The 144179-nt window shown below is 35.7% G+C and overlaps 3 protein-coding genes and 1 non-coding gene across 6 annotated transcripts; 2 read left to right on the top strand and 2 right to left on the bottom strand.

Moving 5' to 3' along the window:
* The first annotated feature begins 9542 nt into the window (after nt 1-9542).
* LOC114365623 (cilia- and flagella-associated protein 299) lies at nt 9543-12517 on the top strand. Its single transcript, XM_028322239.1, has 4 exons — nt 9543-9793; nt 10168-10345; nt 10867-11064; nt 12236-12517. The coding sequence occupies exons 1-4, from the start codon at nt 9624-9626 to the stop codon at nt 12404-12406; spliced, it is 717 nt and encodes a 238-aa protein (XP_028178040.1). The 5' UTR covers nt 9543-9623; the 3' UTR covers nt 12407-12517.
* Nucleotides 12518-12594: 77 nt separating this feature from the next.
* Nucleotides 12595-54345, bottom strand: NOS1 (nitric oxide synthase 1). Of its 3 annotated transcripts, none has more exons than XM_028322216.1 (23): nt 54254-54345; nt 53605-53832; nt 26985-27121; nt 26443-26605; nt 22955-23046; nt 22605-22746; nt 20477-20616; nt 20006-20180; nt 19608-19789; nt 17209-17323; nt 16668-16898; nt 16435-16539; nt 16274-16353; nt 16095-16198; nt 15778-16007; nt 15461-15706; nt 15223-15376; nt 14958-15127; nt 14586-14796; nt 14400-14487; nt 14044-14320; nt 13545-13736; nt 13138-13254 (listed from the first exon to the last, which is right to left on the bottom strand). In XM_028322216.1, exons 2-23 carry the CDS (start codon nt 53797-53799, stop codon nt 13138-13140), a joined length of 3546 nt encoding a protein of 1181 aa, XP_028178017.1. In that variant the 5' UTR covers nt 53800-53832; nt 54254-54345. The 3 variants fall into 3 exon arrangements, with proteins under 3 accessions (XP_028178016.1, XP_028178017.1, XP_028178018.1); XM_028322217.1 differs by having other exon boundaries at nt 54223-54345; XM_028322215.1 differs by lacking the exon at nt 54254-54345 and having other exon boundaries at nt 12595-13254; nt 53605-53865.
* On the top strand, nt 36497-36569 carry TRNAF-GAA (transfer RNA phenylalanine (anticodon GAA)). Its single transcript has one exon. It is a non-coding gene; the product is annotated as a tRNA-Phe (tRNA).
* Nucleotides 54346-64579: 10234 nt separating the features above from the next.
* Nos (Nitric oxide synthase) lies at nt 64580-90039 on the bottom strand. Its single transcript, XM_028322207.1, has 22 exons — nt 89629-90039; nt 84303-84439; nt 82830-82992; nt 77717-77808; nt 77153-77294; nt 75403-75542; nt 73607-73781; nt 73063-73244; nt 71139-71253; nt 70436-70675; nt 69901-70005; nt 69759-69820; nt 69569-69678; nt 69001-69230; nt 68383-68631; nt 68095-68248; nt 67598-67767; nt 67174-67384; nt 66764-66851; nt 66233-66503; nt 65938-66129; nt 64580-65757 (listed from the first exon to the last, which is right to left on the bottom strand). Exons 1-22 carry the CDS (start codon nt 89917-89919, stop codon nt 65647-65649), a joined length of 3630 nt encoding a protein of 1209 aa, XP_028178008.1. The 5' UTR covers nt 89920-90039; the 3' UTR covers nt 64580-65646.
* Between the last annotated feature and the right edge of the window lie 54140 nt (nt 90040-144179).

Below are 144179 nucleotides of genomic sequence, written 5' to 3' on the forward strand. Positions count from 1 at the left end.
AAACACGATTCACATTACTATTACCCATATCACTTTTCAAAGCAAAGGATCAAGTCTAGAAAAGGTGCGAACTGAAAAGCTTATTTTAAGTGGCTTGAGTCCTCAGGTTGAATTCAACACTAGCTTTGTATTGTACTAAATATTTAGTCAAGTCTTTGTTCAACTCCACTTTTATTCTTATTTGAACGTCTATTACTTGGATTTTTTAATTAAATCATTTCGTTTGTGTAGAGAGCTAGAAAATTACAACGTCTTCAAAACAAGTGTACGAGTACATAGGGACTTAAGTAACTTAATACCTACCTTAAATTATAAAGTTAAATAGGAGTCAAGCGCTGTCTTACTGTGAGGTCATGAAAATGTATCACTGGTAACAACTGAAGTGATAATCCCTTTGTCAGGTTTTATTTGTCTTTAAAGCAAGCTTTATGGTTTATTACTTATCATTCCCTAAGACCTCACTTACGTCTGCGTGGTCAAGTGTTAGAGTCTCTTTCTCTGGAGTTCCAAGGTTTAATTCCCAAGTTTGAAATCTAAAAACTTATTTTATTCAATAATATTATTGTCTAAAAACTAATATGATTATTTGCATACGAATATAACAGACAGCCATAACAGAGCACATAACAAGGTTTAGATTTTCGTTGTCTTGTAGATTGTAGGTCTCGATTAAATCTCTTGTTTTACTTTGAGAAATAGTCCTTCGTATTTCCCAATAAATAAATAATATTGTTTATTTTACATACATACAAGTACATAAAGACAAAAGCTTCCGTCACAAGAAAAGGGGGCAAACAAACATGTCGCGTTGTTTTGTTTACTTGTTTACTAACGACGCGCTACAAACTACGTAACTAAGCGAACTGTTCCTTCTTTGATATGAGGTCTGTGATGTTGTGTGCACTTATTTATTTGTACATGGGAGGTACAAAGCTAATTCAAGGACAGAGAAAAACGTTTAAAATATAGGTAATGTAAGGCAAAGTCTATACTGCAGCTGTGGTAAATAATGTTCTACCTAGCGAGTACTTTATGAATACGCGGGAATTAGTGGAGGGTTACTAAGTGTTATAAAGATTGATAAATCAGACGAACTTAACAATAATCAGTGTAACGAAAAATTATTAACATGACATCGGTCATCTGCACGAATGTGAATTTATGTCAGTAAAGCTTTAGACATTCTATGTTATATTGACACTTGCGGCATGGTAAATCTTGCGGAACCTAAGTACCTATTACATGGCAATCCTCAAGCAGCATTCATCATTGATAGAAAATAATAATACCTAGTGGTTTCCATGAAACCTACTCGTTTATTAGCGCTTGTTTCAGTCTTGTTTTAAGTCCTTCAGTCGTTTTGTTTGTTTTCTGATTCTCAGAGAGTGTATTCAAGATACAGCTGCCGATTTACAACAGTCCATTTACGTAAGCCGGGGTCAGTGTGTGTCAAGCCGTACTAGTACAAACAACAAAGCGGGAGTGTACACCATGCATAATAAATCGGAGGCCGCGCGAGCTGGCGAGCGATCGTGTGTGCGAGCCACCGAGCGACCGAGCGACCGAGCCACCGAGCGACCCATTGGACTGAATCGAGGAATGTGATAACTGGGTAAAGGGCGATTCACAGGTGAAATATACGCCCTTATTAAAAAACATTACTATGAGGTCGGAGGTCACAGTGCACGTAGACGCACAGGATGACACGCGAACCAATCACAAAGATCTATTCAACGCTGTGCGTTCGATTTGCTGCTTCACTTAAGCAAGCATCGTTTGTGAATACGGGAGTTAGTGTAACTAATAAAAGATTTGTTAACTTTAGGATGTTTAAGACTTCAGCAATTCTACATTTGTTTATGGGTTAAAACTTAAAATGATAGGTTATTCACATTCTATGCGACAAAAAAATTTATATAATATCTTTTCAGACAGGAATTTCATGTGCAGGGAAGGCTTCAAATAATACACAACACATTTCAACGAACTCATCGATTGTTCAATTGAACAAGCCATAATACCACGAAACTTTATAAAAAATAATATTATGTGTAGTGAAAAGTTCCAAATAACATAACTAGGTGGCCATCTTTTGAGAAAAACTAAAGTTAGCAGCGTGTTTACGTGACCCCACGTCGCGGGTCCATTTGTCACTCGTGCGCCGGCCGTGCGTGCGGCTTTTATGGACTGACCCTTACTTGTTACCTAATACGCAACTACCCTACTATAGTTAATACCTGCGAAAAGCCAAACACACCGCTGTGATCTTTGGGAGACGTCTTAGTAGTAATTTGGTTTTTGCGTAGTGAAATAGGGTTTACAAACGACTACACGAATCTGAGATGCATAAAAAACTTATACAATTTGTAAAAGTTATCACAAATATAACTTGTTTATAATAACTGATTATTAACAAAGGAACATTTCAACTTCCATAGAAAATTTCCCTACGTCCGAGATGGCTAGTAAAAATATCTCAAATTGAAACACTTTCGGTTGAGTATTTTGATGTGTTTGGTTTTTATAGTTTGAAAGGGAATGTGTGAAGAATAAATTAATGAATATAATAACAAAGACTGAAAATATACTTAATCTGATTCGGGGATATTTTGACAACCTATCGCAGTCACTCCATTATTAAAAATGTAAGAGCAAGTGAAAGGGTCAGGCAAATGCCATGTTTAAGTAACCAAAACTTCTCTTTAATTTTAAATTAAGATAATCATTTTGAAACTGAGTAATCAGGCTCAATTTAGATAGAGTTACAGTTTGTTTGACTAAGGACAATGACCAAAAGTGGTCCAAATGTCCACCACTAATGAGACCTATATTGGCTTATAGTCCATTAAATAGAGATAAACTTTCTGTATGGGACGAAAAAAAAATAAGCTGTCAGTAAAAAGTTATGACTGTATGAAAAATTGTAGTAGTTTACACGCTAATCTCAGGAACTACTGGTCCTATTTAAAAAAATCTTTTTGTTATGGATAGCCCATTTATCAAGGATGGTTTTAGGATAAATAACATCGCCTTAGAACCAATAGGGGCGGAGCAGTAAAGACAAACGTTGTAAAAATGGGAAATATTGTTCAAACTATTTTCACGTGTACAAAGTCGTAGGCACAGCTAGTATAATATTTAATAAAATTCATCTATAACCCCGCGCCACATGCGACATGAAATAACATGCGTAGATTAGTCCAAAATGTGCAATGGATAGAATGATATCAAGAACATTTTTCGGATGAATAGGTAAAAAACAGTCACTCATTCAGTCATAACTTTTTACTGACAGCATATTTTTGATTGCGGTTTGGTTATAATGAATCAGTATTTAGTAGACTATTTTACTACATAGGTCTCGTTAGTGGTGGACATTTGGACCACACTCCATACATTTTTGGTCATTGTCCTTTAATAACGGGCTCAAGCCACTTCATAGGCAGAAGTTAGTTGACAAGTTACAAGCATTCCTGCGACCTACGACCGAGATATTTCGGTATAAAGTTCTTCAGTTAAGATAATTCATAGTTCAAGGTCAAGGAACGATAGTGATGCACGCCCGTATTCACAAACGATGCTTGCTTAAATGAAGCAGCTAATCGAATGCACAGCGTTGAATAGAGCTCTGTGATTGGTTCGTGTGTCACCCTATGCGTCCACGCGCACCGAGACACCTCATAGTAATGTTTGTTAATACGGGCGTCAGTCTTTAATGGCGATTTTCCGAAAAGAGCTACCTTTATTAGGAAAAGTGCATTTTTACTAAATAAGAACCGAATAATCTAAACTGTACCAATGTAACTATGGTTATTCCATCATTACAATAATGTTTACCTAGTATTTTAATAGGGTAATAAATTAAATTTTAATGTTAAAGTTAATAATTTACCGACCGACTAATGTCGACATGTCCTATTATAAGATCGTTGAGCAAATGCTACCGTACTTTTATTACCTAAAAACCTTTTGACGCCTAGTGCGTAAAGTGACATTTAGTTAAAATCTTATTCATTAGCAAGTTTTAGGCTGGGTTGCACCATCTTTCTATAGCTTTAACAAACGTCAAAAATCTGCCAAACTCCATACAAAATACACCGGTTATCGATATAGTTACGGTCAAAGTTGGGTGGTGCAACTCAGCCTAAAAGTGTTAAGAGGCAGGTGGTGCCATTTGTCACTAATTAAAGTTATTTAATCAGACACTCAGTGACGTAAAACATCAGTGTAATTTGGGATTACAAGCTGGTTTATTCGAGCGAAGTTTTTAACTGGTCGTCTTGCAAAATTAACTTTGATTAAAGATAAACTCCAAGAAATTATAACAAATTAACGGTAAATACATTTTGAGTATATTCTGACACTGACAGTTTAATAAGGAAATACTACAAGTTTTTTGGAATCTTATGAAAATAATTATATTATGTTGGCCTGTCGATGGTAAACACCTTGGCTTGGTGGTTCGCATAATGGCCTACGATGCTTTTGGTTGCAGGTTCAAATTCTCCTGGGGACACAGTAAGGGGAGTGAGTAGGTATTTATTACGTTTATTCATACAAATCTTCCATGACCTACTATTGTACTAGGAAAAAATATTTGAGATGAATCCAGAAAATGAGATTCCTGATCTGATGGTCTCTACTTTGTGTAACAAAAAAGATTTAGTTTGTGAATGTGCAAATACGAATCCACAGCTTAGTTATTCTTTGGAACAAAATATTCGTTCCTGTCACTTTATGACTCGGATATTCTATTACGACAAAAGAAGCGAGAGATATTATTCATCTACCCTAAACCATTCTCGACAACTCGAAACTCATACATACATTTATAACGTGAATTTATATAGTTGAAATACTTGCTATCCAAACGGTGGGAGGTGGGAAGATGGGGAAACTGCAAAAGGACATAATATGGGTAAATATACCCACGCATTCCCGAATTTCGGGGTAAAATATGCGCATGCATTGCCCGCACGTGCGAGTCTGTGTACATATCTCCCACGTGAAAGTGTTTATAGTACAAATTCATTGTTTTCGAATATCGCCTTTATACCAATAACAACACTTTGTTTATTCTGGAAAATTAATGACTACCTTAATACTTACTTACTGAAAGAGTTTCTTGCGCTACTTCTTCTCAGTACTGGCCCATTGTCCCAAATCAGTAGTGGTAGGAATTGAAATAATATAACTGAAATTGTCTTGCGCTGCTTTTTCTCAATGCCCTCTTATTTTTTCCCAAAGCAGTGGTAGGATTAAAGAAATACTGGGACGTGTAAAAGCGCTTTATAAAAACCTATTTGCTGTAAATAAATTACTTTTATGACTATTTCAAAAAGTAAACAAAAAGTTTCCCCCCACAAGTTATTAATAGATACCACGTCTTCAAAATTAGTGAGCTACTCAAAGAACGTCTCAGCTTCGGGAAATAGTGAATTAATCAAGCCTCTGAGATGGTATTAATTTACAAGGAGCAGCGAAACTTAGCCGCAAAGGAAAATATTTTGTGGCTGATTAATGTACTGATACTTCGGAAAAATGAAGCTGTTCTTGCCATATTTCGAAATGTAACTTTAAAATTTATATCGTGGAAATTTATAATCATTTTTTCAGATTAGTTTATATCTAGATCTACCTCATGACATAATCTAGATTATGTAATGTTTTAACCTATAGGATGGAGAACTGGTGTTATTTACATAATTCCATACGTGATTAAAGGCTTGTAGGTGAAAAAGTATCGATAAGATCACTATTTTAACATATCCTTGGAGGCCTTTGACAAGCAGTGAACGTCATTTGGCTAAAACCAACGAACGATTATAAATATCACAGCTATGAATCAAAAGTACTTAACTGAATGTAGAATACTTATCTTGTTCGTTTATCAACATTTTACTGGTAACTGAAGAAAGGTTTTCTTAATTAAAATTGATTGGAATCTAAATCAAGAGACGGTTATTTTTATGGTACTTTAACATACATAGTATTCGTGTCCAAATTAAGCCTGCAGTTTAATTACTACAACTTATTACTAGTTATTAGATTGATACTTAAACGGTTAGAACGACAAGACCCTATTGTCGCCATAGTCAACCAAACTACTTTTCGATAGAGTTGTATTATAGATAGGTACATAACTATATCGCTCATGTTATACTAGCTTTCTTCATTATTCCTTTTACGACCTAGAGTGCAAAGTAAAGACAATCCTGTTCACACAAAATGAATCTTATGCCATTGTTTAAAGAGTGAAGATGACACGACATGGAAAATAGAAATATTTCCAGGTATGAAAACAAGGAACTTTGGTTATTTTCTCGGATAATGTAATGTAAACTCGGGTTGAATGCAAATTTTGTCACGTGTTTGCTTTCTAGAAACGTCTTCGGTTTCATACTGAGAGAATAGTGTCCTATTCAAAATATTAAAATTTTGGACTGTATTTTCCGTAGCTTTTCTGGTGATTTATAGTTGGGTTTGGAGATAGTTTTAAGTTACTTTAGTACTAGTCAAATAAGGCAGATTAATCTTTGCTTACATAGATGAGATATTATTAAAATAAATCTTTTTACGTACCGTAAAGCGCAGCGTGAGATGTCCACCCACAAGCTGGACTGATGACTTTGTAAAAGTTGCAGGAAGGTGTTGGATGCGTCAACACCGCAACCTATCTTGAAATCATTGGAGGAATCATCACGTCCACTGCTGAACATAGACCGTTCAGCAGTGGACGTCCTGTGGCTGAAATGATAATTATAATGATCTTTTTACATTAAAGGATGATAGGTATCCACCTACCTTTCGTTTGAACAACTGGATTGATTACTGAACTGAATCATCGGTATTTGGAAGCAAAAACGTATTCTCTCCACAACTCAGTGATAGATTGTTGAATGTAGATACTTAATCCGCATCAGAGCTTAATTAGAATCAACTAACTGCTAGGTATTTACACATTATTATACGCCTCTTCCTACGATTTCACTTCTACCCAATCAATTTTACAGGATTAAATTGAAATACACGTAACATACTTGTGAAGAGAGGTTTTCAAAATTTAGCTATTGGTCGCGACACACCAACGAGATTGGAGTTGAAGTAGCAAGACGATTACCTACAGCGGCTGCTTTGTGGTGCTAGACTAGACGTGTCCTGCGGATTTTACCAGATAAAATAAATAATATTGGTACTTCTTTCAACTTCTGTGGGGTTGTAATAAGTGAAGTTACGAGCCTTAAACATCTCACTTTTCTAACATGATATTTCGATGAATTTTAGTTATAATATTAATTTAATAACCAATTTAATAAACGGACTACACTTCTACTACTGGTACCTTACTCTTTATTTACTTTAAGGTAAAGTCAAAACAGTTTTTAATGAAAAAACCAAACACCAGACTTTTATAATTCTTGCAGCTAATGCTTAATGTAAGAATTTATGCAATCGTAGAAGAAATTATGTAGTCTTCGAAAGCTTAGAAACCTGCTGAAAATATGATATTTAGGCCCCTATATCTCTTTATTTCCAAACTTACAAACAAATTGACTTTTACATTATAATTTCTACGGCAATTACTAATGCTTCTCCAGAGGTACTCGAAAAAATTACCTCCACCTCGAAGTTACGATTAAATCGATTTGCCTGAACCGCGTGTGCCGCCCTAATTTGGTTGATTTTTATTTGCCGAGTATGTAATTATCTTTGTCAATAGAAGGTGTCTTCCTTGTTCGGAGGCTGGCAATATCTAAAAAGCATCGGTTTTGGGCTGTGGCTTCACTGCGAGAGAGTAACGATCAGGCGCTCATTCTTATGTATAATCAGGTTTCAGACCTTGACCTGCTTTTGAGCTTAAGTTAGTTTAGCTTAGCGCGTTTAGCTGACGCAGTTTTCCATAGTTGTATGCAAATTGCAAACTAAACAAACACTGTGGGAAACTGCGTCAGCTATGCGAGCTAAGCAAAAGTAACTATTAACTCTTGGTCTGCAACCCGCAATAAAGTAATCTAGATATTTTTAAATCGTTCGTTCGTCTCAGCCGAAAGACGTCCACTGCTGGACAAAGGCATCCCCCAAGGATTTCCACAAAGACCGTTTTTTACATATTCATATTTAATTTCAGATTGTATAGATCGGCACAGTTGTTTGATAATTTTTACTTCTCTTCTAATTGTTACTCAGGAGCAAAATATTAATTACCTACTAGCTGATGAAGGAACTTAATCAAAATAAAAATAACTCAAAAAGCCATATTGTGCTTGTTTATATCCCCTCAGTAGTGAGTTGTCTCAGTCAGGCCACCGCATTAATCCGGTCGTCGCCTACTTTGATGCGCACAACTTGGATGTTTTCCCCCGTCACCTACTAATGCTCATTTAATTACTTTTCTTGTTACCTAATTGTGTGCAGTGTCCCTTTTCGCCTTGTTTCTTTTTGTCCACTCAATAGCCTATTACTGCACAATGTTTATAGGTATTTGGGGAACTAGGGAAAACTTTCTTTTATTTTAAGGCGCAATTACACTATGCGGAAAAGTGTCAAAGTCGAAGCGCTAGCCTGCACACCGAAGTATAGACGACGCATCACCATCTTCTTCCCCCGAAGGAGAAAGTAATCGAGATGATGTTCACACTATTACGTCTTGGCCAATTTTCCGCATAGTGTACCTGGGCCAAGATGAAAAGGTTTCATCAGGGCTGACACATGAGAAACAGCCTAAAGATGGAATGTGGACGTTTTTTATGACTAGACCTGAGGACCTAGGAGTTTAACGGGACTAATCACTTAATAATTAACTTAAGTCCCAGTCTTGTGATAACAAGAATAATAATCATGCTATCATATCTTCTAACTTAGAGCCAGAACCCTAAACTAATGTCTAACCTGAGATATCCAAACTACTTCATATTCGCGGTCAAACTGCGTGTTATTCCAAAGTTGGCCAAAGTCGGTGATCTTGTCCCAAAGTTCAGACTAAAGTTAAGATTATACATAAATATCGAGTTGAAAAGTTTTTTGGATAAGTATTAGAGGGATTTTATGTTCGTAACTATTCGTTCGTTTCAGCCAAATGACGTCCACTGCTGGACAAAGACCTCCCCCAAGGATTTCTTATTACTTCAATTATATAAATAAACTGAATAGATAATAGCAAATAGGAAATTTTACATCGCTCTTTCGTTTACTTAGTGAACAGAATGTTATGTGAAAATAAAATGTTATTTCATTTTAGAGAAGGTTCAAAGGATTGGAAAGATTGTGTACGTTGGGAAAGAGGATTGTGGATCCAGGTCGACGTGAATGGCTCACTCATAGTTTAATGCGCCTTTACACTATAGGTATTTACGCGACACTTTCAAACGTATTGCCTTGTAAAATGTTCTTATAAAAATAATATTTTCTGCTGGTTTTTTCTTCAATCACAAAATAGTAAGACAACCTATTTAAAAAAAAGGATTTTACTTTCAATCAAAGCACAGATTAACTATTGCATTTGTCACACCACGCCACTTTGACACGACATTTGATACCGACCGTGCCATGTACAATAATAAAAATTTATGATACTTACACAGCTTTTGTATAGTTTATTTTGATAAATATTTTTGTAAGCAACCATGGCGATGGCTGAGAAGAAAAATGAGTACCCACCAAGCGTGGAGGCAGACCGGAGGCTGTTGCCTTTTGAGACTTGGGAGGAGTATTTGGACTCCCTCATAGAAATTGCTGATCTGAGGAATCTAAGGAGTATCGCTTCTGCGAGGACCATCGCTGCACTTGGTTATAGGTAAGTTAGGTTTTGATAGCAAATGAGCCACTTAATCTAAAGCAAAACCTAACATAATAAAAACCTTGTCTCTTTTTGATAGCAAATGAGCCATTTAATCTGGAGAAAAATAATTTAAACCTTGTCTGTACATAAGTTTAAAACAAAGTCGGTCTGACTCTCTGTGCGCTTAAATCTTTTAAAGCGCAACGGATTTTAATTCAAGACCATGGTTTAATGTGGGTATAATGCATAGCACCCGTGTAAAGCCGAGCATAGTGTAGGAGGTTAAGGCAGTGATCGGTTGGTATAAAATCAGATGAAAAGAATCATTTTATCCTCCAAGAAAAATCTTTCAGCTTTCTTCTGAGATACTTAAATCCTACCTCTTTCAGAGCCAATGGCGACACATTGACCGAGAAAGAGTTCTACAAACGTCGCGCTGTGATCCACGAGGTAGTGTTCCCAACAGCACGAGCGTATGTGCTGGTCAGCGAAGGAGCTGATGTGGAAGACCCCTTCAATAGGGAGCTGGCCGTCAGAGAGCGGGCTAATAGAGTTGGGATACTACAGGTGAGGTTATTTTATAAGCCATAGAACACAGGCAGCTTTGAAATCAGGCAGCAAAAGCTCTCAAAGTCGTCTCATGGTCGTAGACTGCCAAATGGATGATGTACGATAAAAGATGACAGATTCTTGCCGGACTTGCTAGCAATCACATAGTATTTCATAGACAAGTCCGAAATGACTAATTGTGAGATCTATCCATAAATCTGATTCTGATTCAAGGTCTAGAAGTCTACGCCTACGCGACTTTTGGATCATAATGATATTGCGTTCAAACTGCCACCTGACTTGTTATGGATCACTCTGCCCAAATCATGCTAGCATGTGAATAGTATCATATAGATGTTGTCTAATGGCTAGGTAGAAACTGTTATTAGGTTTTGTCTTTTGTCATACAATTTTAGAAAATATCTAGTCTAATATTTTGAATCTACAATAAAATGTTTCCTTTATTGAGATGTTTATCAGCTAGAGCAAGTAACTCACTTTTGTTTGTAATATTTTTCGTTGATTTTCTTCTTTCACAGTCAATAATCTTCGTCCGCCACTTCACCAAAGGAGGCTTCGAGATCTCAGGCTACATAGACTACGCACACCGGCTCATCACGGAGAACTGGGCTCCGTTCTTCAAGTCCAACAAGATGCTGTGGCCAAGGGACACAGACCTGGGCTATTACCACTGGCGGCATGGCACTGTTAGGAGCAACATGAGCAGGAATTATAAGGTAAGTGTAGTTTTGGAATACGCTATGGTTACAGTCAGCGTCAAATAATTCGTGACACCTAAAGTGACCAAAAAGTTAATAACACAACCTATTCCAATTGTAACAAAGACGTTTTACGTGTAACGAACTTTTTGGCTAATTTGGTTGCCACGAACTATTTGATGCTGACTGTACTAGAAGGTTTTTAACATGACCAATAGACCCTTACAACGATAAACGACGCGACCAAAAATAGTGACACATTTTATGGAGTTTTTTTTGGTGAATTATTTTTGGGAAAAGTTTACTATCGATAATATCGAAAAACGTAAATAGAAACGCAATATTTGTACAGACAAAAAAGCGCAACAAGTTATACAAAGCAGTATCTTATTAAGTTGTAACAAGTGCTATTTTGCAAACAAAAAATGTAGTCTTATGTCCTATTACATGTAAAAATCTAAACGTATCTGGTAAAATATGATCGAAATCTATATACATATATAAAAGAAAGTCGTGTTAGTTACTCCACTTATAACTCAAGAACGGTTGAACCGATTTAGCTGAAAATTGTCAGGGAGGTAGTTTAGAGCCAGGAGAAGGACATAGGATACTTTTTATCCCGTTCGAAAATAAAAAAAAGTCTGCTTATTTATTGCCATTAAGGCGGAACAAAGTTCGCCGGGTCAGCTAGTGTCCAATAAAAAGCAGTATCACACGGTTCGAAACATGATATTATGCGGGAACAATGCCGATATCGACTGGGTTGAGTTTCTTCGGAATTCCCGAATAGTTTCAGCTTGTCTCGGAGTGTCAGTGACGTCACCGCGATATAGGAAATACTTTGGTGACTTGAAGAATTTATAGGACTTGTAGTGTGTGTGTACCAACCGTTTATCCAGTCAGCAACTTGTTACATATTATTACATAGCATAGGGATAGGTACCAACATCTAAGCATTCTTTTGGAGTTTTATTATTATTTTCATTACTTTATAGATAAACTAAAGTGTTACTTTAGGTTAATATACCCTATCCTATATTAAAATCTTTCTTATCGTTATATTTTTTTAAGAAAAAGAGCTATTTATTTCCTACTGATGATGTCGATAACTCTAAATTTTCAGTTACACATTCCGCATAAGTTAACTGTTAAAAATGTTAATACTACAATTATTTTTATAACATTTTAGCCCGTAATGGACACGGAAAAGGGTTTATTGTTCCAAAACCGGCACGACCACAAAATCATCTGCCCCGACCCCCAACAGGACCCAGGTCAAAACACCTCGAAGCAGAGGATATTTTCACCAAGGTACACCCAAATCGAAATTTACGACCACGTCGTTAGAAGAAAGAGCTAGAAGAAACAAGAAATTTTCTAGAATAGTAAAATTGTATGCATCGATTTGCAAAATCTTGGCTTTGCTATTTTCAATATTAAAAAAAACTGATTACAATTAAAAATAAAACTTTATCCACGCAGAATGTTTGTAATATTATTTGTAAAAATGTAAATTGTTTTTAAGGTTATACAAATAAAAATATGAAATCTATTCAAAAAGCGTGTCTTTTATTTCAAATAATACATTACTTAGTACTTAATTTCTCTCGATAAAAATATTTCGTTATGCTAACACTTCCTTTAAAATAAGAAAAACGATACAATCATTGTACACAATGGTAACTTAATTAAACATAATGATAAATCTTAGATAAATTATTACTTTTAATTAATTGATATTTTTATGTCTAGTATTTAAATGCAAGTTCATAAAGAAATTATTATTTATTTGTTTGACGGTCAGAGAATCTCTCTGTCTCGGTCTCTCTCTGAGATATCTCTCTCGCCTTATTTGGGCCGAAAGTTTAAGTTAAAAAATTATTTCAAATATTACTTGCCAGAATATGTGTGCAAACCACGCGAATCAGCTGTACCTACTAAATGTAAAAATACAAGTATAATATAGAGACGAGCAAAACGGGGAGATTTAGACCACAAAAAATTAAAATCGGGGTAAAATATACCCTAAAGAAAATGATTTTTCCTCGATTGATCCATCCATGAATTTTCCTCACAATATCTAATAATTAACTATTGAGATTTTGTAGAGTTCAGGCGTGTCTTTTTGGCGAATTCTCTTGATGCGCTTTGTACTTCAGCCGTACGGAGAGTGATGCCGAATATGTCTTCGTGGTATCTGTTTTCGTCCTAGAAAAAACATTAACCAAAGTTAATCAATCTGCTGTAAATCAAGTTTAATCCATTAAACTATGTACTAATCATCAAAATATTAACTACTAATTTAATGTCAAGCTTTTAATACTGTTACAAGAACATCGGATATTGCTCTATTTTAATTAATTACGCTGTGTTTTATTCTAATCCAGTCAAAGTTATTAAAGCAACTTACTTATAAGTTTACAGACTGCATATTCAGTCGTGATTCGAATCAAAATTACTAAAAATATCTTCCTACTCAAATCAAAAGAGATCCTTACCATCATCTCCAAAATGAACTCTTCGACTTCTCTATCGGACATGGCCGCATGCTTCTTCACTATTGACTTCAGTTTCTGCTGCACCTCTTCCGCCATTTTGCAGTCTCCACACACGTAGAAGTGGCCGTCTTCGTCTACCAGCATACGGGTGACTTCAGCTCCATTCTCTTCTAGGAGAGTCTGAACGTGTTTCTGGAAGAATAAAGGAGGGTATATTAGTGAAAGATGTTTTGGTATATGGCGCTACATACTGCACTTGCAAAGAAGCATTTTCTACTCAAAGACTTGTGCTAGCAAAATTGAAAAATAGTCTAAGTTCAATCACATTGGCATGCATGGTGGCTAAATCAGGAAAGTATGATGATACTGGCGAATTAAGAACATTTTCGCTCCTATTATGATAATTTCGGAAAATACATGCACAAACTCTGTTCATCAAAAAGTATATGGGGTAAACACATTTCTATAATAAGAATGAATATGAAATTAATAAATTTACCTTATCACTACATGGTTCTCTCGACAAAGCCAACAACACCTTATCAAGGACCCCATCTTCAAGTGCCTTTTGCTTTTCTTCCTTGTACAAGTCCATGCCACTGTTTCTACATCCAAAGAACAGCCACATGGGTGCTGGTTTCTTATTGTCTGGTCTGAGATTCTTGTTCTGTTCTCTTCTGTGGTGCCAGAACCCTCTGAATGGTGCTATGCCAGAGCCAGGACCAACCAGGATGAGAGGAACTGATAAATTTTTGGGCATGTGGAAGTTTGGTGCTCTGAAAAAAAAAGGAGTTTATTTAACATAGATTCATTAATCTTATATTTTTCTAAGATTGTTTTGAGAAAAAAAGTTACCTTCTTGTGAATATGAGAAGTTCCTCTCCAGGTTTTGAGTTTTGTAAATATGTGGAGCACACCCCGTAATGTGTAGGGCCTTCTCCATCTGAAAATTGAAAAATATATTATACCTACTATGTTAGGGCAATCTACAACACATGATTTAGAAATCAGACCCAATTTTTATTCTCTCCAAAAACTTACTTTGTGTTTTATACGTGACAATGGCGACTGTTATATGTATTCTCTTCTGATGTGCCAGAGGGCTTGAGGATATAGAATAAAATCTAGGTTGAAGTGGAGGTAGTAAGGCTGCCAGCAATGAAGCCTGTGGCTGACATGATGGGAACTGTTCTAATACTTCAGCTAGATGAGGAAAGTATAAGTGTCTCCAATCATCATATTTATTGGAATCCTGCAAAAGAAAACTTTGCTTTTATATCCAACAACTATCTTGTAAACTTGTCTTACTACAGACGACTAACAAGCGACATTTTTTGGCTTAAAGCATTGAAGCATTTGAGTCTTTACATTAAAGCAACAAGCTACTTTTACAAACAATGTGTATGATCTTACTGTAGCCAGTTCTTTTAGTTGATTAGCCTCGTTTTGGTCGCTACATCTACTTGCTAGGTATTTCAACACAGTCGTTGACGGAGGTGTTGTTATGTCCAAGAATCTCGTAAAGATATCACTAACTGTGGCAGCTGGAAGTCGTTCGTGTTTCTCCCATGTCTTGAAAGTTCCTGAAGAAAAAAAATATGAAAAGCATAATGATAATAGTTGGTACAAAGTTTTGAAGTGAGAAAAAGTTCACCTTAGATGTGTATCACTATCTTACCTGTTGGAGTAAGAGTTTCTTTCATAAGTTGCAATTGTACTGGTTCATCATATTGGTCCACGTCATTCAGTCTTTCAAATACAGCGTCCACGATTTCTTTCCTATTACAAGCCATTACTCCGACATGATCACCAGGATCATATTTTACTTCATGCTGTGAAATAAAAAAAACAATATTTCAAAATGATTCAGGAACTGCTTTTGAAATATGGTGTCAAATCAAAAAAGCGCTGCTTACTTCAGGCTCCATATCAACAAATATTGTCGCTCGATCAGCCGTGAAGTCACCGAGCATTTTATTTACTTTCACAGTGCATCGTATTAGTTGCTTTCTAAAACCGCATTCAAGAGCTCCTTTCAAAGTCACTGGTTCAGTAGGCTTCCCAAATCTCACCGTCTCCTCCGTCAAAGGCATTGTTCCTAGAGCTCTCTTTGCATCTTTGACCATATCATTTTCATCCAAGCAAAATGATTCACAAGCCACCTATAAAGGAAAAGATAATGAGGTTTTTTCTGAAGACCATCAAAATAAAAAAATGATTTTAGTTAACTTACATGGAAAATATTTGAAGACCAACTTCTAAACTGCTGTTCCTGACCGTACATTTCATCTCCACATGCTATTTCTAGCAATCTTTCTCCACCTAAATCGCCTAATATTTTGTCAACTGTTTTGCCAAAGTTACAAAATTTTGGATACGCACTTGAACCCAGTGCAAACACTGCGAAGCAAACGTTGCTGAGTGGGCCTATTTGTTCTACTGATGATGTACCCCCAATACTACCTGTTATGGAAAAATGGACAAATGTTACAAGTTGCATGACGCATGACGTAAGTGTCCGTTTAAAGTGAAACAAAAAATTATACATACTTTTATTAGACTCTAATCTGGTCAGTTGTCTTTTATATTCGATACTTGGTGTCATCACACTATTTGTTCTCATTAGAGATTTCGGTGTAGGAACTTTGATATTCCTGCAAAATATAACACAAGTTAGAAGTGATATCTTCACTAAGCTCCACTAAAATTACTCTGAGAAGTATACATACGCTGAGTTGGTATCTGCTGTTTGGTCTCCGATATTCTTAGCCTCATTATAAAACATTTGGAATAGATGATCAGCAAAGTCCTGCAAGCAAAATACTTTAATTAAAACTATCGTAATTTGAAAGCAAACGATGGTTATTGGCTGAATCAAACGAAGTCTTACCATTCCATTGGCAGGAGGCTCACCATTTCCAAAAGTTGACGTCACAATCAGAAGTAGCGTCTCATGTTCTATTGAGAACATGTCATAATCTGACATACAATGAACCTGCAATTTGAAAACATTGTAAGTTACTTAACACTGCCATTTAACTAGATTTTATAAGTATGCAAAAGTATTTAATGGGCACGGACATCGACTAGTCTCAAGTTTATTGAGTGGGAGTTTTCACTAACCTGTGCGTTGAACGCGTGTCCGAAAATGGTACCTAGTTCTTTGGCATACTGTTCAGATTTGCCTGTTTCTGTGGCGTAGAGTATAGTAGCCTTGATGCGCTTGGAGAGAGCCCTGCCGAACAGTTTGGAAGTGAACTTGACAGCGCGCGCAATCTGCTTGAAGTGAAACTTTCTGTGTCCGGTCTTGTTGCCGACTGACTTAGTCCACTGGTGAGTCTTCCAGGGAGGTTCCTGCGTGTAAAGTTAGTTAGTCATAATTAAAATTTAAAGTTTGAGATCCTTCACACTAAATATGTAAACATGTGATGGTAGGGCAAACTATATTTAAGGCATGTGTAAGTGTCCAGAAAGGGGCCTACAAGTATGTATTAGTAAATAAATAATTGAAATTGAAATCTATTACTTATGATATTCAGTAACATGTAACATGACATGATAATTAATATTCAACAATTTAAGTGTCAGTTAAAAATAGTACAATATACATCGGTACTTGGATTCGCAATTTAAAAGAGATTGTTGAATAAATATTGTCACTTACCTGATAATCATAGGACGGCCTTATGTAATACAAGGCCATTTCCTGATGGAACACAGACGTGAGCGAGCCCGACATCGGCGGAACGATCCAGACCCAATCCGAGGGGCACCCTCCTCTGAAATAAAAACGCTGATTCATACAAGGCCTACTGCGGAACATATTCGTTTGTGGAGCCCTGCAGTAAAATGCTACAATTTTGTTTTGTAAGTGACTCTACTGAGTAGGAAAAGAATGGATGTTCTTTCTATGTTGTTGTTGTGTTCGTTCGTTCGTTCGTTTCAGCCAAATGACGTCCACTGCTGGACAAAGGCCTCCCCCAAGGTTTTCCACAATGAACGGTCCTGCGCTGCCCGCAGCCAGGCTCTTCCCGCGACCTTTACTAGATCATCGGTCTACCTAGTAGGAGGCCTGCCCACGCTACGTCTTCCAGCCCGTGGTCGCCACTCGAGAACTTTCCTGCCCCAACGGCCATCGTCTCTACGAGCTATGTGCCCCGCCCACTGCCACTTGATTTTAGCAATTCTGCGACCTATGTCGGTTACTTTGGTTCTCCTGCGGATCTCCTCATTTCTGATTCGATCACGCAGGGAAACTCCGAGCATAGCCCTCTCCATCGCCCTTTGGGTGACCTTGAGCCTTCTTATGAGGCCCATAAGCCCATGTTGTATGTGTAAAGAAGTCTATTTCCAAGACGTAGCGACTGACTAATGCCCGTTTTCACCATCAATCCCTAATTTTTAAGTGACCCCTATAGTAACACATAACAGAAATTTTATTTTCAAAGGGATCAATAAAAAATTAGGGATTGAAGGTGAAACAGGCATTAGTGTCTTTTTTCTGTGATGCGGATTCCGGCACGCGTGCGGTCTGCCCGCGATCGCGATTTAATTTTTTCATACAATAAGTTATTCCGTTCCGCATGCGTGTAGCCCGCATAATAAGAAAAACATGTATGAAATAATGAAATATGGTAAACCCGCATGCGGACCAGATCTGCACGCTAGTAAAATCCGCACCACAAGAAAAAGGCACTTGGGTAATTAAAATTTAAGTAACACCTGTTGTAACTTTAGCAGCTAATTACCTAAAAGAATGACATCAAAGATTCATGTTTGTTTCTAAGACAGATTTTTTTCAGGAAGCTGCTTTATTTTTCAGTACTCAGAATACCAAATGATGCCTTAAAAAGTTTTTATCAACGCAATCCAGGTGTCCCTTGTGCCTCTGACATTTATATTGAGGACGGAAGTTGTAGGGGCACTTCCTAGGATTTATGAGCACTAGGAAACCAAGATGTAATCTTGAGAAGAATTTACAGTCATTTTATAAACGTTGCCTTGGTCCTTTGCTGGGAATTTAAATGGCAATGTAATTCTAGTAAAGAGCGTAGTTTTAGATCTTAATTTGCCAAATTTTCTAGGGCTTGAATTTTTAGTCAACACTTTTGTTTTTAGGGTTCCGTAGCCAAAATGGCAAAAACGGAACCCTTATAGTTTCGTCATGTCCGTCTGTCCGTCTGTCCGTCTGTCCGTCTGTCCGTCTGTCCGTCTGTCACAGCCGATTTACTCGGAAACTATAAGTACTACAGTGATGAAATTTGATGGGAATATGTGTTGTATGAACCGCTACAAAATTATGACACTAAATAGTAAAAAAAAGAATTGGGGGTGGGGCCCCCCATACATGTAACTGAGGGATGAAAATTTTTTTTCGATGTACATACCCGTGTGGGGTATCAATGGAAAGGTCTTTTAAAATGATATAAAGTTTTCTAAAAAACATTTTTCTTAAAGTGAACGGTTTTTGAGATATCAGCTCTCAAAGTCGTAAAAAGTATGTCCCCCCCCCTCTATTTTTATAACTACGGGGTATAAAATTCTAAAAAAAATAGAGGTGATGCATGCTAATTAACTCTTTCAACGATTTTTGGTTTGATCAAAGTATCTCTTATAGTTTTTGAGATAGGTTGATTTAACTGTTGCTGCTACGGAACCCTTTGTGCGCGAGCCCGACTCGCACTTGGCCGGTTTTTTGAGAACAAAGTTTAGAGGCGATAATTTCAGCTGTAATTGGAATACGTTGTTAAGATGTTGAAATGTACAAGTAGCAAATTAACATAATATTTGTATTTAAAAGCTTGCAGTGAGTAATACAATTTTATTGCATAAGTCTTCCCCGGGAACTTTACAGACATTTGTTTGTATGCTGAATTTTATTACAAACGTTTACAAAACTTTTGATAACGGTAAAATAACATAAGTTTCAGTAAATATGCTTCTGCATTTCGATACCACTGTGCGATCACGGTATGGATTATTTTTGAGAAAATTCACGACTGGTGCTTGCAAATGGAAATTGTATTATAAGGATAATTAAGTACATAACAAAGAGCTTCATACCTGCTCTTGTTCTCATTGTCCAAGTGTTTAATGAACTGCTCAGACGCAGAGTGGTGATCCACAATGGACACGTTGTCTCTATGGAAGCTGTGAAGTACGGCTATGTTCACTTCCACCAGGGCCTGGTCACGCCATAGGGTCGCGAAGGAGCTGGTGTCTAGGCCCATTTTTGTTGCCACAGTCTGAAAAAGTTGAAGTTTTACACTGATGCCCCGTAGTAAAATTCCTTATCTCGCTAAATTGATCGAATATTGTTTCACTTAGCATTAGCATTAACAAACTTTATACAAGTTAAGCTTTACAAGAGTACACACAAAAAAATCTGATCGTCTTAAGTCCGTATCAAATGCAGTTACAATAGTTATTTACTGAACTTTACACGAGGTTTAAAATCTTACCTCTACGATATTCAGTCGATTAGCGTCACCGAAGTTCCGACAGCCAATCTCCGTGCCCATGTACCAGCCATTGAAGGCAGTTCCAGTGAATTCCAGTCCCCCACAGTCCATCCTCATGTTGGAAACAGCTGGTAAAGCGTACCATCTCAAACCTAGGTCTTTGAACCATTCGTACCTGAAAAGTATTACCCAGTAAAGAGAACGTAGAGGTATGTAGAAAATAATATTTTTATAAATATGTGGATAAAACCAGGTATTTACATCCCGGTCGAGTTAACTGCAGACCTACGGCCGTGACGTCACATCGACGCTCTGGTTCGAACAGAGCGAACGTGGGGGAGATGTGAAGTGAGTGAGAGGGAGAGTCCCAGCGATGTGCGCAGCTAACTTAACGACCGGGTTGTAGGAACCTGGCTCTTCATAAAATTTAGGTGTATGAAAAATTTTGTTATCAAAAAGTTAGATTCATACTTTGGATGTTCCATTTGTACTTCCATGACAATTTCTCTGGGAATTTCAAAGAATTCCGGATCCTTGCCATCTGCTGATAGGACAAGTGGTAGTATATCCCACGCCGTGCGGTCTGGTTTCCATCCGAGCTTTATACATATCTGCAACAACAAGTACATTTTTACTTATTTCAAAATCAACATTATTTTGACTCGAACTAAAGATAAAAATAATATAAAAATCTTCTAGATTAAGAGTAATTGAATACTTTTGATGTAGCGGTACTTCTTGGTGCTATTAACAATCTTGAACAGTATAGAAAACTGAATGCATAAAATTGAACGGATTCGTATTTTCATCATGAGGAACTTATGAATTCAAAAAATTTTGTTTTAAATCATTTTTTTGGGAAATCCAATTAACTACATGAACGTAATATCGATTATGAGGCAATCAACGTGTTTTCATTGCGGTGAATCCATTGTTGCGAGTAAGTAATTAGGGCGAAATGAGCATTAAGCTCTTGTTTCGTTTAAAATGTCGAATTTTATTTTGAAATATTTTTTTTATTACATTCTTTGTAAGCTTTGGTATTTTGTTATTTTTGGAAAAAAGATTGTTTGGTCTAGTCTATTTTGCCTAATTTATGAATAGTCCAGTCAATGAATGCCTTAACGACGGTGTAGAGAGAAATCCATGGAACACAATTTCTGACCTCGGGACTTTATATAGACTAGTTAGGAGGTGAACATAGCAAAAGTCCCCGCCCTTAGCCCTTAAGCCGGCGGGGAGAGGGGGGTTTAAAGGTACCACTTTTCGGTTTTTCGCTTAATCCTCGGAAACTATGCGTCCTAGTGACATGACTACTATGAACCAAAAAAAGATTATTCAATTTTCTACAGGTGAGATAGTCAAGTTTTTCTATATCTTGTATAGTTTTCGCGGCATCTGCTCTAGAAGGTCTGTAATATTGGAAATTTTATTTTTGTCTTACATGTTCCCATCAGGAGAAAATCGACTGAATCAACATTGAGCTAATATTCTAGACATGCGGGAGCATGTTAAGCCTAGTTCCAGGGAGGGGACTGCACCGTGCGTATATTTAGACGAACCACTTGGAGCCACTTTTGACTCCTCATCACTCAAAAAGTACTGTGCATTAACACTTCAAATTTGGCTCATGTGTTGAGACTTGCAAGATAAACATCAGCTTCAAATTTCATAAATATACCTCAAACGGTTATTTAGGTATTGACGTTCAAAAATCGACATTTAGGGCACTAAAATCTATCTATCACCTGCGAAATATTAAAATTTACTGATTTTTTATTTGTTCCTTTGTATTTACACAACTACCTATCTGGATGTCAAATTTGAACCTTCAAGGTCATCTGGAAGTGGTTAGAATTTGGTCATAAAGGTCAGCCATGTAGATTTTTGGACGTCAATACCTAAAGAACCATTTGAGGTATGTTTATGAAATTTGAAGCTGATGTTTATCTTGCAAGTCTCAATAGATGAGCCAAATTTGAAGTGTTAATGCACAGTACTTTTTGAGTGATGAGGAGTCAAAAGTGGCTCCAAGTGGTTCGTCTAAATATACGCACGGTGCAGTCCCCTCCCTGGAACTAGGCTTAACATGCTCCCGCATGTCTAGAATATTAGCTCAATGTTGATTTAGTCGATTTTCTCCTAATGGGAACATGTAAGACAAAAATAAAATTTCCAATATTACAGACCTTCTAGAGCAGATGCCGCGAAAACTATACAAGATATAGAAAAACTTGACTATCTCACCTGTAGAAAATTGAATAAGCTTTTTTTGGTTCATAGTAGTCATGTCACTAGGACGCATAGTTTCCGAGGATTAAGCGAAAAACCGAAAAGTGGTACCTTTAAACTCCCCTCTCTCCGGCAGCTCAAGGGCTAGGGGAGGGGACTTTTGCTATGTTCACCTCTAACTAGTCTAAATAAAGTCCCGAGGTCAAAAATTGTGTTCCACGGATTTCCATCTATAATGCTTCATTGACTGGACTAGAAGCTTACAACATTTTTTTCCTTCCACTAAGACAAGGTTACTAAAAACCTCTTTCCCATAGCATTTTACTTTCCCTTTGAAATAAGTAGCATAATCTAAATTTTGAATTACCTCAGTAAACTCCACTCGAGCTGGGTCTCCCAGAACAGAGCCATCAGGCTGGATGTACCCCGCGTAGCTGATGAGCTGAGGGTTCCAAATCCTGTAGTCGTGTTTGCCGTCTGTTCGTTGTGGAAATATAGTGATTGCTGATCTGTAGGAAAAAAAATTGGAATTTGTTACAATAGCATCTACGAATGTTGCAAGGCTTACTGTTAGTGGAAACAATGGTCACGATGCTAATTGTGGTTATATTTAAGATGATCATGTTATTGATGATGATGAAGACGACAATGATGATGATGAAAGCAAAGAAGAGAAAAAGCAATTAAAGTAAAAACACAACATCAATTTATTATTACCTAATGTTCCCTTTATTAGTGGCGTACTTGATGTGGTTGCAGAGTGCTTCATACATCCCACTAGCAGTTGTGACTTCTCTGCAATCGAATATCTGCAATAAAATATTTAGATCAATTTCTACTAACGAAATTTTTGCGGCTTTGATAAATGTTACAAAAACGGGAAAAGTAATTCAAATTGTTTTTCTGTAGCGGGCACAACTAGTTATTATAATAAGGCGTTCCCATCCCATAGTCAGGTTGTGTATTAACTTTAGGTAAATCGTTTTTAATGGCGATATTATTAGCGAGTATCCCAAAATGAGAGTATAACAAGTCCAATATACAGCGAGCTATGAAAGGACGCTTGTATAAGAAGGGCAAACAAATTTTGGAAAATAAATAGATCTGGCGGTTATTTTTGATGACTTTTACGATTTCCTTAGAAGATCTCCTGTTTTAATTTCACGTGAATGGAGTTAATATTTGTTTTGAACTTGCTCGTGACTGTGACTATTTTTCCAGTTGTTTTTTTTCCATTTTCATATTTTTAACGTGAAAAGTGATATTTTTTTATATTCTTTAGCACTAAAGCCTTTATGATACCTACTAGATTATTAGCATTGATATTGATAGATTATTTAGGTATTAATTTAAGCCGTTTGCATTTTAAGATTTTCGAAATAAGTAAAGGTACAGATACACAATGATATGCTCATTAATAGCACGAAAGCATGCCACTATTGAGCAATTGCTAGGTTTCAAATTGTGTCGAAACGTTGCTAACAATAAGCATGCTCATTTCGGATGTTTTAAGCATGCTTGCAGCTGTATAGTTCTCTCTCTGAAACGTCAAGTGGCGAAATTCAAAAACTAACAACCCAGTAGTAGCGCTAGTAGTTGTCGAACGTGGCAAAAATCGGAAACTAATCAAGAACAGATTGTAGCGCCCTCTTGACAATGTCATAGCTGGGACGGTTCATTGTTGAACATCTATACCGTTATTAATTTAGTGCACTGTCACTGTTAGACTAAGAGCTAGTGAACGCCAGACCCAGTTGTTTCCACATCAGCCAGACAGTTTTGAAAGTTCCAACTCCTTGCCGGACAGTTTTTGTAGGATAGCTGCCAAAGCCACGAAGACCAAAACTTCATGATTCACCAAAATTCTATCCTATATTGGGAGCATACGCTGAAAAACTTTCAGCCTTTATAAAATGACGTAGGTCTGGCGTTCACCAGCTCTTAGTCTATGTGTTACTAAGATGGCAGTCAAACAACGTTGCCGGCCTCTAACCTGTTGCGGTTAGCATCTGTATCTTACAGGCTAATGATATCCCGTTTGAAGCTCGTTATAAGTTGAGGCTCTAATTAAAAGTTTACCCGCTGTGGTAAGAGACTACATATATTTAACTTTAAGCTTATGTACATTAGACTGTTTAGTTGCACGTAAATCAAGCATTTTTGGAATTGTAATTGGATTAAATGCAATTCGAAAATACCAGTAAGTAAAATGAAAATAATGTAAAAAAAATTTATCAATACAACCTCACCACATTTATTCACCTTTTATGAGACACTCCTAAGTTAATTCCAAGTTCTTATTTGGGAAGTTTCAATATTTAATGCAAAGTAGTTATGTAAGTAGGTGCCATAGGAAACTGCGTCACATAATAGATAAGTTTGTAAGTTCCTTCAGGTGGAAGGTGTTAGAACATAATGGTTGATAATATTACATTTCATCCCGCGAACTCTCAAGTCTCAGTTCTGGAGAGAAACGCGCTATTTGATCGGAATTTCGCGTGCCGAAACTAATATCGGATCATACGCGTAAAGTAGAACTAGGCACTTAACGACTAGACTAGTCTGAATTTTGAACATAACATTTCCAAAATGAGATCCTAACTGGATTCCATCGGGAGCCCAATTCCGTAGGGAATATGCTGTATCCCCCAAGTAATGAGCTAACATCTTTTAACGTCCTTTTTTGCCGACCATACAAGTAGGTACGAACACGCAACTCATCCCGGCCCGTTTTGGCACAAATCTATCTAAATTCATCTTGTCTTGAGTTTTATTATTAGCCGGGTCCGCCGTATATTATTATGATGCGGAGCGTTATAGAGGGACACTGGACACTTGGAGAAATCGTGACTCGGCTAGTTTTGATTTACTGGTGTGAAGGAAATATCGAAAGGAAAATATTTGGTAGGTATCTATAATTGATAACACCGCAATATCATAATTATTATTATTTAAGTGCCTCTTATTTCTTTTTCGAAATTAAGCCCGGAATACTTAGCTCTTACACTTTTGCAAAATATTGAAATTAAATTTAATAGGTATTTACTTATTTCACATACTTTAGGGGGTATCTATAGGGTTATTTGAAATGAGTAACCTACAAAAATATACATGTAGCTTCATCTACTTCAAATGTGGATGCAAAAGGATTTGATCTTAGTTAATCATCTAGTTGTCTCAATATTCTCATGGCTAGTTTTTGCGGATCTCAATTATGATTAAAGATTTGACAAACCAATTTATGACTTCGCATACAAACGCTAGCCAATTAGCGCCTATATTGCAGTTATAAACACAACCATCTTCAAAACACAATGAACGTAGAAACCCATTTATGTAAAATCTAAAAATAGACTGTGTTTTCACCTGGCATCCTTGATGTCTGAGTCCCCCGCAGACTAAAGACTTTTGGTAGGGCTATTAATCAGTACATAAGTATAAACAAGTATGAAAGTAGGTACGCACATGACCATGGATTTGGTATCGGCCGATTCCTCATACTAATTCGAAGTCGACCAAACTATTGGCCAATACTAAGTATGTAGTCTGCGGGAACTCTTACTCTGACTCTAACAAACGTCAAAAATCTGTCAAACTCCATACAAAAACACCGGTTTGAGTTATAAGTAGTTACGGTTAAATGTTGTTCAACAGCGTAGGACGTTGACCAATCGTGCTGCAATTTATATCCTTTAGCCATTGATTGTATAATTCATTGAAGAAGTCCGCAATAAGTCGAGCGTCACGTTTTTGCGAGCGTCAATTGTCGCTAGGTGAGTTGCTTTATTGTGTCCAAAATGCAATTTAAAGTGATAATAGAACGTTTATTCCGTGATATCTATTTTAAAAAGCTCAAACAAAATATTATTCTTCCCGTTATTAGCCAGACTTGTCTGACCATCAATCTGACTACTGAGAAAAACTGATTTACTTTCAAATACTCCACGTAACTAGGTCTACTTTAATCTATTTATTGAAAATGATGTTGAAATTCTGATATTCAAGTGTTAACGGTTGATGGATAAAATCGTACAATGTAACTCTATACTGCAAGACTAAAAATTTCACCGGCTTTTTCAATCAAACTTTTCCAATCCAGTACCTAAACCAGACTAACAGAGCACCTTCAAACATATAGGACTACCGCAATCGTGTTTGCCCACCAACTAACTGCTCTAACACAAGCAAATAAAGGCGCCGCTCACTTGCAACTTTTTCCACTGTATCCGGCCGATGCACCGGCTTGCGTTGCGCCAGGCCAGCTTCGCTCCGAACACCAATTCTGAAGTTTTCAATTGATATGTGCCTTTTTCTTTTAATTCCGTTTTCACTTGTTCCAGCCGCGCGGTGTGCGAGTCTGTGTTCTCTCTGGAAAAATGGTTTATTGTTTTATTTGTTGTTTCAACATACAATTGTAACAGGTGGAATTGAAAATAGCTTTATCAGTTACTGTATTCTCATCGGGTAGTTATTTTACTAATCGTTTCAGTCAAATGAAGTCCACTGCTGGACAAAGGCAAATGGATCCACAACGACGCCACTCCATGGAGTTTTGCGCTACTGGCAACTAAGTGCTTGCCGTGACCTTCATAAATCGTGATTTTTCATATTTTCTAACATTGTACTCATAACTATGCGATCCGAAAAATGTTCACTTTAAGAGTTTATGTGTCCTGGGAAGGGCCTATGTACTGAATAAACTATTTGAATTTGAAAAGTAGGTAAATTATAAAAACCGTCTTCTTACCTTCGTATTGAAGCAAAATACTGTTTCAGGAACGACTGAGCCTCTTGGTACACCTCCTCGGAGGTGCGAGGGCTGTTGCCTCTGCCCGGAATGTCCATTATGCTGGATTGACAAAGCTTTTCTGTGCATTTTGTGTTCTGTAACAAAGAAATATCATTAATTGTAATACTTACCAGTAGGTATAATAATATTTAACAAATATTCTAACGTCTGAAGTCTTTTTGGACTTCTCTATTATTAGTCAAAGTTTAAAAAAGTTAGCTTTTTCAAGCATTCCATTTTGTAAATATCATGAAGGTCTTTTTAAATCTATTTCAATGTCAGCCAGTCGTTACAGTGTTAGCTGGCCTGAAAAAGACTCTATAAAGGTGCAAATGTAAATATAACATAGACAGAATATCGAAGTTGTTTATAGGATAAAGCTGGGGTACAGTGTGTGTGAAATCTTAAGTTGAAATTCATTGTACATTATCAGTTATTTGGATGTACGTCATTCAGTTCAACTGACCGTGAATCTTTAAAGGATTTTTTGTTGAAGGATGCTTTTTTCAGGGTAAGTATATTCCATCTTTAGATCCGTTACCTAGTAACAATGGACTATTAAGTACTGTTATTTACTGGGAAATCATATGAATGGCTTCGGCGTAACTCGCTTGCGTTATTATAATTGCTAGAGTTATTGTTCGCTCGTGTCATTGGAAGTAATCAAGGTGGACATTGGCACTTATTTAAATTAGCACAGGGAAAACCAATTAGTACGTCAGAACCAATGCCGCTTGGAACTTCTGAAGACACCACCACACCAGACAGGTGGTCGAAGGTTTTTTCTAGGCTTAGACAAGTTTTCTGAATGCATCTCCCCTGATTTTTCGAAATTCCAACTTAATATAAAAATTCTGATGATATTTTCGGAAATATTCTCAATCTGAAGAACATTCACCATTCGAGCTTGCTGATTGCAGTTTGCCGAGCATTTTTGTCGGCCGATAGTTAAGTCGGGAAGTTAATCAGTATAGGCATGTATGGAAGTGCGCACATTACACCGATTGATTCTTCATACAAATTAGAATCGGGTCCAACTATCGGGCCGACTAAAAATCGGTGGTCTGCCCCTAGGCTAAAGCGCCACATAATCCTATTTAACTTATCTTAAGCTGTATTAAACTCTCAGGACAGTTTTAATTCTGACTGTTATCCTCATTAAGTCAAAACTAATTAAAAAAAATTAGATTTTTTTGACGTTTACTTTGACGCTTAACTAACAGTATTGGCCCTTTGTGATCTTTAGGTTTTAGCTTTTGTGTGACGAGCACGCCGAAGATTTTTCTGAAGTATGAATTTTTCTATTAAGCTATGCTAAAAATCTCAGTTCAGAACCCGGGTGATAGTGTATCATTTATTTATTTATACTTCAATGCCAAAAATATTAACATCATGTGTTTGCAATAGGTATAATCAATCTAAGCACGTATTAGCACAGCGCCCCATCAAGCATAATAGCGCTAAGTGCACAATACGGAATCAAGCACGGATAATCTTGGCAGATCACATTATGAATACTAAATTGCTATGTGCTCAGCGGACTGAGTTAGTGTCTGCCTGTGTAGACACAGCACTATTAATATATTGACTAAGGTACAATAGTAAATGACCTGTTCAAGCGCCATTGTACGGGTGATGGTACATCGAGCTGAGTTACAGATCTTGTGTGGTTGTACTTAGTAGATGTTATTTTACAATGTGCTGGTGACTTGATGATTGTACAACAGCTGTTTAGCTTGTAGCGTGGACTATAATGCCAGCTGTGAATTTCGAATTACGAATTCGAATTCCGCAGGGGACATACATGATGGATAATAATTATTGAATAACTGGCTTACCCCGCAAACTTCATCAGAAATAATGTAGGATTCTAATAGTGAAAGAATTTTGTAAATCGATTCAGTAGTTTTGGAGCCTATTCAAACGAACAATCAAATATTTCCTCTTTATAATACTGACTTATGGTATAAAGATTTTCTCACATATTGGTACCATGCAATTAGTTACCTAATAAGTCGCTAGCTTCAAACGAATCATCCATGACTGGCATAAATTGAATTTGGTATAATATGAAGTCCAAATTCCAATATCCATATTTTGTAGATCGATGTGTTACATTGATCGAACAGTCATGTTTAACAGTGTGTTTAATTTTGGATGACAATAATTGACTCCACCTACGCTCTATTGTTAACTTATCCCTCTAAATAAAAACTAAGACAATGAATTAGAATATTTTCGTGTATCGTGCGGGTTGATAGCCTTTAGTACGTAGCCTACTATCAAATCAAGATAAGGATTCTATGTAGATTATAATAGGCGCTATTTTGCAATAAAAACTATACATAGTGCTGTCGACTGAGGGACAATAACCCAGAATGCTATTCCAAGCATGAATCAACTTTTTTACAGTCAACTGAACCAGCTTACTTTAAATAAAGAAGAAAGGTGTAGGAAAACTGTTCTAAGCCAAAGTAAAACAAATCCTGTGAATAGTTCTCGATCTTACAAGTTTTTTTGTCACAATATTGTAACAAATGAAACCATTTCATGTAAGCCGCCACCGCGTAAGGCACTTGTCTCACTGCGGACGTGTATAAAGCCACTAAATGCTATTTCCTCAAGATGTCTAGTCAAATTTCATGTTACTAAAGCTGAGTTGCACCACCTTATTTTAACCGTGACAATAACGGTGCTTTTTGTATGGAATTTGACGTTTGTCAAAGTTAAAGTAAGATAGTAGTGCAACTCAGCCTAACGCCCATATTCACAAACATTACTATGAGGTCTCACAGTGCGTGTGGACGCACAGGGTGACACACGAACCAATCACAGAGCTCTATTCAACGCTGTGCGTTCGATTTGCTGCTTCACTTAAGCAAGCATCGTTTGTGAATACGTGCGTAAGTACAAATGAGTTTACGAGTAAGTCAGGCAAGTGATCCGCACTGTAGAGTAGAATAACGACGGTATGATCTTTCAGCAAGTGTTTAAACTACAAAGGGTAATTTTAATTTCATCATCATCATCATCATTCCAACCATAGGACGTCCACTGCTGAACATAGGCCTCCCCCAATACTTTCCACGTTGATCGATTGGTAGCGGCCTGCATCCAGCGCTTCTCTGATACCTTTACGACAACATCGTAAATTTTAATTTTAAAAAATGTAATTTTTACTCGCTGTCTCGTCGGTGATGGGTCGGATCCTAAAAGCACATTTTCCGTGACGTGACTTATGAAACACAAACAAATCAGAGCGATAACGCCACTGATAAACCTAACACGATTACACTAGCCGGTAATGCACGATATGTCCATTATTTGTAATACGGAGCGAATCGATGAGCAATATTCGGTACGTGAAAGTAAACACTGATAGAAATTTTATCTTTTTCGAAATAATACGGAATGAATGAGTATATTTTGCACTTTATAAAACTTGTGTAGAGATGAAAAAACTGAGGTATACATCCATGTGAATGAAACATTAATATATTATACGGTCTCATCCTGAAACGGATGGAAGGAAGGTTATCAAAATGTTATGAAATCAAATGAAAACGAAGTTTAATTATAGTAACAAAACATTTTAATTTTCATTTTTTTCCTTTTTCATCACATCCCATCCATTAAGGTATTTAAAAGATATAGTATTAACTCCTAACATAGAAATGATAATCAAGGGACTTCCCAGTTTTAAAAAAATACCTACTTACTTATTTTCATAACAATTTAAATATCTTTTAATATAGGAATGTTCAATCTCGTCACTGATTGGAATTTTTAACAATTAAGCTCGGCTTAATTAAAATAACCAATTAGTGACATTCTAAACACATTTATGTTGCATATTTATTACAAAATTATACAAATGGCCAAAATAGAGTTGTTTGCTCCTTTTTGGGAAAATTTTAAATAACATGAGGTTGATAAAAGAGTCAACAACAGATTACTCGTATGTCGTAACATAAATTAAAATTTAATGTCTTATTTAAGTAGTGGTAATTTTTTGGTTTTTTTTAAGAGACAATTAAAATTACCTACGCACAGGGAAATATATTTTGTGGAATTTTTTGTGCAGGTGATTAAAATTTTATTTAAAATCCATGTGTTATTCTAGAAACTTACTTCGAATTTTTACTATCAACCCAAATGGTTAGTTAGTCAAATTCCTATGTAAATGTTATCCTTTTTTTTTTCAAATTCAAATTCATTTATTACACAGAAATACACGTCGTCAAAGATATTTAATTTAAAAGTATACAAGACGTGGCAAACAAATTTTAGGGCAGACCTTTTCTCCAGTCGACTGACGACTTAGGGGACTAAAAATATCTATAAAGGTTGCGAAAAAGATCTCCTTATTACGAAGCTATTCAAAATATCTTTTTCAAACATCTCTAGTATTTTTGCCACACAATTTACGTCATTCTTCTCATAATGATTATGATCTTATTTCCGTGGGCTAGTTTTTAAAGCTCTATGATACGGTATTTGAGTTCGCGATAGATATTTTGGGTTTTTCCTGCTGATACAAATTAATAGGTAACGGTTCGATAGCCTTCTATAACGCTAATGGCCGGTCATATGCCTAGCCTGATCCTAGGACTTTAACTTCAGTAGATTCCAAACCACATTCAAACTGAAGAATGCATGTTTTTTCAAGATGCTATTAGGATCTGTCTGCACGAGGTCACTGCCTTGTATTACGAATACCTAGTCATTTGATCGAGTTAAGGTGAGTATACGCTAGAGCATTTTCTCGAGCATTTCTATGTAGTGTAACGTTCTTACAAATGGTACAATACAGGTAAAATGTACGACGTTTAGTTCGTGAAAAGGCGATTTTTTATGGGACCTCCTGTCCTCCGCAAACAACCAGACGGATCACCTGATGGTACACTAGATCTCGTAGAGCTCGAATATCGTACAGCGGCTCTGTTCTGTTACAAGTAAATGATCTGGTTTATCCTCACCTTAAGTTTGCCAGTCACCTTTCCTAGAAGCCTTTTGGTTCCTAATCGAGATAATTTGTATCACTTTTTTATCAAGACATTTTGGGGTCTATTCTGAAATTGGCAATTTTATCGACTGTTTCCGTCTTGCTCACTATTAGTAATTTAACAGAGACAGATAGAGTCGGAGTCGGACTGATCGAAATAGTTTTGCTGTCTCATGTAAGAAGTACCTACCTAAGTTTTAGATGTAAAACGACATTGTATTTGAGATAAGACTGATCGAACGGGGTATTCAAAGAGTGACTTTATGATTTAAAATGTCGATAGCCATGTCATTTATATAATCATTATCGTGAATCATTGGACGTATATTTAATTATCTTGTCTGAGTTTTAAGTATTCGTCGGGTTTTTATAAAATTTAATTAATTTAAATTGTTTTTGGATTAAATAGTGTGAATTATCGTTAGTTAGTGTTTAAAATCTTCCTTATTTCTTTACCTGCCACTGCCAGACAGATAAATCACTTATATTCCGCGCCAATAGACTTCAGCAATCTTGCAAACGAATAAAATTTTAGAAAAGTGAAAAATAAAAAATAAATCCTACCGAAATTCAAATTCAAATTCAAATTGTTTATTTGCCTACTAAGTGTACATTAAAGGTCTTATCATTAATACATGAGTGCTTATTACTTAGTTACCTAGTTAAGGCATTGCAAAGGTTTGATGGGAGGGCTACATTATTTATTTTTATAAATAAGTAAGTAAAAGAGTGTTACATAAATATTAAATCAAATATTCTATTGAATATAATATATTATGTTATATATAATATATTTGCTAAATACTCAGAGCGCCATAATGAGGTATTTTAATAAAAAATTAAAAAGTATAAAAAGTTAGTTTGTTGTATTATTTATATGTTGTTTTATAGGGTTTGTTATTTAAATATTCGTCTAGTTTGTAGTAGCAGTTATTTATTAAGAATTGTTTTAGCTTGTTGTTAAAAATTGTGTACTTTTGTTCGTTTTTTATTTCCAGTGGTAATTTATTGTATAGCTTGATGGCCATATAGTATGGGCTGCTATTCAGCATTTTAATTCTCGAGTATGGTAGGCATAGTTTTTCTTTATGACGAGTGTTTACGTTATGGGTGTCTTGCATTTTTTGGAATGAGTTTATGTTTTTATAAACAAATGAACATAAATCGTGTATGTATATTGATGTTAGAGTCATTAATTTGTATTTTTTGAAATATGGTTTACAGCTTTGTGTATTATCTATTTGGGCTATAATTCTTACACATTTTTTCTGTAGTAGAAACAAGTCATTGGCATTTACGCTGTTGCCCCATAGCATTATGCCATATTTCAGCCAGGAATATGCGTACGCGTAGTATGTCGTTAATGCTGTTTCTGTGTTGGTGCTGTGTTTGATTTCGAAAAGGGCGTATGTGAACTTTGATAATTTAGTTTTTATTTGATCGATATGTGTTTTCCAATTGATGTTTGTATCTATGTGTAGTCCTAGCAATTTAAAAGTATCTACTGTTTCTAATTGTGTTTTNTACGTTATGGGTGTCTTGCATTTTTTGGAATGAATTTATGTTTTTATAAACAAATGAACATAAATCGTGTATGTATATTGATGTTAGAGTCATTAATTTGTATTTTTTGAATCATTCATCATTCATCTCTCTACTGTTGTTGTCCTTTAAGATTTTTACAATATTGTGATTACTGTGTGAAATAGGTCCCTTATTTTTATCACTGATACTGATTCAATAGAATTTGTGAAGATAGATATCTAATATGTTAACGCTGAAAAAACCACAAGCTGAAGACCCTGAATGTTGAAATATCAGCTAATTCCATAATAATAATATGTGCCTAGAATTTTATAATTTAATTATTTTCGAGTGTATTGTTTAAAAACTACGAGCTTAACTGTTTTGGAAAGCAAAAAATAAGGTTTAAAATAAAAAAAAAACACATTAGCACTTATTACCTACATAACCCATGACAGATAGTTGGATCGATTTCCAATTTGTATGAAGAATCGGCCAACTAAAAGTTGGTGGTCTGCGCCTAGGCTAAATCTCATTAACCTTTAACCGACGACGTGATTTTTTTGTCACGCCGTCTGCGACGTGCGGTCTGTGGGACCGCTATACTGTTTACTCAAAAAGTAATATTTTTTTGTATAAAAGTATATTGGTTTTATATTTTTTGAGAACATTATAGTATTACAAATAAACATACGTATAATTTGCGAGGAATCAATGTATATTTTTTATTTAAATATGGCTAAAACTTTTTGACCCTTAATTTCATTGAAATTACACTAGAGCTCAATAATACCTATATAACTTGAAAATTTTAATCAAAGCAAGAAAAACTATACTCCTTCCTAAATATAGTGAACATAATGAACAAAATAAAAATAAATGACACGTACATTTCATGCACCAAAAATATTTGACGTAGGGTAAACATTAGGCACAATCAGGAATTTTTTTTTACCGCATGCCAAGCATTTTCGGTATGCTTATGTAACACCTGTAAGAAAATTTCATTTTCAATTTAGGTGGACTAAAATGTAAGTCTTTTTTGCAGCTGGTGCAATGACATCAGGCTGATTTAGCATGTCAGAGCCGAGAATACATGTCACTGTTTGCTTTACCACCCGTTTTGCGGTATTTTTTACAGACTACCATCTTTTATGTTCAAATATCAATATAACATTAGGAAATGTCTTTTCCTAGGTTGTGGTGGCCCAGGATCCACCATTTTTACAAAAAATGAGTCGTCTAAAACAAAAACGCAAGTTTCAGTATGGTACAAAAATGTCACGTAGTCTGCGACGTGCGGTCCCACAGACCGCTGTTGAACTTTAAATTGAATTATCTTATTAAAACTGCCCTCGTCGATGTAACCACTACCTGTAATGGCGTTTGGGCAACTAAACTCGAAGGTACTGAGACGCTCGGGACACGGGAGTAAGCAGAACATTGCAATCCAGAAATTTCGAAAACCGGAGCGGTCTGTGAGACCGCACGTCGTCGGTTAAAGGTTAAAACCAAATTAAACCATTAACCCATCAGCCGGACATCACTAGCATGAAATTCAATCGCGAGCCGCCGGCGTATTTCCCGCCAGTGTTGCCATGAGCAAAAAATAAATGTTGCCGTCATTTAAATAAAAAACCGGTTAATAGCTCTCATTGTAAGTAATCGATGTTACNAAAATTTTAATCAAAGCAAGAAAAACTATACTCCTTCCTAAATATAGTGAACATAATGAACAAAATAAAAATAAATGACACGTACATTTCATGCACCAAAAATATTTGACGTAGGGTAAACATTAGGCACAATCAGGAATTTTTTTTTACCGCATGCCAAGCATTTTCGGTATGCTTATGTAACACCTGTAAGAAAATTTCATTTTCAATTTAGGTGGACTAAAATGTAAGTCTTTTTTGCAGCTGGTGCAATGACATCAGGCTGATTTAGCATGTCAGAGCCGAGAATACATGTCACTGTTTGCTTTACCACCCGTTTTGCGGTATTTTTTACAGACTACCATCTTTTATGTTCAAATATCAATATAACATTAGGAAATGTCTTTTCCTAGGTTGTGGTGGCCCAGGATCCACCATTTTTACAAAAAATGAGTCGTCTAAAACAAAAACGCAAGTTTCAGTATGGTACAAAAATGTCACGTAGTCTGCGACGTGCGGTCCCACAGACCGCTGTTGAACTTTAAATTGAATTATCTTATTAAAACTGCCCTCGCCGATGTAACCACTACCTGTAATGGCGTTTGGGCAACTAAACTCGAAGGTACTGAGACGCTCGGGACACGGGAGTAAGCAGAACATTGCAATCCAGAAATTTCGAAAACCGGAGCGGTCTGTGAGACCGCACGTCGTCGGTTAAAGGTTAAAACCAAATTAAACCATTAACCCATCAGCCGGACATCACTAGCATGAAATTCAATCGCGAGCCGCCGGCGTATTTCCCGCCAGTGTTGCCATGAGCAAAAAATAAATGTTGCCGTCATTTAAATAAAAAACCGGTTAATAGCTCTCATTGTAAGTAATCGATGTTACTGTGAACTCTATCAGATGGACAATAGGTTCATTGTAGATATAGGTTGTAATGTGGGTGGGATCACGTGCTGTGAATGACATTATAATGGCACGTGCTTTTGTCTTCTGTACATTGATAAATTTACTTTTTGTGATGATTGAAATGAAATTAAAGTCGTAGTAAAATGTTTCCGAATTAAGTAGCGATAGTAGACTATTTTTATCTTTTCTACCGATTTATATGAAGAAAGAGTGGGTAAATACAAAAGATATTCCCATAATGTGATAAGGTATGCTATTTTTAATGTTAGATAATAAAAGATAATTTTCAGAATATACACAGGCAAAAATGTTGTTTCAAAAGTTTTTATACACCTACATACAAAGCAATCATTAATTTCGTCACTCCACTCATCGCCGAAATAGCTCAGTTGGGAGAGCGTTAGACTGAAGATCTAAAGGTCCCCGGTTCAATCCCGGGTTTCGGCAAGAATACTTTTTGTATTTTTTTTTATTCGTGTTATATAAACTTTTACAATTATTTTTATTCCTATAATATTTTGTTTAAAATTTAATGAACCAAAATAAAATAATTCTTACTATTTCTGTTATACAGACTTTATCGATTTGTTTGTTTGTGCCTATCACTGCACAAATGTAGTAAAAAATAAAATTATTGTAAAACCTAACCAAATAAAGTAAATATTCGTGGGATACCTACCGAATGACTGTGACAAACAAACAAGTGTACCCGTAAAGCAATGCTATATCCTACAAGGAAACTATAGTAACGGCTTAAAATCAAACAGGTTTAATTCTCGGTCAATAACTGTTTGACATAATGAGTAAATATTATTACCTTAACCAGTCTGCCGGCGGAATGAGTAAAGGTGAAACAAGTTACGTCATCGTATTAAATTGCATGTTAACTTGAACTTGACCGTATTGGTGAGGCACGCTTTGAAGGTGCGCTTGCACATCTCTTTCTTGGAAATACACGCAGTTTTAGTTTATTGTTAGGCGTCATTTGCCAACAAGTGTTGGACTGGCTGACTTGAGAATCGAGGAACGCCTGGTTTGAATATAATTTCTTCTCTATCTTCGAATTATCTACAGCTAGCGGTCCGCCCTGGCAGGGGTACATTTTAAACATTATGTATTTTAAAAAATATGCCTATGTTAATCAGAAAAATATGTGGATTCTAATGATGAAAGAATTTTTCATATTAGTTCATTCGTTTCGGAGCCTATTTAATACAAACATACAAAAATATAAAAGTTATAGAGAAAATATTTGCAACATTTTCTCTATAACATTAAGTATACATTAGTTTGGTTAAAAATCCTATGATTCAGACCACAGACTGAAACAACTTATGCCCACATACATAAGACTCAGGCACCCTGATGCTGACATAAATTGGTATTTCAAACATTTTGTTATCAGGTGTCAACACTTTAACACTAATTGACAGCTAGAACATGTTTTAGGTACAAATGAAATGATATCAGATATTAGATAGAAAAACAATCTATATACTACTTATAATAAATCTGTAGAGAGGTCAATTCTGTACATGAAATATATTTTTTTAAAAATAGCTATCAGGGGGTGATTAGTGATCGATACTGATGCCAAAAATGCAATCAGTAAAATTTTTGTCTGTCTGTCTGTCTGTATGTTCCTTATAGAAACAAAAACTACTTGACGGATTTTAACGAAACTTGGTACAATTATTCTTCATACTCCTGGGCAGGTTATAGGATACTTAGGAATTCCCACGGGAAAGGGAATTAGCGGGAAAATCCTTTTGTATGAGAAATCTAAACCACTTAAGTTAGATGCTTGAAATTTGGCATGCAGGTACCTTAGTAAACTTAAAGCTTAGTTACAACAGGATATTGCAAAATTCCCACGGGAACGGGAGTTAGCGGGAAAAAAAAATTGTATGAAAAAATCTGAACCGCATAAGATAGATGAAGGGGGGGTAAAACGAGATCCACGCGTACGAAGTCGCGGGCGGCCGCTAGTAATAGAATAAATTTTAATATCAGCTGTAGGTATTAATAAATCAACTGAATACTCCTTTCAAACTCAAGCAAGGATTCAAATCTGTTTATGGTGCAATTTCACGTTCATAAATCTATTTTTCTGTGTAGATAACTTAATACAGTCAGCGACAAGTACTTAGTTCGTGACATACAAAGTAGCCAAAAAGTTGAAATTACAACCTTATTCAAATTGTAACAAAGACGCGTTGCGAACTTTTTGGCTACTTAGGGTGTCACGAATTATTTGACACAGACTGTAACACTGTTAGATTTTCTCTTTCGTGTGGGTTGTATGTAACACTAACGGCCGCCCGCGACTTCGTAATCGTACGCGTGGATTCCGTTTTACCCCCTTAGGTTTGGGCTGTGCGTTGATAGATCACTATGTCAGTCAGTCAGTCATCTGTGAGTTAAATATATTTAGATTTTTATAAACCACGGCAGTTTATATTAAGGAACAAAGCTTTAAAATCATGGCCGCACATCTTTGACTCTCTAAATCCTGTCTCTATTCTAGGTCGTGATATTTAAATTCATATTCCAGCCAATTTATGGTAATTGAAATATCATTATTATCTAATAATTGAAACCCTCAATTGGCTATAATCAATGCGTGAGTCAGTGCAATTACAAGGGGCAAGGGGCAGGGAAGATCCCCAATTATGTGCATTATTATGTCTAAAATGACCTTTGAGCATACTTAGAAGCTAAGCCTTCTCTCGGTCGACTGGTTTTGGAAAAGGAGAGACTAATGTACACTGTTTAATGCAATAAAGAATTGAGTATTGAGTATTGACTTATAAACTGCAGGTAAGATAACTAAGACTCATCTTAAATCGGGATTCCCTGTAGTCTAGGTACTATAGTTTTTTTTTAATCTACAAACTATATCAGTAAAAAGTTAACCTGTATTTTCTTACTAAGCTTTAGATTACAATTATTTTGTTTTTTTTATGTATTTTGTACATTATTTTTTCTTTATAATGAAAGCTCATAATCCTGACATTAAAGGTACTGGTATGTGATCAGTACCAATGTGACTGGATGGGTTTTTTTCCCAGCGAGTAAAAGGGACTCGTTTGGGTGTGAGTGTGACTCATTGGGAACAAGCGAAATTAACACCTGGATAAATGTAAGGCCGAAGGTAAATTGGATTAGGGGATCTCGTGTACTAGATAATCACTGCTTTTGATGGAGCAGATCGGTTTACGTACATAATTGATTCCGTTAGTTTAGGAGTTTATCCGCTATTTGCATAGCATCCCTACAGCCTCACAGGGTACTTATCAAACTGAGCCAGCAGACTTAGGCAATTTGTGAAGCATGGGAATTTTGCTGAATTCCTGACGTCAACTCAGTAGCTTTGGCGCTGTATTCAAAATTCAAATTCAAATATTTTATTCAGTACATAGGCTGTTTCTAGGGCACTTATAGGTACAAGTCCCAAATATAGCTTGCCCTACCACCACTTCGGGACAACATAATATGGGCTGGTGCTGAGAAGAAGTGGCGGAAAAAGCTCAGTCACCTTTGTCAGCCTCTTTTTCAATAAAATACAGTTAATAATTCCGTCATGGCGCAACTAAATGAAGCTTTTTCCGTATATCATTGACTTTTTCCTTGATAAAGAGCCTATTTCACCGATCCAATGGAAGTTAGTTCTGATCGCGGTTTACGTTGGCACCGGTTTCACCGGCTTCGTTTTCATCTCGTTCACTAAAAATAAGTTTAGCTTTGACAAATAATGAACGAGTGCGTACAAAGTGTTGCCTTTGTGTCGTCGTTTGGCTGAAACGAACGAACGAACGAACCTAATTTGTGTACCGACACAGGTACTGCCTGGGAATCGAATCTACAGCCTCCGAGTTCACCACGGAAGTGAACACAATGAATCGAAGCCATAAAACGATACTATGGGAATGACCCCGAGTGATTGGTAGATAATTATGCACATGTATTGTTACGTTTCGGAACCCTCGGCGCTAATTAAGGCTAAACTAATTAACGCGAACGTGAATGGAAACGTTTAAGATGGGGAGATACAGACTAAATAATTGCAGGTCAACATTTCTACAGATGACAGCACATTTGACTATACATTTTTGTTTCAAAATGGCATCTATTTACAACTACTTAAGAGACTTCATGCTCAACTTGATATGCTGTCGTTTGTACGAGTACATTAATTGACAACCCTGTATTAACTGATTGCGTATAATGACTCAACAAATACTTTTGGTAGTTACATTTTTGTCATGAACGAAAGATTCATAAACGAAAGATTTTAACTGAAAATCCACGCCATCACCATCCACCAATGCAAAAAAGGCACGTGTTTAGGCTGCGTTTCCACGAAAGACCTGCGAGGATGCGTAGCGAGGGATGTTTGTAAAGAACCAATAGAATCGCTTAATTTACCGAGGTAAGGTAACCAATAGAATTTCGCCCGAGTAGCAAAATCGGATACTATAAAAGACCTAAGAACGTTTTAGAATATGGTACGTTATGTCTGTCTCGTCTCCGCTCAGCTTCAGTGGAGACGGTTGAGCAGAACTCCGTTCCACTTTATTGGTGGAAATAGGGTCCTAAGCTTCTCCAGTACCGCATACCTACATCTCGTATTGTCTCTACTTTGGTGGATAAAGGCCCTTAACGTCTTAACTACATCTTAATCCCTAAATATTAAAGACACTGAACCGGATATGGTAATTCCACTAATAATAATGCGGAAAATTAATTATGGGAACAACACAATCACAATAAACAGAACTTCGTGGAAAAACAAAGCTCTACATTGAGTGTGTATCAAGCAACACATACATACATAATTTAATACATGTGCTGTAGCCATAGTGCATACTATAAGTCTAGGTCTAGCGATTATTTATATTTTATTATATTAGTTAGTGCTTGAGGTATGGGAGCAACACGGGAGGGTGTTTTTGAGACGTCAAACGTCAGCGAGACCAGCGGGTCTAGACAAAGTGCAAATTATAATCGCAAACCAGTCGAAAAGTGGTCGAAAAGCCCCTTTTTTGTATGGAGTTTTGACGGATTCGATTTTCGATTCGATCAAAAAGTGCTTTTTGTCTAGAGGGGCAGGTGGTCTAGACAAAGTGCAAATTATAATCGCAAACCAGTCGAAAAGTGGTCGAAAAGCCCCTTTTTTGTATGGAGTTTTGACGGATTCGATTTTCGATTCGATCAAAAAGTGCGTTTTGTCTAGGGGGGCAGCGGGTCTAGTCAAAACGCACTTTAAAATCGCAAACCCATCGCAAACCAGTCGCAAACAAATAAACAAATCGCAAAAGAGGCCGATAACAAAAAAGGCTTAGTCAAACGGCAAAAAATCGAATCGCAAAGCCCTACCTATCGATAATCGAAAGACTGGATTGAAATTTCCCATACAAAGGCTTAGCCAACATGCATTTAAGACTCAATCAAAATCGAATCAAATCGCAACACCCGCCATTTTCATTGCGATTACTGTGGGTCTAGTCAAAACGCACTTTGAAATCGCAAACTCATCGCAAACCAGTCGCAAACAAACAAACAAATCGCAAAAGAGGTCGATAACAAAAAAGGCTTAGTCAAACGGCAAAAAATCGAATCGCAAAGCCCTACCTATCGATAATCGAAAGACTGGATTGAAATTTCCCATACAAAGGCTTAGCCAACATGCATTTAAGACTCAATCAAAATCGAATCGAATCGCAACACCCGCCATTTTCATTGCGATTACTAAAACCCCGGTGATAAGCTTCGATTCGATCGAAAACCAATAGGGTGAGTTGCACCACCTAACTTTGACCGTAACTATGACGTTAACCGGTGTTTTTTGTATGGAGTTTGACAGATTTTAGACGTTTGTCAAAGTTAAACTAAGATGGTGCAACCCACCCTAAGGCTGTTTTGACAAATCCGTATCGCGATGTCGTTTTGACAGCTAGTTTGACAGCGAAGCATAGACGTAAACAGAGAGCAGAAAGAAGGAAGAAACTAATTTAAAAAAAAAAGCTAGAAAAAGTAAAAACAATCGCAAAGTCATAGACATTTTTTAACTTTTATTCGATTTTGAATGAACTTTTATATCGCCGCGTCGTTGGTGGTTCAATGTGCATTTTGGCTGCCATTTTCCGATCGAATCGAATTACTGGTGACGCGGCGACTGACATTAGTGAAAACTTCCTATTGGTTTGCGATGGCATTTTGACTAGACCCACAGATTTGTATGCTCTGTCAACGTCATAATTATGTCAATGTCACCTCTCCCACACTGACTGAGTTATACCAGACCTATAGCTAGCAACTAGCAATTTAATCACTGAATCTGTTGACTTTAAACCCTGTCTATAAATCAGGTCTAACCCACTGCATACTGAACAACAAAAATATTTGAACTAGCCCAATTACATCAGCCAGCCCGCATGCAATTCACGAGCAAATACCAGCCAATAAATTAATAATGGCCCACTAACTACGTTCGGAAACTCGTTCATTATTTCTGTACGTTTGGCTCCACAAGCCGGCTTTGTTGCTAAATTAGCACGTCATGCATCGACTTCGGTTCTCACGACCGTAAATCGTGAGAGTTTAGATATAAGCAAAGTGCAAACAGAAGAGCCAGTTAAAGGTGTCACTTTTAACTGTGTATACAGTGTGAGTCACGTTAAAGTGTACATATGAAAATAGATGAAACTAGACCTATTTTTATCGACAAAAAAGTGGTCAAATTTTTTTTGAGATTTTTTTTAAATTTTTTATAAGAATTTTTTTTCTTCCAATTACTTATTGTAAAGAAAACGTAATAACTTTGAAACTAAGCAGTATATCCTGATAAAATAAAAACAGTAATATTGCTAAATAACAGGCGATACTAAAAAAATACATACAATACACAAAAAATGCCAACAAATAATAAAAAATTATACTTTTTGAAAAAAATCTGCTTAAAAATTCGTGTTTTTTTGGTTATTTGATAAATTTCTCCGAAAAATGCCCCTATAATAGGTGGTTTTTATTGTTTTGTATTATTCTCTATTGTATTACCTTTGTAAAACCAAAAATTGCATGTCTCTATCCCTATCACAACATTTGCTATGATCGTTTGAACTAAGCCTCTCCGGGCGCGCCATTCAACGCTTCGTTAACAACGAAACTGAAAATGGCTCTAGATTTGTAATTTTGATAAAGACAAGTTAGATTTCAAGTAAAAACAAAAGATTTCGAAGTAAAATAAGCATTTTAGTTAAAATTAAAATTGTCCCTACCTGTAGAGGAGAATAATTTTGTGGTAGGCCTTTGTTCAAACTATCATAGCAAATGTTGTGATAGGGATAGAGACATGCAATTTTTGGTTTTACAAAGGTAATACGATAGAGAATAATACACAACAATAAAAACCACCTGTTATAGGGGCATTTTTTGGAGAAATTTATCAAATAACCAAAAAAACACGAGTTTTTAAGCAGATTTTTTTCAAAAAGTATCATTTTTTATTACTTGTTGGCATTTTTTGTGCATCGTATGTATTTTTTTAGTATTGCCTGTTATTTAGCATTATTACAGTTTTTATTTTATCAGGATATACTGCTTAGTTCAAAAGTTATTACGTTTTCTTTACAATAAGTAATTGGAAGAAAAAAAATTCTATAAAAAATTTAGAAAAAATCTCTAAAAATTTTTGACCACTTTTTTGTCGATAAAAATAGGTCTAGTTTCATCTATTTTCATATGTACACTTTAACGTGACTCACACTGTATTAGATGCGTAAATTAATCGAGTATCATTTCGGTGTTTTTAATTGAATTGGGGTTTTCGCGAATGAAAAATCCGCCAGATGGCAATACGTAGACGCGAGGTCCAAATGCTGGATGATTGGTTATTTTTGACATGACATTGACAGATATGTCAAAATCCACCAATCATGCAGCAGTCAGACCCCATATCCACGTCCCGCCATCTAGCGGATCTTTCATTCGCGAAAACCCTCATTACGAGTCGTAATTTACGACTGCTGAAATTAATGTCATTTTCATCAACTCTTTACTAAATTCGATTACTTTTTTTGTTGTTATTAATATAGATAGAGTGAGGTTTTTGATATACCTAATTACAATCTATTTTAAGCGACCAAACTTTTATTCGAGAATAACTCCTGGTATAACTGGCACATTGACGGTTTCAGATGGGAAATAATATGTCAGAACTGACGATTTATTCTGAGATATATATTTACACTTGTTTGGTCCAATCCACCCTTAATGTCCTATATTTTATTAGCCAATATTTACAATGCGGTTTTGAACTATCAGTCAACCCGTTCCAAAGAAAACAAATAAGTTAATTATCAAAGTGCCTACCATTAAACCTCATGGTATTGTACTAATGAGAAAAATCCAGTTAGCTATTAGTAGAATAATGTGTGAATTAGCGAGTAATAAATCTGTCGACCTCTGGCACTCAAGCGTGCCAGCGATATCAGAACTCGCATGCATGATCGCATGCGCAATCGATATAGCACTGTAGGCTCTATAAACACTGCGACTTTTAATTTGCAGATATATCAACACGATTCAGTCTCGATTCAGCATCGATAATCGCAAATCGTCACACACGCGTTACTAAGGCTGTACGGTTGCACCATCTTACTTTGACTTTAACATACGTCAAAAATCTGTCAAACTCCATAAAAATATACCGGTTATTGTTATAGTCACGGTTAAAGTTAGGTGGTGCAACTCACCCTAAAATTCGCGCGGCTGTTCAACGCGTGTTTGTATCGCTACAAAAGTCGTAATGTATGTAGGGCTTAAGTGTTTAATTAATTATTTATTGGGAACATTTATACATTAATACCTACTAGTCTACTACTACAAGTACAAACTCTTTGAAAATGCCTTTTCATAAACTGATTAAGAAAATCCCTATAAAACAATAAAAGTATAGTTTGTACACAAGAAGATGTCTACTTGGGCTGCCCTCGTCTTTACAAAATAAAAATAAAAAGGAAGAAACAAAAACACTGTCAATTCGTATAAAACACTCTTCGTCTGCAATCAAATCCTATTCACATTTGTCTTTTTCCTTAAGAGCTCAGATTTAAGACATAGTTTTTCATGTCTTTTTTTCACCCTTGCAAATACATTTCTTGGTGTGTACTTATCGTGATTTTAAAGTACTCACCTGATATTAAAAGTGTCCAAGTAAATTATCTTAAAATCTTGGCAAATTTTTTAGTTGAGGAAAAAACATTTTTATTTTGACGAACTAAAAAATTTACATGGAAAACGAAAATGGAAAATTTTCATACCTTAAAAAATATGTAGAGATCGAAACCACTTTTGATAATTTACTGCTCTTACGTCTCAGATATTGAGGTTTTTGCAATTAGTAAGCTTTTGAGTTTAGTTTATTTAGTTAAGTATTTATTTACGATTAAATACTTAACTAAATAAAAAGTATTTTAAAGTATTTCAACAAAAGACGTACCGATATTATAATTACTTAGTACATAATATTTAATAGAGCTCATTTAGATTTTTACCACGCGTTATTGGTTTTAAGTGCGTTATGTGGTGGTATGACTTATTTATGAATAAACTGCTGTATTTGAAATAGAATTGAATAACAGCGGAATAGTAAAAGAAAATGCTAAATCGTCATGGAGCGCGCCAAATTGTGCCTGGCTGATTACCCTCAAATTACCAGAGTATTAAAACCTAATTTGTGAATGAGATCTGTCTGTTGCATATTAATGGCCGTGTCCACGAAACAAAGTAACCCTTTATAAGCGAGAATGATACCGCGGTAATTACCCCCCACCAATCTATGCCGTTAGCTTATTTAACTTAATTAAGGAATTACAGGGGGCTTAATGAGAATAATTTACCACTCAATAGGTATTCCTCACGAAAGTTTCACAGATTAATTTTCTGACTGATCATTGTGAGACTCGGTATAATTTTCGCGAGTAAGTTTCGTAATTTTCAACAATTCGCTCGGTTGTAATCAGTTTAAAGCTAATTACGTTAACCTTTAAGTGTAATTAATTTACAATGGACAGACTTGAAAAGTTTTGCTTAGTACCTACTTCTGTATCCGCAACTTCATAATGATGAAGTTATAAATTAGCTTTCCACAGTAAAGTCTTAGCGCACCAAACGCTCTTAACTGTGGTTTACCCTTAAATTTTGAGGTTGAGAGTCATATTCGCTTACCTTATTGCCCGGTGAAGTGAGAAAGTCGCTCACGGCTATCAGCTTAGTCAGTCCGAAAAAAAACCTGTGGTTTACGGAACAAATCGCAAAACTCAATTAATTTGAAGCATTGAAAGCATTTGATTAGTTAGCTTTGCCAGTATAATGCTATGAATTAAACTAAAATTCGCCAGTATTAATACAAAGTATTTTACCTTTTTCCGAGCACCATAGAGTGTTTCATAGCATCATGGTTCGGATAACTATTAGATATTTACTAGACTTTAAAGGCTTTTTACCTATATGTGCAGCGCTTGAAGCGGTACAAGGACAGGTGGGAGAGGCGCTTAATGGGCCCTAACTTCCCATTTATTGCTTGTAGCCTTATCTTTGGGAAATTGTTTTTGGGGATCCAGACCTTATGGGGCTTTATCGGGGGAGGGTGATAAAATGAATCGTATGTGAAGTGTTGTAGAGCTACATTACGTCAACAAATTGATACATCTTTTTTATTTGACAGTTGTCAATATGTAAATCTTCTTGGGTAATTAATCTTCATCTCATTTTATTTGATTTTTCTTTCACTTTAGTGGTCTTCTTGTTCTTTTAAATGTTTTTTAAGTACCTAGTAACTGAAGTCACCCTGTTGACTTTTGACACTGATATGGTTCATTTAGACCGGATGGCTCCACACGTCCTTTTAAGAATGTAATCATAATACATATTTATTTTCAAATTATGACATCGTACATAAATTTTGGACCCCATAATCAAGAGTTGCTAGCTCACAAGACCACGGGTGTTAATATTTCTACCACTAAATGATATATTGTTAAAATCTACAATGCCTTGTAATACCGCTTTTATGTACTTACGCCAAAACATGATCATTGTTTGATTGTTTTTGCGGTAAACCGTGTAAAACGATGTCCAGTGCGACGAATCAGTAATGATCCAACCGTTACGGTGATTACCGTATCCATATACCGGTAACAGCCTTGGAGCCTTGGGACCGGGAGGTGCTGTGGTAAATCGATTTAGTTTTTTTGGTAAATTTCAATTTGCGTCTTATTAGCAAGTAATCGTTAATGTTTAGGTAGCAACAGACATGGCTATGATACATGAAGACGTATTTTAAAAATATTTTTACATTAAGTTATTTTAAATGGCTCAAATATATGTATAGCCACTTATGTAAAAATAGAGAAATAACAACCAAATCTAATCAGGCAATTCGTAACATACTCGTAACTATTAACTACTCTACATAAAACATAAGGTGAGTACAATCACCATTAGTAGCTTTCACCTCAACACTTATTAATGTCTAAATAAAGTCAGTTTCAATTATTAAAATCCGCATAATAATAATTAAGTAGCAGCACAAAATATTTAAATTTTACCCCCTACTTTAATATCAATAGCGATAAAATACAAATTTTTAACAAACAAATGCGAGATCAGCTTATGAATACAAGCGTGATAATTCAAAAATTTTGGTGAACGGTTCACGTTATGTAATAAATGTTACTGACACGATATAAATCGGTAACCTTAGTGCAATGAGCTTAGCTATTTCGAATGTGGATAAAAAGTTTATGGATAGATTTATGAGTATAACGTGCCCTCGAAAAGCGGAATCATATTTCAAGACTCCTGAGAGATGTAAAGGCATAAGAGCATTTGACGATTTGCAAGTACACACAAACTTACTAATTTAAATTCTAAAAAAACAACGATATTTTTGTATTTTTTTTTTGACTAACTTAGTTCTTACTTGCTTTAAAAACAGATTTTTCATCATGTAATGTCTATCTGGTAATGAAACCCAAGACACAAGCGAATAACAAAACTTCAAAAAGATATCAATCGCAAGCACAGATTGCAATACACTGTACAGTTACGTCATTATGCATAGGCTATCAATTATGATCATGTGTTAAAAATTACAACGTAAAAATATCTTGCGTTGACAAGAGGCGTGCCAAGGACGTCTAAACAGTGGCTAATGGTTAATCTATTTAAGTACAGTCAACGGCACATTAGACTCTACAATTTTGTTGTAATATCGCACCTATTGCAACTAGTATAAGATGGTAGGCAGTGTTTAGCTAGATGGGTGTCGAGTTAGTGTGTGAAATGATTTCCCACAGAATATTAGGTACATCATAACGCGGATTAAATTGGTTAGGTCCTTATCTCTATCAAAGTATGAGTAGACTATCATCCTTTGGTAAAAGACAAGACATGGTTTAATTTGAACTGCTCTATGTACCACAATAAACATAATCGTATGCAAAAACCTGAACATACATAAATTTTAATATCAGTATGAATTTACAAAAAGCCCCTCTTTTCCGTCAGGGCTTAAAATTATTTAGATTCTATTAGCTAAATTGGAGAGCATACTTAGAAAAAGGTTTTTTTCCTTGAACAACTGGTTTACTAAGGCTGAGTTGCAGCAATAACCGTTTTTTGTATGGACCAACAGCTGCTTTTTGTATGGAGTTTGACAGATTTTTAAAGTTTGTCAAAGTTAAAGTAAGATGGTGCAACTCAGCCTAAATGTTTTAGTTACTCGGTAGGTAGAGCAGTCGCCTGGCAAGCAAAAGATCGTAGGATTTAATTCAAGTCCCATTTAACACAGGCCATAGCTAGGTAAATTAAAAGAAATAATTCATGACAATTTAACATTAAAATACAAAAATCTCTCCATCAGTGGATGACTGTTGGTGCTCATAATAATTAGTGATACGGGTATATGTAGGTAATAGGTATGATTTTTATATCAAACGATAAAAAATATACAATGCGATCAATCTACCGCTGACAAGATATTGGTAGGCGGGCCAAGGACTCGCGGCGGCCTCACCATGTTTGTTCTGACAACTATTGTCTAATTTGGCTAATTAACTACTTCGTAACTAGATTGTTCCCAGAATATTTGCTAGTAAGATCTTGCCATTTATAGAGCGCTGTCACATTTAGGCGATTTAGCAGCGCGACAAACGCGCGACAGACGCGCTGCCGAAAATTTCATACTATGTAACAGCGGATGCATGCCTTCACATTATAAAAACGCCGATACAGCGCTGCAGTCGCGCTACTAACGCCCTAATGTGTAAGCGCTCATAATTAGTAATCGTCAAACTCTAGCATAAAGCGCTATTATTGGTTAAGTTTCAATTTTTAGTCCAATCACATATCCCGTTCTTGAGTGAGAACTCATAATTTGAAAGTTGCTTTGTAATACGGGCCAGTACACCACTGAGAACTGAATACAGAACCTCCTCCTTTTTTCGAAGTCGGTTAAAATGACCAAGAAAGGATCTCAAATATTGACGTATTGATCTTCACATTTGGACAGGCCTATGCCTATGTCTTTTTACAAGCTTTATATTGACTTCGCTTGTTCGTTAGTGTGGGACAAATCTTGCAGATGAATTTGTTTTTTTTTTTGTTTACTCATACTCTTATTTGACCAATTTGTTAAGGCATGCCTTGATGGCCAGTGGTGTTCCTTATTAATCTCTACGTATCTTTGTCATGATGACTTGACATTTTGACAATCTAAATAACCAAACGGGGAACTAACTCAATAAAACGAGGGTCATTCTACCGCTTGATATTAAAGTCTTCTTCTTCTTATTTTGTTTATGGCCAGTCGTTATAGTCTATGAACTTGTATATTATTAAGGCTGATTGCACCATCTTGCTTTAACTTTAACAAACGTCAAAAGTCTGTCATACCAGGCCTGTTCATCTCCGCGAGTTTACATCGAAAACAAAACACGCACGATGGCCCACCTACAGGATACTATTCGACAAGGCCTCACATACGAGCGAACATTGATTCACGCACGCGTATTCTTGTGTACCTATGATGGAAGAAAATAAAAAAATGGTGTACTAAATACTGTGCAGTATTTAACTGCCTAAATAATAATAAAAACACAGAATGTACTTTTTTAAGGTGCCTCAAGACACTGAGAGGTAAATAAGTAGTTAATATTATTCATGATAATTCATGCTAAATCATGTATTTCCTCCGCCATTTTCCGCAGTTTGGCACCTCAAGTCACATCATTTTACCGAAGTCAGCCCTATAGCTTCGGCGCAGTGCCGATAACTGACGTTTTGTCAACAAAATGGTGCTTGACTCTTGAGACAGGCTAAATTACACCATATTGTTAATGACATTGAGCATATATTTTTTTAAATACCTTCGCGAAGTAAAACTTCTGTACGTAGTACTTATTATTATTCTGTGGTCATACTTCATACAAAAAACACCGGTTATTTATAGTAACTGTTAAAATAAGGTGGTGCAACTCAGCCTATGTAGATTTATGAAGTGTATCGTTTTATGGTCTACCCACGTTAATAGCTGTCCACGTCACTGACTCTATTATTTATTGGGTCCCATAATACGTAGAAATAATAAGTCGTTGTAGCCATAATCCTTCCCATATACGCGTCAATGTAACCAATTGTCATCCGGCGGGTAGTAAATTCATTGTGTCTTATTGCCCTGTGGCAAACGCTGGCGATAATTGCAGTATATTAATTAAGGCTGCACTTTGATTTTAATTAATTCGCAAGAAAGTACCTGAACCGCGGCATTTTCCTGTACGTTAATAGTTTATTGTGGTCTGTTTTCCATAAATTAGTGGTTTTATTGGAATAATTGCTAACAGGGATCAATGAGGCAAATTAACTGGTCAGGCGTAATCGGTACCCAGGTAGGTACTGAACTAAAATATTTCCAAAGCACTTTGATTTTTTAAATATGCTTTCTTGCTTATAATCTACACTTTAACACTAATATTAAGAGGAAAGATTTGATTGTTTGTTTGTACAAAATAGTCTCCGAAACTACTGGACCGATTTGAATGATTTGAAAATCTCTTTCACCATTAAAATCCAACATTTGGCGGTACAATAATCGCCGGGTCTGCTAGTAAAATAAAAATGCGAAAGTAACTGTCTGTGTGCCTGTTACTACCTATCTACACTTAGCCAATGAAGCGATTTTTTATTAAATATAGAGATAGTTTAGACCTAGGGAAAAACAGAATAATAATTTTTAACCCAATTTTTATTAAAGGAAAAATCTCTCAATTACATACCGAAACGCGGGCAAAATCGCGGTTTGAAGTTAGTGTCTAGAGTTTATAAATATACATCTAGAGTTAGTTCCAACACACTAGACGGAAGAAAAAAAGATTAGTCACAATGATCGATGACCTTTTGGACACGTTCCATCTGCATCACGAAAAGTTTAGGGAAAAGTGATTCAAAAATATTCAGAATGTAGAGTCCGCGAATCATCGTGTCATTCATTAACACACATTTGGCATCTGTCTGACTGAACTGAACCGGTTAGAAAAAACAGCTGTTTCGTTCTACTATAGCCTAATCCTCAAGATATGACATAGATGTAGGTATGAACTATGTATGTACAAAACACATGTTCGAAAATTTGTTTTAATCTTACTCTATATTTAGCTAATTAGTCACAAACTCCAATCCTTAATTTATGATAAAAAATAACAAAATAAAAGACTGTAAAAGTTAATTCTTTGCTAATGTAAGTCTTATTTTTAGTTCTACCGGGTATTTTTCTTAAATACTCCGAAAAAACTTATTCTAAAAATGTTTGTTACTCATGTCATCTTATTCTAGATGAGGAATCTCAGCTTTTTGTAACTAAACTCTACTACTCCTAAGACTCTACCTATAATAAATGTTCTGCCCTTTTGTTTCGATTGATCTAGAGAGATTTCGATTGATCGAGTAGGATGTATAATTATGATAATTACATAATTTCCGTATAATAATATTTATCTATTTGATTCATAAACGCTGGAGAGCACTTTACTTATCAGATTAGAAGTTGAGTGCTTATATTTTATCATATTTGATTTGTATTTTAAGTGTTTATGGTGTGCTTTTAATGTAAATAAATGTATACAGCTGAAATCAGGCAAAACAAGAAGCTAAATTGGGCATTATTAACTTTATAATAATAAATTTTCCAAGAATCTTATGTTAACGCATCTGAAACAACAAACAACATGCATATTTTTGGAGTTGTTTACACAAATGTTGACCGCAAAAATTATTATCTTTTATAAAAATGGTGGGTACTTTAAACATTTGTAAGCTCGTATAAATTTTATACCTACCATTGTGGGCAATCATACTCAATCTTACTTAAACACAATAATAAAATGTTGAATAGTTGCAACCATAGCAATAAAACCATAGAAGAGTGGTGAATATGTGTGATACTTTACTCATAAAACTAACTAATTAGCAGAAGTTCCAATTAAATTAACACTGTACCTACCTATTCTACGATCTTGATTGTTATGTAGCAGGCAGCGAATATCTTGAACTTTTTTATTATTACCCTGTTGACCTCATCTCTACTATTTGTGTCCATTTAATAACATATTTTTCGTCTGGATTTGAACTTGAACCATTATTTTAATTTATTAGAGCAACGACTACGAAACAACTTAATTAACATATTATGACAAATTATATCATTAGTAATGTAGCCCACTACAAAAACAAATATTTTTTTGTAATCTGAAGACAGCGTTGGACTAAATATTAAATTAACTAATTACTAAAAATGGGGCTAAATATTGAAATGTAACAAAATCACAGCCTTAATATTCATAATAAATTATTCTGCTGATAATGTCAAATGTTTTTCTCATTATGGTAACATCCTCAGCGTAAACGACTTATGATTGGGTTGTTTGCCGCCGTGGGCCGTGGTTAGCGATTATAATGCTTGTTCTGTGATACACATCCTTGGCCAAACCTTGGAGTAAACTAGCTCAAATGTACAGAATTGTCGAAATTGTATTAGTATCTAAGTACCTACTTTAATTTAAATTGGACTAGCTCATATACTGTTATAGCTTGTGTGAAACCTAAGTATTTTGTAAAGAGCAAAGCATTAAACAAACGTAAATAAATACGTACGTATCATACATAAATATTCGCACTATGCATCGAACGTGCTAAAAGTTTTGGTTGGCTATAGTGAGAATGTTTGTCATTGTTTAGAGATGAACTTGTAGAAATATTTTTATAATAAGCCTCGTTTATGATTTTTTGTCAAGATCATCATGTTTCAATCATGCTTACCGAATTCAAAGATTTATGTCACACCATTATTGAATGATCACAAAAGAAGTAGCCAATAAATAATTCTGGAGTTTCGCGAAAGTTTGATAATGAATAATGTACTTACGATGCTGGAATACTCGTCGGTTCTGGAATGTAGAGTGTCGAAGTTCTCTTCTTGGACGAGATGGTTCTTCAGTCTCAACGGCTGCGGGACTTTGATCCTGAGGTTTGGCTTCACATTTTTCTGCTCCAATTTAGCTTCACTTTCACCACTGAAGGGGCAGGACGCGGGAACGAAATGGCCGTTCATTTGCTCCATTTTCAGAAACGTGTCCTTCACCCCCTCGCCGTCCTTCACGCAGCAAAAGTTAAATATGTTTGACATGACTTTGATCACTTAACAACTAATTATTAAAAAAATATCAATGGCTTAAAAAACTTTTTTACTAATTTTAGTGTGTAAAACATTTAATTAAAATGTAGTGCAATTTCTAAGACGTTTGTTAAAATCGCGCGCGGGAATTCCGTAGACTGAGCGCGAAGCTACATGCACAATCGTATATATGCATACTGGAGCAGTGCCCAGCCGATACTAAAGTGCCTCCGCCTAAGACTATAGTGGTACCATGGGTTATGCGTGAGAGTCACGCTTATTATAGCTTAGCTAATGAGATTTTATGTTTAATAACTTGATGCTGTATTAATTAAAATCCAACTTTTGTTTATGTTTCTGTTTACTAACATCAAAAAATGTATGATTGTCCGATGGATACCTGGTCAAAACTGGTCTGCGAAACAGGTAAAGGCACTCACAAAAAACGTCAACAAAAATTGACAGCGACCGGCGGTGCCGCTACACGCTTTGGCGTTTGGACGCAAACTACATTCAGCTCGGATATTATCACTGGCCAAGGTAAGAGATCTAAACAGATAGGTATATAAAAATGTCGTAATATTAATTAGAGAGTATATCCCGCATGGGTGGCGGTGACGTATGACTTTTGTGACTTGTTTGACGTTTATGTGTTGTTATAACAAGAACTATGATTTAAGTGTAATTATAACACGGTTTTTATGGTTTCTAAGTGTTTGAACATATCAGTATAGCCTGCAGGAACCAAATTTTTAATACTTTTGTGACCTTTTGTACACTGATTTAAGAATTTATGCACTTCCTAAGCCGAGCTTCTGGTAGAGCATAAAAGTATTGAATACCGCATTGTGATTATACAATTTGGTAGGAACAACCTATTTTACTAGAAACAACCTATTTTACTAAATGAAAAATAGCCATACGTATTTTGGACTGTTGTTATACGTGAACGTGAGTATGACGAGCTAAAAGTTTTGTCAGAGTCCCCATGCGACAGAAATATTAAGTGGGTAAGAAATCTTTGATATGTGAAGTAAGGTCATATTATAGAGTATTCTGTCTTAAGACTCAAGTATTATGTACCTCATTAAATCATCAACAATTGGATCTGACGGCAAAAACTAGTTGTTCACAAATAAAGACAAGGCATTATTGAGATATTTATAAGTTGACTGTTAAATAAACAATACATCTTAGAATAGAACAGACGCTAATGTACAATTACAAACGTACAATATTGTAGGATGTAATATGCAGTAACTTTTATACCTTATTTTCTGTTATTCATGAATTACCTACTTACTTAAGTGATTTGTGAAATCTAGATAAATAGCAACTGTAGTAACTCTACAAATATTATTCTGAGTAATGATGAACCTCTATTTTGTAGCTCTGTTTATGCATAGGAAACTTTTAACAAATTAAAATTTTGTACGAGAATTTTTAGAAATGAAATGTTATTGATTTGAGGAAAATTACTTAAAAAATCTTCAGAAAAACCAAAAAAAAACTTTTACAATGGAAAGGTGAGTTTCTATGTACACCACCAATGATTCAGATATCCTAACCTAAAGACGGTGTGAAAAATCTCTGGGAAATACAGTTTTAACAGATTTTTTTTACTTTCTGATCGCACGAGGCTATTTTTAGAACGTCATCAAGACAACCTTGAGACAACACATCAAATCTTGATTTATAGTGGCTGATGCAGCTCTTGAAACTTTAACCATTACTTACCACGGACTAAATAATAAGAAATAGACCAGTTTAAGGAGATCTTGGGTGGAAAAACTCATACTGCATGCATTAAAATCTAACAAACAAGTAACAAAAGTCTTATCAAAACCTATTTTATTTGATAAATTATAAGATAGTCTAAAGAATAAATGCTTAAGAGTTCAGTCTTCAAAAAGAAATGTAAAACACACACCAACACAAAAAACATTAGTGATACCTACATTAAGCTAGTCATAGAACACTAATCTATACTTAATTATAAATGCGAAAGTAACTGTCTGTCTGTCTGTCTCTCTTTCACGCCTAAACCACTGGACTGATTTTGATGAAATTTGGCATAGAGATAGTTTGAGTCCCGGGAAAGGACATAGGGCAGTTTTATCCCGGTTTATGAAACAAGGACGCGCGAGATAAAGTTTTTATGTGACAGACAAAATTCCACGCGGGCGAAACCGCGGGCGAAAAGTTAGTATTATAATAATGACGTAATGTGCGCTTCTTATCTAATACTAGTGTATAATTTGTATAAAAAACGTGCCGACCCGGAACAAAATTCGCAACCGTAGCTTGTCATAATTGAAACCGTTGTAATGACGTCATAGGTATTATCTCAAAAGCTCAATGACAGTTGTGATCTTTTTTTTCAAACAGTACCCTTCCTATTCTACTACCTTGCAAATAAACAAAAGATCTTGGCGATACAGAAAATAAATTGATGAAAATGAAAAGTGGTTTAGTCCATCTCCAGTATATTCTTCTCAATTAAGAATTAAAATCTTTTGAAGATTAAATAAATTGTGCATTTGAATGAGCAAGATTCAACGATAAAGCTACAAAAGTATGAACTACAGATGTCTCTATATTTTGTGCAGTCTCGGAATACATAATAATAACTAGGCTTTAGCTAGATTTATGAATCGATAAAGTCCTTTTCCACTCATAGTAGTTCAAAAGGAAAATATCCACTGTAAAGTCAAAGTCTTCATTGTCCCATAAATATCTCAATTTTCTTCAGATTAATATTGTCTTGTTTCCACATTTGTAATATTCATTCGGGGCGTGTTCAATCATTGAAACTAATTATTCCTGTCTAGTGTTTTCCCAGCTACAAAGACAACAACATAGGAAGATGTAGAAGGCTAAGTGCGTGAGAATTTAGAAAATGTGCCATTTTTTACTGGAATCAAATTGCTATGCAGAAGTGAAAAAGTTTCATCATCATTTCAGCCACAGGACGTCCACTGCTGAACATAAACCTCCCTCAATGTGAAAATGTTAATCCTAAGCTAATATTTTAATTAGCTTTACTTGAGCACCTTTTCCACTTACACAAACTCACTGAAGCATCCATTTTCCTATATCCTGCAAGGGAACAATTTTCATACATAAAGCCTGTGTATTTATGACTACTTTTTAGGGCATGCTCGTATGCTTGGATTTTCGGTATTCAGGCACGCTCCATCATTTTTTATTTTAAGTGAAAAACCTACTGCTTGAATTTACACTGTGGCCGATAGCCGGATCCTCGCCAGTCACTAACCTAGCACAACGCAAATAAATCATTCCTACACGCTTCACAATTATGTCCTTTGTTATCTCAGTCTTATTGTCTGTAACTAATTACTTCGAGAAACATTCGACTTCTGTTCGAGTAGACTTAATCAGGGCAATTTTCTATAGCGATTCATTAAGATTTATCTTTTTGTTAAAGTTTCATTAGTTTTCTAACTTTTAAATTAAGTTGTAGGTTATAAATTAGCAATAACACCTTTATCAAACAATGGAGAAAGTTATGAACTAAAAATTCAGTGACAAAATAAAAAAATACGTACTACCATAACTGAATTTGTGTCTATTTTCAGGACAAGTCGCCTTAAAATAACACACTGTATTTATTGCAGCAAACAGATCTGTTAGAAATAGGGTGAGTTCTAACTTCTAAGTCAAAACGACCACTAATTGGATCCCAAAGGTCGGAAAAGGACAGCATCGTTTGGCTTATAAAGACTTATCTCAAGCTTTGATGAGCTGGAGACCACGTAAAATATTTAGCTTTCCCCTACCGTTTACGTGAAAGATTAAAGGTTAAAATTATGATCAATCTAACCATTCGTGTGATTGTACACACGGCCACACTGTTAACTATCCATTTCCGTTTTTGCTCTCACTCTCATCAAATGGTAATTTTTTGAGATAGAACTAGACGACAAGACAGGCAATGGATAGTTAACACTATTGCCGATAGTACGTGCACAGCATGGGTACAGGTAATCCCTTTTGCACAGATAAGTAGTAGTCACACAGTTCATGGTAAAAGTTGGTTTGAAAAACGTGTCAAAGTGCACGCAGCACTCCTATGCTTTGCGATTTAATGTTTGTAGGTATTCAATGATTTTAGGCAGCTGATATTAAGACACCAAAGTATAGAAGGCAAAAGTCAGTATGAAACTTATTTGCTCGATCTACAGCCAAAATCCGAATGCGATCCCAAACCGACTATTATCTCTGAGGTCAAAGACCATAGCCTAGAGCTTCATATCCAGTCGATCACTCATATTCATGTCTAGCTTATTAGATAGATAGACAAAATCACGATCCCTACACACTTATAGACGGCTACTTACCTATCTAATTATTCAACTGATGAGTCACCAATGCCAGTCCGATAGACACAAATAATGTTACGTAGATACAAGATTTCAACAAATGTATTTGCAGATAGTACTAATGTTGTCATGAAAGGCCTGAAAGTTAGATAAGTCATGTAAAAAGAAGTTGCAAATGTCTCAAATTCCATTTTCCCAGAGTAAAGCATCAATTTTCTAATCCAACTCTAGCACATGTTCTAGCATTATTGCATTAAGTTTAACCATGCCACATTGACCTATCATTTTTTAAGTTAAAAATTTTACTGATGAAACTGTCAAAAATGTTAAACCTATTAAAATTGGCTATGAAAATAAATCGTTTAAGTTAGGTCGGTTTGAAGAGCTTCAAAATGACATTGGGAACTTTTTGACCCACTTTTCGAAAAGTAGCGGACACAAACGAAACCTATCACAGATGATACATACTAATATCCAATGAATTTCCGTGCATTTTTTTTTCTCTCTTATATGGGAATATTGAGAAAATGAAGTTTTAATATTTTATTTTATTTTACATTTAGGTAACATTTTTGACGACCTCGCTGGCGGAGAGGCGCACACACCGGTTTTCAAGGTGTGCCGGGCCAATCCTGAGGTCCCAGGTTCGATTCCCGGCCGGGACAATATAGAAAACGATCTTTTCACATTGTCTCTGGTTTGGGTGTGTTGTGGTTCGTCGTTCCCGATTTCCATAACACAAATGCCTTAGCTACTTATTTTGGGTTGGAGTAATATATGAGATGTTGTCTAATATTAATTTAAGTATTTATAATATTTTATTTATTTATATTATTTTATTTATATTTTTTATTTATTTATATTATTTTATTTACTTTTATTGGTTACTCTGCAATGCCAAACAACATAACATGTAAAAATATCAAATCATTTTAGACAAATATATTTTCAACTTAGACTCGTCATATCTCAGAATTCCCATATCTCACAACATAGCGCTTTAAGTGAATATACCTACAAGTATAAAGCTTTGAAATAAAATACGTTTCATCATTGTCCGCCGTGGGGCATTTTCTCATATTAAAGTTCCCAATGTCCTTTAATTTAAGAATCTCTAAACTGCATTCCTATCGACCAATCTTTACAATCGACGTGGGTGGTTATTGCTTTTTTTCTTAGAACTGATACAGAGCAGACATATAAATCATGTTTTCGTTTTTCAAGTTATTTTATTTAGGCTGGATTTACCGGTTATTTTTTAAGGTGTCGAGCGATTTTTAATAAATAAGTATCATTGATTTGACAGTTGTAAATACACACCCTGTATATTGATCCAATTATACATATTTAGCACCATCATTATCTGACATGGGAATACCCTTGGCAGAGATCGTATTGGATTGTTCATTGATACCATTATCAATTTAAAATTGACTAGTCATTACGTACTCGCGTACCTATAGTTACCATTCATTCATAAATATACATAGTTTCCTGCAGCATGGCGATAAAATTATTTATATAAATAGTTGGCGTATTTACTAAAGCTATTGCGGATGCCGCATATAATAAAATGTACGGTGCGAAAGTCAAACATTGGTTTAGTCATAAAAAATACCTGGTTGTGGACACGAGAACGAAGTATAAGGAAGACGACATCGCGGCAGAGTGCGATCACGGTCACGTAGATGAGTTTCGACGCAATACGAAACGTGGTTTCAAAACTATGCCCTATTAAAATGATTCTTACAATTTAAGGGCTAACTTCACCTTGTTATTATGATTATTGTTTCAATATGAAACATAAGGAAATTAGAGTAAAATGGCACGTACGCACCTATTCAAACGCAGCGTTGGTGTTAATGACACAGTGCAGCATTGTCCTGAATGCATTGCGTAAATGAAAAAAATTTTTTTCGTTCGTATGTCTCTTCCAGAAATCTTACATACCTTCTATTGGAAAACAAAAACCTTTTCATTCCTCTATTTCAATACGTCATCATGTGTAAGTAAATTACTCGTAAATAACTTATAGCTATATTAACTTGAGGATAAAATCAATATTATGTATTTTTATTAAAAAGGTTAATTTATACATCATCGAAACATACACACACATATATTCAGTAAATAGCACCTGAACCTGAACGCTGAAAGAAAGCTACAATATTATGGAAATATGTACAACACGCTCACCTCTCATTCAATGTCGTTTATTCTTATCGCATTCATATCGGCAGTTCCAGATATCACATTCATAATGGCAATTTATTCGGAGTGATTGCTCAGATATCATTTTGAACGGCAGTACCTACACAGCGCAAGCATAATCCAGTAACTTCAATTAAAACAACCTTATTTTTTCATATGAAGAAAATTTTCATTTTTAGCTAAAGCATGGAGCTGAATTCTCGCATCTAAAATTTGAGAAAAAAATTTAGGCATACACACACAATACTTAGGGTTTTTTTTGTGAGGTATATGGTAGCGTATCATTTTCAAACAAATACAGATAGCCAGACAGACAGTCCTTCACATTGAAATAAGTTTACTTTACATGTTATTTGTGACGCGAAGCACCTAATACGGACTCATTTATAAGTTTAGTCACAATTCCTAATTATATTAGTAGTCTAATATTTACGTATTTGGTACTGTTCAACTCTTCCGTATCTTGATTAATTTACGTAGAATGAGGTACTTGTCCATGAATCATGTATTATTCAGAGGCTATAGAGAGGAATATTATTGATATAGGTACTTGTTTATTTCCTAATGTTACCTGTAGTTCCAATACCTACTTGTTAATTGTTCCCCTAACGTCATAAATGCTACTGAGAAAAAGTGATATTGTCATTGCCATTGATTTCTTGTTACGATAGCATGGGTTTATGTTTGCGTCACATTTGTAACGTGCATTGTCCCCGATAGATTATTTGACGTGTATATTTGCCAATACACTTCCTAGTTCAATAACTTAATAGATTGCATCTACATTGTTTTGTGTGGGGGTGATCGCCCGCGTTCAATTACCTGCTTGATTATAGAGTTCAAACGGTATACACATATTTTTTCTCATCCTAAACGAGACATAAGATTGCTTTTGTAATTGAGGACGTGTAGAACTTCAAATGAAGCATACAATTCCCTTTGCATGCTTCTAATCAAATATATTTTTAACGTTTGCAAGAGCGAGCGCGGTACAGCGCGACACAGTAGCGCGGCGCACACTAGGAAGGTTCCATAATCGAGTCGTCATAATTCGATTTACACCACAATACGAGGATTTGTTGATACTGATGTAACAGACAGACAGACGCAATGTTCGTTTTGCATAAGAAAAACAATCAGAGTCATTAGGACAACGAAGATTTTCTTGGTGAAAAACACGTTGGTTTCATTCTCTCAATATCGAACTAACTAGATACCCAGCTATACTTCGTACTTACTATGTATGTAGATACATTTAATAGAAATGACATAATTTATGAAGTTAGCGAACATAATTAAAAAAAAATTAAGAAAGGAGCTGTCTAAAATAAGAAGGATAAATCCATGAAAAAATAATGGTACCTACCTACATTTCGTTTTGAAATATCCATGCTTCTTCCGGGTATTTCCCTGATACCGTAACAGTTCTCTTAGAGTGCAATGACATCATTAGAATTCAATCACAAGAGACAGTACGACGGTGTCCATTTCTAAGAAGGTTCGCGTTATTCATTATTGTCTACGTGAGAGGTGGCATTTAACACTTCAGCTCTGACTCCTTGATAAAGGACCTTCATCAGGACCTACGTCACTTGAGACAAGGATCCAGTGGGTAAATACCAAAACCAAGTGTCTTTTTTTGGGAAAACCCAGTCGTGGAACTTAAACTAAGCCTTAAGCATAACTATTCGATTCGACATGGGAGTTAGTTCAGCTGTGGCGGTATCTATCTTGTCTCAAAATTGTAATGTAACGCTTACCTGACAGTTTTTGTCATCATTTAATTCAATGTAGGTAGTTGTGATGAGCACTAAAAGCCTTTGCACTCAAAGCTGCGGAAGTTTTTAAGTACTTATTCAATATTATGTAGGTAATCGTACTTACCTTTGTGCGTTACTTTAACCAGTATTACCTACGTACCTACTAGAGCCATGGCAGCTGTGATAGAAATATCATTATAATTATTTAGGTGCTATATTATGGATACCCCTAAATTATTTCTTTAAAAAAATACACTTTATTGTACACCATACACAGTAACAAGAGTAAAAATTAATATACAGGGGCAGTACAATTATTTTTCTTTACCTTTTCCAAATAGCTGCTACGAGCTGTAGCAGAAGTTTGGGCACTACGTTACGTCAGGAAAAACAGTTTTCTACTAAGTAAGTAGTAGTGTGACAAACAGGAAAAAAGGCTCACTAAATAATTTACTATTATTACATAGTCGTACAAACATACTTACCCAAGAAAGTTTGGTAGACATGTCATTAGCATGACACATCATTTCGTACGAGCGAGTCGAAGTGATATAGCGGTACGTAAGTAATCAGTCTATCTGCACAAAATATATTTCGTTCCATCTGTCACCAATTGATGTATTCCGAGCACCTTCAGTCGATATCGAGAAAAACATCGAGAGTTAAATCGAAAGATGATCGACAACCGTGGTATGTTACAATTATGAAAGAAAGGATTGCTAACTTAGCAAAACTTATACAGTGTTGCTTCTTTGTTGGTTTGGACTTTGGTGGCATTTACTTTCTTTCACAATTTTTCATAATGATAATTAATTTTAATAAGCTTTTATTAGAAAGAATAACGCATTTTATTGCTAAACTCAAAAACGGACCATAAGGCCCAGTTTTCACCAAAGGGGACAGGAGAGTAATCTGACTTAGGTAGTTAGGATATATTATAAGTAAAATACTTTTAGTTCATTTTCGAATATGAAGGAACTTTATTTGATCATTAACCGACAAATGTTAATCCAATTTTATATGCTTTTCCATAAACATTTCAAACAGTTTTCGTTAAGATGAAATGGTGCGTAGTTACTTAATTATATTTTGCGTGATATGAATTCCATAATAAGTTATATTATTTTTAAATCACAAAGTGTGCATTCGATTAAATTTAGAAGATATGAAAGACCATAATTTTAAGTTTGTAAATATTCGGTAAAGACAGTTATTAAATGTATGATATAATATTAATATTATATAAATATTATGTATCAGAAAAGACTCTTGTATAGTAAATTCTTGTAACATGAATAATAGAAAATATGGATACATTTCTTATAGCTATTAAATACAATCACAAATTCACACTCACGCTACTAAAAATTTGCTTTAGTAAAAGTCACAAAAATAAAATAGTTTATATTGTGGAATATAAATTATTTTTAAGGAATTTTATACATTTTAATGATAAATATGTCAATGAACATGAATAACAACTAATAATAAATAACAAGATCAATAATTTGAGGAATATACAACACGTAATGATAAAATGTTAGCATATAACAGAAAATACTTAATTCATAGATTATGCAATAAAGTAGGTAACTTAGAATTAAATTTTATTTACAATAGCACAAAATAACCTAACTATACCGCATTCTGTACAAGATTTGGCAATGATAAATATTTTCACACAAAACTTCGTCGTTGTATTTACCAATATAATAAAAGAATAAAATGCTTCATACTAAAATTATCCTGCTTTCGCCTCCGANAAATAAAGTACCTAAGTCTCTCCAATGTCTGGTAGGGACTCAAACTGGTTTTGAAAATTTTATACAATTTGAAAAGTATTCAAGTTACATGCATTTGAAAAGAACTTATGCCTATTTGTTGCGTTTTGTGAACAATTGTAATAAAAGTAACCCTAAATTGACTGGCCCATTAGAGGTAGAAATGAGACCGCTCGGACACCGAGCCCACAGCGTGGTAGGGATGGGGTTGCCCGCTCTTTTGTTTTTTAATACTACTACGCTGAATATTGTGTGCGGATTGGGTTGTCGTACAGGGGTACTACATGGTAAAATAAATCTCTTCGGCGAAAACAGGATAATTTAGATCGAACTTCACTTGGTAAGTTCGTTTGATCATTCAATTATAAATAGCAATTCTGTTACAATCCATAAAGCCTAACAAAATTATAATTATTCTAATATATTTATATATATTAAAGTGGACAATATTCAATTTCATAGAATGACATCGATGATTTTTTCATATTCATTTTGTAATAGTAAATAGTAAGTAATTTAAATGGAATAAAATTACACCTAATTCAATTCTATCAAATATTATGTAAGCGGTAAATTCTTATATTTTCTTTTTTCGTTTATTTATGCATAATATTTAAGAAGCTGTTGGAGAAAAATTTACCAATACGCTGAAATGCATTTGTGCGTTATCAATATAAATTCACCCTGCTTCAAATCCTTTTAAAATAAATCTCTAAATAGTTTAAATAGCTGCTCTTGAAGACTTTATTAAAAAAATAAAAATACTCTAAAGGAATGTTTATAGTAACTGTAGTGAGGTTGTCAGAGTTCAGTACTATGTACAATATCAGGACCCACATTACGCACAACCTCTGTATCATTCATTTGGCCCGTGAAGCTTAAACAAATTAGATAATTGACTTATCTAAAGAACGACCCGCCAAATTAAAAATTTAAAGCCAAAAATTATGAGATCCGTGGAAAAATTCTCGTGAACTTTGAATTCCAAATCGTAGGAGATTCTAGGCCAAACCGCCAAATTTCCAATACCAAATCCTAATGATTCGGGGCCGAAATTTTCGGCAGTTATGAAGCAATGTAGTAAATGATGCAGACATTATTAGCTCTAAAACATTTAATGTACCAACTGACCAACGGTATTCAGCAAGGATGCTTCCAGTACATTAATTAGCATCATCTGCATTCTGTTTAATAGCATTCTTGGCTGAACGATAACTTTGAATATCTGTTGCTATTACATTGCAGAATTTGTTCTATTACTTTTAAAACAGTTTTCATAGACCATTAATACATCAATTACTAATCAGATAAAGGACTTGTGGTTAGAAATGTATTTTAGTTAGGTAGTTAGCAGTAACATTACCATCAGTGTGATAGTATTTTGGTTAATTACTTCAGATAACATCTTGGTCAAATGGTTTGTTAATTGAACAGTCAGCTTCTTTCTTATGGACATTATCATTGTCAGCAATGATTTCGTTTTGTAAATCATTGGTTTCCTCTTGTAATTTGTCGTTAGTATCTAGCCTGTTTCAATCATCATCAAATTTTAATCATTGTCAGTTATCCGTTGATCTGTTGGGGTTGAATCATCGTTATTATCAGTGGTGGTTTCTGTTTGCAAATTGTCGTCATCAGCTGATCTGTGGGTGCACTTACTGGCTACATAAGCGCGAGGGGGACCCTGGAGGACCGGCGTCAGGGCTGCGCCGCCACGCGGTTGCGGCGCGCCGACTCGCGGGACGCGTTGTGAACTTCGGCGGTACGGAGGGTTATGCCAAAGATATCTTCGTGGTAGCGGTTCTCTTCCTATGTTGGAAAGTGGAAGTGTATTAGTCAAACGAGAATTTAAATAGACATAGACACCAAAAAGTGTTTAAAAACCATATTCAGCAGTATGAAATTATTAGTTGTAAAGAAATCTGAAATAGCAACCAATCAATTTAAGTCAACATCCATATTTTGAAAAAACACCGATCACAAACTCACCTTTAGCATAAACATAAAGTTCTGCACTTGATCATCAGTCATATTTCCGTGCTTCTTGATGATGCCTTTCAACTTCTGGTGGACATCCTCAGCCATTTTGCAGTCGCCGCACACGTAAAAGTGGGCTCCACGGTTTATCAACAAGTCGTGGATTTCTTGGCCCTCCTTCTCAGCAACTTCTTGCACATACATCTGAAAAATTTTCAGTTAAAGTTCTGTCCAAGTTTTGAAAAAGCCTAGAATTATTTTAGAAAGGACATTTAGAGAACCAAAAACTCCTGAAATAGAATCTCACCTTTGGAACGCACTTCTCCCTGGACAAAGCAAGGAACACTTTCGACAGTACACCTTCTTTGAGGGCCTGTTCCTTTTCTTCCCTGTACAAGTCCATGGTCTTAGTCCTGCATCCAAAAAATAACCAAACTGGTCCAGCGTTCTGTCGAGAACGTGAGTTCAGCATGGCTCTGCGGTGATGCCAAAAACCTCTGAAGGGTGCAATGCCTGTTCCCGGGCCTATCAGTATCAGGGGAACTGATAGGTCTTGAGGCAAATGGAAGTTTGGAGCACTAAAAAAGATTAGAGCATCAGAACAATTTCAATTTTAACTGGTCTCCGTAACTGCTTGATCGATTTCTTACTGTTCAAAAAAGATAAGCTTGAAATTATCGTACTTAGTAGGCAGTCAATTAATAAACAAAACAATTTTGTATATGATAGTAAGCAATCATGTTTTGAGACTCTTCTCAAGAGTGAAGCGACCACAATTATTCCACTAAAAGCCGAAGTGTTTAACGCATACACAGCTATTGATGTTAACGTTGTGTACCTTCTAATAAACAAGTAAACCTCATCTCCCGGTTTACGATCCATGAGATAATTTGAGCAAACGCCGTAGTGGACAGGACCTTCGCCATCTGTTTGGACATGACATCATTTAATCGTGTAACCCAGATATAAAAGTGATCTATTGTTCGTTTACGTTATTAATAGTCGTCAAATTTCAGATTGTGTACAATAACCGTCGATGGAATCAGAAATAGATTCTCGTAATTTTCTTCGGAATTCATGATATCAACAAAGCGTACGTGGGACTTTACGATAATAAACTGTGATACATTAGCGTAATTTCGGGTGAACTGTAATTTTGCTTGGAAAGTCAACAATAGATTATGCATGATTGATGAGTGGAGTATAAAAATAGAAAATAATGGCACTAAAGTTGTTTTGTTTTCTTACCTTGAGTTCTGTATGTGACAACCGCAACCGTCAAATGCAGTCTCTTAGGATGAGCAATTGGTGATGAGGAGATGGAATAAAATCTTGGCTGGAGTGGCGATAGTAGAGCGGCAATCAGAGAAGCGCTTGGCCTAGCTGATTGGAACTGATCTAGAACTTCTGGTAACGTTGGGAAGTGGAAGTGACGCCAGTCTTCATATGCACCGGGATCCTAAAATACAAGTCCGTAATAATATAATCAATCGTTGAATTGTGAGTATGCTTTAGTTGATTAGATCATAAATTATATCTATCGTTGTAACTTTATAATGTATTTGAAGTGTTTGCCAAGCTACTGTCCTGAGTGTTCTTAATTGCAACAAGTTTGTACTACCTTATTAACTGATATGAATACATAAGTCTAGTTTTTTTGAATGGAACATACCGTAGCCAAAATGCTCAACTGCTTTCTTTCTTCTTCGTCTTCACAGGTCTTGGCCAGATATTGCAGCAGTATAGTCGTTGGTGGAGTAGTGATGTCCAAGAATCGCGTGAAGAGATCACGGACACTTAGCACGGGAAGTCTTTCATGAGGCTCCCAGGATTTCACCGGACCTTTTAATAGATAATATACGTGAAAAGGAAGCAGTTAAGTATGTATTTGTTTAATATCTGTCTACAACCTTCAATGGGATATTTATCGGCTATACACGTAAGTTCATAAAAGAAGTTACGGACAGAAATATAAACATGAAGGGAATGAATATTACCGACTCATCGATTTATGATGAGTATGATAAAGGTGGGTGTAAAAATAACATTTGTGACACGTTGTGAAAAATAAGCCTCACTTTTACAACGTCAACATCCATAATGCCGGTTGTAAATTCTTTACGAGTGTAGATCTAGACGAAACTCTCGCGTGTAAAAGAGACAACTTACCGCTGGATGTGTGCGTTTCTTTCATCAGCTGTAATTGTAACGGCTCGTCAAAGTCCTCAACGTCTTGTAGACGAGCGAGCAAACCGTCCACTAGTTCCTTGCGGTTGCAAGCTATAATTCCTACGTGATCACCGGGGTCGTATTTTATTTCATCCTACAAATTTTACAAATAGATTTTAATTATCTCTGAGTTGCTAATAACTATTTTTAAATACATTCTATGAAAAGAACCAGGAAAAACTCTCTTAAAAATACCTAAGTTCATTACTACATTCACATTTTCATTACCTTGGGCTCCATGTCGATAAAAATCGTGGACCTTTCTGCGGAAGCGTCGCCTAAGTCCTTGTTGGCTCTCACTATGCAAGTCACGAACTGTTTATTCAGAGCGGATTGCAAGGCCGCGGGGAGGGTCGGCGGTCGCCCGACCGCGTGAGCAAACCTCACTGTCTCCTCACTAAGAGCAACTGTCCCCAAAGCCCTCTTCGCCTCTTGCAACGTCTCATCATCGTCCAAGCAAAACGTCTCACACGCCACCTAAAAGAAAACCTTTTCAAAAACCAAACCTAATTTCCCCAAGAATAATCAAATAAAACCTGCTTCAATTAAGCACAATAAACTTTGTACAATCGAGTTCCATTTCGGGCTTGGGATTCTGATTGATTAGCGTGAACAGTACCTACTAAAATGTAATAAAGCGCGTTTCTCCGTGATACAATTTGGGTAAAAGTTTTTGGATAAAATACGATTATGGGCTTTACAGCTTGCTTTATACTCATAGTTCGTCTAAATTGATTGCTTAAGCCTGTGTTCGTCTACTCTTTCTTTTAAATAAATATCAAAATTTTACTTTAGTAAATTGTATTAGCTAGCAATAGCAGAACTGAAAATTAATCTACAACTCACATTGAAGACACTCGAAGCCCACTTCCTAAAGGCTTGATCCTGCCCACACATCTCATCTCCAGTGGCGATATCGTGGATTCTCTCGCCTCCCAAGTCTCCCAGCAGTTTGTCCACGTATTTCCCAAAGTTGCAGAAGTTGGGATACGCACTGGACCCAAGAGCGAACACCGCGAAGCGAACGTTGCTGAGGGGTCCAAAACTGTCTATGGAGGTCGCGTCTGTAGCACTGCCTACAAAAATAAAAATAAACTGTTTTATATAGTGAATTGTATAACAGCTATTATTTGAAATAGTCATTAGTGATAACTTAAATCAAGTTGAAACTTTTCTTTCAGCGATATTAATATAAAAATCCAAAACTAGTTACTTTACTCCGTTTAATAAACTATAGAAAGAAGATGAAAAAGCTTGGCCAATTGCTTATTTCTTTTGTAACCTAATTGGCTGAGTAACTTTACTTTGACTTTCTTCAATTACTATAAAAGATTATTATGTAAAACTTTCAGCAATGAATCAACATGCAAATAATTTATTGTAAGTAAGAAGTTTCATAATGTCCGAACTTTACCTTTAAGTGACTCTAACCGACTCAACTTTTTCGGATTGCCAGCGGCATATCTTTGTAGTTCCATCTGACTGTTCGCTTTTATGAAGGATTTTGGTGTCAGCATTTGATTCCTAAAAAGATTTACAATTTTCAATGGTCCTTAGAAACAATGTATTACGTAACATAAATTAAATTCAAGTTTCAATCTTACCCAGTCATTTCTTCTCCAACTTGATCGGTATACAGAATCTCGCATAAGTGTTCGCCGAATGCCTTAAAAGTGAAATGAAAATGTGGCATAATTTTCTATTATAGGTACTAACTCCAATATAAAGTATTGAAGTTATACTTACAACGCCATTTTCTGGAGGGTCTCCATTACCAAAGGTTGAGGTAACCACAAGCAATAGAGCCTCGTGTTCTATTGAAGTGATATCATAATCTGCCATACAGTGAACCTATAAAAAATCATTACCATCTAGTAGTTTTCTTATACCTTCAGGTAACGTTAACATCATTAATACACATACACAAATACAAGGCAGGTTCCTTTTCGGGTTCCTGTAAATATAATATAAAAAGATATAAATAAGATTGTTACTAATAATAATAAAGGAAATGGTGAAAAGAAAAATAAGTGACAAAATAAAAAGATTCAAATAAAGGGAATGGAGAGAAAGAAGACAAATTAAACTTGATAAGATAAGAAATACGCAAATAAAAAGAAATGTTCTACGTTGGTAAAAATAAACATTATAGCCTAACATATTTTTGTTGAATAAAGATTTCATAGATTCTTTAATATTCCTTCAATCATCACTCTTTCCTATCAACTATGTATTTATATCCCTAACATCATACATCATCTCTGCATCCCTTTTGACTTACCTGAGCATTGAAGGCGTGTCCGAATATCACTCCCAGCTCTTTGGCGTATTGCTCCGACTTGCCAGTCTCAGTAGCATATAGGACGGTGGCCTTGATCCTCTTGGAGAGGGCTCGGCCGAAGAGTTTGGAGGTGAACTTGACGGCGCGAGCGATTTGCTTGAAGTGGAACTTTCTATTGATAGGCCTCTTCCCAGTGATGGGCTTCGACTTCTGCCACTGGTGAGTCTTCCAGGCTGGTTCCTAGATTTTGGATAAAAAGTTACTTTCCCGAATTTAAAGAATGTGTTATATCACTATCTGCCTATTACTATGTCTCCACTTTGTGTCATTTAGTCTCCACTGCAGAAGAACAACCCTCTTTAATTACTAGAGGCAAATGAAGGACTGCCTACCCTGGCCAGACGGGTTGGGAAAACCTGGTTTTCGCATATTTCTTTTTAGTCACCTCTTATAACATCCACGGTAATGGTGGGAGAAATAATGTGCTACATCTTATGTCAAAGTAAAAACAGTAAAGAAAAGCCACGTGTAAAGTTAGTTTATCTTACTTATGCTAAAAAATAAAAGTTATAATTACAAATGGACTTGGGCTTTCTTTAAAAGAAAAGCACCTTTAATTAAGAATTGTCAAATGTCAGAGGCTCATTAAAATGTATTAGGTCTTAATTAAATTAAAAGTCGGCGACAATGTAACGATTCTGACCTGATATTCGTAGGACGGCCTTAAGTAGTACAGCGCCATCTCTTGGTGGAAGACTGGAGTTATGGACGAAGACATTGGAGGCACAATCCAAATCCAGTCAGCTGGGCAACCAGACCTAAGATACAACCATTAAAATTTCAATAATTTACACATTTTGATCATAACACAAATGTCTTGATAAAGATTCGGATCGGACGTAGTGCAAAGCGGGCTCTAGGAAGCGTTCTGTACGCGCGTATTTTTGGAAGCTCATGTAGGCGCATATAGGACCTTTTGGCACATTCAAGACCTATGAAACCAAAAATAGAAGAAAACTTTGACAGTGGAACTACATTTATAAGCAACCGGTAAAAATGGAATTTTCGATTTTGTGTAGAGTCATGTTTATCAGCATCTCATCATCGAAATTTAATCTTATCATGATTCCGATTCTTTGATCTATAAATTTAAACATCATGATAAAATATACAGCCACTTGTAAAACATAAATAAATCTCAAAGATAGTTGGAGTGCTTTAAGATAAGCTCTCAAGCAGTATTTATGATGATATCAAAGAGCTCACAGTACCAATACTTCCTTGCACAAAATGAAGGATATTTTACAAGCCACGTGATGGTTTAGTGCTACAAATTGACAAAGTATCAAGTGAAGCGTCAGACCAAAACAATCACACGGCCGTGTTTGCGTATCCTTCACAGCATGTGTGTAATATGTTCCGACTTGTGAAAACAAATCGCAAGGATCCGACGACGGTTTAATGGCCCGACGTGGAGTCTGCGTGCAATTATCTGCGGTTCTCATCTGTGTTTACTATTTTGACGGAATTGCGTCTTTGTCTAGGTGCAGACCACCGATTTTTAGTTGGCCGATACTTGAGTCGGGCGGTTGATCAGTATGAATATGTATGGAAGTGCGCACACTACACCGATTTGGTATCGGCCGATTCTTCATACAAATTGGAAATAGATCCAACTTTTGGCCAACCAAAAATGGCTGGTCTGTGCTTTGGGTGAACTAGTCAGATTGTATGTTTGGCAAATTTTGGGCTATTGCCGAATTTAGTAGCCAAACTCATTGCGACTATAATAATATTTTGTGCGGGTTAGTTAGTAGGTAGGTAGGTAAACAGTGACTTAATCATAACTTTGACCGAAGGTATGACGAAATCACTAATACCTATTTAGAACAGTGACGAACTTATTACCTGGTAAAATACGTAACAAGTACTAAGATTCAGACAGAGAACGTAAAAATAACTCAGATCAAGACAATGATGTATTATAGATACGAAATCATAAGTGGCATTATTTTATCATAATTAGCTCATAACATAAACACTGACGAACTTTACAGCCATTTGCGGGCAGTCCGGCAGTTGAAACTGCAAATAATTACGCCATCAGCCATTCGTATCGCAAATAATGCTTAAGGAGATTGTTATCCGTGACTGGCATGCTAGTTTATACGCCTTTATTTACAACTTAGGCACGCCTAAAATATTTAAAAGTTAACTGAAGAACTATCTCAAGTTTCATTATTGGAAAATAAGAAAGTTAGCCGTCATTTTAATTTTAATTAGGAACTTTTCCAAAGCAATAGATTAGGCCAATAATTACATTCAAAATAATTCAATGAAATAAAATCAGCTAAAAAAGTTATTGTGACTATACAAGAACTAATAAGAAAACCTTTGATAACTTTTACAAACATTCTTCTTTTTTAATGGCATAGATTTTTTATTTTTTCTTAAAAAGATAACGATACCTACGTGATTTAACTTATTGGTGGTGTAAACTACCCAGTTCTGCTGTCCAAAATCTCTAAGATAGAGTTGAGTAGTCTTCTATGACTATAGATAGAGTCATAGAAAAAATATTATGAAACTTCACATAATACCAGTAGGTACACTTAAGACGTGCTTACCTAAGCCTGTTCTCATTGTCCAGATGCTTGATGAAGCTCTCGGAGGCAGTGTGGTGGTCGACGATAGTAGCGTTCTGCTGCTGGAAGCTGTGTAAGACGGCCACGTTGACCTCGACTAATGCTTTGTCCCTCCACAGGTTCACTGGCGTTCTTGTGTCCAGTCCCATCTTCTGGGCCACTTTCTATTGGAAGAAGTTTACAAAGTTCAGATGCTAACGTTTCTTTATGTAGCAAGATGTACGTAAGTCATTCGTATTCAATTTATTTACACCATTCAGCTAAATGTTTCAGTGCTCAAGATATTGCTGCCGTATTTTTTTATGCGTGCGCTGGCACATACTTAATCATAAAAAAAAATTGGACGTGAATATGAAAGAGAGGATCATCTTTGCGCAATCGTACTTCCAAAAAGTTTGAGCTGTTGGGTTGGTGTCTTAAAATATCGCCTTCGTTTAGTAATTTTATCGGGAGATGGAGTATGGAGATGTCAGGAAACGCGTATCAGCGGAGATTCAACCTAAAGCGTTCTAGTTCTTATTCGTACCTCTAAAACGTTCAATCTGTTGGTGTCGCAGAAGTTTCTGCACCCGATCTCGGTGCTCATGTACCAGCCGTTGAAGGCGTTGGCCGTGAACTCGATGCCTCCGCAGTCGAAGCGCATGCTGGATACCGCTGGGAGCGCATACCAGCGGAGGTTGAGCTCTTCGAACCAATCGTATCTGTGAGAGTAATTATAATGTAGTAGTAAACGTAATACTAAGTATGCACATTGCACTATGTACAACTACTCAATTTGAGAAATATTTAACAGCAATTCCAATAAACGACGTCTTTGTTTATCAAACGTGATGTTCATAATAGTAAAACAAGTTTCATTTTTATATCGGTAGTAGAAATTACAATCCAGAGCTACATTATTCCGATTAATTGGGTTCATTAAAGAACCACAGACGTAGAGGGTAGGGAAAATAGAAACAGATGAATTGAGATTAATCCCGAAACACGCTTAAGGTCAGCTAATGAGGCCATAAGTTCGCGCAAACTACATAGTTTGTTACGCGATGTAACAAACTTTTGTAACGTACTGTCGGATATATCCGACCATCTTAAAACTTGACCCTAAGTCGACACTTTACTTTTACAACTTAGCCGAAACGGGTAGAGCTATTGTGCTCAATCGCCTTGGGCGCGAACACTCAATTACAACTTATCACGGCATTTTATATCGCATTACAGCCTTTTAACATTATCAATAGCGATACATTATTGAATGGCCGTAGACTTATGGGCAGTAAACGCAGATTGGAGATCACTGGACCACGGTTTTACGATAAGCAATTTAGTCGGCATGTGTGGGCACTCGCCTATTTGCGCGCGTTTACCTCAGCTCACAATATGCATTCCCGTCTTTTTATGTCGCATAAATCCGTGATGGAAGGGTGCTGGTATGTCGACACAAGTATAGCAGTGTAAGGGTGTGTCCACATCGGAATACTTTGCTTGGAAATCGCATTGGCGTAGAGAGTATCCATGCATTATTTGTATTTTTACATGGCTACGAGTACGAAAATATTCTTAGACGCGTATATATTCAGGCAGTGAATTTAGATTAACTAGGTTAGATTGAAGGCTCTTTTGCTGATAAAAACATATTAAAGGTCTGGAAAGTCTGTGTGTACGTACAAGTACCTAGATAAACATTGTAGCAAATAATTCTGTATATGGACGCACCCTAAAGGTCTCCAACACACCCTTTTGGAGAGTCAAAGTTTTGGAACGCGATTGTTGCGATTCTATTCTACGGTTTATGTGTTGCGAGAGATTTTTTGAGTTACCTTTTTATGTTAGGTTGACCGTAACTTTTGTACAGAGAAACTTCTTTATACGCTAGGTTAGGCGGACAGTATTGTAATACAAAACGCTATTGAAAACGATTCATCCATCCGTATTTTTTAAGCAAAATTTTGTTTGAATGAAAAGGTTTTTGGTGTAGTTTAGGAAACTCCGTGATAAAATAAACGTCTTTTGCCTTCCCGTTGGCAGACAGCACTTGTGGTAGGTTATCCCAGACTTCCAGATGTATTGCATTGCAATTTTCACTACCAGTGAAACAGCAGCTAGTCTACCACATCCCATATTCACATTAAATTAATCAATCACTCACCCAGGATAGGTCATGTGTATATCCATGACGCTCCCTGTGAGTCTTTAAATAGTCCAGGTCCTTCTCATAAGCAGATAGCTCTAGTGGCAGGATGTTCCAGGTGAATTGATATTATATTGCATTTTCTTACTACAATAGCTAGTCTACGACATCCCATAAGTTAACAGGTCACTCACCCAGGATGCGTCATGTGTATCTCCATGACCAGCTCCCTCGGGATCTCGAAGTAGTCCGGGTCTTTGCCGTTGGCGGACAGCACTAGCGGTAGGATGTCCCAGGCGGTGCGTGGCGGCTTCCAGCCCAGCTTTATGCAGAGCTGTAAGAAACATCTTGGGTAGAGTAATTGCGAAATGAACCTTAGTAACTTGTATCATGGTCGAGAAACATTTTTTTCAAATAGTCATGAATGGTAAAATGTTTATGTCGGGAACTCGTAACAGTACCTGTCTCGCTAAGAAAAAGTATGTAGATAGCATATTGGTTTTTCTGTGTGCCTTCTTTTATTTTGATCTAGTTAAGCTTTAGCCAAACCGACGCGTGCAGATCGCGTCGGCGATGGCGATCACTGCGCTGAAGCTTGTCTGTCAGGTTGCGTTCTGCAGACTCTACTAACTTCAGTCTAACACGTGTGATAAAGGTTTTTCTTTTTATGATAATAACATTGATTATGTAATTATTAACTGTTGAATAAATAACATTTCTTTTGTGTTATCACAAACCACAGTCAACGAGACCCAGCTGCGTTACTTTATTCATAATAAAATGCAGTAGCTGGAGAACATAATAGTAGCGAGTGGAGTCGGGCAACGTCACGTGGAGTGATTTATCCACAAAATCCGCTATAAATCCGCTATAGTATATTTTTGAGCCATTTATTACGGATTGTGTCAAAAATAATAAAACTGAATCCAGTTTGAATGGCTTTATAGTTTTCAAAGGTTTACATTCGAAATAGGGATGGCACAGATTTGCATCGTGAAATAGGTACACATGAAACATGAAATGATTATACAGTTACTAGCGGCCGCCCGCGACTCTTCGTACGCGTGGATCCCGTTTTATCCCCTTTAAATTTTTCCTGAATTTTCTTTACTATAAACCTCACGGAGCCCGAGACCTTTCCAACGAATGCAAAACCGTGGAAATCGGTTCGTGCGTTCTGGAGTTATAGCGTCAGGGATGAAAACCCGACTTATTTTTATATAGTAGATTTAAACGTATCTAAAACCTTCGTGGTACCTTCGAGTTGACATTAATTAGGTATATCAGCTGGCGGTTCCATACTCCGTACTTCCGTAGTCATGAGCACCGTCTGTATGCTGGGAGATTTACTTTTACCTGTGATAACTGTCGTGTCGTGCCGTCGGGCTGCATGTACCTTGAGTAGTTAGTTTTGATGAACTGGCCGTGTCGAACTCTGTTATCTTGCATTACCGTCTGTAAACGAGTACTAGGAGATATGTATTAAGGTTGACCTACCTCTGTGAACTCGCATTGCATCGGATCCCCTAGCACGGTGCCAGCGGGCTGCCTGTACCCTGCATAGCTGATGAGCTGGCTGTTCCATATCCTGTAGTCATGCTTGCCGTCTGTTTTCTGGGTACATACTGTTATCAAGGTTGACCTACCTCTGTGAACTCGCAGTGCATCGGGTCCCCTAGCATGGTGCCGTCAGGCTGCCTGTACCTTGCGTAGCTGATGAGCTGGCTGTTCCATATCCTATAGTCATGCTTGCCGTCTGTGCGTTGGGGGAACACTGTTATCAAGGTTGACCTACCTCTGTGAACTCGCAGTGCATCGGGTCCCCTAGCACGGTGCCAGCGGGCTGCCTGTACCTTGCGTAGCTGATGAGCTGGCTGTTCCATATCCTGTAGTCATGCTCGCCGAATGTTTGCTGGGTACCTACTGTTATTAAGTTTCACCTACCTCTGTGAACTCGCAGTGCATCGGGTCCCCTAGCACGGTGCCATCAGGCTGCCTGTACCCTGCGTAGCTGATGAGCTGGCTGTTCCATATCCTGTAGTCATGCTTGCCGTCTGTGCGTTGGGGGAACACTGTTATCGCCGACCTGTGGGCAAAGAAAAAGTATATACTCTGCTCTCTTAGGCCAAATAGGGTGACTCCAAACAGAACCTATATCGAGTAAGCCCTTTAAAAGAAAAAAAAACTAAAAGAGATTATAGCTTTTAGAGAGTCATTCCGAGGGTCGATTTAGAATTGCATCAAATCACTCTGTGATTAAAACCATTTCCTATTTTGATAAAGTTGGACATTAAACAAATAATAATATTTTCAAAAGAGTTAAATTTCAGTAGAACAAAATTTGACTGAAACTCTTTATAAACGAAACGCATTTCAGCTTTATGAACTCATGCTCGAAAAGATTTTTTCTAGTCAAAATATTTCAATTTAAGCTTCAACATAATATAAAAGGCTTTAAAGTTAGACTTTAAACAGCATGCATATTAAAGTTCAGTTTGTATGTCGGACCTGATGTTTCCTTTATTTGTGCTGTATTTGATGTGGTTGCAGAGAGCTTCGAACATCCCGCTGGTCGTAGTCACTTGTCTGCAGTCGAATACCTGAAAAGGAAGGAGTCATTTTGAGTATTTTCGCTCTTGAAAATAGGCTTTTTAACATATAATGATATGTGACTTAAAAGATAAACTAGCGTTGAAGGGCCATTCCGCGGACGAAAACATTTTTATCTGCGACGGAAGGTTTGAATTTGCACGAAATGACGGGATGAACCTCAACCTGGTATATTATGTGTATAACATGCCTTTTCCTACTCTTTATAGCCATGAATTTAGACAGCATTATCAAGACTATAATAGGTAGTTATAAATTCTCGGTTACTGAACCAATAAAAATTAACGACTTGGCACATCATTTTGAGCGGCAATGATACGGTTGATATCCAATCAATCTCAGTAATTAACGGTGTTATAACAAGCCGTTAATTTCTGTCGTCGACGTCTGAAACCCGACAAATAATACGCAAAAAATCAAAAACATTGGGAAATCTTTTTATGATAATGATTCCATCATAAATTGAAAAAGATTTCATTTTGTGAGTCAAATTCTTTTTTACTTTTTACCCAGTCAGAGCTCAAATTATTTGTTAAATGAATATGTACCGCGTCCATATTGATTTATGCTAACAAAAATACAGAGCCCAATCTAGCGCTCCGTTTTGGCATTGCGGTTAATTTCACGGTTAATTCCGGGTAGGTGGACTTGAAATTAGCCGTGATTTCAACTTAACTACTAATTCTTACAAAACTTCCTTCGGGCACCCTACCTAACAGACCAAAATACAGAAAGGTATTCCTAAACGTCATGTACAAATGCAAAGATCGCGTAAATACATCTCTACCTTGCCGTAATCGTTTTAATAAAACCCCTTTTTCACCGCTTCGTAATATTATTAGGGAAAATTGGGTGAACTCTTCGTCCGTCAGGATTTCCATAACATAGATTTGGGGCCAGAAGTGTGCCCTTATAGCTTCTCGGGGTCGCTTGACCTTTGCTTGAAAGTCTGCGGTAGGTAACTCAAGTAGGGTTAGTACCGCAATCATCTTTATGATTTCGTCAATGACAAATAAAATTGAGAATATGAGAATATTTTTATGCAAAGGAAAAACTCGTGCGCTATCTTTAATAGTTTGGTAATTCAATGGTAGTTGGTAGTTGAAGTGCAATAAAAGCCAAGCCTTTTATTGCGCTTCAACTCACAAAACGGAAATTATTTTTGTATGAATTTAATAATACATAAATTACCCTGCCCATTCAAATTGTCCCATCTACTTTTGAGGGTGAGCAATTGAAAACATCAGATGTTTTATCATCAGAACAATGCTATTGACCTAAAAACCCAAAATTCTATAAAATCATCCAATAAATTAGTACAACCACGCTAAATGAAGTTCCACAAAATAACGCCTGATGTAATTAACTCCACCATGCCGCACTGAGGCGAAGTAGCACCTATTTTATCACTGATTCAACGTGCGATGTAGGCCAGTGACTAAATAGGATGGAATCGCTCTCAATTAGTGTATGTGCAGGTAAGTGATTGGTAGCATTTGTAAAGGCGTGAAGATGTAACTCGGTGACAAAGTGTTACGTGCGTATTGTGCGGTTTGCGTAACGTTAAGTAAAATTAAATCGAGAATTTTCTATACTAAGGTTGAAAACTCCGTATCGCAGCATTTTGGTAATGAAATAAACATGAAAAAACACTCCTTCTGGCGCAGTCGGGTAAAAAAAGATGGAAGACTAAGCTACCAAATGAATTGCTTGTGTGAATAACATCGGAAATATACAGAATAACAGAATTTAACAATAGCTTTTATTACCCTGAAATCGGCTGAATCGGCTCGTAAATCAACTCTATTGAAATGTCTCAAGGTTCAGAAACGATAGTATGTTTTATAAAGATCTTTCAAAGTTACCGAACCCCAATAATTCGTATCACCTTATCACTTTATCAGTAAACAGGTTCGCTCTACAACTGAAGAGGTGATCGTCTCCGAGTGACGTCATCGCTCACTGTCGAAACGAGCCACTACTTAACGAAACGCACCGTTCACTTAACCCCTATCAGGGAGGGTTTATTTGGGACAGGGCATTTACACAGAATAAACAAATTGAACAAGTTTTAGTTTTTCTAGCCATTACATTGATTTTGTAATGGCTAGAATGGAAATGGAAAACAATTAAATACGTGTGATTTTTTTTTACTTATTAAATTGATTACCTTTTATAATAGTTTTCCTATTTAATTTAAGTTATTGTAACCTACTGTCAAGTAAAATCGTAAAAATAATGTTCACCAAGTCCATTCACATTGTATAGGAAATGTCAAAAAGACTAGAACCGGCTTTTAAACACTGCAATAAATCGGTTTTTAAACCTCCAAATAGTTGATCCAATTTCGTTTAACTGAAGCAATCTGGAAAAGCCGCGTAATTACTAAGTTTATTCGCGAACATCCCCGACCATCAACCGTAAAGACTGGCTCCTATTTCGGAAAGCGATCGCTTTTGGCCGTGTGACAGTTTTCATAGGACTGATATTATTTTTATTATTTTTTATGCTACATTACAGGCAATACCAATAACCTCAGTCTCAAACTCCACATTTTAGTTTACGACTGTGATTTGATGCATCTGTATTACAAAGTCAAATCTGCAATTATTGAATACTTTTAATAGCTCTTCTAACTCTGTCCTTTCCTTTTTATTTCAAACAACTGTCCCACCCAGGGGGAGATTTGCCTGGAACAGGCTAAGAGCTTCTTAGCTTTTTTTAAGCTTAAAATAAATATTAGTAGTTTTTCTGTCAGTTTTGTGCGATAGGTATGCGCAATGAAAAATTAAGTCTCTATCAGTCGTCTTTGCGACACGTAATACAGAACTGGTAATGTGCCTTAAGTCGGTCTGCCTCGCGACGCAGGAAACTGAATGGAAACGAGCGGATAAATGAATCAGTGACGTCAGTCTGCCAAAGCTCCATCATTCGATTCGGCGGCGTAATTAGTAAAATATCTAATCCCATTGATGGATTGATGGTTTTGTATTTAGTTGATGAAACAGTGAGTACCAATACATTATTTTATTCACATTATACTGAAATTGTACTTTGTAAACAAACACATCATCATATCATCATTTCAGCCACAGGACGTCCACTGCTGAACATAGGCCTCCCCCAAACCCAAACAAACACAAATCGTTTAAAATAAGTCCATATCAACAAACATCCAAAGCATGACCTCAAGCCGCTTATGACGAAATTAAAAAGTAAACTTTTGGTACAGATGTCACGTGAAAAACATAAAATTAGACGTACTGGGTAAGTTGCTGCGGTACATACCCCTTTTGGTAAACACATTTTTATGACTTGTAAATAAACTTCAAAGGCGTTTACTTCTATGACTAATTGCATGAACTGTGTAAATGTAAAAATATGATAAATACTGAGTCTTGTTTAAAACTTTGCTTTTTTTCTATTAGAGCTAAAAAAGCCTTCTGAACACTTTTGTTTATGTTATGGAAGTATTTAAATCACTGTTAATAACAAAGTTTATAATAATTCGTGTATAATCAGTATACAATTAATATTTAGCGGTTCAAAGATACATTTCCCGGTACATGTTACAGTAGTACCTAGTAAATAAAAATAAATATTTAGGAAATTCCTTCTCGCGGGCAAATTTGATTCACGCGATACAAAAGCGCTTTGACTACAAAGAAATTGGAAAGAATAGCGCTCTATATTATTCAGTAGCTACGTTAGTAATAGGCACCCAATAGGCCCATTGACTGTGTGAAAATATTACCTACTCACATGTTATTTCATGGATCTTTGACATGAATCATGTATCAAATCTGTGTTTGAATAAAAATTACATATTAGGCAATAATTATATTTTTAAAAATGGCTAATTATAAGAATATTACGCACATAAGCCTAATCCCTAAACTTATCTCTTGGTATTGTCGCATCCAACAAAACGTTATTTGCGCAGTTTCTAAGCATCAGCAATCTTGTTTTGTCAGCCCTTTTGACAAACTCATTGCATAGTACGTCATCAGCCTAACAAATCTATACGAAGCCATTCAACCTAATTATGTTTTAATTGAAATTGCATTATTACTATTATTTACCTACTATCGAGAAAAACATTGATTTGCTGATCGATACTTCTGTACAATTATTGTAATTTAAGTATGTAGCATGTAACATAGTATGTAACAATTTGTGCCTAATCGAATTTGCGTACCTAGAGTCCTAGAGTCGTCTTCTGTACTTAAATTATTATTTTTGTATCAAAAAACCAGTTACTTCATTGTGTTCTATTACTGTATTTTATGTTCTCGCGAAAAAAGTAACAAAATTAGTAAACTCCATTGAAAGGTCGAGAATTTACTCAATTGTAAAACAAAACGAGGCTTTTCTCATCAGTGCCGGCAAATTTATTTAGTTCGTTTTCATCTCCGCCAACCACTTAACTAGTAGCAAAACGAGTTAATTGATTTCAGTCGGCGATTTCCTTTTATCAATGGACCGCAGTTTCATTTTTACAGCTTGTTTACTCTTTCATCGTCACGTCTTGTGCAGGCTCCTTTGAATGTTCATTCAGAGGTAAAACTTTAAGTATGACCGTGGAAAATGTATTGGAACGATAACATACTGGAATGTTCTGATTGGACCGTCAGACTGTTGAATAAATGAATGAAAAAAGTCCAATGATGAAATTACACTTGTCGACTATTCCTTAGAACTTGAAATAAATCAATAAATTAATAAAAGTGCTGGTTTTTAATACGAGTGTATTAAAATCTGCGTAGTCCCTTGTTCATGTTTGCAACTTCTTTTTGTATTTTCTTCTATGACATAAATAGAGGTGTTTTGTCCACTGCTGGGAAAAGTCTCTCGTAGATTATTTCAGCGATCTGTGCCAAGTACCAATACTGGTACAGTATACCTAGGAACATAGGTACACTTTTATTCCACAATCACACCTATAAAACCATCACATGGCGCCACAGCATTGAACTAGATATGATAGATGACCTACAAAATCCCAACATACCTGAAGCTTGGACCATTGTATCCTTCCTATACAGCGGCTGGCGTTCCTCCATGCCAGCTTGGCTCCGAAGACCAGCTCGGTGGTAGTGAGCTGGTACGTGCCAGTCCGAGCCACTTCATCTTGGACTAACTTCCAGCGAGCTTCGTGCGCGGGCGTGTTGGCTCTGTATTTAAACACAACTTTTTGTATTCATTTGTTCTTAACATTATGGGCTAAACTTAGACCTTAACATAAAAAAAATAGCAAAATATAACTTCAAAGAAAATAGCGCCTTACCGAACCGTAACCATGAAAATTAATTAAGGATAAGTAAAGATACAAATTACCCGTTATATTCCCGTTAAGTCCTAAACCTAAGCCAACATTATTCTAGTGTTAGAGAATTATTGTTCACCACAATAGGTGACAATTTAATAGTCCCACGAACCGAACTACCAAATCGAATGACCGTTACACCGTTGTGCTATGGTTGTGCTATTGTCGCTTCAAATTTTTCTTCTTTAAGTTCAAGTTCAAACGTTTATTTGCCAAAAACACAGTAATACAGGGTGACAATATTATAGTAGGATCATGTGTTTAGTCTGCTCGCAGGACGTGTAAAAATTTCGAACAAAAATACTTGGATTCGGATCAAAAGATGTAAGGATTTTCTAACGATGTTAGTACATCGTACATATTATGTAGTATAATATGAATAGCTAATATGATTTATATTAATGCAGTTTCCATTAGAATTAAAATTAACTATTCAAATAATTAATTCATTATCCATGCAAAGCCAGATCGGGTTGATATATTAATCAAATATATTATTTCGGCATTGATACCAACTGCACGAATTCAAATTAAGTATGCAGAACGCTGATAAGTAATTGGATCATTATGAAAATATCGATTATGTAATCATAATTAGGTATAACAATACAAACTCTAAAAGAATATAAATATACGCTATTTAAAGTCAATCAATAAATTGTATCCAAAACTTCAAAATTTAAAAATAATTCACTGATTTTAGCGTGAATATGATAATTTAATCTCAAGTAACTCATTATTCTGGTTTCGAAAATCCTTGAATCTCGCATTTTAAGCATGTTCGGTGTTATACTTCTAATTTTAATTAATTCGTAACCAATGACTATTTTCGTACAATGTTAAAGCAGATGGGTCCATTGTTTGTATTGTTTTGTGTTTGTTTTATGCAAATAATCCATACCTATCTTCTGATGGAAGGAAAGTATTGCCTAAAGAAGTCTATGGCGTCACATTCAAAAATTTTTCAGGGCATAGAATAGAAAGCTTTTTTTTTTCTTTTTACCTACATCGTGCAAAGGAATATAACCATACAACCTCTTCTCAGAAGTATGTATTGCTCGAAGAAATACTTCTGTCGGAACACTCCCTCAGGATTACGAACCTAGTGTTTTTTTCTTCATTTTATTACATGGAAAGGAATAAAACTAATCAGCCTACCTTCTGATCGAAGCGAAGTATTGCCCAAAGAAGTCCTTGGCGTCGTTCAGCACTTCTTCGGGGTCTCGCGGCTCCTCGCCCCGCCCGGGAATAGCCATGAGGCTGCCGAGGCAGGCCCGCTCGTTGCATAGCGTTGGCTGAGGACAAAATGTTATTATTAGTAAAAATATGTTTATGACTGAACTAATTAACATCATTAACCAATTAACTTAACATCATTCCATGGTAAAAAATCTTTAAAACACTTGGGTACTATTTAATGAATGCCACATAAGCCACAGATCTATAGTTACTTTAACATATTTATTTAAATTGAGTGACATGAAATAATGACTTTATGAGTATCTGTATTTTAATTACTAACTGAAAGGGCATAAAAAATAGCAGCTTTCATAAATCACAGAAAACATATAATACCAAAACAATCTCAAGAATATTTTACTTTCGAATGTAGATTAATGCTATTTGCATGCGACACAGTGTTCGTGCGAACTCAATAAAACAATCGTAAACAGCTGCTACCTGAGCCCAATGTGTTTATTATGGATTGCAATGCGTAAAATGTAAATTTGATTCAGTATAAGCCTACAATGAACCAGCTGCCAAATCTGTAACAAATCTAAAACTTATATTTCTCCATGTTTATAATACTAGCTGTACGCGTGAAAGTATTCAAACTATTTTCACACGCACACGTCCGCTTTTCGTAACATTTTTCATTGATGCACTGGTTCTATTGGTCGTTGCGTTATGGTAGTATAACCTTCCTAAATAAATGACTATCCAACACATTTCTTTTTCAAATCGTACCAGTAGTTCCTGAAATTAGCGCATTCAACCAAACAAACTATTCAGCTTTTAAGAGTACCTATAGATTCACATCTCGTCTAAGTAAATAAGTTTGTTAAAAATACCTAGTATACCTAACATGATTGTAATATTTTTCATAGAGGACAATGTCTCTTGTCTATTTTCAGTAAATCGACAATCGCCGGACATCCAGACACAACTATCCATTAAACCCAAAACAAATAGTTACCGCAAAATATTTTATCGAAGGTAAAAGAAAACATTGTCTCAGCACTCACATTGTTCCACAAATTGTTAACAAACGAACTGGCGCCAAAATGGAACAAAAATAGACACGTTGTTTTTCTTTTTTTTCGCGTCGCCCGTAAGCTCTGTTACAACCAGCCAGTGTTCCATGTTTCGGAATAAAAACTTTTGCGTAGTGTTAATGCGTTAATTTGTTTTTATATTAATGAGGTTGGTTACGTTTATATTTTATTTTTTAAATGTAGTGTAGTTTATTAATCGGATAAAATAAAGATTGGGCTGACAAAAAAAAACTTTGAACCTATCAAAGTTGAAAGATAATAACATGGCATGAGGTAATATTTTGTAAATAATTGACTAATTTGGTAGGTAAAAAATATCGTCTTAAGAATAAACGCCAAGATCGCAAAATGCCTTCTGCGACAGAGACTGCGTATCACTTCACGCCCTGTTTTGTAAGTGGGTTGGACCTAATCTTCGTTTAACTCCTCAATTGAAGTACTACTTGCTGAAATGAGGTAGTTTGTGCATCTTTGTAAGATTATAATGGAAGCACAGTTTAATTATTGTTTCATATTAAGTATTTATTAAGTTTTGATATAAATAATGAATACGTGGGTAAAGTAAAGTCATATATTTTCATCATCTTCTTACAACGCCTTACAGCGAACTTCCGTTCTAAGGATTGTCGTGCAAGACGTTTCTACGTCAAGTTTTATGGTAGAGCACCATGTGAAATACAAATCAAAACGTTCGATTAAAAATATAAAGTAAGACCCAAAGCTTAAAAATAAAGCCATGGATTCGTTGGGACCGTTGGATCCTAAAAAACCCTACAATGCCACATGTAGCGAAGTTCCGCTAAGTTTGCGCGGCCCGGGGCGCTTTCACTGCGAGTTGCTGTAGACTAGTGTTTCTCAAAGTGGGCGACAATGCCCCCTTGTGGGCGCTAGAGCTCGATAAGGGGGCGGTAATAAAGCCCTGGAGAGGGGCCATTAAGAAGCCCAGCAAAATGTGTTGTAGTAGTTTAGGGAAAATTGTAATTTTATAAAATTCATTAATTCAACCCTAGCTAAATGTATTAAGCTAGTCGATTGTTTACTTCATGTCTAAGATCTGGTAAAATTGGGAGGCGCGGGCACTGAAAATATTGTTTTTCAAAGTGCGCTGTAAATGAAATAAGTTTAAGAACCTCTGTCGTAGAGAATAATGCGAAATAAATATTGGAGCGGGTTGTGAATGCGACGCCGTGGGCGGGGTGACGACGTCACGCGGACTTGGGCAGACAAAACGTACCTTAACTGGGACACGTACGAATTGGGGATACGTTTGTACGCTTTATGCGTTATAAATGAAATTGATTACGTTTTTTAACCGCCGGTTAACGGTTATATAATTATGGCAAAGAATATCAAATTTTCAGAGTAACATTACCAACTTGTGCCTGTCGTTACTTATTTTTCACATTAATTATGCGTATGACTGTAGCAAATCGGCCAATCCACATATTTTGGTTCAGGTGTAGAGTTTGTGAAGTAAGGGGTTGTAGAGTTAGGGACGTCCCTAACTCTACAAGCGTAATGAGATCTCATAACTTTTTACAGTGCGAACCATAATATGGTCTCGTTTTTAGAGGTCACATAACATCTAGTTGTTTTCACACTTGACCTTCACTGGTTGGGTTATTGGCAGTTAAGCTGTAGATCCTGGCTACACAGGAGTTGCAGCGGTGGAAATAGTCTCGTTACTTTTAATACGATTAGGTAGGTACTTTTTAACGCATACCTTTTCCTATAAAAAATCAAAATTTCGAGTCACCCCATTTGTCCAAACAATAACTACCGTGTGTTATGAAACAATCGCCCATCGCTTCGTGACAATAACCGACAGTGTTGCCACCTTAATGACTCGTGACAAAGCAAACGAATCTTTTGTTTTTCCTCGCTCCTCGGGACCTGTGTAAACACATAGACGTTCGGAACGCACCAAATCGCAAGCAATAAAATCAGAAACGCCGGAGTGATATCAGTGTTAAGTAAATACTACACGGATTCCGCGCGCTGGATGTGAAAGGGAGTATCTTTTGTTGTGACAACGGTGGAACGAAAATAATGGAGGACAGTACTGAATTAGTGAAGGAATTGATATACAATCTTTTGTACTGTACTCAAAACGATGAAGCAGCGAAGCGATCACGATCTCCGTAGCTTCATCATTTGTCTACAAGTATTTGCATTTCACAGATAATATCTTTTTAAGCAAACTATAGTATTATTTTCAGGATAGAGCTAGTCTATCAAAAATAATTAATAGTACCTCCACCTACTAAGAATATATCAACAAATCTTAGCTTAGCATCACAGTTTCAGTACTTCAGTTTATTACATTACCGTTTTAAAAATACAATAACTGCCTATTACAATATTGCCTGCCAAAGTTATTATAATAGTTAGGGAGGCGAGGTACCTAAATGGCGTATCTAATTCAACGGCGCCGTCGAGACCTATCAAAATCGAAAGATAAAATAATTTCGAAAAGAAAAGCTCGTATGGCAAAAACCATTTTAGCGGTGGGTTTGGCGTGTACGGTTTTTCAAAAATGTTTAAAAAAACAGTTACTTTGGGCATTCTCGAGCGCGTCAGATATTCATACTACGTATGCCCCGAGTGCCTCTGATAACAACGGTGTACTAATCTGCCGGTTTGCGTGGTGGGGGTAGGCATATAAAGTAGTCAAAAATGAAAAAAAAAAATTACTCGAGCGCGTCAGATTTTCGGAAGGGGTGTTAAGTAGGCCCCAAGGAAGCTCCCTTTAAAAAAACTGACAATTTCGGCGTGACGATAAGTTACGATGAATTTTTGAAAATGCAAAAAAAAAGTTTTTTTGAAATACTCGAGCGCGTCAGATTTTCATAGGGGAGGTTTATCTTGGTATCCTGAAAGCATATTTTTTTAATCTGACAAAAATGTTGGTGGGTTCTCTTAATCTGACCGAAAAAGGATTTTTGGTTTCTTTTTTTTCCTTTCTTTCTCCTTGATAAAATGGGGAATTTAAGAATGTCAATAAAGCGATAGATACAACCAACGAAAATGTTCATTTAAACTTTTTTTTGTAAAATGTATCGTTCGCGACTTATATGCCGTAACGCGTTCTTAGGAAGACGAAATAGCTTCTCCACACTTCCGGTCATGCGGAAACCGGCAGATTTTGTATTTTTAGTAAGTTTTAGATTATATTCTTCAAAATAAAAATAAAAAAGTCGCGCTCGAGAATGCGGGATTAACGTTTTTTTTTTTACAAGTTCGCGACCCTATAACTCGGCGGCGTCAAGGACTTATCGTCAGATTAGTTAAATTTAGTCTTTAAACACTAAAATCAACCCCCAATATGTTAATCTGACGCGCTCGAGTATTTCAGACTAGGTATCCATTTTTTTTTACTAATCTGATTGTCTATCCTAGGCGCGCGTCACTACATATAGAGCTAAATACTTTACAAGGTTGTTCTATTAGGTCTAAGGTATCTCTCCTAGCTTAAACTGCCACGCTCGAGTATTGCCGAAAATTCCCCTATTCGCCTCCCTAACTATTTAGTCATAGTCATAGTCATAAATGTTTATTAGAAAATCATATCAGAAAATTACACTCATGGACTCAAAAAAGAACCGTTATTTATCATGTTTCTTTATCACAACCAGGTAATTTATATCTACGTTCATTATTTACTTAGTGGGCGCGTGCTTACAAAGTTATATTGTGATCACAAAGTAAAACAAACACGAGATTATCTGTCTATTTACATGTATTGTGTCTCATTTATTTATTACTCATAATATACGCTAGTTAAGATTTTAAATTATGTATTGACACAAACATTTGAAACATAGTTCGAAGGATTTTTTAGTATGAGGTATCTTCAAAAAAATTAAGTGTCTTTAGTTTGTACAAAATATCAATAAATTATTTTTGACGATAACATCGTATTTTTATTTTTATTTTCATTTAATAATTAATGTAATTAAACTTAAGCACTTTTCTATTATACCTATGCTATGTAAAATACTTTGCCTGAATCAAAAGAGGATGATATTGGTATTCATTACACGTTTTAACTATTAATAATAATAGAGATTTGTTGTTTTTTGATATTTTGAATTTGGTTCAATTCCAAAAATTTTACGTTTGAGCACTCCCAAATCACTTCTCTTCAGATCAGACAGGGGACATCTGAATTTGTCACACTTTGTATTCCGTTAAAAAAAGGTACTCACAACTCTTGGGCAAGTGTCTTCGTAGAGACGATCGTACAGGTAATCGTGGGACTCGTGGTTCTTCAGCACCTTAGGTCTTACGACCCTACGGACCGGCTTCTTCACCTCTTTCACCTCCTCAATCTTCACCTGACCATCTCCTGTCCCGTTTTCGGGGAAATCAAAATGGTCGATGGGGCAAGTTTTGGGTTGCACCAACAATTGGTTCATAAAAGCCCCATTGTCAGCCGCGATGACTTCCAAAGAGTTGTTGATGATAGTTTCCGAGTTCTGGATGACTCCGGGAGCCATTTTTAATGTCAACTTGTGATGATTGTATGATTTTTGGATAACTTTAAAATGGAAAAGTTCTTTGTATGTACTCGTAAGTTGTATCGGTTAATATATTAATGAAGCGGGCGCGAATTTGCGAGCGCACTAGTAACAATTAGGTGCGACTGGTGTATTTATAAGAATTTTATCTTTTAGACGGACTACTAACCTGTGACGGTTTGTCTCTGTAGGCTAGGGGCTAACGTTCAAGAAGGCTACGCCATTGGAGTGCATAGCTGATACAATTTAAAATAAATAATTGATAGTGATGAATTGTTTCGTTAAGAATCCCATTTCAGTAAGGATTCCGGAGCATTATTCAAAGGATTTCAAAAGCTTCATTATTCAACAGTCAAAGTATTTTTATAGTTACGAGTTCAAGAATAGTTGACTGTATTAGATAAATTCGCCTCATAGACTCTTAAAAGATTACTTACATATTAAATGTTATAAGAATCATCTTACCGGCTTTCCATCTCATTTATAGGTATTTAAAAAATCGTGTAAGTAAAAAAGCCGAAAGGTCTCCTAGCCCTTGGAGTAATATTTTACAAATAATAGTCGCGCGCTTCGTTTGTCTTTATCAGCTGACATTAGCAGCAGCCCAGCACTGTCACAACACGGCCACCGACAGCTTGAGATGTTAAGCCTTGAGACAACAAGCCTGTGCAGTGAAGGAATGTGTTTATTGGTATTCAAGTTGCATCAAAATTTAACGAAAATTCATAAAAGAACAGAGGCTTACAAAATTTTTTTTTGAGATTATTAGTGATTTATTTATATTGCACAAATTACTAATAGTCCCGTGAGCCCCTCGTACTTAGCTAAATATGCTTGTGTCACGAGTGGGCTCACCACAATAGTCAAGCGGCGGCGGGATTCTAACCCGCGTTCCTCGGATCACGAGCCGGCCAGTCCAACCGTTCGGCTATCGTGGCTATATTTAATTAATGTAAACAAAAGAACATCGATAATAGAGATGGGTTATACTAGGTAAATTTGATACTAGGTGCACCTATTCCTAGTATTTGTTAATACTCGATCCAAATACCTATTCCACCTAGTACGTAGTAATTTAGCATACTTGACGCGACTAGTGCGGACTAATCCACGTAATATGACTTTAAAATACAATTTTTTTTAAAAGTTACAACCGTAATATGAATAATGCAATTTGAAATTGAATAATAATTCCTCCCTTCATACTTCAACAGGCTTTGGACTGTCAACTTAAAAGTTGGCGTATTTAAAAGATATCAATTTCATAAAAATATTTATTATACATATTTTTTCTTATTTACATGAATATGGTTTGACTACGTTTGTGTGCGTTTGCTTCGTCGCACTCAAATTTTTTTGGTCAGACATAGACGGAGTTAATCTCTACGTTCGCACATAAGCTTAGCGAGAAATACTAGGTGCGCGTAATGCACGACTACGGATTACGCAATAATAACCTCTATTACTTTGATGGTAGGGTCGGAAATCGTGTAATTTATAAAATACAAGGTGGATCAAGTATTTAAAAAATTGGAATAGGTGCCGCCTAGTACTGTAAAATACCTAGTGTGTGGATCTGTTCTAGTAAATACGTCTCATCTCTAATCGATAAGCAATCTAGCGTCTTACAAATATTTAGAAACTTCAAAAATAGAGTCTACATTATAGGTAATTGAAATTGTAAAGAAGTTCTGAAATCTAGTAAGAAAGCTTTTGAGACGCGCATCAGTCACTAATCAACCCCTCAGTCCATCGGTGTATTGTTTGTCAAAACTAGACTCTTATTCTTATAAAACGGTTAGAGCTCAATAAAATTTGAGTGTAGATTCATAACTTGACTATCGCCCGTTTTCACTAACGATTAACTTAATTAACTTAAGCAGCAAATCGAAGGCACAGCGTTGAATAGAGCTCTGTGATTGGTTCGTATGTGACCCTGTGCGTCCACGCACACTGTGAGACCTCATAGTAATGTTTGTGAATACGGGCGTGTGTATTATTTCTGTCTCAAATTTTACTGAGTGAATAATCCACTCTCCTATATTTCTAACCAGAATAACAACGAAAATATTTCGAATAAAAGCTAGAAAAGACTTCCATTCTCGAGTAAAACCACGTCAAACTTCGCATAAATCTTATTCCAACGATGTGAAGTCCACTCGTGCAATATTGCAAGAAAACCCGATTCAAATACAACATTATGACATTAGCATTTCAAAGTACAGCCTCGGAATTGCATTTCAAAGTTTAAAATTGTTTTCTACAATATTCACCGGGGCCGAGCGCAACAATATTTCCCAGAACTCTATGTCCTTGTTTCGAAAAGGTTATAAATTCATTCAAAAGCTTAGATTGAAAGTTGAAAATAAACAATATGACGTCATAAAGTACATACATTTTAATAGACTTTCCGTGTATATGAAGCCCTAGAACATTACAGGAGTTGCAAACACTCGTCAAAAATTAGTAGGTATTTGCAACTCTTTTGATATAGCTTGCTTCAGAATTTGCTTATTAACCTAAAAAGAGTTATTTCATAAAACGTTTACATCAATTTTTACAATACCTGTAGGTATTAGTCAGCTAACGTATATGAAAATTATGTTTTAATAATATGTAATTATCTAATTACATAATTGTCAATAGAGGCATTTGACAGCTATTTGATTAACGTTTATACGTGTATATTATTATGGCGTTAAAATAAGCACGAGCTGCAGTACTAATCGGTATGTAAACACAAGTTTACTCTTACTCTTCTTGCAAGCATTATGCAATGCCATAACATTGCATCTAGTTGTCGATCTTTGATTACAGTAGGTACCTAAATCCTGAAGTATTTATTGAAATTATTAAACTCTAAGGTCTTCTTCTTCTTCTTATTCGTTTCGCTCTTGGCAGAGCGGTCGTGGTCACGTTGAGGCGTTGTTCACATCGGTTGTAGAGGCGGATACTGGACGGAGCTGAAGAATACAATTTTCTGCTTTTTTTCATCCAGATACTACCTGATAACATCTTGAGATCGTTCTATAGTGGTTGTCAATGTGTTAATTGCCTATCGATGCGTGGAGTATCCTACACTACTTTTATCTGAAATAGATTTTTATGCATTTTGGCGCAGGTAAATTATGCAATAGGACTTTCAGCTTTAAAATACATTTCCACATTTTCTGAACTACGCACATTATGTAGAGTCAATTTTTTATTCAATACTTACAACATAGATGTAGGTCACACTGAACATCACTCGATAACAATAAGTTCAAGGTTGTGCTCAGCGACAGGGGTTAATAATTATAACATTAAGGCAGTGTTTGATAAATATCCGCAACATTGTTGTAAAACATTCTGTAATTGTTTTACTTTCTTCTAGCCTGACAATGTTGGAGTATCAGAACAGTGTCTGTAGTCAACGTGACGTTAGATTTCGATTTGAAATCGTTAAGGCATTGCTACGAACCAAGGATAGAAGAATAAAAAAAATAGTTGATCCACTCTTATCATTGCAAACTGACTAGAATTTAAAACAATATTAACAATACTAAGCTGTGAAGATGGAGCTTAGATTTCAGTAACTGGACAATTGCCTAAATTTCTAATGTATAGGACTTTGTCCAGCTCTTGCTGAAAACTATTTTCATAGTGAAAATATTATAAATTCGTCTGATTTGGCAGTTGTTTGGATTTCCATAATCTGCCCTACCCGTCTCTCTCGAAGATATCAATGGATTTTAAAAAATCCTAAATTAAATAATATTCCGCATGTAGGCCAACAACACAGGTTGCCTAATGCCAAAGTAATTATAATAAAACAAACTTTGGTGACGTATCTATCGTCACGCGTTATTCCAAGTACAGCTTTGAGCAAGTATTGTCACAGTGACTCGTGCGCCGACCCCAATGGAGTCATGTGATCCACAATATTTGCGCACAATCACAGATGCTTGCTGTGATCATTCTGTTGACTGGTGGCGGTCACATTTTAGCTAATCATGTGTTTATTTATTTATTTATTTATTTATTAATAGGTACAGTTACAGTACATAGAATACTACTTATTTAGTAAAAAAAATACAGCTACAAATCACTTACAAATCTATGGACCAATTACAACTGTACACAACTATGCCTAATAACTTAAGTGCTTAGATAAAACAACAAAAACTAATGTTAGCTACAACAACAACTAATCCAACAATCTAATCAGCATTTCTTAATTTATTTTTAAAAACCCGAAATGTATGCTGGAATATGTCCTTGTCAACGTCAAGACTATTGTAGGCCCTGCACATTCTGTAAATAGGGTGATTTACTGAGACATTATTTGTAGCGAGTGGTACATGAAACAGCTGAGGTCGACGCACTGAACGCTTCGGAACCCTAAACAGTATCTTTTGAAGCAGTGAAGAGTCGAGTGCACCATTCACTACTTTATGCAAGGTGCAAAGATCTACTACATCCCGACGGTCTTCCAAACTGTTACTTTTATGTGTGTTAAATGAACTTCTTAAAATTACTAAATTAAAGCGTGACGTCAACTAATCGAACCAAAATACAATGAATGTTACATTTTAAAGCATAAAAAGTGAGCTCCAATGAAAATAAAAAATGCTAAATTTCGCTGAAATGTAATTTAAATGTTGAATTTCGCTGAAACACAATCGTTTCGCTGAAAATCCACATAACGTTAGACCAGTCAATTAACAATTATTTAACAAGTTCCATTATAGTAATATGAATGGATATTAAAAACCATTTCAGGTGGCTCTGTTTACTTAAAACTATCTCTGTTATCCAACAGCAATTCTGCAAATATCACGTACCTATTGGGTAACGCAAAAAAGTGAGTGGGAAAAACAATGAACTAGTTTTCATTAAGCCACCCGCCGCGAGAGGTCGGTAAAAGCGGAATTAAAACCCGTGTAATGTAAAAACATGGTCTAAAAGCTCCCACCCTAAAACAGTGTTCGGAAGAAATATATTGCTTTACACCCACAGTGTATCTACACATGTATTTCCGAATGGGAACCAAGATGTATTTCGGAATTTAAAGTTTTTTATGTAAAGTTATTAGATTAATTCTCCCCGCGTCTATTTAAAATTGGATGCGCTTGGAACAGAGGTGGAATTGCGTAAAGCAATCGTTATCATTTGACAGTTCATAACATACGATTATTCTGTCAAACGCTTTGTTTAACCCATTCCTCCCCACTGTCCTATTTTTAGGACACCATATTCAACATTTTTTTTTTACAAGTTAATAAACTACTTTTTATTGTTTTTGACAAAATTCGTATTCTTGCACTGTTATTCTAATAAAATAACATTTTTCGGCTGCACAAAGTGTATCCGTTATTTTAATGTAATTTTTTCAAATTAACACTTTTGTTGCCTCAAAAAGAAGCATCATATTTTGATTTTATATACCATAATATAAAAAAACTGACCAACTCCAATTTACATAAAACTGATTCTTAGACATCTACCAATACATAAAAAAAAATAAACATAAACAAAACATAATTTAAAAACTTGTGGTAATGTTTCAAAATAAGCCGTACTATAAATATGACACTGGGAACATGTCTATACAATTTGCCGCGAAGGCATTTTCGGATCTGCAACGATAAGCACTAGTTCAAACGTGTCAATTGTTTGTTTCTTGCGGGTCTTGTGTTTAGATTACTCAAAAGGTCTCTGCCGAACAGATATAAAGAAAACTGTAGTGGTGAGGAGTTGGACGATAATGAAGTAGCCATATTACCTCCGGACGAAGTGGACGAAATAACTGACATGGAAGAAGGTTCTGGCGACTTCTTCTAGTAATCCAGTATATTCTGAAATTCAGCTAGTATCTAATACCGCAAAACAATGGGCTTATTCCACTATTCCCCATTGACAATCCCCGTCAACGGGGAAAAGTGAACTTTTTGTTCACTAATCCCCGTTAACGCCAATTGGAGCTTATAATGGGGAATAATGAACTAACAAGTTCATTAATCCCCGTTATATTAGGATTTTATTTTTAACGTAATGGGGATTAATGAACTTTTTAGTTCATTATTCCCCATTATAAGTTTTATAAGCTCCAATTGGCGTTAATGGGGATTAGTGAACAAAAAGTTCACAAAACTTCAAATATTTCTATCGTTGACTTTCGTCCAATTCTGTAATCAATAGATTATCTTCAGCTTCAGAGGCAAAAAATGGTATTGGCCTTAGTCATTCGTGTTTTAGACATGTCCCTAGTGAATGCATGGATTATTTATTATTTACAATGAGGTAAATAAAGATGAGACATTGAAATCTAGAAAGATTTCAAGCGTAGGGTTTTTTCTTGGATAAAAAAATCGGGAGGCAAGGCAAGAAAACCTGCACCAGGTACATATGAACGCCTTTTACAACCTGTGAGGTTTGACAATATGATCAATATTAACGACTATATGACGAAGAGGGACAAATAGAGGCATTGCCAGGGAGAAGATTGTAAAAAAAACTCTTATTTTTTGCGCTAAATGTGAAAAAAACACTCTGCAGTGATTGTTTTATACCTTACCATACAAAATAAGTTCCTAAAACTTTATGTTTAAAGCTGTTTACGGACAAATTTTCAAATACTGCTAATTTTCTTACAATTGTTATCTTTTATTATTTCTGATCACATGTCCCCACTGTCATATTTATAGGACAGGCTGACTCAGCATTAAAGGTACTATTTTTTTTATTTTTTTGTTTTTATTATTTTTTCTTAGCCTATTATGAACTTAGTTTCAAGATTTGATCAAAAAATTCCAAAGATTTCGATGCTTGGGAAGTAATGGGTTAACTGTCTTTATCGTACGTTATGAACTGCCAGATGATTACGATTGCTTTACACAATTCCACCTCAGATCATAACTCTAATGTCAGGATTTAAGAGCCACCGGCGTTTGATACCGGAATCGGACCGATAGAGGTAATGTGCCCAAAACCTAGGCAAACTGAAAACAACAAGTGACTTTAAACTTTATGCATCCCATTATTGCAATTGCCCTATGTAACCAAAGGAAAACGCAAAGGAGCGTTATTTTTAAAGTATCTTTTCGCTGTTTTTCAATTCCATCGAACTTACTGGTATTTAATTGAAATGTCAATGCTGGCTGCAATTTAAAACTGGAGCCATGTTGTGTTCTAGCCAGCCCCTAGCAGGAGCGAAATAAAGCAACCGCAAGAGACTGAGGTCGTGAGGCGTGTGACATCCGCTGATAACCACAGCGCGGACAATTACATCTGTTGAGATTGCCGATTGAGGAGAAAATGCAGAGTTACATCATTTGTTCATTATTTTTCTGATATCGATCTTGGTTTGCTGCTGGCCAGTATTTTGAACTGACGCTTTAGAATGAATCACATCGGTGATTACCTAGTTGTAAGAAATTCATCCAACGGATTGAATGCGTGTTTTAAAAATATAATTTATGAGAATCGTTTCTTTACGCAGAGAGCCGTATGCGCCTCTATGTAGATGACTGGATACAGAGAAAATATTTAGTTAGGAATGAAAAATCTACAAAAGAAATGAAAAATAACAACGACAAAAATGACATGTTTATTTATTTTAATTCACATTTCAGTTGGTAAATCATTTCCATCTAGATAAAGCTCGACTTAATTTATACCATTCGATAACAAATGATATTGTGATGATGACAAAGGATATCATTCCGTAAAATAATCCAACGTAGAGCAACAAATTCTACGATAAGCTATGTACTTTCGCCGAGGGTAAAATATAAAAGCGGATAAAGAAAGAAAGAAAGAAAGAAAAATTGTTTATTTGGTTCAAACATAGTAATGTTACACAATTTGGTTAATAATTATAGATAAATTGTTGAACGAAAATGGCTCCTACTCAGCTTGTATCATATTCCGTAAAGAACATGATGCTGGTATTCTGTAGGAACCATTTTGAAAAGAGCGTCACCAGGGACGCAATAAACATTGGCATTTCACCATAAACATTAATAAACTTGTACATAAAAATGTAACACTTAACAATATGAAATAAAATCTACTCTTTATTGCTTAAAAAATACCTAGACTTTTCTGGCGCATTGTACTCTCTTAGGTGAGCATGTGAGCGTGTTATGTACTATGAGTGTATTAGTGTGAGTGTGTGTGAAGCAGGCAGAAAATAATAACAATAATAATATCTACAAACATTACTTTAAAGCTACTCAAACACCGGATATCGGATATCCGAAGTTATTTATTATTGTCCTGCTGAAAATAAAAGCATTATGTCAAGCCATGATATTTTTACGTCGTGTCTTACGATAGGATTCATAAAATTTCAGATTGGATTATCGGTTTTATCTCGGCCAGCCGTAATCCTCATCTTAAATTCCGAAAGATAAACTTTTTTGTTCCCTCAAAATTATGTTAATTTTGTATAGACGAAAAAAGCTATATCATTCAGTTTCAAAGAATAATAACAGGTTTACGAGCCAATCAAATGAATCCTACTTTAATAAACCGAATATTTTTATTGTAAAAACCAGAGGTAACCTAGACAATGCAATTTAGTTTGGAATGGATTTTTATACGAAAATAACAGACGCTATTAAATAGAATCGTAATTATACGTGGGTTGAACAGTGGCGGAGTCACGTAGTCACTAAAAACACTTTAGGGTAGGTTCAATCTGTTCCAAAAGTATTTTCGTGTAGTGTTATCTTATCATAAATAACACGCGCACGTCTTGCCGAATAAATCATAAGAGTTTTACAAATGCTGTAGTCATTTTTATATCACGCTCACTAAAGCTTCCATAACTTACCTAATTAGTAGGCATACAAGGTATGTAGTAGTAGTATGAATCAATAAGTAGTACATTAGGTACTTATTATTATTCTGTGGTAGTACCTAATAACTGGGATTTTAACTTGCTAGTTGCTACATTACAGGTTTCGGTACTAAGTTTTCATTGATTAACCCATTAGGGAACCCGCTTACTTAGATGCCGAATTGCACCACTTTTGCTTTAACCGTAACTATAACCTGTGTTTTTGTATGGAGTTTAAAGGACTTTTGACATTTGTTAAAGTTAAAATAAGATGGTGCAACCAGGCCTTAGAATTTTTAAATTCCATTACCAAACATCATGCCCAATATGCAAGATTTGGACTACCAACCACATCAGCAGAGCAACTTTCCGAAACTTCACTAAACCAACTTTGCTTTTAACTGCATATTTTATAATTTCACCAATACCGCTTGCTTCCTGTCGGCGAAGTTAACGTGCCATAAATTGTGATTTTCGCTGAAATGTTATTAAAACCCCATTACAGTCTATTGCATGATACATCGACGTGAGTTTCAGGGTTTCGTTAAAAAAAATTGAGATGTTAAATTGCCTAGCTCACATCAATATTTATAACTATGTATATTTTTAAGTCTTTGTAAGCCTTTGAAAAAGAGGCTGACAATAGTGACCGGGTTTCTTGCGCTGCTTCTTCTCAGCCCTTTTGTTATCCCGAAACAGTGGTAGGGTTAATACAGGGACGTGTAAAAGTGCGTTTTAAAAGTCCGCTTTAAAATAGAATGAGTTTTTTTGTGAGTGATCAGGGTCACATGAGACCGCGGTAACAATTAATTTATATTGTGTCTCGATTCGCTGGTTCTTAAGGAGCTACGGTATTAGTAAAATAGTTGACTCTCGATTTAACCTTTGCCTTTTTGATGGAGCTTTTTCCATTCTAGTCTAGTCATGTCGAAGCGAATAAACACAGTCCTTCCGTAAAGTCGTCTTACGACATTATAACATTAAATATTAGATCTATTTTTCCCGCTCGAATAGAAAAATTTAGTAAACTAGTCACTCACTCTTTCAGTACCTAGCATTTTGCATTGCTTTTAAAAAAAACTTAGGCTGAGTGCACCACCTAACTTTGACCGTTACTATGACGATAACAGGTGCTTTTTGTATTGAGTTTGACAATTTTTTGACGTTTGTCAAAGTTAAAGTAAGATGGTGCAACCCACCCTTAGATACATGCATACGACGTCAGTCAATTTAACTCCTTAATAACTACTTCACTCTAAACCAGCATAATATTCATCTGCTCTTTTGCGATCTTCAGATCTCGTTAATTACTTAGAAGCAACTTTTAAACGGATCTTCATTAATGACAGACATGTTTCCACCGCTATTTGCCGTAAACTCTAAATGAGTATCAGTTTCAGATTAACTGAGATCATCTCTTTGCGCTGCGGTGAGTGTTAATAAAAAAGTTAATCGGCCGTGAAAGCGCGTCGCATTCCCATAGAGTTACAAATCTAAAGAAACTATTCACTAAATATACTTTAATTTTAATTTTTTACTACATTATCATCATCATCTCAGATATAGGACATCCACTGCTGAACATAGGCCTCCCCCAATGCTTTCCATGTTTCCCGGTTGGTAGCGGCCTGCGTCCAGCGCCTTCCTGCTAACTTTATGATGTCGTCGGTCCACCTTGTGGGCGGACGTCCCACGCTGCGTTTTCCGGTACTACTATTATACTACATAGCAAGACATTATTTATTTAGTTGACATGACTTTTTTTCAGTAAAAGTTTCAGAAAGTATGAAACCGCTTACATTCTTTATAGATTGAGGTCCTCAAATACATTTATTTTTATGACAGTTATCGCCAATTCGCTATGAAATATAAAACACTTTTTCAGTGGACCGAACCTTAATAATTTTGTATCACTGTCAACCTTGCTTGTCATTTATGAAATGGAAATCTGGTATGTGCCCTTAAAAATATTGAATGGCTGTCATAAGTCACAACATCTTTGTGGTTTGTATAAATCGAATACAGCAGCGCAGCACTTTTTATGGGGACCAAAAGTTTGTAAATGTTGGTAGTAGAGCCTCATGCTTTCCCATTATGACGATTTCTATTATAAGTTACGACGGATGCAGATTGAGTTAGTCTAGTAATAAGCTTAAGCAGATCATAAGTACGCAAAAAATATTAATCTCAGCTATCAGAATTTGAAAGCCTGAAATTAGGAATATCTGTTTATAAGGTATCTTCACTCAGCTCTTTTTCCGCTGCCCTCGCAACAAATTCGTTGAGCAAAGTTTTAATTACGCCCACTCTATCCATTCATAAGGCACGGTGACGCAGCCGGCCGATGTACAAAGGTTACGGTATAAATATGCATCGATCCAGCCTCTTCGAGATGCCCATAAAGACTAGTTGGAAATCCTACCTACATTTTATATTCATTTTAGATAAAAACTCATCAACGTCGGTCCACTTTGTGGGTGGACGACGTCCCATGCTGTGTTTTCCAAACATAAATAACTATTGATAGAGATACCCATAGTTTATTTATGTTTCATACTACTGACTCGTATGTTCTTTAATTGTGAAAAAAGTATTGAAACTTTTTTAATACAGTTCCGTGCAGTGATTTAACATAAACATCCATTTCGTATATATGTTTTGGAACTGAAATATTGCAGAGTTAATCTACGGTTTTAAATCGCAAAGCTAAATGAAACTTCAGCGTTTATTCTGAATAATACAAACGAGCGCCATCGGAACTTAATTAATATTTTTACATCTCTTTGAGATAAGTTATTTAACAATTGCGAGCGTTCACAAATGTACGAAATTAATTAAGTCTGATGAGGTTTTAATTAACTTGTAATTTTTTCACTGATAGTCATTTCTCGTTAAGGAAATTATTTCATTTCCATTTGCTACTTATAAACAAGTCTTAGTAAAATATAATTAAGTAATACCTTTCTTAAGCAGTAAGTAGTATTAGAGGGTATTTTACTTTTGACTATTTACTTAATTACCGTTTCAATTTTGTTACAATTCCTACTACCAATACCATATCTTTTTTCTCTATCAATTAATCTTCATCGAATAGAATTTGAATGTTTTAAAAACACGTCTCTAGTTTTTATTTTAACAGTATTAGAAAAATTATAGTAACAAATATTACTCATTCTTTAACTAAATAATTACATAGTGCTGAAAAGAAAGTTTGTTCAAGTCATATGACAGTGACTAAGCGCCTAGATTTTATCATTATTATATGTTAGAGTATCGCGAATGTAAATATTATTATGAATGTATCTATCTAAGGCCATTGTGTAAAATAGATATTTGAATATTAGGTGAAGTCCAAACTTATCGGATTACAGTACCTGAATTATTGGCAATGTTATTTTAGTTACGATGCTTAATAAAAGTTAAGAATAACTTAATTCAATTAAATTTCTGTATAAAAGTTAAAACCCCAAAATAAATATTGTGTCGTGCATCCATACAATGAGAGTTGAGATCAGGACTTAACCAAATTAGAGCTTCTAAAATAAAAAACTTCTTTACATTTTCACACTCAAAGCTTTCTATGCTTATTTAAAAAACAGACTTGGTCCCTGTAGGATTATACGAGGATTACAAAGAGTTTTAAGTTTTAAAAAGATGACGCTCTCAGTCTGAATTAAAACTAGATGCAGAATTATTTTACCGCAGAAAGATTGTGACTTTGAAAAATGATAAAAATATGCGTAGGAAATATTTTTACGAAGTCTTGTAAATCGTTTTTGAAATACAAAAATCTTTCAGATATTCACCACTGTAACCAATCTAGATATGTTGCGATTTTTTGTATGTTTAGGTAGACGGTAATTAAAATGTACCATGGGCCATAAAACCAAGAGTGAATTTAATAAAATTAAGGTAATGCAGTTTTACGCTCACTTTCAATCTAAATATAGTTTCGTTGGGGGTCCCAAGATATATTAACTTCCCCAAGGATTACTTTATAGGATAACCTTTGTTGGTTAAATTTTATGGGCTGTCAAGCTTTAGATCCTCGCTAACCAAGAGTTGCAGTACACTTCCTGGTTATCATGGTCACCATGGAAAATTGCAGCTGTGTAATGAATAAATTGCAAAGAGAGCCCAAATTAAATGACACAAGTAGACGAAAAACAAAGTGTGCCAAAAAAGGTATCCGGTGCTAATCACAATATATGCCACGACGCTGGTTTTCGGACCTTTAGGGCACTGGGGTTGTGATAAAAAACAAACAAATAAACAACATTAGAAAGGACATAATCATTTGAAGAGATTCAAATGCACAAAGCAAATACCTAGTTAGAATTAGAACAAATAACATTACAGGCATCTTGTGATTGTGTGCGGAGGATTAATCACGTGCATGCGCAACCAAATATGGAGCTTTCTTTGCACAGCCTGATAACTATATTAGGTGATATTTGATCAGCGCTTACCGCCAGATAAGCATATTAGGTAGAGACAATAGACAACCCTAACATTCAAATATTTATAAGGGAAACAGTAGGTATTTGTCTTTTCACTTTGTAATGGCCTAAAATATAAAATTTTAGTCAAAGAGCATAAGTTACTGCTTATCTCGTACAAATGGCACCCTGAGGGCATTGGCTGACAGGTGGGACTCGCCGCTGCTGGGGCGCTGGCTTAGCTTGCACGTCTCCAGTGCTATGTAAGCGGCTTCATATTCATTATTTGTATCTTACTAACATAGGCTAAGTGAAAATTGTTACTAACACGATTATGGACCCCGGTCTGACAATAAATTTTTTCAATTTCAATTTCAATTATCTTATACTATTTGGATTTAAAATTCGATATCACGGAAAATTTGACAAAAATCACCACTTTGTTTTAGTCAAATAAAGTCATAAATAAACAAAGTATGCACCACGGAAAATATAAAATTCCCTTGGAATATGTTTCACATTGAGTTAACTACCTGTTAGTGACATTTTTGTCATCATCGTCTATCAATCAGCACCAGATTTCCCTGAAGTACTTGATAATCACTATATCTAACGCCACTCGCACATCGAGGGCAATTCCAGAGAACACAGCCCGATGTTAGATAGGACACGCACTGGCTCGTTACGTACTCAATATCGCTGAGCCCGAAGAGGTCAACAACTATAAATTTGAAACATTATTTTTGCAATTTGGAATTTAATTTCTATTTTGTTGAAAATATTTTTCAGACTTGGTGCGTTGGCGTATGTTATATTTTAAAAATTTTTACATATAAGTTACATGGTATGTAAAATGGCAACAATGGAGATGATAAATCTAATGAAACTTTTCGGACATGCAAAAAGACTTTTTAAATACTGAAGTACTCGTGCTTAAGTATGATCGCAATACTAAAGTAACTCATTATATCGCTCTCCTAAATAGAAATATGCGCTATGTAATCATTTAAATTCATAATACCTAGCATAACTACATAAAACATGAAAACACCTATTTATAACTTTATAAATCAACAAATAAAACGTGCAAAGTCAAATTCAAATAAATTTATTGCATGTTATGGGTAAGGGTTGACAGAACATGGTATTATTTGTACATGACATGCACAATGTAATAAAATTATAATTATTTCGTAAACTAGGTCACTGTTTATTCTCAACCTAGGTTCAGTGTGCGGTCCTATTTCGATGGCTTTACGAGATAAGAACTGCATCAAGGCAGGTGATAACCTGAACAATAACATTTGCAGTTGCCACTCGTAAACGCCGTGCGCAGTCGGTGAAGCAAACATCACGATGGTTTGTGTTTGCATGGTGAATGTAAAGTATTCGTTGGGTACATAGAGACATGGTAGATCCTGTGGGTGTTCATTTGGATTTTATTACTTGTCCAGTCCTACAATGGACAAGATGATCACTAAACTTAATTTTAAATGTAATTTCCAAATCATGCAATAATTTCCAAAATAAGAGATTTTTAGGAATATAAATCTGTGCTTATTTGCGTATTTATGAAGTCGATTTTCAATTGTTAACAATAACTTAAATAAAATACGAAACCAATTTCGGTCGAAATTAGAATAGCAAGGGAAACATTACGATTTTTTTAAAATACCTACTTAATCCAAAGTTTCGTCATCCTAGGCCAAAACACAGCAATGACTTAAACAACTACATCAAACAAGACTATAAACTAATAGAATCTTACCGCCCTAACACCGTTTTGGAAAATAAGAACTCAAGAACCAATCTAAAAATTTAAAAAATATCTTCCAATTCATGTAAATAACTATAAACTACGCTCTTAGAAGGAATAACCATCGAAACCTAGTTAACGAAGGAGGCCTTACACTATAAACTAGCAAACGAGTTCACTAATAGGTAACTACGTCACAACATTCCTATAATCGAGCTTTTGTAGAGCCTCAAATCAATGTGGCTTTTAAAACAGGGGATAAAGCAACAATTTTAATCAATCATTATTATAATAACGTCAAGTCTACAGCTATAAGATCAACATACATAAACCTTACCTCTAACATACTAAACCTCGTGGGTTCAATTCCCGCCTTAGGCAGTTCGATTTTTTCAAGTTATTTATAATTTTCAAAATACATAAACCTTGTTGTAAAAGATTTTAGTTTTATCTTTTTCAAAATTAGTAGTTTATGATATTCCATAAATAATGCATCGGTCCTTTGTTTTAAGAAGCGATTTGTTTGCGATTAATTAAACATGAGATGAGATCCCACGGGCGTCTTGGCTCGGACCTCTAAGCCCTTTCTTGGATGTTAAACCTTAAACAGATGTAAGGTAAGGTTTACACCTTAAAGGCGATACACAATGAAAGCGAATTGGGCAACCTGAACGAATAATCTTAAGAAAAATTGATAAAAGCTAAGATTTCTGATAATCTAATAGGTTTTCCATTTAATTTTAAGATTTAAAATGACAGAGTTAAAAGAAAACAGGTAACATTCAACAAACAAAATAAACCCCCAAAGTGACTCTTGCCATACTGCAAAAATGTAAGCGGACTTCTGATAGTAGTCATAGTCAGGAAAGTAAAAAATGAAATAGTTAACCCTATTTTCACTTTTGCTTGCACAATTTTATAAATGCCCATTACTGTACTCATTTCTTTTTTTCTTTTTTTTTTATGTGACAGGAGGCAAACGATTCCTGGTTGATTTTTCGTAGCTCTTGTCGTTCCCTCGCCCAAAAATACCGACATGAGTACCTATAGAGTACTACTTTAGAAGAGAGAACTTTGTCGCTCTCTTATAGGTATCTTACGGTGTGCAACCTTCTTTATTGCTTCCAAACGTTTTAGAGTCGACACTTTCAGCATTAAACAATGTGAATATTTATGGAAGACAAATTGAGAAAGCGTTGTCGCTTTAAAGAACCTGTCTAATGCTCCTGATTATTTTAGAGGGTTTAGACTAGTCCAAAGGCAAGACTGAACTATTCATTAAAGCCCATTAATTATTTTAAAGACCCGCTCAAGACGGTCCACGGATTTTAGTTTAAAGATGATCCTTCTAAAGTGTAAGTTTTATAAGTAGCTTATTGTGAAGCTTTTATTCACCGGTGGCTTCGGTTGTGACTAAGAAGTCTACTTCCTTGGGAAAAGCACTAATTCCTTCGAGTTACTAACTAGGTACTGTTAATTATGAAAAATCTAAAACGTTAAAATAACGGTATCGTTGTGGCCAATGAGATGCTGTCATAGTGACATTGACGCACGCAGTCAATGTCACGCTAGCATCAAACGTCAGAATAGAGGGACGCGCGGAGACGACTCCGCGCGCTTTTGTGATAAGTCATGAATTGTATCTAAAATAAGGCAATATAATGTGAAAGATGAGTATCCAGTGTTTTATTTATGAGAATAGATCTACCGGCCTCTAATAGTACTAAACTTTATCGCAGTCGAAACGTCAAGCCGTGAGTACATAATGTACCTAACTCATTAATAAACGTCGCGTTAAGACCCGTGTCTTACTATTTTAGTTGAAATGGAACGCGAAAGTTTAAAATCTTATATTAAACTTTATCCTGAGGCATATTTTTTTCCAGTAGGCAGTTTTTTTTCCAGTAGGTATATATTAACTTACAGTCGACAGCATATCGAGCTTACGTGTTTTAAGATTGGAAAAATTATACTAGAGTATTTTGATGAATATCAATAGTTGTTTGTAAAAAGCAGTAGCTGTATTTGAGCTGACACTGTATAGGTTTGTTGTCGACACGACAAGAAGAAGAAGAAGAAGAAGAAGAAAAAGTAACTGTATGCTAAGATATCTAACCAAAATGCATAAAATGGGTATCTCTAAAAAGATAAATCAAAAGTTATATTGCGAATTGAAGAAGGAAAAAAAACTTGTCAATTTATTTGTAATATCAAGTTCATTACAATATTAACCCAAACGTGGAACATTACCTGCGTTCAAATTAAGCCGATTTGCGCGAACGTTCGCGCGCGTGCGATGTTTTGTCGGACAGATTACACCGCATTAGCGGAGCGTGTCTCAAATGCTCGCACGAGCATGGGACAATGACGTTCGAGGGCATTGTTTGTTCTGAAACCTTACTTAGTAACTGTAGGTCCTACTCGTACCTAAATTGTTTTTAACATAAGACAATAAGTTATTCTTGACGACTACCTGAACTTGTTGATCCAAAATGCTAGTTCAGATGCCGCGGAGGACAATTTTAGTATTTAACTAACCTTTAATAGCAGAATATACATTAAAGTTTATAATAATGTCTATTTAAGTATGTGTAACTTTCCATAGTTAGTGTTAGATAACGAATTAGTATCATAGTTGAAACAATTTAACCCCCCTATTTTGCAAACATTTCTCAAAAAATGTCTCTTCAAAATAATATAAAAAACAATCATCGGCTTATTAATTTCTGTCAGTTACTTGCTTGCTTACTTTTAACTTTGTTTGATCACAAAAATATCAAAAGATGACCAACCTCAAAATTAGCCGTACCTTTCCAAAGGGATTAAATTAAACGCCATCACTTTTGAAAGCGTTAACAGTTCTGTAAGTGTAAACTCGTTCCCCGTAACGAGCGGAACACATGCGCGGTTCCGGGGCTTAAAACGTCGTTCGGCCAACTTTTACGCCGTGCGAACGTACGTTTAATTTGAGAAACGTACAAATTAGGCTTTTGCTGTTTAGAAAATGTCGCGCACAAAACTTTGAATACAAACAAATGAGTAGTAACATTTTCAGGAAGTAAATTAGGAGCAAGCATTTTTCTCAGAACTTCATCTCGTTTTTATGGTTGATGTAGCAAAATCACTTACTTCAGTTTATTGAGAATGAAGCAGTTACGTCAGACATATAAATGTGACGTGTTTATTGCGTCAATATGACGTAGCGTCTGGTATAGAGATGGGATATACTAGGTAAATTTGATACTAGGTGCACCTATTCCTAGTATTTATTAATACTCGATCCAAATACCTATTCCACCTAGTACGTAGTAATTTAGCATACTTGACGCGACTAGTGCGGACTAATCTACGTAATATGACTAAATGTGTGCGTTTGCTTCATCGCGTTCAAATTTGTTTGGTCAGACAGAGACGGAGTTAATATCTATTCTCTACGTTCGCACATAAGCTTAGCGAGAAATACCTACTAGGTGCGCGTAATACACGACTACGGATTACGCAATAATAACCTCTATTACTTTGATGGTAGGGTCGGAAATCGTGTAATTTATAAAATACTAGGTGGATCAAGTATTTAAAAAATTGGAATAGGTGCCGCCTAGTACTATAAAATACCTAGTGTGTGGATCTGTTCTAGTAAATACGTCTCATCTCTAGTCTGGTATCACAATCTACATAATGTATACTATGTCCGTGTGAACTACTACCAATCTGAAATGAAGGTTGAAATTTCAGTTTTATAGATAGTATTGTTATTTTATTGTGTCAATTACAGATTTTTCTATTTCTATTTCTAATAACCATAAAGGTACTCGTCGGTCTGACTTATCAATACGCGAGTTTAACAAGATTAAAACAAAGACAACAGAATAATTACCGGCATCTCAATTAATAATCTCCAACGTAATATCTTAATAACCCTTCGTAATTCCAGCAGGTTACATCCAATAACATTTCTATGCAAACCTTACGGTCGAGCGAACTTTGCTCGCGGGTCCCGCAGACCACGGATCAAGTCAGAATTTGTCCTTTATTAACACCAGCTGTCGAGGGTTGATTAAATTCCAAGACTCGGGTTAAACTGTTTCAAACTTGCGTGGCGACTTTACAATCTGCTAGTAACAATCAGATTTTAATTCACATTGGAATGGATTGAAACACGTTGTTGCAGGTTTTGTTCAATTGCAATAATAGTTTTTAAACTAAAATGGAAATGTTGTTGTGGAAATGTAGAGGTTAAGACTACTGAGGCTGGATTGCACCATCTTACTTTAACTACATAGAACAGACGTCGAAAATCTGTTAAACTCCATACAAAAAACACCGGTTATGGAGTTACAGTTAAAGTATGATGGATTACGTGTTTAAAAAGTAAGACTACGTACCTATTTCGAGTCTGCAATTTACTTTAATTAATAGCTCATGTTGTAATTGAAGCTGAGATCTAAAATAGCGCACTTATTTAGTAAATACCTTATCTAGTCGTTTGTTTCAATAAAAAAGTTAAAGTTCTAAAGCGAATGATAAATGCTTGTCATTATTCTCTGAGTAATACGAGGGGCGGCTGAAAAGTTTTGAGCCTAAGTATCTTCAAGTGTTATTATTGACTCGCACTAAATTTTATTAATTTGCCAATAACCTCCTTAGTATATGTACAAAGTTTCATTTTATTAGCACCATCACGCTTTTAGTAATTAATCCGTAAACATCATCATGTCTCAGTCATCCGCGCAATGTACGAAATTGAAGTACACTGTTGTCATAAAATGCCTCACAAAGAAGAACAAAACGCTGACGGTAATATTTGAAGAGATGTCAACAGTTTATGGGGAGTTTGGGCCTTCATTTGCCACCATGAAAGATTGAATCCGATAATTCGATCATGGCAGGGAGCCGCTAAAAGATGACCGCAAGTCAGGGCGGCCAGATTTCGCCATTAACGAATAAAATAATGAAAAGTTAAAGAATCTTGCTCTAGAGATCCGCGAATTAAGCTGTGACAGATAGTTGAAGCCATAGGCATTAGCAAGGAACGTATCGGCAATATTTTTCATACTCATTTGCACATGAAAAAGGGGTGTGCGCGATGGGTGTCAAAAATGCTCATGCCACTCGACAAACCGCGTCGAGTCACAACTTCGCAGGAGTTTTAGGACATCTTTGGCCATAATCCTAACAATTTTTTTTCTCACATTGTCACTATTGATAAATAATAAATTCAGCAGTACGATTTAGAGTCAAAACAAGAGTCAATGCAATGGATTGAAAAGGGAAAACACCGCCGCGGAAATTCAAAGTGGAGCAATCGACGCCCAAGCTCATAGCCACTATTTTTGGGATTGTGGAGGAATTTTATTCATTGACTACCTACTTAAAAAAAACTAAAATAAACGGGGATTATTTTACTGTACTGTTGATATGAGTGCGTCAAGTGGTTGTCGAAATAATAAGAGGTAAACTGGCGAAATAAAATCTGTTATTGCCAGACAATTCGCCCGTGCACACCGCGCATGTTGCAAGGCTTGCCCCGGGTAAAACTGGATTTCAAGAAATTAATCACCTACCACACAGTTTAGTCCAAATCCTTAGCTTTTTTTTCTAATTCTCAATTGGAAAAAGGACCTCCAGGAACGAAGATTTTTGAGTGACAAAGAAATGAAGGCGTCGTTAGAGGATCATTTCGAAGGCAAAGTTTGCGAATTTTTTTTCAGTGGGATAAAAGCTCTTTTACACAAATGTAAGAATTGCGTTGTAGTAGAGGAAGATTAAATAGAAAAATATATTTTTTATACTTTTCTATCGGCATTTTTAATACCTTAGGCTCAAAACTTTTCAGCCGCCCCTCGTAGTTTAATCTCGAAAATGCAGCAGTTTGGAGTAAATAATGACGGTGACGAGATAAAGGTAATGACGTCATAGAGACGTTTCGACACAAAATGAAAGCAGTAAATCTGAGTTTCATGCAGTGCGTGAGGACGCACTGGGCTGAAATGGCGCAGTTTTCTCAAGTTGCTTGATATTATGATATTTTAGTATCTCTCTCCGGTGTTAGGGGCCATAGAAAAAATAATATGAAATTCTTTTTTATATTGCTAGCCCTTTGATTGACTGATCCTTTGAACAACTTTCAACTCTTTTGTTAAAAAAGACCGATTTTCTGGCATATATGAGTCTGGTCCTGGTGTATGCGTTTCCACGCTTTTGCCAGAACTTTACGAAAACTTCTTAAAAGTGGGGTACGGACTCCACTCTGTTATATAGGTATGTGATGCCAAAATTCAATTTTACTCTATTAGTTGGCTATTATATTTTTTATTTCGGCTGAAATATGCCATTGAAGAACAAAATGAACTGCCTGATTCGCTCTTAACGAACATTGAACCTTTAATACTCACATAATCTGGTTCTCACTTCAGCAGCTTCCCTGGACACCGAAGTACTCGTCAACGTTCAGACATGTTTGCTTTATGCGATCCCCGCGGATAACTGGATAAAAAGGGTCACCTTCTAAACAAATAAACCGATTTTAGGGCTCCGTAGTAATTCGAGTTCCGACCGTTCCCAAATAACATCCGCAAACTTTATTAAACGCAAATAAAAGAAATGTAAACGACACAGTAATCTCTTGTTTCCATTGTGTTTACGAGCGGGCACATAAAGGTTTACACGTATTTTAAATTGTTTATACTCATTGCTGTTTTCAATTTCGACAGCGAATTCATCGGGCTGAAATAAAATGTGTCCTATTTTGTTATCTTGTAATTATGACGACCCGTTTTTCATTTGTTATTTCCAGAATTAATATTACACGTGTTTTCCTATAAAAATACGTCAAAAGATTCATTTTCGTTCTTCATTGACAATAATTCTTTGTTTACTTAATTAACGGACGATGTCGGGCGGAAAACATGATGTTTCGTGAATGTAATTTGACGGTTGCGATTGTTTATCAGTGTGTCCATGTTTGACAAAGCGTAACTAGATCAAACACACCAGAGAACAGTAAACGTTTAGACGAATAAGAACGCACACTTCAGATAACATATAAATAACATCGTTTGCGATATTTCCGTAGGTATATTATTAAACATTTATTTGTGAGATAAGTAAAGGAGGAGAGCCTAAAAGAACATATTTTATGAGTGCCATTAATGAATCTTAAAAAGCAAATATTGGAAACTTTTGCCTTTGTAAAGTTATTTTTTTTCCATGATCCTAGTTGTACATTTCGTAATATACTTACGTATAATAAATCGAATAAATAGGTAAAATATTTAGTACACTGCGCCACAACTTAGCAAAGCTTGTACTTTGGGACAGTGAATACTTAAGTAAATGCTATTTTTTCAATGATTGACGCCCGTATTCACAAACATTACTATGAGGCCGACGCACAGGGTGACACATGAACCAATCACAGAGCTCTATTCAACGCTCTGCGTTCGATTTGCTGCTACACTTAAGCAAGCATCGTTTGTGAATACGGGCGTGAGTTTGCTCTATTATTTGACCTATGTCTAGGGCTAAAGAGCAAACGGCATGACGTCAAAACAGTCAGGTGACGGGTGTTATCTCAAATGGATGCCCCATGTGTCAGACGCAGCCGCTCGGTACGAGGGTCGTACAACCCTCAACAAGTGTTGGCAGATACACAAAAATTAATCCCTTTTTGAAAATGTTAAATGTTATGGGAAATACCTATCATCATAATAGAAACTCACATCGAGAAATTATGTAGCTTTTTTATGCATAACAAGGCAGGTATTTGACCGCAATCGCACCTAATGTTAAGTGAGATGCAGTCTAGGATGATACTTAACTACCCTGTAGGTAAGTGCCTAGTGTGAAATTCTTTTGTTTTTCATCAGTCAGCATCATTAAAGACATCTATGTATAATGTACTCTTCAAATTATTATGCCTTCAAATAAAATTCAGTAAAAAAGCGCAAACTTAAACGTCCAAACTTTTAGGACTGAATCATTGCGAGAGAGAGAAAAAGCCGGTTTAAATCCTTAAATCACCCGGATCATGAATTTAAAACGCCGTAATCAAAATCACAAGGACTCAGCAAATATGTTTCCATTAGAAACTCCTTCCGTTCCCGCGCCCCAAATAGTTTAGTCGGCTGCCGGCGTCCCCCCAGTGCGGACGTCCGAAGTGTCCGAACTTGCAGCGTCTTCAATACGTCCGGAGCGTCCGAACTTGCAGCGTCTTCAATTAAACTTCCACCTGGCATTCTTCGCGAGCCGGACTTTATTATTCATGGCTGCGAATTTTTGCGGAGCGGAGATCCGTAATCCCGGATATCAGGGGCACGGATAAATTTTAAGCGGAGAATTACGCTCTGTTTACATTTCCTTCGGACTTTATTTCATTGTTTTCGTGAAAAGTTGTTTTCAGAGCCATTTTTATTGAGCCACACAAAAATACTGTACTAATAAAAAAGATTTCATTTTTATTTACCTACTACTGAATTTCCACCATAGGTATTCAGTATTCATATTATAAAAAATTGACTTCGCACATTACGTAGTTATAGAAAAATATTGACAATGAGCCTAAAATATGAAATACAAAATGTTGTAAGTATTATTTTATTTTTAATTTATTAATTAGCTAAGTTAAATATAATTAATCACGTTCATTCGTAGACGGTATTGTTAAGGTCTATGTGACCTGGAAATAATTTTATTCTGGAGAGAGACGAGTATACAAATCAGCCAATGAATGAAAATTGTCTGATACCCTTAGTGCTTCTTAAACAAAAGGACAGTCTATTACAATATAAAGTGATTACGTAAACTAAAACGTTAATGAACCACTTCCCTTGTATTAAGTCTTCCACGTCATTACCCTAACAGATATTTTGCTGACCGTCACCTTCCTTTGCCACTGTATGTACAGACGATATCACATCAGGCTTTACACATTTTTGTAGTAAACTCGTCACTATTACAACTGATTAAGACCCTACAGTGTATAGCTCGTGCTGCCGTCTGTACAGTGCTTAACGCTTAAGTAGAGACGTTAAGCAGGGTACTCATCTAGCCGTGTAGCATGTAATGTATCAGATACTGTATCAAGTGAGTAAATAGACACGAATTGCGAGCTGCTCGCGCGTGGTTCGCAGGGAGATCGCAGCGACCCGCCGAGTGGCGGTATCACTGCGAGCACAAAGGCGGCTCGCAGTAGGAGTCAGGAGCTCGCAGCCAGATACGCGATGACCGTGGACGAGCCGTACTCACTTGAAGGTTGGTTACGTTACATGCTACGTTACGTGCTACATGGCAGGTGAGTACGCTGCCTTAAGGTAACTTTTAAGGAAATCTGGCACGTTACCCGGGTTTTAATACTCATGAATAACACACCCGGAGTGGGCATTAAACCGGATTATATGAGAGCATTTCCTTTTTCATAACCAGGTATGTATTAGCTAAAACGCTCGCTGATTTATCACTAATTTATTCTTTTGTGTACTCGCCCCCTCGCGATTTCAGGGTCCGTGTCCTTTGTATTATTGTTTGTCGACGCAAATTTTTGTAATGAAGTGTACTTTGCTGCGGTATTTTTGGATCCCTACACGATTTAATAATTGTTGCCGATATGAGCGATTCAGTAATAGCGAGTACAAAACAAAATACCTAATTGCCTGCCTATCATATAGTTAGGTATTACTTAACAGGATGAATAAAAATTTTGATCTAAATATGGTTCTATGAAGTGAATAGTAATAGATAAATTAAAAATATAAATTTAGATTTTTAGTCGGATATAATACTTATTAAAAAGTACGCAATTCGTACAATCAGGCCTGTTCATCTCCGCGAGTTTACATCGAAAACAAAACACGCACGATTGCCCCCTACAAGAGTACTATTCGACAAGGCCTCACATACGAGCGAACATTGACTCACGCACGCGTATTCTTGTGTATGATGGAAGATTTTCTGCAGATTGGCACCTCACGTCACATCATTTTACCGAAGTCAGCCCTATAGCTTCGGCGCAGTACCGATCACTGACGTTTGTCAACAATACTTCTGACAAACTTGCTTGACTCTTGAGACAAGCTAAATTACACCATATTGTTAATGACATTGAGCATACATTTTTTTAAATACCTTCGCGAAGTCAAACTTCTGTACGTAGTACTTATTATTATTCTGTGGTACAATCCACGATACCAGAAGTGACATTGCCGTGCGAAACCAAAGAGCCGCCGCAACATCGCGGCGCACAGAACAGAGCCTGTTGACTATCTTAATACCCTAAATCTAGCTTTCCATCACTGTTTATCGAAACCTTAGTGAACCACAGCCATAACAGCGAGATTAACCTTCTAATCACGAACGTGACGGCTAACCACGTCGAATGAAATTTGCGAATTCGTTGTTATGAGCGACCCCTTAGCAAACAATAATGATTGCTTGGGTCCGGGCAGGAGATTAACAAAAACGAGTTACGAGGACAATAGGGATACCTAGCCTATTGCGAAACACATTCGGAATGTAAATACAAATTAATTGTAAAGTCCACACTCCAACAATCGCATGTAGAGACGATAGAAAATCAGGTTACCCGCTACATGAGGACACACGAGCTAACTCTACTTTTGTAGAGCTTTATTCCTGTAACTATTTTATCTCTCCTATTTCTGTTATCTTTTTCGCAAGAAACGCGTCGCCTCATCCCCTACCTTAACTATTTTTCTTTATTCTTTCGTTATTGTTATATTTCATAAATAAATTACATTTATTAGGTTTATAACCACTTTCTACAAATCAAATATTTCGTCTCTTTTCACACAAGTTAATAAAACTAACCTGTTTGTTGCAAAAAATCCGTTTTGCATTCGTAAATTGTTTCATATTAACCAGGACAAAGAAATTAAAAACTTATAACATCACAGGTGCAAATGCGACGTTCAAACAGAATGTAATCAGTAGCTGGCCAAAAGTATACTAGAATTAGCTATGCCATTTGTGGAGCTGCGATCAAGCTCAGCCATTTTGGTGACAGTCGGAATATTAGAAACATCCTCAATAATTCAAGAACAAAGCATTTTGAATACTAATGAAGTTTTGTAATACTAAACAGGGTAGGTATTATTCCTAAGGACCTGTGAAAAATAGCAGGCGAGAATGTGCGTGAGCGCAGCTTAGAGATGTTTCATGATTTGACAGTCGTGAGTATGAATGAGGAAGTTTTTAAGGGACTACAAAGAATGACAAGGTAGACAGCAAAAACGTGTAAGAAAACAGTTAAATTGTAGTGATTAAGATGGTCAGTTATTCAAATATCTATTAAACATTTAAACATATCATAAAATACGTAAAATAAATAAGTAAATTCTACAACTTCAATTCCCATGTAAAAATACAAATCATTCTGTATTTCAGATTTTCTTCAAAGAAAGAAGTTATTCAATCATCGGTATTTTTTGAGGCGACAAGGAAAACCCGGTGTTTCGGTCTGGAAAATTTTCAAGACTGATTTCTAATTTCGTTAGGGCTACACTTTCACACTGACTGGTTCCGCACCGCTTAATGTGCACAGAGTAATGTAAACCAGAGAAGCAAAAAATATTCAAAGTAATTATTGTTTCGTGTAAAGTAAAGAGTAATCTTGTAAATGCGAAAACAGTATCTAATGGAATCAAGAATGTCATGTCAGAAATTATCCTTTGTAACTATTTTACAAGAAGCATTGGTGTCATCTCTGATAAAGCCGTCTTCGGCCATAAAATACAACCAAATAAAAATAAAATCTCCTACTTCAGAGAATACACCTCTCACTACTCTGTGCGTTTAAAAGTCAAGTGCTCTCTTTGGCGGGACTTGTAAATGTGCCTAACGAAAGGCAAACGGTTGGGGGTTTCGTAACAAAATTCATGACAATTATTCTTTCGATTCAACTGTAATTGTTTGTACTTACTTGACTTGCTTTGGTCTCCTTTGTGCCGAGTTTTATTGGCGCTAACAACATGAGTTTCCTTTTAAATGTTGGTTTAATGGCTTAATGAAATCATAAGCAATAATAAACAGGCACTTTGGAAAGCAAAACTTGTGGCAATAATACTGCTTTTGTTAAAAAAAAAGGTTATGGTTAAGGCAACACATTTTATCTGGTGTGGTGGCAGAAAACATAATGTTTTTACTTATCAACTATACCTAATCCAATAAAAATCGTTGAGTTTCTTCAAAAATAATATCTACTGTCAGAAAACTGCATCTTACACTACTTAAACAATAAACAAGACCTTATACAAACGATATAGCTTATGTTTTCGGTCGTCAAGACCCTTTGTAAGCGTACAAATCCTTTCGACGCAAAGTTTACCAACGGACCAAGCAATATTGGGCCAACGTTTGCTAATCCAGGATCAGGCGAGTCAGCAAAGCACCAACATCAACTCAGCCTTGTCTGATGCACTTTCGATAATTTACGAATACTCCACCCACCTAGCTGTTTCGGATTTTGCTGGAATCTAGTATGCGGCGCCACGTGGACCAATATTGTTGATTGTTGACCAATAGGTATTTTTGGTCGCCAATGTCCCGAGTGTTAAATTCATGACTGTTTTAAACTTTAATAAAGTGGCTCTTGGCTCAGATTGGATGCAAATAGTCTCATGTGTACAAACACACACTTATATTATCTGAACAAAAAAGTGACGAATTTTGTGCGTACTCTACGCATTTTAATTTAAAAGATGCTCAATTCGCTAATAATTCTTACGGGGATGAAAAGCTTTAGATTTAAGTGTTTTAAAACGTCTTAATTTTATTTTAAATTAAACTCTGCCCCAAAAGCCTCAAAAATATGAGTACTTCACATATTTGCTTCCTTCAGTCACCTTATTTTGTAAGGAGCGAGAAAACTTTACGAAGTTTTCTACCAAAGCCGGCTTTATGTACTTAAAGAGTTTAAGAAGTTTACGTATTTACAGCACGTCAGACTATCGTTTTTGTTGCAAAATTACACCTATTACAAGACAAATAAGACGTTACAGTGTTAAGCTTGATTGTTATGTGTGAATTAATCCTTAAACATTTATCACGTTTCACTCATTTAAAAAACTTTAGCAATATGTGTGCTCACGCAATCAAATTAACAAACAATACAATAGACATGAAACTTTCATGCGTCCTGAAACCCAAAACAAAGTTAGTTCCTGGAAGTTGAAAATGACTAAACATAAAGACAATTGTATGTTGCGTGTGCTGATAATAATACTCCCAATTAGAGATGAAACGATACGGTAAATGCAGGTAGGTGCGATACTTTCAAGTCGATACTAAAATACCGAACTTTTGGTATCGATACCTTGAAGTTGAAACCGACATAAAATATAGGATAGTCCGTGCGACATTTAGATACTGCATCGGGAAATTGTTTAACAGCCATAAAAAATAGCCAGTTTTCATTTTTCTATAATGGCAGTCAGCAACATAGCTTGACTTTTAAGCCTGCCTCAGGAAGCATTACACTTTTACACTTCTATCTGTTTTAAACACATTGGGGGAGGCCTATGTTCAGCAGTGGACGTCCTATGGCTGAAATGATGATGATGATGATGATGAAATTAAAAACATCAACCGATTTAACGCGATATCGAGTAAAATAAGTATCGATGTACATCGTTACATCCCTATCCAACTGAGAAACAATTCCAACCGAGCAATTTGTTACAAAATACCTATCCCCCTCAGCTAAGTTATCGTTGTCATGTTATAGTCCCATAACTTATCAGAAACTATGATGTATTCATAAGTTACCTTATGTAATATTTAACTTTAATATAAGTGAAGGTATTGCTGAACAATAGGAAAAGCATTCTCATTTCTACACGAATCGTGCATTGAATTCTTTATTTGGAACTCTTTTACTCATATATTTTCGATTTTGCTTCATTTGCAACTAATGGAGTTATATTAAAGTCATAAGTTTCGATCTATTGTGATAGACAGATACAGAAATCTTTTTCAATATAGATCTTTACTTTATACAGATATGTATTATCTTTAGTATAAGGCTCGATATCAATTGAGGAAATATGTCATTTTGTGGTGGCACTACTGCACTGTACAATGCCTGAAACAAATCAATCAGGACCATATTATACAGTGTGACTGAGCAGGGTTTTCAGTAATATCATAATATAGAACCCAAGCTTTCAAGACTCCTGAAAGGTTATGGATTCATGAGATTTTATAGGGCCAACTACGAATGAGGTATAAAATATATGTTACGTAATTTTTCTCAATTTCAAAATTCTTTTTACTACCTACGTACGTCGTAGGTACATTACCTATTTACATATAACACAAAATAGATAGCTCGAGTAGGTACTATCCCTACAAAAAAGACTCAAAGATCATATTTTCCTAACTAAAACCAAATTAAAGGGCGCCTATACATACTTGGCATAGAATCTAACCTGCCTAATTAATCTTAAACTAGCTTCCACCCAACTTAAGTTTAGATGCAACTTAAAGTTTATTATCAATGAACAAAGTTGCAAAACGGATCGATCGGACAGCTGCTCAATTAGTCACTGGTCTAAGCGAGATTAAAGATGATTGTGTCCAATACCACCTTCGGAGACCCGCGACTCAATCCTTGTACACCTCTTTGTAACTATTTCTAATGTTTGAAAGACTATTAGCAATTTATAAATACAAATTACTAATAATCCCATTAATCCCTTGTGGTAAGCTAAAAATGTGTTGCAAGTGAGTTCACCACAATAGTTGAGCGCCGGCGGGGATCGAATCTGCGTTCCTCATATCACGAGTCTGCCAGTCGAAACCTTCACCGTAAGGTTATCGTCGCTTAATTTCGTAATTTTATAAAATTGCCAACATACAGCAGAATTATCTAGATATAACCACAGAGTAGGTACGAACAATGATTACACGGGATATAATTGTAAAACTAATTAGACATTTTCAGTTAACTTTTTAAGGTCGCTAACTAGAGCGGTCGGGTCGGATGGCGCTGACCCAAGTCTATAATGGCCTGATTAAAACTTTTGTGGCAATGATTGATAAAATCTAACTGTAGTTAAGAGACCCTCGGTTACGATATATTTGTCATTCTAAGCTCAACTTATTAATCGGGTGTTAAATTCATTCAGTTAGTGAAATGCTTGATTATAACTTTTTACAATTTTACCGCCCTGTGGGATTTGTCGAGGCAAACGTAAAGAAGTCTCGAACAAACATAAATTAAATTAAAATTACTATATCAATATCAATATAAGGTTAATATCTTTGTACTTTTCGACTTCATTCTATGACAACTAGGTAGGTAGGTATATAAACTATGTTTTTAATTAATAAACTTAGCAAAATTAGTCCGAACCATTACACAATAGATTAATTTATTTGAACCCATTATGATAGAAGAAAGCCTAAAAATAAAGGAAGGCATCATTTTTCTATTACAGGTAGGCGGTGAAAATTTACTTGAAAATTTCAAAGGTTTTATTATTTTATTTTTTCAATTTTACACCGTGTGCTATAAATGTCAACGCCGACGCCCTTGACGAAAGGCACCTTCTAAGTTGCTTACACACTATTTATTACATTTCTTTCGTATTAATAACCTTCAAGAAGTGATTGATTTCGATATCAAAACACACGCAAGCTCTCAGATATAATATTGTTTTTCGCGAAATTATTAGAAACGTGCGATGTCAAATTTTCTGGCTGATTTATGAAAGGCCCTTTGACATTATTTGTATCGTAGATGCGATAGGAAGTCCCGGGGGATGCCGTGATCAGATTTGTACCTGCGACATAGTTTTAGTTATTTAGGTAGGTATATGTCGTACCTACATCATACAGTCGACAACTTGCGACTCTATATTTTTGTCTCTATAATCGCACCTAATAAATGAAAGGATATATTGATATTGACTAAAAAGTTTCATAAATAAGCGTAAATGATAAATTACTTTATGTCTGCAATTCTATGACTAAAACCAATTAGCGTGCCTGCACGACTAATTTGGCACTTTATACAGTTTAATAAATCGCTAAGTGACCAAAAAGCTCACTATAAATAATGTCGTAAATGAGTTAGTTACCTTTTAATAAATACTCAAAGGGCACAGGTATGAACGAATGTAAAATCAGCTTGCCCTAGATGTTAATTACTCGTATCTTGAAGACTTTAGGGTTGTATGAACTTCGCACTCATTTGAAGTAATTACAAATTGAAATGCGGCTAACCCAAAAAGTAGGTACCTAACATTTCGATTGTGTCCTGAGTTGCCCCTAAGACTGTATATGCAATGTAGTATTATTGCCAACTGCAATTGGTTCATTCATTGGTTCGTTCATTCCATAGCTTTGCTTCATTTCCGTGATTAGACCTGATTGGACAGGATTTGGCATACTATTCAATCCCGTTTTACAACACTTGGCAACTGAATTTGTGGCTACAGTCGCCACAAAACATTTGGACTTACGCGTCTGTAACATTTCAGTTAAATTCATTCTTTGTTTCGTGCTTTTGTTATACTTTTGGCAGCTGTTTTTAATACTTTTTGGCAAACAGTTGGAACTGTAGTGAAAACCGTAGTTCTAGATCAGCGCACTTAGAAACTTTTCTACAGGCTTAAGTTGTATGAATATTGTTTGTTGTTGTTATTGGTACTAAATGAGCTAATTAATTCTATATCTTTTTTGTAACTAAGTGTTGAAAAATAGGTTACACATGGAGGTCCATAATTTACAACAATGAAATATCATTAAGATAAAATAACACATAGATAGGAAAAATCTGCGGTTTGTACCGCAGATTTCAGTTCTGAGTAACAATATCTATTGAGCTGATTTTCAGACTCACTCACGTACCTATTCGAAACCATCTTTATTCGCTGTTATTTTCGAACGTGTCTTACATTTTGCAGATTGCCTAAAAGCAGCGGCGCTAAGTGTGTAAATGCGCGATTACTTTGGAATCGCGGCGGATTTCCTTAGATAAAACAAAATGCTTGTATATCAGAGAGCAGGCAATCGTATAAATCTGTCGCGCGGCTGTCGCGTTATCTCGAAATATGGACGGGAACGCCTGTGGGACACACGTTTGCTATTTCAAGTGTTAAGTCGGCGGTAAAGTGTTTTACCATTTATTGAAATAGCTTCTGACAAATTCTGAGACTTAGCGGCATTGATCGCTTATGTAATGAGAGAGAGCTGGCGCTGTGTGAAATTGTCCAAAGATTTATTTATTTATTTATTTGCCTGGTCTTAAGTTGTTCCTTTATTAGATACACCACCTAGTCAACTGATTCGTGTAGCAGACTACAATGCCTGCTGAAATTGCGGATTCGATTCCCACCGGGAACAAACGTCAGTGTGATAAACACGAGTTAGTATACAAGAACTAGGAGCTACAGTAGCTTTCCTTTATTTAGCACAAGGTTTATAATGTTTGTATGATTATATTTAAAAACAATATTATTATAAAGTCTACCAAAACATACGAAACCAAAAACAAACTTAACTTCCAGACGTTTCAGCTTCATAAATTGTTGAACAGTTGATCAGACACCAGCAAAATATTATTTTTACAACTCTACAAATGAGTGTTACATAATAATTGAGGAATTGGTTCAACACGATCTGAAATCCGAATGGTGGAAAATCCAAGCGCTCGAACGACGGAAGCTTAATTAAAAAATTACAAAAATACAATACTATTAATCTTCGGCACGTAGGTAATTTCATTTAGCAGCGCCTTTGGCACCTTTTATTTCTTTAAAGCTGGACACTTGCAGTTCCTTTTGGGTCTTACAGCACACTGCTTAAAGATGATGTCAAGTTAAACTTATTAAACTCGATGTGCTCTTTGTCGTTCTTCGGTAAATATTCATAGCGACAATAACTGACTCTTGATTAGAACCGATTAAGGAAAGAATGTCATCAATATATGCTTGCTCAGTAAACACTCATTCACTCGACCTTAAAAGCATTTATAGAACGAATACACAATCACCAAATTCTGGTTAGTTACTTACTTTTAATTTATTAAAGTTATTACGTATCTAATCTGGCGAATGACTCTCATTTGTTATTTCTTTTCTTTTTCTTTAACAACTTTGCAAAACTTAACACAGCTTAAACAGAAAAAGCATTAATCTATCCAGCCTACGTATCTTGGAGCCCAATTGTTGCCTTTGCCAAGGAAACGAGAACTTTGCGAGTTCTTCTAAATATTAAGATGGTAATCTCCACTTGGCGCTTGGTCAATAGTTACATAGTGATCGTGATCGCCTTCTTTGATTCAAACTTGAGCCCTTAAATTAATGTCGCTAAATGTTTGTGGAAGATAATAATTGGTGTTTGGAACGCTCTAGCAATCATGTCCCTTTAGTGCTGGTGATAAAACTCCTACTATAAGAAGAGGTTTTTTTTTCGTTTTTCTTTTTTTTTATTTAAACTTATAAGTTGAAAATTTGATAGTGTTCTGCTAAAGGCATAATTTTTATGTTTCTGGTAAATTTTTTGTATCTTGTATCAAAGATAGGAAGGTGATTATTGTTTTCGAACATCTGCAATTCATAACGAATTTGTCAAAAAAAAGAAATCTGAGAAAAGTCAACCCAAAAAAAAGATAAAATTAACGATAATTTCTAAACTACGAAAAACCGTAGAAAATACATAGGGCTGAAATCGATAGGTCTAGTACTATCACCTGCCTTCGGCTTGACACCTTACACGAAACACCCTGTATAACTCTCTAAAATATGATAACTCTCAAGTTCATAAACATATATATAACTATAAATTTTATTGCATATTGTTACTAAAATAGGTCAGCCAAAACTAAATTTTACGATATCCCGGAATATCCCAAAAAACTCTAAAGCAAGGCGACTCTACCCACCATAGATATTGGCAATTTTCTTATCGTCTCCTATTAATAAGACAAACACGATTTTGTTTGTTTTCCCAACGAGAATCTGGAGGCATGGAACCAGGACGCTTAAAAGAATTTCTTGGGAGGAACAAATGCTTTCAGCGACTTCATTAAAGTATCTTAGGTTATGTTCCCACTAGTGGCTGGCATTTGTTTATTTTGAGATAGGCAGAGGATACGTACGTCTGTGTGTTTTTTAGAAGTTATTGTTATGCCCCAATATTTGATAGTAGAGTATTAAGTACGTTACTTGACGTGAGACGTCCACCTACAAGGTGGACCGACGACATCGTAAAGGTAGCAGGGAAGCGCTGGACGCAGGCCGCTACCAATCGATCAACATGGAAAGCATTGGGGGAGGCCAGTGGCGTAGCTTGGGGNGATTACGGATTACGCAAAAATAACCTTTATTACCTTGATGGTAGGGTCGGAAATCGTGTAATTTATAAAATACTAGGTGGATCAAGTATTAAAAAAATTGGAATAGGTGCCGCCTAGTACTGTAAAATACCTAGTGTGTGGATCTGTTCTAGTAAATACGTCTCATCTCTACTAAATGTGTTCTACGTAACGTAAACTTAGGGGATTGCAAACATTAGTTAGTCCTAAGAAAGTCAAAAACATGTAACGGAATTTCCGACTTACCACTTTAGTGGAGCGATTACAGAAAATAATGGTCTATTTATTAAGTACATGTTTTTTTGTATTATTATGAAAGTTCAGAAAACTGCGCAGTTTTTAAAATTATTTTGGACCTTTGGAAGTTCTTTTTTTTTCGAAGTTTTAAGTTGAAAATTTTAGAATGTTCTGCTAAAAGCATATTTTTTATGTTTCTAGCAAACATTTTGTATCTTGCATCAAAGATAGGAAGGTGATTATTTTTTTCAGACATCTGCAATTAATAGGGAATCTGTCAAAAAAAATAAATCTGAGAAAAGTCAACCCAAAAAAAAGATAAAAAAAATTTAAGCCTACTAGGTCATAAAATTTGAAAAAATCACAAAATTAACGATAACTTCTAAAATACGAAAAATCGTAGAACATACATGGGAGTGAAATCGATAGGTCTAATCCTCACCTATCACCTGCCTTCGGCTTGACACCTTATAAGAAACACCCTGTATAATTTAAGATAATATTTACTCTCAATTGACAAATAAATACTTTAATACTTGTTATTATTGTTTATTGTTATACACCTAGTGTTACATAATAAAGCTGAGCTATTTAAGAAAATCAAACTTCCTGTGGGTTTCAAGCAATTGCTTCTCTTTAATGTATTTTCCTTCTGAAGCAGTGCGTGGTAGTTTATTTTGACTTTNGTTTGAAAAAAATAATCACCTTCCTATCTTTGATAAAAGATACAAAATTTTCGCTAGAAACATAAAAAATATGCTTTTAGCAGAACATTCTAAAGTTTGAAAAAAAAAAACTTTCATAGGTCCAAAATAGTTTTAAAAACTGCGCAGCTTTCTAAACTTTCATAATAATACAAAAAAACATGTACAATACGCCATTTTTTTCTGTAATCACTCCACTAAAGTGGTAAGTCGGAGATTCAATAAAAAAAAAATCAAAGGCAAGAGCTTCCTCGTTGTGGATAAAAAAATGTTCTGTTCAGTTATTGTCTCTAAATGTTAGAGATGGGTTATACTAGGTAAATTTGATACCAGGTGCACCTATTCCTAGTATTTATTAATACTCGATCCAAATACCTATTCCACCTAGTACGTAGTAATTTAGCATACTTGACGCGACTAGTGCGGACTAATCCACGTAATATGACTTTAAAATACAATTTTCTTTGAAAAGATACAACCGTAGTATGAATAATGCAATTTGAAATTGAATAATAATTCCTCCCTTCATACTTCAACAGGCTTAGGACTGTCAACTTAAAAGTTGGCGTATTTAAAAGATATCAATTTCATAAAAATATTTACATATTTTTTTCTTTTTTACATGAATTTACATGAATATGGTTTGACTACGTTTGTGTGCGTTTGCTTCGTCGCGCTCAAATTTGTTTGGTCAGACAGAGACGGAGTGAATCTCTACGTTCGCACATAAGCTTAGCGAGAAATACTCGGTGCGCGTAATACACGATTACGGATTACGCAAAAATAACCTTTATTACCTTGATGGTAGGGTCGGAAATCGTGTAATTTATAAAATACTAGGTGGATCAAGTATTAAAAAAATTGGAATAGGTGCCGCCTAGTACTGTAAAATACCTAGTGTGTGGATCTGTTCTAGTAAATACGTCTCATCTCTACTAAATGTGTTCTACGTAACGTAAACTTAGGGGATTGCAAACATTAGTTAGTCCTAAGAAAGTCAAAAACATGTAACGGAATTTCCGACTTACCACTTTAGTGGAGCGATTACAGAAAATAATGGTCTATTTATTAAGTACATGTTTTTTTGTATTATTATGAAAGTTCAGAAAACTGCGCAGTTTTTAAAATTATTTTGGACCTTTGGAAGTTCTTTTTTTTTCGAAGTTTTAAGTTGAAAATTTTAGAATGTTCTGCTAAAAGCATATTTTTTATGTTTCTAGCAAACATTTTGTATCTTGCATCAAAGATAGGAAGGTGATTATTTTTTTCAGACATCTGCAATTAATAGGGAATCTGTCAAAAAAAATAAATCTGAGAAAAGTCAACCCAAAAAAAAGATAAAAAAAATTTAAGCCTACTAGGTCATAAAATTTGAAAAAATCACAAAATTAACGATAACTTCTAAAATACGAAAAATCGTAGAACATACATGGGAGTGAAATCGATAGGTCTAATCCTCACCTATCACCTGCCTTCGGCTTGACACCTTATAAGAAACACCCTGTATAATTTAAGATAATATTTACTCTCAATTGACAAATAAATACTTTAATACTTGTTATTATTGTTTATTGTTATACACCTAGTGTTACATAATAAAGCTGAGCTATTTAAGAAAATCAAACTTCCTGTGGGTTTCAAGCAATTGCTTCTCTTTAATGTATTTTCCTTCTGAAGCAGTGCGTGGTAGTTTATTTTGACTTTAAACAAATAAGGTGAATAGTGTACCTGAAGTCCATTCAATATAATATTTAAACTTTAAAATATTTATAATTAAAATAAAGGGCGGCGGATTTCCGGACGGCCCCGGGCGGCGAAAAGCCACGCTACGCCACTGGGGGAGGCCTATGTTCAGCAGTGGACGTCCTATGGCTGAAATGATGATGATGATGATGAAGGGACTTTACAGGACCCTTATGCAGAATGATGATGATGATGATGATGATGATGATGATGATGAAGGGAATTTACAGGACCCTTATGCAGAACTAGCGGCCGCCCGCGACTTCGTACGCGTGGATCCCTTTTTACCCCCTTAGGGGTGGAGTTTCGTAAAATTCTTTCTTAGCGGATGCCTACGTCATAACATCTATGTACCTGCATGCCAAATTTCAGCCCGATCCGTCCAGTGGTTTGGGCTGTGCGTCGATAGATCACTATGTCAGTCAGTCAGTCAGTCAGTCATTCATTCACCTTTGAGTTATATATTTAGATTATTGTTCAATGGTAATTGTAAATGTGATGTCGCTCTGTTTGTCAAATAAAACATTTTTTACTTTTAATTTTACTTACTTTAATTAAGTACTTTTCTGTGTGAATTTCAGTTCCCTCTCTTCTTTATAAAAATTGCCCCAAGACCTTAATAAGACAGCATATTTCTAAATGATAGCAACTTAAATAGTAATGTAAATTTCAAAAGGCCAATACTCCCGCCTATCCTTTACTAGTCCAAAAAAAGTAGTAGTAAAAATAAGCATTATTGAGGTTTATCCACAAACTGTAGTAAAGAGCTTGAAAGACGCGGGTTCTCCACTTTTCCAGCATAAAAATAACAAAACTATTACCCCAGTGTGAAAACAGCCTTATTTAAGCCCCGCTGCATCCCTTAAGTGGACTTTTTATTGACTGAGAGGGGAAATAGGCCCATGATTCACCCACCTTTGTGACCACTTACAATAAACTGCAAAAGTGGCCGTAAACGCCAAGAAAACTGTAGAAATGTCAGTTGGTCTTATTAAAACTAAAGTAAAGTAAGATTTAAGAAAAAAAATATTTAACGCTTCATTAATAAAATGAATAAGAATAAGAATAAGAAATTTATTCATAATGTTCATTACATGTCAAATTTTCAATATATTTTCTTATTAATAATAAACAATTGCAGTATTAATAAGAAAGAAATACACATCATGTCCAAATAAATTAATAATACAAATAGAATTAATGTCAATTAAATGTCAAAATAAAAAATAGTGGGTAACAGTGTCAATAATAATTAAATTCCAAACAGTTCGTCAATTTTATAGAACGCCTGCTCGATCAACCACTTTTTTAATTGAAATTTGAAAGAATGGAGTGATACCGCTTCTTTCACTATTTTAGGCAATCGGTTGTATACTTTAGGCCCCAATACGTGCGTCAAAGAGTCAGACTTTTGTAGTCTACCTGCAGTCGATACTAGTGTTTAATAATGTTTGGTTTATCAGAGTAATATGGCGCCATAACATTCCTCGTGGCCTTTCCACTCGTAGGTTTTATTTAAACCACAGTCAAAACAATAGTGTCAGACTTAGCCTGAGTTGCACCATCTTACTGTAACTTTGAGAAACGTCAAAAATCTATCAAACTCCATACAAAAAGCACCGGTTATTATTATTGTTACGGTTAAAATATTTGACGAAGGCGTCTGATATAGCTCTATCGCATGGATGCTTTAACTCGCCCCCGAAAAATGGAATCATTATTTGTTTTTGAACAATTAAGCTTGAACTGCAATTCCAACTGTTCATTGGTTATAAAGTGTCAATTAGTATACCAATAGCATTGTTTACCTTTACTTATTTCCTTCAATCAACACGGTGTAACTGCGGTAACTGCCATCTTTGATCCATATCTATTGGTCCAATAATGTCACACGTAGGTAAGTTGCACTGTCAAAATGATTGCCATATTTGGCACGTAAACAGTTTTCGCTTTCACCGACTCTACATATTGTGATAACCTGCAATTACATTGTTATTAACAAACGAAATTGTGCATATTTAACAGATGATAAGAGCACTGAACTTATAGCACAGTTATCAAATGTTGGTCAAATAACAAGATTATGCAATTATTTAAAAAATACACGTCTGATAAAGAACATTTTTGACACTTGTGTGCATATTTGTTTAGTCTCCAATTTAGTTTGCGTGGAAAAGTACCTACATTGACCAAGTTTCTAGAAGTTCCTGATTTAGTATGAACATTAAATATATTATTTAGTACAGTCACTATACATTTCGTAGCATACCTGCACAAGATGTCACTGAGTTTACCTTGATGTGCATTGTGCTGTCATCTTTTTTTTTAAGGGACGCGCGCTGGTAAAAATAGTAGCTAACGCAGCAAAATTCGTATCGTCACTATGATGACCACATAACACCACAATGCAATTTACCACTGTCATGTCAAAAGTCATGAAGGATTTAGCTAATTGGTAACCACGATAGAATAGAACCACTAGGTGGACCGACGAACTGGTGTAGGTCGCGGGAGGTGCCTGGATGCGGACGGCGCACGACCGGTCTTTGTGGAAATTCTTGGCCTTTGTCCAGCAGTGGACGTCATTCGACTGAAACGACGAACGATAGAATACGACGTCAATGGTTTCTAATATAACATTTGTGTGTTGTATTAAGTAGTCCATCTGTTATGCAGAAGTAACGGGAAAGACTTTGACAGGCTTTGGTTTATTGATAAAAACTAGATGCAAACTTAATTGTTAAACTTTTTATCACAGATGTTTTGTTAGCATATTCTTGTGTTTTGCCTAAGCATTATACTTTAATGATCTTTAAAATTAATTAACAAGACGTTTCACGAGTAAGACATTATCATGCCCGTATCAATTCCATTTACGTAAGCGTTATGTTACGTGAAGTGTTACCAGGGTATTTTGCTTCAGTTTCCTGCAGTTCAACTTTGATACAGGAGAAACCATGCCAGTATTTTCATAGTGCAACAATTAGGGAACAGAAAATTTTTTGAGCACTAAAGTCTTGCTTTACTTTTTTTTTTTTCAATTTCAATTAAATCAAAATTAGTGGCCCACATCTCACTTAGTTATCAGTTCCTATGCCTACACCTTCCTATATCAAGGGTACCTTATAGGAACACTTAACCGTTGTATAAGTTAGTAGTCGATCTAAGTATCCTCATTTGTGCACCAAACTGTATACATTGGCAAGATAGCCAGTTCCTCTGTGGTTAAGGATTCCGGGTGCAGATCGTTTCCACCTTCTGATCATCACATTTTACACATTCGCTTCCCCATTGAAAGGTAAAAAGCTCCCACATTATAAACCTTAGTCTAAACATGGCAACACTGTCAACAAGATCGCAATTCAGACGCTACTGAGCGAGAAATTACCGCCGCGCCGCGCCGCTACACGTCAGCGCGTAACCAAATGTGCTGAATGAAATACGCTGTCGCTTAATTAATTTTACCACTGCAATGAGCTAACTCTTGATATTCATACTGTCTATCTTAAACAATGACATCTGTCAAGAATGTCAAACTGGTTGGATTTTGCAGTTTTCCGTAATGTAAGGTGATTTCTAACACATCAAGACACCGTCAAAATGTTAAAAGTATCGAAAGAAAACCCACATTGTTATTCATACCTGCACGAGCATTTAAGTTTAGACTTAGTGGATCCATTTTGGTATCTGTGCCTTATTTAATATTATTTTTTGTGATGATGAGAGCATTGTGCCAAATAAAATATTTATCTTTCTTTCAAAGGTTTAGCTCAAAATTCTCAAACCACCGCCTGTAATTCTGTATTTTTTAATTTCTCATTTTCATCAAGAACAACAACAAACACAGAAACGCTGTTATTTAATGAAACACTCGTAGGAAATGAAAGTTCCACGCCAACACTAAGTGAACAATCGCGGAGAAATGCTAAAGGAGTTAAGTAGTTCTCGTTGTTATGAGGCCAAACATTTCCAAAGTTATTTACACAAAAGTTATTTTAAAATCTCTTTAAAGTCCATTCAGTAAGAGGTCGTACAGGATTAAAAATTTAGAGAAGAATGGAACAAATTTTCAGTCTGCTGAAGGACATTGATTTAATGACTACAATTTTCTGAATAAAGGAATCTAATTTCAAATGCAATCCGATTATTGAAAAGTCAGCTCTATGAGAGCTAATTTTGCTGTATTAATTGAATAGAGGGCAAGCTTTACATCCAATTGATGGTCTTAGACGTGTTCTCAATGCCATTTGTTTTTGCTATGTTGTTTCTATGTATTATAAAAATTTTAAAATATGAGAGGAACTATGTAGTCGGAAAACTAATAATGTTGTTAAGAAAATTATAAAAATCGCTTTTTGTTACTTACCTACATTTTCTCAAGTGAATAAAATAGAAATTTATTTTCAGCACCCCAGCCTTATAATATGGATACGTTCATTATAAATAGACCCAATTTGTAAAAGCGAGTGCAGGTTCATCGTCTTATGTAATAACACTTCGCACCCTTCCTGGAATAAGTACGCAAGTGAAAAATGCCAACTTTTCAGGAGCGTAAAAAAACTGTCCTAAAAATTTATTACCATTATTAAAAATATGTGTTATACATCAAAAGATAGCTCAAAATGTCTGTGAGGGGCCTATGTATTTATATTTAAAATACACTTAATAGGTTTTGAGAAAAACTTAAAAAAGAGCGTTGCGTACTTATTCCGCGAAACATATTTTAACACTTGTTGTTGTAATTATGAATATTGCATTGTTGACATGTAAAGGAATACATGCTATTTGGTATTATTGCAGATAACCACTTATTGGCGTTCAGATTTAGTCGTGCATGGTCGCCATCGCTGCACGCCAGCTGATCGCGCTGTGATCGCGTTGGTTTGGCCGAACCCTAAGTCTAATCGCCATCACTGCACGCCGGCTGATCGCTTGAGATTGCGTTGGTTTGGCTGAACGTATAAAGAAAGAAAGAACAGTTTTTATTTGGTCCAAAACTTATAGGTGCTTTTATACGCTTTGTTGAAGAGTGGCCGGACCTGTGAAGCAACCAGAATAGGAGCTTTGTCTAAGCGAGGAGTTTCACAAGGCCTGGAAATAAATGCAATTTACTGAACAAATAGCGTCAACACTAGGATAGGCACTACATTCCAGTGGCAAGTACAATCTGTGGAGGTCTGCGAAAGGTTGGCGTCCAGTCGATCAAGTACCACCTGAAAAGAATACAGTCAGTATTCGCTCATCGTACATACAAAAAGATGGCAACAGTTTTGTATCAGGTTGTTGCATTTTTAAACGTCTGACCATTATGAGTATGTCCTTTTGATTACAATAATCCTTAAAATACATATAAACTTGTGTCATTTTATAATTAGGGACACACCTATTGTTTCTTACTGCTCCAAAAGATGTATAGATACATACCTTGTCATGCTGGCAATACACGCAAGCTGATAAATGAACTCATGCGGCTCTGGAAAGATGAAAATGTATCACGATAACTACGATAACGATTCACTGAAGAGAGAGACAGTATTTAAAATGGATCTTGTACTCATAAAGACCGATAATTTTACCATGTGGTAAGTAATCATTGGGACGAGTTTGTGTTTGATAAACACACAGTCTTACAGGGGTATTTAGTGCAAAAAGTAGTGGATTGGATACTTAAATGACTGAAGCTAAGTTAATTTGTGCTTTGTTAATGACTAAATTACATCTAAATAAATGTATCAATATCGGTATAAAATACTACATCGCCAAAAGTTTCGCAAAATATTAGCAACTAGACTTGCACAAAGATATCTACGTAGAAAATAACGTATCAATTGTTATATATTATTATGTGAATAAAAGCTTCGTGGAAGAATTAGGCATCTAGACTTGCACAAAATTACCAGCACAAAAGTTTCGTGGAAAAACTACGCAACTGAACTTGCACTACGACACCCACCAAATAATATCCTAAAATAAGTATGCAACAATAGATACGCGAAAATGTTTTTTAAAGTCTTCGTGGAAGATGTATGTAAATATTAATATGCTATTATTCATACGGAACTTTATTAAACAATTAAATGCAAATATATTTACTTCGTTATTGTTATGGAAATTTAGATATTTTAATGTTGCAATATTTTACATATTTGTACATAATTTTTTCATTTTTAAGAGAAAAATTATGAAAAAAATTGACAATATGTATTACCTCCTTCTCGATTTTTTAGTGCAATAAAAAAAATATCGCACAAGTGGACTTGCATACTTCTTCCAGGGGGGGTGCGACTTTATTAACTTCGTTACTTGTACGTTTCTTTTGCCCTTCACTCGAGGCACAGATGGTGTAATAAATGGATTACTTCCTCAAGGCGACATCAGCTCTTGGAGCAGTTGTGTCTGTAGAGGGTCAAGCCTCATTTACAGTAGGGATGATGGTACTCATGGACTTTATGGGTAAATAAGTGTGAACACTCTCGTAAACAGTAAAAATAAATATTGGACTTATCTTACGTGCACAACTATTCTTGTGCTTAAGTTAACTTAAACAATAGAATAGAATTAATCGTTATTTGACGCAAACAAAAACTGAAATACAATAATAATAAAAAGAAGCCCCTTTTGTTTGTGCCAAAAAGGACACCTGCTCAGTTATATCCAACACCTAAGAGCGGCTGGACACTAATTTCCATCGGGCACCTCGGATACCTACTCGGACATGCTGCATGCATAATATAAAACTTATGTTATTCCACTGTTTAAGTTTGTATGTTTTTAACGTGACCAAAATTAGAGCTAACTGTACTGTTTTATCTTTTATCAGTATTAATATCTCATCAATTTTGAAGGTCCGAATGTGTGTAGCTCCAAACAATCTGTGTTACGTGTAAATGCAGTTACAACTGAGACGCAGCCTCAGCTGCTAGTGGTCGGAATTGCCTGCGGTGTTCCCCCGTGTACAGAAGCACGTCAAACTAAACACGGTGGTCTCTTATATGTCCTTAGTAATAGAGTCCATTTTGCAACTAAATTGTTAAGTCTGATGAGCTGTTGTCGGTACCGTAACAACATTCCTTGCTTTAGCTTTACACTAGCATTCTTGGTTTCTCACTGAATACTAGAATAAGCTGTAATTTTGAAAACTTCGAATTCCTTTGTAATACCGGCTGACCATAGGATTTTGAGCTCGCTTTGTGTATTGTGCAACGACAAAGTTTACGTGCCTTAGACTATGTTACTTTCATGCATGCCTTACATTTTTGATAAAAGTATGTCAAGTTCATTGTGGCTAAAAATAACCTGACATTTAAATTAAGTTAGTCAGAAGGTGTTTTAAAAGACTGTATCGTCTAACATGATCTTGTTTATTGATTCTATTTATGCAGCCTACTCCAAAACTTACCTATTTTACAAAACGCTAATTTGTACCGAAGAAACGCTTATTTTACAAAACGCTAATTTGTAAAGAAACCATTTCACAAAGCATTTTCTGAAATAACAGTTTCACAGCCAAAGCTGCGTACAAAAACTGCAACGAAGCGCTCTGTCATTCAGCAAAAAGTTTTAAACTGCTGGTTTTGCTACGAGTCCATCCTACAATGTTGCTGAGTAGCGATGCAAAGCGAAGCGTAGTCCTTTTACTAATAACAAAATTACTTCGTTTGCGTCGAAACCTGGGTAGAACTAACTAAACTACAATTCTGAACTTTTTTTATCTACAACTTTTTCGCTCACTTTGCAAATACTTCCAACAGTGTCATTCCATGTATTTTGTCTGGGTCATCATCATTATCAATTCAGCCATAGGACATCCACTGCTGGAAGATAGGTCTCCCCAATGGTCCATACGGTGTCTGGGTGTGTTCTATTAATTTACGAGTATCTTAAAAAAATAGAGAAATAGTATTTTAGAATAGACGTAGACTCTATGTGATAGACTAAAATCCTCTCTTAGCCAGCCTCACGCTGATCCTAGTAAAAAATATAATTTCAAAGGTGGCTAGCATTTTTTACAAGATGCTTCCAATAAAGCATCAGCCACCTGTTTCACCTGAGCTGAAGTGGCCATTTACATATACATTAAAGTGGCCGTGCAGCGTCAGCGGTCTTGGGGATTCCTTTGGGGTATTCCTTTTTCATTGAAGACTTGGCTAGGCTAAAATTAGCAATACAGTTTTGCTGACAAAGGGTTTTAATTTTCAAGTAAGTTTGGAATCAAACGTTTTCAGATTCGGATATCATAAAGTTATTTACTGAAAAAAGGTTACAAAATATTAAGCTGGCCTCAGATAAACTCATTAAGCATGGCTTCCTTACCCATGTGGTAACTGAATGTTGCAAGTTACATCTCGTTCGTCCGTTTCAGCCAAGTAACGTCCACGGCTGGACAGAGACAAATGCTTTTCCCAAGGATTTCCACTCTTAATAGCTCACGCAAACATGTTTTTTAAACCTGAAAAAATTTTGTACATAGGTAATCTCGTAGTATGAAGGTCCAATAGGGTCAAAAGCCATTAAAACCGCATGATTACGGTGTTCGTGTTAATGGTGTACCCTGACTAAACAGGAACACGTAGAAATCCTATCGCGTGGGTGGGATTAAAATACGTGCGCGTAAGCACTTTTCTTTTGAACGCCTGAAAAATACAGAAATGAGATGAAATAATGAAAAAAAATTCAATATAAAAAAGAAAGTTAATTTTCTGGATGATATGATAGAATAATTCATTAATAATGTCTGAAGGCAAAGTTATTTTACTTGAAAAATTGATTCTTCTTCTTCTTCCTCGGTCCCTCACTGATGAGGATCGCGACAACATAAAGTTTTAAAATTGATACACTGATAAAAACATAAACACCGCCCCAAAATAAACAGCAAAAAACATCTTCAGTACAGTTTAAGTACCTAAATTAGACTGTCTAACATATTGTGATTATTAAAAAAAATTAAGTAGAATAAAGAAGGTATATCAATAAAAACATGTTTTATATTTAAAAAGAAATACACGAGCAACATCTTGGTGATAAAACCTTTTCCAATATTACTTCATAAATCCAATATCAATATTTCAAACGGGAAAACTTTAAACAATTTACAAATGCCTCCACAAACTTGGGAAGAAGCATTTGTTATGCACTTTACTTCGTCGATAAAGTATAAGATACGAGCTTGCACGTGTCTGTAGGGCATGGTCTAGATACCTACTTTGTTACGCGACAACACTGAAGTTTGAAGTGTTTAGATATTGTAGAGTTATGAACCGCCTCTGTGGTCTAGTGGTAAGACCACCTGCTTCAGACGCAGAGGTCCCGGGTTCGATTCCCAGTGGGGGCAGATTTTTCTGTTCGGTTTGGTTGGTGGTAGGGCTTGTTCTAAGTCCGCCATCAGGCTAGCTACCACCATCTTACCTAAATCTGTCGCCATAACAACAATTTTAACAGCATTATTGTGTTCCGGCAGTTAGAGGTAAGATAGCCAGTTCCTCCATGGTTGAGGATTCCGGGTGAAGCTCGCTTCTACCTTCGGCGTGATCGTCACTTACCATCAGGTGAAATATAGGCCAAGAGCTTCCTCGTTGTGGATAAAAAAAAACACAGTCCAAAACTTCCTAGAATTCTTACCAATTATATCATGCAATATAATTTTCTGCTGCTACCTATTTGAACTATGTTAAACCTATTAAAGTCATAACCCTGCTATTAGAGACGCCATAACTGATATGACTCATACTTAGCGTCCTTCAAATCTCAAAATCATGTGTTTTCAAGGAATTGATTTCCACACTTAGCATTTTTATTTAGAAATCAGAATAACGATCCTGTACTGAAAAAACGCATTCTTTGAAAAAATTCTTCTTATGACTGTGTATGACTGAGTTAAATAGCTCTTGATATCATATTTAAGTAGTAGAAACTCTATGAAAACAAAAGATAAAATTCTCAATCACTTAATTAAATCCAAGCAAAGTTTCGGTCCCACATTCTTCTTACCTCAGCCAATCACAATATTTGCTCAGGCTCCTTGTTCACGCCGTCGCAGATTAAATTAATCTCCAGTTAATCTAACTTAATGAAATTGATTGCGTCTTCATAATCAAATTCATTGGCGCTAATCCTTTACCTATACTAAGCAACTTCATGTGTTAAGATTTAATTTGACTAGTTTCTATCATGTACAACTTATTGAGTTAACCGAAGACTCGATTCTGCAAGCAATTTTGCTGTGTCTAATACCTATTAGTATACAATAAACAATTAATATTCAACAATAGCAATTACGGGTGATGCTTGGGAGGTATTATGCTGTATTATGTCCTAGATACTCCGGGATCCAGTCGGTTCCACTCTATTATCATTACATTGTCGTCAAATTCAACTAACCCTGTTTGATAAGGGTGATGTCAGATAAGAATTATTAGGCTTATAGGTCATAGAAATATTATTTAATAGATGGATAAAAAATTACTGATATTTACATGACAAGTACCTAATTCCTTATTAAGAATTCAGTTATTTTACTAGGTACTTCAATTTACAGATTTTTTACTTAGAATGACAAGTATTTTTATGATCTAAAGATGTGAAATATGTACAAGTATGTCATTCCCCACTTAAGTTCAAAAGATAGTTTCGATTAATTTAAGCTCGATTAATTCAAATTCCACAGCTTTAATAACCGCATTTCTATAAATCACAAAGGATTTAATCTAGAAATCGGTTTTATTTTCCTATCAACTTAGTTTTAATTGACACAGCCAACTATTCCAAAAAGGGTCCTGTTCTGGTTCTCCTAATTGGAATAGGGACAGAACCACAACGAAAACGTCCCCGTTTTTGCAGAAGTAAGCTTTCGATACGACATAATTTAAGTGGGCTTAAGTATACGTTTATACTGACGTTTCTCTGTATCCATCAATTAATCTTACGTTTGATTACTGCACGAAGGGTCCCGTCAGGCCGGATTGAGACACAACAAAGCGGCCCATAAAACAAATAATAAAACCCAAATAGCCAAACGATCGTCGTTAAATTGTACTTTATAGTCTAAGAGACCCGTGAAAGCCTTTGATACGGTTAATTTTCGTTTACGTACAAAGTCAAGCTCTGAAATATCGGAGGGATTCCACCAGTGAGCTGTAGAAACTGTTGAGTCAAATATGGAATATAGCTCAAAGTCTTTATGAAGTAGCAAGGGCCTGCTTATTTAGCATAGAATCATTGACTGTGAACTGTTGAACGATGCATTCTACAAATAGGGTTCTCATCTTGTCAGTGCAAGCAGGAACGTAAATGCATATTCGAAATTGGACGTGTTTTGGAAATGGTATAAGTGGGTGCCGTGGTCAAGGCGGACGTTTAGTATGCGCAAAAGCTACCAGCATAAAGGCTGAAACACATCATTAGACGGATGTGGCTTCCTATTGAGTGCAATTGATTAGGTACTCAGGTTTATTTTATTTAATCCTAAGTTTAATGATTTTTTTAAATAACAAAATTAAATCAAGGTAAAACTGAAGGTACTCGAGTTACAGTCCTATTTCGTATACTCAAAATATTTAACTGTCAAAATGTTAAATCTCTGTAAAACAGAGATCGTTCCGTTTTACGTACTAATCCATAAAAATTAAACGTAGCTGTTGTTCGAGTTTTGTTGACTTTAAAACGGAATACGTCTCTTAACATTTTACTGGGGCTATTTAGTCGACATTCAACAATTAACTTTAACATTTTTATTTATGTACAGATCAGGATATGACGTCTTCGTCAAGTTAGTTTAGTTTAGCTCGCATAACTGACGCAGTTTTCCATAGTGTTACGTGGAAAATCGAGGCTCGTGCGAGAAGAAAAACAAAAGAGCAAAAAAAATGTGGTATTTCTTAGCTGCCAGTGTCGCGCAGCCAAGGAGGTAGGGGTGTTGCTAACAAACGTTATCTGTCAAACTCCATACAAAAAGCACCGGTTATCGTTATAGTGCAACTCAACCTTTTGAAAATTAACTGGCGACATTACTATTCTCAAATTCCTCATAACCCCACTCAATTTTCATAATGCTAAAAGACAGAGAAAGTGTATTCGTTAACTAAAGTCAGGTGCGCAAACAGAGACCACAAATAGTGGGCAGCAGTGTTCGCAACACAAACAGTTTGTTTAGGTCCGCACACGACTGTACGTATGTATTTACTGTGGAATAAATCTAGAAGCCATTTTTCGCATCGGATTACTCGTACAGTTGAGAAACTACGACATTGTGCGTGAGCTACTTCAGGCGTTGAACTAACAATATTATTGCCGTTGTTATTCAAAACGAAAAGAGGAATTTTAAATTAAATTTGAAAATTAACGAGATGTAGGATAAATTTCCAGTCATTGGACGCTATGGACAGAACTTTGGACAGAACACTCCTTGAACGTCCTTAAAATGAATGTTACTTTATATTGCCCTTTTATCACCATCAGTCGGAATCTATAAGGTGTTGAAATAGAAATGCTATTCTCAACTACATGGCCTTCATGTGTCCAATGACTGACAGTTTACCTTACTTAGATTATAGTTTACTTATTGCAAATAAGGTTTCACGGAAATGAATGGCAAAATTTTTGATACGCTCTCTTTTATCACAATAGGTCGTATACAATTTATTAAACAACTACGAGTATTGATTGTGTAGTTGTTAAAGCAATATAACATAAAAGAATGCCATTAAAAGGCACCCCTCCTTTGGCAGTGGGATAACGATGCTTGACAAAATATGGAGCATTTAAAAATAATGATATTTCATGCAATATTCTACCTAGAATCAATCACAATGCAAGTCAAAGTATTCCAGGTTCCAGTCTCTCAACTAAATGGAATTCCAATATAGTATTCCACGAATCTCAACGCTTCAATTTTGCAATCTTTTCGGAGTAATAACTGGAGTTTCATTTTTTGTTCATCGATTTCATTATATCTTTACTATTACCAAAAAGTCATATTAAAGTCGTTGTTCGAAGGCTTTTCCAGCAATATTGAAATGTATGTGAAGAACTGACAAATATCTATTCATTTATCTCTTTCATAATAGCGTGTGATCTGTGTTTATTGTGCGTACAGTGTCTATCAGTATTTAAATTACTTTTTACTATTTAGTATAATATATTGCGCATCAGGGTATCAGAAATAGAATTTTGGTCGTCGGTACTTATTTAAACTAATACGATTGACAGTCAACAAGACTGACGCTGGTTTTGCACTAGGTAAAACAAATTCTCCGTCAAAACTTATCCACGCAAGTGTTTGTTTCTTCTAAAGAACTCTCTAGCCTTTCTTCAATCATTTCAAATACAATGTAGGTTGTCGTTATATCGATAAAAGCTGCGTACAGCACTCTTAACAAGCCCGCGGCTGGTTCCACAGCGGCTGCTCTAAAATGCATTATGTCGCCATACTTCTGCATTTGCAATGCATGACTTATTGTGCCGCGATTGTGCATTGTACTTATAAGCTGATTTAAATCCTTAACCGCTTTTAAGCAGCTATTGAAAACCAACTTTGGTAGAGTTGATAGATTTTTCGTCTAAAACTTTAAACATTACGAGTAAGTCTAGTAATTGTATTTAAAACATTAAATAAAATACAAATAAGTTTTTAATACTTGTGTGAAAAACATAGAAGCCTATTATGTTAATCCGCTCATGTTTATAAATTATGTAGTTTTCGAACAATATTAAAAACTTTTCCACAAACTCTAGACAAAATACTCAAAGATTCAAGCCTAAGTTTCTTAGTAAGTGTTAAAATTACATTTATGCTTGAGCTAATTTGATTCCAAAAAAACGTTTTATTTCTTGCTGCGGCAACGAAAATGCATTGCATGCAATGCAGATCATTGCAAGCAGGCTTTATTTGAGGTCTGAGCCGAAGCCACGACGCGTGCTGAATCTACGATTTGAATGCCACATTATGTGTTGAGGCAAAATATTTACCGAATTATTCTTTGAAATATAAACTAAGATTAACTGTAAACTTAACTAGAACCTACTTTTAATTTCCATGATGTTGCGTTTCAATGACGTTCCAAGTTGCAGTCCGAAATCGCTTTGCAATTTCCATTGATCGAATAAGTGTTTGTTAACCCTTAAGTAACATCCTTATTTTTGGTTACACTTAGAACACCCTGGGGTAAAAAAAATACCCCAAACGGAAATTGAAAATTTTTAAGTAAATATTTAAAATCAATTTAATTTGTGATTTACAATGTATTAATGGACTCACTAAATTATACTATTGTTTTAAAAGAACGTCTATCTAACGTAAAGAAACATCTTAAATCAATCATAACAAAAAACAAAGATTTTTTCATTGGCAACTAATAGTCTCCACAATGGTCTTCTAGAAAAATCTTGGAAAGTTATTGTGGGAACCAAAAACTTACACTAATCGGACATTGAATAGATGTTTTATACATATTTTAAACACAAAATGAAATAAAACGAAAATTTCTGGCTTTATAATAAAGCAAAATAAAAAAACTTTTTTTTTATAAAACTGAATTTTTTTTTTTTATTTATTTTATTCCTAATTATTTTTTTCAAAACACATCAGACACGCTGAATTATTACATAATTATCACTTTTGGGCTCTATTTCTGTGTCGAATTTATGAACGCTGTGTTCTGAGGGGATGTCTTCAAAGTTCGAAAAGTATCACGTAAATCAAGCTTTATTTATTTCTCTGCATTCTCGAGACAACGTGCTACTTCATCGTCATATAAATTTTTACTCATTTTGTTTAAATATTGTAAAAACCTATTAATAAGATGTTAGGTGATGATAAATTAAAGCATGCGTAACTAACACCCTGGGGTAATTTTCCACCCCACCTACCTGTACAAGCCAAACAGATGATTTTCTTCACATCCCGCGTCTACGAGCTTAAAGCGCACACTCTGCATTGAGAATACACAAAACGACATTGCACTAGCTTCGGTAGAAAAAAATATATGTCAATTTTTATGCGCCTGGGGTAAATAATTACCCCACGGTGTTACTTAAGGGTTAAAATAGAGAATCACGGGTCCCCAAACTCCCCAATCTCACGTTACGACCGGTGACTCTTTATTTTCCACCAAACGTGTTTGCAAAGTTTTAGTTGCTATAACTTTAATACTAATCTGCTGCGGAATTTACAGCAATATACAGCTTGATCGCTTCCTTAATCTCACGAAATGGGGATCAAGCAGCAGATTCGGGCAGTATCATAAGCATTCCTCAAAGTTCCAAGGCTTAGAAACATTGTTGTGTTATAAAACTTGTGTAAAAAATATCCGCTCGTTAACTCCTAAATCCTTCGGGGAAACTTGCTTCAACTCCCATCTACTGTTAAACTTCAAATTGGTTTCATTACAAACTCAAGCATAATTCCCAAAGCCGACGTTCTCTTGTACTACATAATTAATCGCGCACCTTTTTTCCTTGCTGTGCGAAGTAGATGCAAATTCAGTTAGTGGGTTTACATCCTGAGAGCAGGTAGAGATGTTCTGAGTACCATCTTGTATAAAGGATCAAATTCAAACAAACGTAAAAATACAGGTGCTTAAAGTAACGTAAAAATTAAAAAACATTTAACAAAACTCCGAGCTAAACATAAGTTTACTCCGCAAAAATAAATTAGGTCTATTTTTATAACTTGTACCAACTTCAGGACTTGAATATTGTGTTAATAATATTTGTTAAAAAATTACTTCGCCTCTAGTCCTAATAATAGGAAGAGAGACTGAAAAGATTAGCAACAAAATTATCCCTAAAATTAAGCTTGTCAAGGTTCAATATCGGCCGTTTGGTGTAGTGGTTCAGAGCGGACTACTATGCCGAGAGGTCCCCGGGTTCGATTCCCGGCCGGGCAGAAATTGAAATGATGAATTTTAATTTCTGTGACGGGTCTGGGTGTTACTATGTATAATATGTATATATTTAAAAAAAAAGTATATAAGTAGTATAACCGTTAAGCTAGCACCCATAACACAAGCATTAAGTTGCTTACTTTGGGGCTAGATGGCGCTGTGTGATAAAAAAAAAATTTTTTCAACTACTTAAGCGAACTAAAAGCTCAAAATAGAAATATTCTAGTTGATGACAAATGGCAAAATAGTTTCTTTAAAAGTTACTTTTTCTTCAATAACTTGGTTGTGTAAGAAGAGTCCCGTGATAAGAGCAAAAGAACACAAAGGCACAAGGAAGGCAAAATTCCCAAATTCCTCCAGGCACATCACTAAGGCCGTACGTCCCAGGTGCCTTCTATACATCAGCTCATGATTGGATTTATCGAAAGACTCATTATTAGCCATGAATATAAATTGGTGCAAACGAGTATTAGCTCCCATACTAGGAAATTGACAAAGGAAGTGTATGCCAAAACTAATTGATTTTATTACTGGCTAGAGACGTATCCTGACTTGGTGCGAGTACAAATTGTTGCAGGATATTTACTACCAGTATGGACAAGTTGGAAAAGCTAACAGTAAAGTCATTTCACTGTCTAGGTATTTTGATTTACTAAGCATTTTGGGTGTGTTTTCATGAGTATTTTTTTTATTAATGAAGAATCTTCCGCGAATGGAACACGAACGAAAAAAAAATATTTGTCGTGTAGGTAATTCTCAATTTTGAATTTCCTTCAGTATTTCTCACATAAACCACACAGAAGTCTTAGAAAAATATAAGGCACAAAGCTTAAAAGTCTGCAAAACTATCGGAGCTCGGAACGCTACTAGATCTCCAGAACGAAATTACACTAATATAAAATCCAATTTGGGAAGGAGACATTGTCCTTGAGCACTAGCGAAAGTTTTGAATCAAGCCACTTTATGTACAAGGAAAGTAACGGTGGAGCTATAAATTCAGCTGATTTAGAGTTCTGGACGTGAAACTACTTAGTAAATGAAACTTTTGGAGCTAAAGTTGCGTGTAAGAAATTCATTTTAGACCTCTTCTAATGCAGCTGAAAACAGAACATAAAATCAAATTCTTTTAAAAGTAAAGTTTTTGTAAACACTGCAGCAAATCACTTGCACGTAGGAAGACCTAGGCAGGTCCAAGGAAAATAAGTCTGGGGTCGCATTTTGCAGTTTTGGTAAAAACCTATTTATTATAGCATCCGTTGATACGAAATAAGAAGGAAGATTATAACTACTGTTAAGATGTAACTGCGAACCGCTAAAAGGATATA

The sequence above is a fragment of the Ostrinia furnacalis genome, unplaced genomic scaffold (genome assembly GCF_004193835.3).
Source record: "Ostrinia furnacalis isolate ACB-3 unplaced genomic scaffold, ASM419383v2 OfSCF7604, whole genome shotgun sequence".
NCBI classification, from domain to species: Eukaryota; Metazoa; Arthropoda; class Insecta; order Lepidoptera; family Crambidae; genus Ostrinia; species Ostrinia furnacalis.

Excerpts from the sequence above, each read along its gene's own strand:
- Nos (XM_028322207.1), bottom strand. The coding sequence starts at position 89,919 with ATGGCTCCCGGAGTCATCCAGAACTCGGAAACTATCATCAACAACTCT. Across the intron at positions 73,782-75,402 it reads ATACACATGACGCATCCTGG|ATACGATTGGTTCGAAGAGC; the intron begins GTGAGTGACCTG and ends TTACTCTCACAG. Across the intron at positions 66,504-66,763 it reads GTTTACTTGTTTATTAGAAG|TGCTCCAAACTTCCATTTGC; the intron begins GTACACAACGTT and ends AATCTTTTTTAG.
- LOC114365623 (XM_028322239.1), top strand. The coding sequence starts at position 9,624 with ATGGCGATGGCTGAGAAGAAAAATGAGTACCCACCAAGCGTGGAGGCA. Across the intron at positions 9,794-10,167 it reads ATCGCTGCACTTGGTTATAG|AGCCAATGGCGACACATTGA; the intron begins GTAAGTTAGGTT and ends TACCTCTTTCAG. Across the intron at positions 11,065-12,235 it reads ACATGAGCAGGAATTATAAG|CCCGTAATGGACACGGAAAA; the intron begins GTAAGTGTAGTT and ends ATAACATTTTAG.
- NOS1 (XM_028322215.1), bottom strand. The coding sequence starts at position 53,865 with ATGTCAAACATATTTAACTTTTGCTGCGTGAAGGACGGCGAGGGGGTG. Across the intron at positions 15,128-15,222 it reads AGAAACTCTTACTCCAACAG|GAACTTTCAAGACATGGGAG; the intron begins GTAAGATAGTGA and ends TTTTTTCTTCAG. Across the intron at positions 13,255-13,544 it reads AGTTCATTTTGGAGATGATG|GACGAAAACAGATACCACGA; the intron begins GTAAGGATCTCT and ends TGTTTTTTCTAG.